This window comes from Rhinolophus ferrumequinum, chromosome 11, assembly GCF_004115265.2.
Source record: "Rhinolophus ferrumequinum isolate MPI-CBG mRhiFer1 chromosome 11, mRhiFer1_v1.p, whole genome shotgun sequence".
Taxonomy (NCBI): Eukaryota; Metazoa; Chordata; class Mammalia; order Chiroptera; family Rhinolophidae; genus Rhinolophus; species Rhinolophus ferrumequinum.
This window is the reverse complement of record NC_046294.1, coordinates 46,707,805-46,851,983: the sequence shown is the minus strand read 5'-3', so window position 1 is coordinate 46,851,983 and position 144,179 is coordinate 46,707,805. Positions and strand designations below refer to the sequence as shown.

At 36.1% G+C, this 144,179-nt stretch overlaps 14 protein-coding genes and 3 pseudogenes across 14 annotated transcripts; 8 read left to right on the top strand and 9 right to left on the bottom strand.

Annotated features, from left to right (window-relative positions):
• Positions 1-5,935: 5,935 nt before the first annotated feature.
• On the top strand, positions 5,936-6,544 carry LOC117030904 (olfactory receptor 51F2-like). The gene has a single exon (XM_033121152.1). It carries the CDS (start codon positions 5,936-5,938, stop codon positions 6,542-6,544), a length of 609 nt encoding a protein of 202 aa, XP_032977043.1.
• An 8,537-nt stretch (positions 6,545-15,081) lies between these two features.
• LOC117030844 (olfactory receptor 51F2-like) lies at positions 15,082-16,047 on the top strand. Its single transcript, XM_033121089.1, has one exon. The coding sequence runs from the start codon at positions 15,097-15,099 to the stop codon at positions 16,045-16,047; it is 951 nt and encodes a 316-aa protein (XP_032976980.1). The 5' UTR covers positions 15,082-15,096.
• A 4,808-nt stretch (positions 16,048-20,855) lies between these two features.
• LOC117029737 (olfactory receptor 51F2-like) lies at positions 20,856-21,812 on the bottom strand. Its single transcript, XM_033118930.1, has one exon. The coding sequence runs from the start codon at positions 21,810-21,812 to the stop codon at positions 20,856-20,858; it is 957 nt and encodes a 318-aa protein (XP_032974821.1).
• A 2,628-nt stretch (positions 21,813-24,440) lies between these two features.
• On the bottom strand, positions 24,441-25,385 carry LOC117030814 (olfactory receptor 51F1-like). Its single transcript, XM_033121045.1, has one exon. The coding sequence runs from the start codon at positions 25,383-25,385 to the stop codon at positions 24,441-24,443; it is 945 nt and encodes a 314-aa protein (XP_032976936.1).
• An 8,457-nt stretch (positions 25,386-33,842) lies between these two features.
• Positions 33,843-34,802, bottom strand: LOC117030835 (olfactory receptor 51F1-like). Its single transcript, XM_033121074.1, has one exon. The coding sequence runs from the start codon at positions 34,800-34,802 to the stop codon at positions 33,843-33,845; it is 960 nt and encodes a 319-aa protein (XP_032976965.1).
• Positions 34,803-50,316: 15,514 nt separating this feature from the next.
• Positions 50,317-51,267, top strand: LOC117030875 (olfactory receptor 51F2). The gene has a single exon (XM_033121121.1). The coding sequence runs from the start codon at positions 50,317-50,319 to the stop codon at positions 51,265-51,267; it is 951 nt and encodes a 316-aa protein (XP_032977012.1).
• Positions 51,268-55,283: 4,016 nt separating this feature from the next.
• LOC117029923 (olfactory receptor 51A7-like) lies at positions 55,284-55,826 on the top strand (annotated as a pseudogene).
• A 1,087-nt stretch (positions 55,827-56,913) lies between these two features.
• On the bottom strand, positions 56,914-57,984 carry LOC117031083 (olfactory receptor 51S1). The gene has a single exon (XM_033121415.1). It carries the CDS (start codon positions 57,912-57,914, stop codon positions 56,943-56,945), a length of 972 nt encoding a protein of 323 aa, XP_032977306.1. The 5' UTR covers positions 57,915-57,984; the 3' UTR covers positions 56,914-56,942.
• A 22,126-nt stretch (positions 57,985-80,110) lies between these two features.
• On the top strand, positions 80,111-81,067 carry LOC117031286 (olfactory receptor 51H1). Its single transcript, XM_033121821.1, has one exon. It carries the CDS (start codon positions 80,111-80,113, stop codon positions 81,065-81,067), a length of 957 nt encoding a protein of 318 aa, XP_032977712.1.
• A 5,221-nt stretch (positions 81,068-86,288) lies between these two features.
• Positions 86,289-87,239, bottom strand: LOC117030954 (olfactory receptor 51H1). Its single transcript, XM_033121220.1, has one exon. The coding sequence runs from the start codon at positions 87,237-87,239 to the stop codon at positions 86,289-86,291; it is 951 nt and encodes a 316-aa protein (XP_032977111.1).
• Positions 87,240-91,068: 3,829 nt separating this feature from the next.
• LOC117029736 (olfactory receptor 51H1-like) lies at positions 91,069-92,933 on the top strand (annotated as a pseudogene).
• Positions 92,934-95,859: 2,926 nt separating this feature from the next.
• LOC117030565 (diamine acetyltransferase 1-like) lies at positions 95,860-96,888 on the bottom strand (annotated as a pseudogene).
• Positions 96,889-101,944: 5,056 nt separating this feature from the next.
• Positions 101,945-102,946, top strand: LOC117031358 (olfactory receptor 51T1). The gene has a single exon (XM_033121945.1). The coding sequence runs from the start codon at positions 101,963-101,965 to the stop codon at positions 102,944-102,946; it is 984 nt and encodes a 327-aa protein (XP_032977836.1). The 5' UTR covers positions 101,945-101,962.
• A 7,047-nt stretch (positions 102,947-109,993) lies between these two features.
• Positions 109,994-110,929, bottom strand: LOC117030937 (olfactory receptor 51A7-like). Its single transcript, XM_033121205.1, has one exon. It carries the CDS (start codon positions 110,927-110,929, stop codon positions 109,994-109,996), a length of 936 nt encoding a protein of 311 aa, XP_032977096.1.
• Positions 110,930-123,941: 13,012 nt separating this feature from the next.
• Positions 123,942-124,926, top strand: LOC117030554 (olfactory receptor 51A7). The gene has a single exon (XM_033120689.1). The coding sequence runs from the start codon at positions 123,974-123,976 to the stop codon at positions 124,907-124,909; it is 936 nt and encodes a 311-aa protein (XP_032976580.1). The 5' UTR covers positions 123,942-123,973; the 3' UTR covers positions 124,910-124,926.
• Positions 124,927-131,039: 6,113 nt separating this feature from the next.
• Positions 131,040-131,991, bottom strand: LOC117029735 (olfactory receptor 51G2). The gene is given in 2 exon segments (XM_033118929.1): positions 131,040-131,480; positions 131,482-131,991. Coding segments are annotated over 2 exon segments (951 nt in total).
• A 4,976-nt stretch (positions 131,992-136,967) lies between these two features.
• Positions 136,968-138,026, bottom strand: LOC117030886 (olfactory receptor 51G1). The gene has a single exon (XM_033121128.1). The coding sequence runs from the start codon at positions 137,962-137,964 to the stop codon at positions 136,999-137,001; it is 966 nt and encodes a 321-aa protein (XP_032977019.1). The 5' UTR covers positions 137,965-138,026; the 3' UTR covers positions 136,968-136,998.
• Between the last annotated feature and the right edge of the window lie 6,153 nt (positions 138,027-144,179).

The following is a 144,179-nucleotide window of genomic DNA, read 5'->3' as shown; positions in this document are numbered from 1 at the left end:
AAAGGTTCCGGGGGTTGGGAAGAGGTTTGGTAGCAGTAAGAGTAGGTTTTGCTCAGATTGGGAAGATCCTTGACTGCTATAGTAAAGAGATAAGGAGTTTCAACTGTGCTGAAAGCAAAGAAGAGCTCTGTACGAGGAGTGACATGAAGATACATATTTTTGAGATCACACTGGCATCAACAAGGAGAAACTCAGGGCAGGGAAATTACTTATGAGAATACTGCTGTAGTTCCTGCAAAAACTAATGAGAGTTTTGTATAAAATGGAGGTGATGGAACTGGAAGATAAAGATGGTCAATTAAAGGCCATTTCAGAAGTTGAACCTATTTAAGTTTGGAGATTCGATGGCCTTGTCAATTGTGTAGGCAGAATGCTGAAAGGACCCTCAAGGTTCCTGCCCCCTATGTACTCGTCCAGTATAAAACCTACCCCTTGAGTGTGAATGGACCTATGAATGTGCTGGGGTAACGCTCCTGTTATTGTTACGTCATATGGCAAAGGGAGTTTGCAGAGTTAATAAGGTCTCTGACTACTTGACTTTGAGTTAATCAAAAGGGAGACTATGCTGGGTGGGCCTGGCTAATCATGTGAGCCTTTAAATGAGACAAGAAGCAACAGATTACAAGATGCAAGATGTCATGTTGTGAGAGGTCCAATGGCTGGGACTGAGGTTAGTCTCTAGGAGCTAAGAACAATGAGGCTCCAGCCAGCAGGAAAACAGGAAAACAAGGAACTCAATTCTGACAACAACCTGAAGGAGTCTGGACTAGGACTCCCGAGCTCCAGATGAGAACACAGTCCTGCCTGAAACCTCGATTTTAGCTTGTGAGATCCTGAACAGAGATCCTACTTACACTGTGCTCAGACGTCTGACTTACCAAAATGTGAGATAGTGTATGTGTCTTGTTTTAAATCATGCGTTTGTGGGAGTTTTTTTTTTTTTTTAATGTAGCAACTGTATGTTTCAGTCCAAAGAGAAGCCAGATTTCAACTGTAGGTGTGAATTATTAAAGAGGAAAATGAGGGTAAACAAATGTTCAGAAACTTATTGATGAAGCGAAGGAGACACATGAAACATGGAGGCAGGGTTAATACAAAGGTTTTATTTGTTTGTTTTTACAGTTTTAATTTACTTTGTTTACTTATTTAATTGAATGTTAATTTCTATTTCTTGGGAAAATTTTATAGCAATAACGTTTATTTTTAGCATACATACACATTTCAAGAGGTGCTGTTGAGTTTGGAATCTATCACTAATTATTTCTTTCGTGCCATCAATTCATTCATTTTAATCTCTATGTTGGAATGACTGACGATTAAAATTAATAGTTCAAATATGTTTTTGATTTTTATTTATTTATGTTTATATGTTTCAGGTGTACAAACCAATGTAATAGTTAGACACTTATCATTTATATCCCTCATAAAGTGATAACCCCCCTCCCCCAATCTACTACCCCTCTGACATCTCATACAGCTGTTACATTTCCTCTGTCTCTATTCCAAAAGCTGTACTCCACTTCTTGTGAATGTATGTGTATATATGTATACACACACACATATATATATAAAATCATTTTATATTATATATCATAATATATAAAATCATAGTTGACATTAGTTATTCTTCAGCTTCAGGTGTACAGCGCAGTGATCAGGCATCTACATCATCCCTGAGGTGGTCTCACTAATAAGACAAGTGTCCATCGGATACCCTACAAAATCTTTCCAACATTATTGATTACATTCCCCAAACACTGACTTTCGTATCCCCGTGGCCATCCTGTGGTAACCAATGGTGCTTTCTAATCCCCTCACCTTCTCCCTCATCCCCACCCCCCTCCCATCTTGCAGCCCTCAGTTTTTCCTCTATACTTCTGAGACTGTTTCTGATTAGCTCATTCGTTTATTCAAAGAAGATTTTAGGTGTTGATAGAATTTATATATATTATATATATGTATAATATAGTTAAATTTTGCTTTACCAATTTGTTTTTTTTTCAATCATTTACTCCAGTTGGGAAAATGAATAGACACTGTGCATTTGGGAAATTATGGAAATATATAGAAAAAGCAGTTGAAACATTTTGATTCAAGTATAGGAGATTAAAATAAGGAATAGGAGATCATGCAAATTTTATTGTACATGATCAAAAATTGGATTTTCTACTCATTTCCAGCTCCACATTTTTGTTGAATCATTTTTTAAAGATTATTATTAAAATATAGCTAACATACAATATTATATTAGTTTCAGGTGTACACCGTAGTTATTCAACATTTATATACCTAAAGAAGTGGTCACCATGAAAAGTCCAGCAACCATCTCATACTGTATGATTCTATCTCAATACTATTGACTATATTCCCTATGCTGTACATTACATCCGCATGATTTATTTGTTTTATACCTGGAAATTTGGATCTTGTATTCCCTTTCACCTTTTCCCTCTTTTTAAAATTTCAATTACACTTGACATTTAATATTATTTTATATTAATTTCAGGTGTACAGCATAGTGGTTAGACATTTATATAATTTATGAAGTGATCCCCCTGACAGGCCTAGTACTCACCTGGCACTGTACATAATTATTACCATATTATTGACTATATTCTCTGTGCTTTACTTTACATTCTCATGACTATTTTGTAACTACTCATTTGTACTTCTTAATTCCTCCACATTTTTCACCCTGCCCCCAACCCCCTCCCATTTATTATCCCAACAAATTATACCCACTTAAAACCATACATAGTTATTACAATATTACTGGCTATAATCCATGCTATACCCTACATCCTCATGATTACTACGTAACAACAAATTTGTACTTCTTAATCCCCTCCCCTTTTTCACTCACTCCCAACCCTTCTCCCATCTGGCAACCATAAATATGTTCTCTTTATCTACGAGTTTGTTTCTGTTTTGTTGTTTTATTTTGTTCTTTAGATTCCACATATAAGTGAAATCACATTGCATCTATCTTTCTCTGTCTTATACTCTACTCGGTATTGTGCCCTCCAGGTCTATCCATGCCACTGCAGATGGCAAGAACTCACTTTTTTTCCATGGCTGAGCAACATTCCATTGTATATATGTACTGCATCCTCTTTATTCATCCATCAACGGGCACCCAGGCTGCCTCCATATCTTGGACATTGTAAACAATGCTGCAATGAACTAATGGATCCTGTCCCCTCGAAGTAGAGTTTAGGTTTTCTTTTCAGATAAATACCCTGAAGTGGTATTAATGGGTTTTTCTTTGTCTCTTGTTATAGCCCTTGTTTTAAAATCTATTTTGTCTGGTATAAGTATTGCCACCCCGCTTTTGTTCCTTTTCATTTTCATGAAATACCTTTTTCCATCCTTTTACTTTCCGTCTGTGTGTGTCTTTCCATCTGAAGTGATTGTCTTGTAGGCAGCATATGTAAAGGTTTGTTTTCTTATCCATTCAGCGCTGCTCCTATGTCTTTTGAGTGGAGTATTTAATCCATTTACATAGAAAGTAATTGTTGATAGATATGCTGTTTTATTATTCATACTTTTGATTTTTTTATTTTCCACCTTAAAGGTGTCACTCTAACATTCCTTGTAATACTGATTTGGTGGTGATGAACTCCTTTAGCTTTTTCTTGTCTGGGAAGCTCTTTATCTGTCCTTCGATTCTAAATGATAGCTTTGCTGAGTAGAGTAATCTTGGTTATAGATCCTTGCTTTTCATCACATTGAATATTTTGTTCCAATCCCTTCTGGCCTGCATAGTTTCTGTTGAGAAATCAGCTGACATTATCCATCTCCACCCCTCCTACCAATCTGGATGTGATGACTTCTTTATATCCTTAGTCATAAAACTTTTGTTCAGCCAGATTTCAGATGATTCTCAAGGTTGATTGTTCTGTAATTTAGTTGTAATTTTATGTAATTTTAATGTGTTCATGGAAGGAAACAGGCACAGTGTTTATCTGCTCCACCATCTTGGATCTCCTAGAAAATGTTTTTATGATGTGTTTGTTTGTTTGTTTTACATTATGTTTAGGCTGAGAAAAAATTTGGAATATTTATAGACTGTGGTAATAGTGCAAATGAAAGGGAATACACATTTTTAAAAAAGAAAGAAGGAAAAGTTATTGTCATTATTTCCTAGAGCAGAAAGAGATCTATATATTCCTTCTTTCCTCTGTGTTTAGAAACTTCCAGATTCTTTACTCATTGATGGTGATGAGTTAATTTCATACTGGATCCTTGTTACCTTTAAACACTGCCTTTTAATACTTTGTATCTCACACTTTACTGGTCAATCTAAAATATCTAAAACTATATACCTTGGGTATGCTTTGAATATCTTCATGGTTATTTTTACCTATTATCCCCTGCCCAAGTAATCTTCATGTTCTCAAGGAAGCCTTTCCTGACTTTTCCCTACACAACTTTCTAATATATACGACCTCTGTATTTTAAACACAAACTTTTTAGTGTATATATCGCACTGCATTTTATTTATTACACGTTTGTTTTCCTCACTATCCTATCCTTTCCTAAATATCCTGAAGGGCAGGTGCCATATCTAATTTGGTTCTATATCCTCATTGTCTGGATTATAGCATGTACTCAGTAATTTAATGTTAAATTAGACTAATGTCCAAAATGGATCGGGAGGCTAGGTGTTAGGGTTGTATTTGGAAAGGTGTAGGAGTTCCTCGGAGTCAGGAAATAATGAAGAAAGGTTGAAAAAATCATAGTTGTGAAGGAAGAAGGGACCAAGGGGCACTGTCTTAGACTTAGATGATACTCCCACATTTTCTCTCAGCTGTCAGATATTGGGACAAGCAGATAGTACAGACAGGATGAAATAAAAGTTGTAAAAGCAGGGTAGACAAATGTTTTTTCAATTTTTAAACTTATGCTGTTTAAGTGATAATAGCTAAAATTTGTGAGCTTTTACCACAGTTAGGTACTGTGTTTGCTTACTTTTTCATATGCATTAATTTAATTCTCATAGTAATCCTATGGGGAATATATATCATCATTTCTTTAGAGCTAGGGCAATTCAGGCATACTCACTTTAGTAATTTGTCATGTGGTAACTTAGTTCATAAATGCATTATCCCATGCTTGAACACTATTAAAGTTTAGAATACTTAATCCTAAGATATTGAGTTGGTATGCAAGATAAAAACTCATAACATCATACTTTCCATAATACTCACATTGTAAATCCTATGTACTCAAAAAGTTCTGTTTATAATTTCTTAGTTGCTTATATTTGAAGAGAAACTTTCTTTTTGGGCCATCAAAAGCTAATATAGTTTATTTACTGTATCAGCATTACGTATACTGTTTTATGTTTCAAACAACCCTTTGGAAACATTTCAATAAATAGATACTGACAGTTTACCATATGAAGTCAGGAAGTGGTGGACTCAAACCTCAGCCACGTTATTTAACATCCCTGTGAAGTTAAAAAGATGGGTCATGGTTCCATTGGTTTGAGTACAAATTTTGTTACATGTAATTGCTCATTTCGTATTTTCTCCTTTATTAGATGTGGTCTTAGTTTTCATTTTCTTAATCATTCTATGTGAACCCTTTAAATAATATAGATATTGAATATTATAAATGTTTACAAAATGAAATATTATTTTTATGTTAAATTCAAAATAAAAAAGGCATTTTTTATTGAAGGATACTCAGCTTCAGACTCTGCAGTTCAACATGTCAGACTCTGTCTGAGTTCAACATGTCAATCCAGAATACTACATCCTCTTCCATCATTTTTCTGCTAACTGGTGTTCCCGGGCTGGAAGACTTTCACACCTGGATCTCCATTCCCTTCTGCTTTCTCTATATAACTGCCCTCTCAGGAAACAGTCTGATTCTCTTTGCCATTGTCACTCAGCCCAGCCTCCACCAACCCATGTATTATTTCCTCTCCATGCTGTCTACCACTGACCTCGGCTTGTCCATATCTACTCTGGTCACCATGTTGGCTATATTCTGGTTTGATGCCAGGAAGATCAGTTTTAATGCCTGCTTGTCACAGATGTTTTTCATTCAACTCTTCACTGTCATGGAATCTTCAGTGCTGTTGGCCATGTCTTTCGATCGCCTTGTGGCCATTTCTAATCCTCTGAGATATGCTTCTATCTTAACAGATCTTAAAATAGCACAGATTGGAGTAGCAATCATCACCAGAGGTACATTAATCCTAATACCTGTGCAGGTGCTTCTTAAACGTCTATCATTCTGTCACAGCCACGTGCTCCACCACTCCTTCTGCTTCCACCCTGATGTGATGAAGCTCTCCTGCACAGACACCAGCATCAATAGTGCAGTTGGGTTGACTGCCCTGATCACCATTGCTGGGGTGGACTCCATCTTCATCCTCCTTTCTTATCTTTTGATTATTAAGACTGTCCTCAGCATTGCATCTTCAGAAGAGAGGAGGAAAGCCTTTAGCACATGTATCTCCCACATTGGGGCTGTTGCTGTATTCTATATCCCATTGATCAGTCTGTCCTTTGTTCACAGATTTGGGAAATAGGCCCCACCCTATGTACATACTCTGATTGCCAATGCCTACCTGCTGGTCCCCCCTGTCATGAATCCCAATATCTACAGTGTAAAAACCAAACAGACATGTAGAGCTGTGCTGAAAGTTCTCCATTACAGTGCAGCAAAAAAGTAATGAGTTCTAGTTTCAAAAACTTGAAAATTTTTTTTTGAATTTCAATTGGATTGAATTTTAGACTGAAAATTGGATTTTTCTACTCATGGTCATTGTATAGATGAGTAAAATGCCAGTTAGAGAGGCTAAACTGTTGAGAATCATTTGCGGGAAAAATTAAACTAGAAACAGGATCCAATGCTACTAGACAAGAACTATTGCTGTCATGGTATTGACAGAAACATATATATAAAATGAAGATACTTCTTTCAGTTTCCTTCTAGCATCCTCCAAATAACAGAATACAGTAGGGAATGAACTGGCACATGATAATGGTGGCACATGATTTCCTGCCTTCCTATTAAGAACAGAGTGTACGGAACGGTTGTTTTGGAGCTGAGCTATAATATCTTCATAGCCAGCACAGTGGGGTAATGTGTACATAATACAGTTAAGCTTGATATAATCATGAAAAGGACTTCCTAGGTGCTCCAAATTGGACTGTTGATAAAAACAGCAGAAACTAGTAACTAACTATAAGCCATACAAGAGCTTCTACAGTTGACCAAATACTCTGTACATACAAGCTTCTGGAAGACTGCTGATTTATAATATTCAGGTTTTTCTTGGGGATGCTTTCCTTTCCTTTCTGTTAAATGTCCAGATTTCCTGGGACCTTCTGGGATAACCAGCCTCTATTCAGTGGCTAGTGATGAAATTCCAGGCTGTGTCTGTGTCAACTTCTGATTTGGAGTTTGCTGGCTGCTCATGGACTTATCTGCAAAATTACACTTGCTCTTTGTTTTTAGGGCATCTCTCACTTTTCCCAGTTACTCCCATTCTGAGACTGAGCATATGCCATATCTATCTTTATGTGACAGATTTTGACTGGAAACTTGTGCTCAGTATTTTCACTACCCTTCTCAGAGAAATACATCTCCTGCTCATTCTTCTGTGCTTTTCTTGACATTATTGGGTATTGACACAAATGGATAGTATCACACAGATTCCCTTGAGGACTGACTTCTATATGGGTTATAACATGGACGGCAGTAAGGGGAGAAGGAAGGGTGGGAGAAGAAATCCTGCTTTAATGTTTCTCTTTCCCCTTTAAAGTTTCTTTTTGGCTCCTGGGCTAGGAATGGCTTTTCACACTCCCTGGCCTCCAGGTATTTCAGCATTCCTTGTTTGTTTCCTTAACCCTATCCATCTTTCTGTAATTAGTTCTTTCATTAAATTGCATTAAAGTCTTTCCATTTAAGGTATCTCAGTGAATTTTGTTTCCTGATGGCTATGCAGTCACAGAGAAATCAGATCACTCAGAGATCACACAGAGAATCAATTCACTCACATATATAAATATATGTGTATATATATATATATATATATATATAAATTAAAAAATTAATTAAATTGGTTGCAGTGATATTGGTTAGTAAAATTATATAGATTTCAAGTGGACAATTCTATAATACATCATCTATATATTACATTATATGTTCACTACCCAGAGTCAGTTTTCTTTCCATCATTTATATATAGATTAGGGTTTCCTGGCGGGAATTCCCACTCACTCTCAGGAATTTTTTTCTCTTTTCCATTCCCAAATCCCAAGATATAAACTGTTTTCTGTTCTCCACGATGAATCGTTTTCACAAAGTGACAGCCAATACTACCAACCACTGGGTTCAAGGAGCCGATTTTCCCGATTTCTCGACCAAATTTTCTTGAGATTCGGGAATTGTAAAGCAAAAAAAATTCCCAAGAACGGGCAGGAATTCCCGCCCAGAAACCCTAGCGATAAATAGGAAAAATGTCTAAGAGACACATTGTGAGTAGTACATTTATTTCCCATTGTGGGTATTACTGGGTTCAAGGAGCCGATTTTCCCAATTTCCCGACCAACTTTTCTCAGGGTTCGGGAACGGGAAAGTGAGAAAATTTCCTGAGAATGGGCGGGAATTTCCGCCTGGAAACCCTAATATAGATTATATATATAATCTTGAAGATTATATATATAATCTTCAAGATTATATATATATATATAATATATAATATATGTTGTATATATTTGTATATAATATTTATAATCTTCATTGAGCACTCAGATATATATATATAAATTATACATATATAATCTTTATTGAGAAAATGGCTCTGTGACTAGTATATTTATACATATAAATTATATGTGTTTGTATATGTGTGTGTATATATATATATATATATACACACACATATACACACACCTATATATATGACATATATTCTTCACTGTGTGGTCTTTTATATATTTAATATTTTCTGTTCATATTTTCATGGGTATTGTTTCTATACTGCCTTCTGTACTGTGAGGAAGGGATAAAATATCCTATCACGGGGAGGGAGAATGCACAATTAGCTTTTGTAAATTATTTTGTAAATACTTAGCAATCTGGACATACAGGTTCTCTGTTCCTTCCTGATGTTGCCAGAGAGTTAAAGCACAGAGTTTAGACAAATTCTCTGTGGCCTAAAATATAGCACAAAGAGCACCAGGTTGGTGTTAAAGGGACAGAAGTAAAATAACCAGATTTTTAAATGGAGTTCTCCAATCTAACACTTCAGAACTTGGAACGTCCCTTAGAATAGCTTCTACTTCTTCTGCAATATTCTTTTGTACAAAAATTTGGCTATAGTTTCATCTTTCAATGTTATTTCATCATCTTTCATAGATTTTCCAAATTTATACATCACTAATTATACTCTTACTTCTCCAGTGATACTGTTGATTTAATCTTTATTCCAAATCTATATTCTCCCTATTCTCCACTTTATTTCTAATCTTGAATTCTTCCTCTTTTTTCAATTAAAATTTATTGGGGTGACAATAATGAATAAAATGAAATAGGTTTCATGTGCACAGTTCTGTAACACACCATCTATATATCATATTGTGTGTTTACCACTCAGGTAAGGGATAAGGGGGGAGGGGGATGGTAGATGAGAGTAGATGAGGGTAAATGGGGTCAAATATATGGTGATGGAAGGAGAAGTAACTCTGGGTCCTTCTGTCCTTCTGAATCCTTCTTTTGTTTTGATGTAACAGTGTTGTTATTGTGATACAATTCACATGCAATACAATTCATCCTTTGAATGTGCAGAATTTAATGGTTTTTATTATATTCACCACAAAAAATTTTAGAACATTTTCATAATCACAAAAGAAATACTTAGCAACTTCTTTCCTACCTGTGTTCTTCGTCTTATGATTGCTGTGATACTGGCAAATGACTAGTGAGTAAACATGTGGGTAATTCATTAACACCATTTATCCCTTACTTTTGCTCTATGCAAAGCTTTGACTTACAGCTGTTCAGGGTCAAGTTGCTCTTGAATGAAAACTGCAATCATAATTCATCTCTAGGACTCTCCTTTGGGGAAGTAAGAGTGAGCTAGACTGAGAAAAAATTGCCCTTCATTTGTGGCAGGACATAGGTATATAGAGTTCTATCCTAGGAATTTGTGTTTCTGCTGCATAAATGGCTCTCACCAGGCAACTTCTGGTCTCCTTATAAAGGCCCTCATCCTCAAATCTGACAGCCATCTTCCTGAGAACTCCCTATGAGTTCTCCTGGCAAACGAGAACCTCTCTGGAGATAGTTTAAGGGGACGAGACTGATCAGGGATTGTTCCCCTGACCTTAGGACAGAAGGACCTTTATGGCAGTAAGATTGTGAGTTTGGAATAATATCTCTCTCTGTCTCTCTCTTTTTAGATTTTAAACAACTCTCTGATCAGACAACAGGTTCTGGCAAGGATGTAGTAAAAAGGGAACCCTTATATATTGTTGGTGGAAATGTAAATTGGTCCAACCACTATGGAAAACAATATGGAGTTTCCTCAAAATATTGAAAATAGATCTTCCATACAATCCAGCAATTTCACTTCTAGGTATATGCCCAAAAGAAAGGAAAACAGGATTTGGAAGTGATATATGTACTTCTATGTTATTGCAGCATTATTCATAATAGCCGAAATATAGAAACAATCCAAATGCTTATCAATGGATGAAGAGATAAAAAAGATATGGTACATATACACAATGGAATATTATTCACCCATGAGGAAAAACTATATTCTTCCATTTGCGACAACGTGGGTGGAATGTGAACACATTATTCTAAGTAAGATAAGTCAGACAAAGCAAACAAGTACTATTTTGATATCACTTATACGTGGAATTTAAAAATGCTAAACCTTTAAAAAACAGAGTAAAATGGTGATTACCAGAGAATTGGGGATGGATAAAAGTGATGGTGCTAAAGGGGACAAACTTATAATGAGTAGGAAATAAGCCATAGAGATCTAACGTACAATATAATGAATATAGACCAAAATATTATACTGTAATTATATAATGTAATAAATATTGCTACATCAGAAATCATATTATAATATATAAATGTATCAAAGTAATCTGGTATGCACCTTAAACATATATAATGTTACACATCAAATTTATTTAAAAACAAACAAACAAACAAATAAACGACGAACGAGTAAATAAAAAAGACTATGCTGCTGACTGAGATGACTCTTCAAAGAGCAGGAGACTGGATAAAATGACCTCACTTCCATAGCCAAGAATTCTTCTTTGCATGCAAAGAAATCTTTGCATGCATTGAAATCTTTTCTGAATACATCAGGGACTGTATAACCTTCAGATAGTTAATAAGACCAACAGTTCAGAGGAAATTAGTGAACTCAGTAATATGTATTCAATGAATTCATGTATTGTCAATTTAAAAATAATTGCTGCAATGTTTAAAATAGTTATTACCAGTATAGACTACAGTCATGAGCATGTGTTCATTCAATCCACATTTAAAAAAAATTAAGTTATTTTAAAATAAGAATTGGCAAAAGCATGACATTTTGGAGTCAAAAAGAAAAAAGTTTAATTTCTGAATCTGCTTGTTGGGTGAGTGTGAGAAGGTAACATGATTCCCCTGAGCTTCAGTTTTCTAATCTTAGCCTCAGTTCTTCCATCGTAAAAAAGAGCTAATGAGACCAATGCATGTTCTTGTGATAGCAATGGATGTGAAGCTTTATAACGGAAGCTGCCTATTTATATGTTCCTAGTGGTCTGGATATAGCAGTGTCTCAGGGGAAAAGAGACATTTAAATATCTTTCCAAAAATAGTTATTTATATTGGCTTAATTTCAGTGCAAGAAGACTCAAGGTTGGTTTAAGAATCATTTAATTAAAAAAAAAAGAAACTCTGAGGTGACCTAAGGACTTTAAGTGATAGTGATAGTGTTAGCGTAGGTTTATCAATTGTAACAAATGTGCTATTTGGTGGGAATTTTGCTAATGAGGGAGGCTGCGCATGTCTGGGGGTAAGGTGTATTTGGGAATTCCCTGTACCTTCCTCTCATCTTAGCTGTGAACTTAAGTCTGCTCTGAAAACATAAAGTCTTAAAAAACAACAAAAATTAAATAGGAGAATATTTAACATTTTTCATTCTGATTATTCCTACATCCAGAATTGACACCTCTCTGTTAATTTAAATGTACTTTAAAGTTTCTAAATTGTATTTTATAATCCTCTATATGAAGATTTTTTCACTGATCAAAAAAAAAATCTTAAGCAGTTTTTTCATGCCATATGAGAAACCACACACACACATCAAAAGAAAGAATGGGATGCTGTGAAAAGGAAAAAAAAAAAAAAAAATAAATAAAAGGAAACCTTTTTCTGCTCCCAAGTTCTGCAAATAGAGTTCACTGCATTAGAATAGTCCTATTTCCCAGGAGTTTCCTCATTAAGAGATTTTAGGCAGCCAATCCTGGCACCTTAAATATGCCATCCACTCCTGAGTAGAACACCTCCCAGCTCCTGAAGGCCCTTCCTGGCAAACAGGGTAGGGAAGACCACATCTCTGTACTTTGTAAGTAAAACTATTGCATTCAGGGAAACCATCAGACTTTACACATGTTCGTTTCCTTTAAGAACGAGGAAGATTTATTAACTGCAATGAGCTTTCAGGGATGCCTAAGGAAAACTGTGGAAAGCTTTTTCCTGAAATCTGTATTTGGGGACATTATATTTCAACTGATTGGGTTCTATTGGTCTATGGCCCCTATGTCTTGATGGTTAGAACAATTTGTTAGCCTGTTCTTGTAATTGTGTTTTCTGGTTAGTTGTGTCACATTTCAAAACCATCATCTAAAGGCAGCTGGCACTACGGCCACCGTTTACCACCAACATCACCCTCATCCTCATCAACATTTACCATTACTAAATGCCTCCCATGTACTAGTTAGCAGATTAAATGACTTGTAAATGTTATCTCATTTAATCCTTACCAATTAATGCTTTTGGTAAACTACCAATTTCCCAGAAGTAGAATCTAATGTAGAGTGCTTGTTTGAAGAACTTCAGCTAGTTGAGGGCAGAGCCAGCATTTGCATATAGGTTTGCCTGATCCTACAACCATATCAGTGACTTTCTATAAGAGGAGAGACATAACTGAAGGTAGTTCTGCTCAGAACCTGCAACATGCTCTCAGTGTGAGACTGGACTATTATTTTCGTATAAGGAGAGAATTACTTTAAAAAATGGAAGGAAGCATGTAAAAATTTACTCTGAAACACTAGGACGGAATCTTCCAGCAAACCCAACACACACACACAGACACACACACACCTCCTTTGTGAGAATAAAGGAGAGTTCAGTGATATTCTTCCAAAAGTCATATATGTAATTTCAGGCTACATGGCAAGAATTAAGTGGTCAAAGCTGTCATGTGTTGAGATCCTGATATATTTCCAGAATCAATGGTCAGTTTACAACTCTTGGATTTAATTTGTATCAGAAAGTATCTATCATCTTCTCATACTGCACAATGACGTGCAAGATATTGGGACTATAATGGTGAAAACCAGTGATATACCTGGCAGTAGCTTATTTTAGTTGAAGAGGCTTATTTTCAAATAACTTATGATCACACAATGGAATGACCACTGTGCCAGATGTATGTATAAAAAGGATGTGACTCCAGAGGAAGAAGCAATTCCTTCTGACTTGACATAGAGAAGGTGATGTTACAAAACGCTTCCAGAAGTAAAAAAATTAATGTTGAATCTGTAAATGGACCAAAGGAACAAATAATGAATCTAAAGAATTTAGGCACATTCAAAGACGAGTGGGAAGTATGCAAATAAAGCAAAGCACAGCAGTGTGAAAGAAGAAAAAGTTATTGGTGTTATTTCTCAGAGCAGAAAGACATCTGTATATTCATTATTTCCTCAGTGTTTAGAAACTTCGACATTCCTTACCCACATTCCATACCTTGATGGTGCTAATTCCATGCAGGATCCCTGTTACCTTTATTTTTTTTCAAATATCTCCCACTTTATTATTTTCATTATGTTTCGAGCATAGTCCAATGTTACTTTATTTTATGTGTTTCCTCAACAGTCAGTATTTGCCCTGTTGATATTTGCTGATATCAGAGGATTCTTTAATTCAGGTTCATAATTCTGTTCTATTTTATTTTTTATTAAATTTATTGGGGTGACATTGGTTAGTAAAATTATAAAGGTTTCAAGTGTACAGTTCTATAATACATCATCCATATATTGCATTGTGTGTTCATGACCCAGAGTTAGTTCTCCTTCTGTCACCATATAATTGACCCTCTTTTCCTCTTCTACCACCCCTTTCCCCCTTCCCCTCTGGTAACCAGTAAACTGTTGTTTGTGTCTATGAGTTTTTGTTTGTTTGTAGTTATCTTGATTGCTTATACTTGTTATATGGTTTCAAAGTTAATTAGGTACAGTTCAAGTTATGACATTGCAAATAGAATATATGTTCATACAGGTTATTATCACAATTACTAACATGTAGTAGGGGCTCAACAAATGTTAGCTTTTTATTATGATCGAATATAATCAACTTGATTGAAAGAAAGTATCCAGGAGATGAAGAGAAGATTTCTTTTTGGACCACTAAAAGCTAACTTACTTTATTGACTACATAGAATTATTGCATATACTGTTTGCTGTTCATCTAAAATTTCATATAACCCAATAGACACATTTCAACAAATATTTATTGACTGCCCACCATGTGGAGTCAGGAAGTGATGGGTACAATCTCCATGAACAGGCATGTAAGTTTAAATAAAATAGGTCATTTTTAGATTTGTGTACATATTCTGTATCCTCATATAATTGTTCATTTCCTGTTTTCAGCTCCTTTATTACATGTGTTCTTAGTTTTCTTTTGAAATCAATCTTTATGATCTCTTTATATAATATAGATATTGTCTTTTATAAGTATTTACCTGGTGGAATAATTAATTCCAGGTTGAATGCATTATAAATATACAATTTATTATTGCAGGACACTCAGATTAAGATTCTGCAGTTTGAGTTCAACATGTCAACTTTCCAGAATATCACGTCCTCCTCCATCATTTTCCTACTAACTGGTATTCCTGGGCTGGAAGACTTTCACACCTGGATCTCCATTCCCTTCTGCTTTCTCTATATAACTGCCCTCTCAGGAAACAGTCTGATTCTCTTTGCCATTGTCACTCAGCCCAGCCTCCACCAACCCATGTATTATTTCCTCTCCATGCTGTCTACCACTGACCTCGGCTTGTCCATATCCACTCTGGTCACAATGTTGGGTATATTCTGGTTTGATGCCAGGAAGATCAGTTTTAATGCCTGCTTGTCACAGATGTTTTTCATTCAACTCTTCACTGTCATGGAATCTTCAGTGCTGTTGGCCATGTCTTTCGATCGCCTTGTGGCCATTTCTAATCCTCTGAGATATGCTTCTATCTTAACAGATCTTAAAATAGCACAGATTGGAGTAGCAATCATCACCAGAGGTACATTAATCCTAATACCTGTGCAGGTGCTTCTTAAACGTCTATCATTCTGTCACAGCCACGTGCTGCACCACTCCTACTGCTTCCACCCTGATGTGATGAAGCTCTCCTGCACAGACACCAGGATCAATAGTGCAGTTGGGTTGACTGCCCTGATCACTACTGCTGGGGTGGACTCCATCTTCATCCTCCTTTCTTATCTTTTGATTATTAAGACTGTCCTCAGCATTGCATCCCCAGAAGAGAGGAAGAAAGCCTTTAGCACATGTATCTCCCATATTGGGGCTGTTGCTGTATTCTATATCCCATTGATCAGTCTGTCCTTTGTTCACAGATTTGGGAAATGGGCCCCACCCTATGTACATACGCTGATTGCCAATGCCTACCTGCTGGTACCCCCTGTCATGAATCCCATCATTTACAGTATGAAGACCAAACAGATACGTAGGGCTGTGCTGAAAGTTCTCCATCCCAGTGCAACAAAGAACTAGATGGGTTTTTCAATTTTTTCTAGTCCTGATCATTGTATAGATGAACAAAATGACACTTATTGAAGTTAAAATGTTGAGTCTCATGCTTGGGAATACAACATCCCAAAAGATCACTTTAGCTTTCAGTTAGAAGACTGTGGACTATGAGAAATACATTTAAGCTGGAAATTCTCTATCATTATTTTCTTTAGATAGGCAAGTTTCTCTGTGGACTAAAATATGGCACAAATAGGACAAGCTGGGGTGAGAGGACAGAAGTAAAATGGCTGGATATTTTAATGGAACACCTAAACCAACACCTCAGAACTTGGGACATCCCCTAGAGTATCCTCTACTTTCCCTTCAATAAGCTCTTGTAGTTATTTTGGGCTACAATTTTGTATATCAATGTTATTTTATCTTTTTTCTATATTTCATAGATTTCCCAAATTTATAGATCACTGATTATCATTATATTTATATTTTGGTGTTATTATTAATTTTTTTCCCCACACATTTTCTTCTTTATCTAGGGAGAAAGTAGCTTGACTATGTGTGCTCTCTCCACCTTCTTTATGTAATCTCCAATTTTCTTCCTTTTTTTTTTTTTTAAATATTGACTGTTTTACTGTGATTCAATTCACATACAGTATAATTTACCCATTTAATATGTAAAAGTTTAATGGTTTTTAGTATATTCACAGAGTTGGCAACTATCACCACAGTAAATTTTAGATCATTTTTATAATTCACAAATGGAACACCCTACCCATGAGCAGTCGTACCTCATTACCTTCCATCCCACTCAGCCCTAGGCAGCAGTTAATGTACTTTCTGTCTCCATAGATTTGCCTATTTTGGACATTTTATATAAATTGAATCACATGTAATATGTGATATTTTGTTATTGGCTTTTTTCAATTAACATAATATTTTAAAGGTCATCCATTTTATGGTAAGTGTTAAGTACATCACTCTTTTTACTTGGCAAATAATATTCCATTGTATGAATCTGTCATATTTTATATACCCATCTTTTAATGTAGCCGTATGTGGTAGCACCATTTGTTGAAGACACTATTCTTTCTTTACTGAAATATCTTGGCACCTGTGTCAAAAATCAATTGACAAGGAATGTGAGGGTTTATTTCTGTGCTTTCAGTTCTATTCCATTGATCTGTATATCTATCCTATGCAGTACGACACTGTCTAATCATAGATGACTATGCATTTTGCAATTTTTAAGTATGAATCCTGAAACCCATACTCAACTCTTCTTTTCCAAGATGATTTTTGCTATTGTTGGTGTCTGAAAATTCCATATATATATTTTGGGATCAACTATCAATTTATGCACAGAAACAAATTGAGTTTTGATAGAGATTGCATTACATCTATAAACCAATTTGGGGAGTGTGGCTATGTTAACAATATTAAGTCTCCAAGTTATAAACATGGCATATATTTCCATTTATTTAGGACTTCTTTAATTTCTTTCAGCATTATTTTTGTGTACAGCGTTCTAAGTGTGCAAGTCTTGCACTTCTTAGCTAAATTTATTTCCAAGTATTTTTATTCTTTTTGATGCTTTGTAAATGAAAATGTTTTTTTTAAAATTTAAAGTTTATTAGGGTGACAATGGTTAGTAAAGTTACATAGGTTTCAGGTATACAATTCTGTAATACATCATCTATGTATCATACTGTGTGTTCACCACCCAGAGTCAGTTCTCCTTCCATCACCATATATTTGATCCCTTTTGCCCTCATGTACCACCCCTCTACCTTCTTATCCTCTGGTAACCACTAAACTATCATCTGTGAGTATGAGTGTTTGTTTCTTTATTTGTGTTTCTTGTTCCTTTGTTGCTTTCAGTTTTACATCCCACATATCAGTAAAATCATATGTTTCTCGACTTTTTCTGTCTGACTTATTTCACTTAGCATAATAATCTCAAGATCCATCCATGTTGTTGCAAATGGCACTATTTCATCTTATGGCAGAACAGTATTCCATTGTGTATATATACCACATCTTTATCCATTCATCTATCGAAGGACACTTTGGTTTCCATGTCTTGGCCACCATAAATAAAGCTGCAATGAACATCGGAACACATATATCTTTATGGATAAATGTTATCAGAATTCTCACCTGCCACTGAGAATGTTTTCTTAATTTTGGTTTTGTATTGTTCATTGTTAGTGTATTGAAATGCAATTGATTCTATATTTTGTAACTTTAAGTCATTTATTAGTTTTCATAACTTTTAGTACATTTCTTAGAATTTTCTGTACAAAGAATCAGATTATATGCAAATAGAAATAATTTTACTTCCTCCTTTACAATAGGTTTTATTTCATTGCCTTTTCTTTACCTGGCTAGAACCTCCAATACAATGTTGAAAAATTGGTGAAAGTGGACATCCTTATTTTGCTTATCATATTAGAAGAAAGCATTCAGTCTGTCACCATTAAGTATAATGTTACTTGTGGATTTTTCATCTATATCTACTATCAGTTGAAGAAATTCATTTTTCTTCATTATTTTGGAGTGTTTTTATCATAAATGGATGTTGAATTTTGTCCAAAGCTTTTCCCACATCTATTAAGAAGATCATGTGGACTTTGTTCTTCATTCTATTGTTTTTGTCACATATGTGTTTGTGTGTGTGTGTGTGTGTGTGTGTGTGTGTAGTTTTTGTCCCCCACCGTTAAACCAACCTTGCATTTCTGGGATGAATCCTACTTCGTCATGATATATAATCCTTTTTGTATGTTGCTGGATTTGGTTTGCTAGTATTTTCTTGAGATTTGTATCTATATTCACAAGATACAATGTTTTTAGATATTCTTTCCTATGATGTGGTTGTCTGGTTTTGACATCAAGATAAAATAGCTTCATAAAATAAGTTGAGATGAGTTCTCTCCTCTTCTTTAGAAGAGTTTGCAAAGAGTTGATATTATTTTTTTCTTTAGATATTTGGTTAATTCCTATATGTAGACCTGATGATTCTATCCATTTAGACCTAGATCTAATAAATCTGTCTAGATCTGGGTTTCTCTTCTTTGGAAGTTTTAAAATTACTAATTCAATGTTAATCAAAGAAACAACTTCTGTTGTGTTGATCTTAGCTATTGTTTTTCAATTCTCTATTTCATTAATCTCCACTAATCTAATCATTATTATTTTCTTCCTTTTGCTTGATTTAAGTTATTTTGCCCTTCCCCCCATGTCTTAAAGTGGAAGTTTAGTTAATCGATTTTATTCATAGATATTTCCTTTTACAATATAGGCATTTGCAGGTATAAGTTTTCCTCTAAGCACCCTTCAGCTTCACCTCAAAATTTTGGTATTTAACATCTTCATTTTCATTCATCTCAAAGTATTTTCTAATTGCTTTTGTGATTTTTCTTTTAACCCATTGATTATTTATAAGTGTATTGTTTAATTTTCAAATATTTGTGAATTTCCAAATTATTGTTATTGAGTATAATTTAATTTTATTGTGGCTCACTTCTCAAGTTAAACCTCTGCTTTACAAGCATGGCACTAGGCAAGATAGCATATAGTCTTTTCAACTTTTCAGCTTGCAGCTTTGACTCATGATAGCACTGGGGAAAGGGTGATTAGGGTTCCAGTATTCGCTGACTGCCATACCTGGGATGGAGCCTCTGCCATATAAGTGGGACTGGGTGGATGAAGAGAGGTACTGACTTCTTGACTGCACTCACCTGGAATTTATCATCACAATTGGAGTTGGGATGTGGGGTATGAGAAATACTGTGTTCTGCCCTTCCTGGGAGATGCCATAGCCTTACACTGAGAGCTGGTGGGGATGGGGATGAGGTGAGGAATTGGGGAAGAAAGACCTGTGTTTTTGGTTACCCTTACCTGGAGTGGAGCTATCAATATGCTGAGCTGTGGGGGAAGGGAGGATGAAAGCTGGCTGTGATTCAAGTGCCAGAGATTCTCAGTGTTCTTACAGGGATTTAACAGATTTTTAAAAAATAAATCGTTTTTTTCATTTGCCACATACCCTCAGGGCAATTTCCAGATATATAGTTTTTTATGGTTGTTTCCCTGGGGAGCATACTCATAGATCTCCTCGTGCTGTCATTTTGAAAGTTGATCTCTTCAATTCTTGACTTTATAGTGCGAACAACACATTGTGATGGTTTCCTGATCTTCCCAAGTTGGATTAAACTTTCTTCTTGTATGTTCTTATTACTCCTTCTGCTTATATCTATATATTGTACTACAACACAGTACTTCAGATTTTGATTAGTTACTTTTTTATCTACATATTTCATTAATTATGACAATCTCTTGTTTGTTTCTGCCACTATATCATATTGTACAGTTTCTGGCAATAGTGGACACTCAGTAAATAAAAGAATGAATCAATGGTAATTAAGTTATGTGTAAGAATTCTAGATAACAGGATTTAATTCAATCTAAGATGAAATAAAACTCTTTATTATGTATGCTTAAAAAAACAGGACAGAAAGACATGAGTTATTTTAAGTATAGTTTTAGAGGCTTGGTCTAATGGGCAAAGTGTTCATTTTAACCATTGTTATTCATGCTTTCAAAACTTTACTAATATTTCCATAATATTAGGATATTTCATTGTGTATTCCTAAGGAATAGATTAGTAATAGTTCTATTGAAAATAAAAAGAACAAATTTATGCCAAACTGCATCCCCTACTTACTCCTTCCCACCTAGTTTTTAAAAATTTTTGGGTTACTGGTAGAAAAGATCATATTGATTAAACATTAGGTCTTAGAAGTGATAACTAAGGAGTAGATTTTATTGCACAGTTGTTAGAATGAGATCTCAGACCCCTTGGGAAAGAGAACTTTTTTAATGGCCCTACGGATCTGCTTGGTTTTCACACTATAAATAATGGGATTCCTCACTGGTGGAATAAGCAAATACATATTGGGCATAAGAGTATGCACATAAGGGGGCAACTTTCCCCCAAACCTATGGACAAAGCACAAGATCATGAGAGGGATGTAGAAGACAGTAACAGTACCTATGTGGGAGGTACAAGTGCTAAAGGCCTTATGCTGTTCTTCTGGGGAAACAAAGCTTAAGATGGTCTTCATAATCAGGATATAGAAGAGAAGAATAAAGGTGGAGTTCACTCCTGCAGTAACTATGAGGGCAGTAAGTCCTAAAACACCGTTGATCTTATTGTCAGAACATGAGAGCTGGATTATATCAGGATGGAAACAATAAGAACGATGGAGCACATAGCTTTGGCAGAAGGATAGTTGTTTAAGAAGCAGGACCAGAGGCATTAGGATCACGGTACCGCTGACGAGAATGGCAAACCACACTTTGACGATTCTGGAATCAGTCAAGATTGTAGCATATCTCAGTGGGTTACAAATGGCAATGAAGTGGTCAAATGCCATTGCTAGGAGCACTATGGACTCCATGGCAGTAAAGAGTTGAATGAAGAATGTCTGGGCAACACAAGCATGGAAATTGATCTCTCTTGTATTGAACCAGAATATGTCCAGCATAGTGACTAATGTCGAAATACACAAGCCCAGGTTGGTGGTTGAGAGTATAGAGAGGAAATAGTACATAGGTTCATGGAGATTCGACTCAGTGATGAGGACAATTAGGATTATACCATTCCCAGAGAGGGCAGTGAAGTAGAGACAGCAGAAGGGGATGGAGATGCAGGCATGGGCACCTTCTAGTCCTGGGACTCCTGTCAGGAAAAAGATCACAGAAGAGGAAGTAATGTTAGAGGAAGATGACATAATTACTATGGAATAATAATTTTGTCAAAATAAAATATCCTAGAATGAGAAATGAAAGCACCATTCAGCAATTTTATTGTGATTTCTATTAACTGTAGTTAGATAAATCAAATTGGAGATTATTCTTAGGACCTTTTCCTGTTTTTGCTCCCCAATTTTCATTTCTTTTCTTTTTGCTATATTAAGCTAATCTTTCATGATTCTTGTTTCCTGATTCACAACAGAGAACCTTTATTTATTTTTAATCTCGGGGTACTTTTTATTGTCTTTGACCCTAAGCATTTTCTTTCCCCCTTCTTTGTACTCCCAATATAAAGGGAGAATTGGATCAAGATAATCTGAAAATACCAAGAATTTAATGAAGACCTCAAAGGAATATTAGTTTTTAAAAGTAAGATTTATTATTTTATAGAAAGCATAAATGTTTGAATATTTGTGTTACTACTAGTACATTATCATGGAAATTTATCATACATTTTAACGCTATATAGCCTATTCAAAAAATAATTTTGTTTAAGTGTATACTTTTATAACAGTCCTATACTATATCCTATTTATTATTTGTTGGTCTCTGGATCTTATCTTGCTAAGGTTGTTTCTAGTCTAGTGTTATTTTCTGATCTTAATTTTTTATTTTTTATCTATTATCACTGTAGTTGTGTTGATACGTAACTGTTAAAGAAAATTTTCTGTAACATCGCCTTCATTAATTAGTCCTTTCAGAAACAACTGTATTAAATTTTAGGGCAAGAGTGAACTGGGTGTAGAGAGGCCTGGTATTAGATAATTCCTTCTCCATGCTTGTGTTGCCCAGACATTCTTCATTCAACTCTTTACTGCCATGGAGTCCATAGTGCTCCTAGCAATGGCATTTGACCACTTCATTGCCATTTGTAACCCACTGAGATATGCTACAATCTTGACTGAGTCTATAGCATAGCAGCCTATGAGAGAGCCCAGAATTTCAGCCATGATTGATATCAGAGAGACAATGGGTATGCATTAATGTTAGTAGGTTTACATGGGCTCATTTTTCAGCAAGAGATTTGGCCTCATCAGAGGAAGTATTTCTAAGAGGAAATTATAACAGCCATGCAAACAAGATGCTGTGGAATTGCCTTTGATTTAAGAATTTACAACATGAAAGTTTTTTTCCTGATTATTTTATGAAAAACAAAAGGAGGAAAAGAGACAAGATTGGGGACCTAGAAACCTATGAGAATACTGATTTAGCTGAAAGATTTTAGTGTCGTAGGCTAAGTCCAAAAGTAGAGATGAAGAGATGTTTTGGTGTTAGAATTAAAAGAAAATATAGATTCATTGAATACAGGAGCAAAGGATGAGTGAGCTTTTGAGGACGGTTCATTAGCTTTTATCTTTGATACCTGGGAATTAAAAACAAAAGCAAAACAAAACATAACAGCAGTTAGTTCTGGGAAACCTTTTATTCATCAAAAATTGCTTGAATTACTTTTAGTCAAACTGGGCCTTATGCAAAACTGGGATAAATTCCTGAGACTGAGATCTTGTGTTTGTGTTCCAAAATTATTCTGTGTCTATATGGTTTGGTAAATCAGCTAGATAAGTAGCTAGATAAAATAGGCAGAAAAACTGGGAACATATATAAGAGAAATTTCTTACATTATACATGCCAAACATTGAATTAAATGACTTATCACTGAAATTATTTACATGGACTCTTTGATAGGCTGTTATGTTTAGTTCAATTCAACAGCTATCATTGAATATCTGCTTTATAGAAGATGGGAAATACATATTGTGGTATTTACCACATGTGAATACCTGTATTCTTCTAGGGATTGTAGCAGATTCAAAGAAAATCAAACCTTTATTATTTAGGGAATTTACAGCTTTCTGGAAGTAATAATATATATAAAACATATAGTCAAAAGTAAATAAAGGCAAAAAAGATACAGAGAAAACACCATAAAAAGCAAATTATGGGAAGGAGAGGTCTGATATCATTGGGACAATCATGAAAAATTTAATGCAGAAGATATTTAAAGATGAGCCTTGACACATAAGTTAGAATTTGAAGGTGCAGGAGTGGATGTCAAAGTTGAAGTGGAGTCGACAGGAAAGCTCACCATTAGGAAAGTTCATATGTATGACAGAGTGGTCAGTAAACTGGTTTTCTTAGACTGCAGAGTATGTAAAAAGAAAAAGGTAAATTAAACTTTAAAGGAAAGTTGAACCCAAATTGTGGAGGACTTTATCATAGACAGAATTTGTTGATTCATTGAGTTGTTATATGAAAAATAAACATGAAAGAGTTGCTTATTGATTTGTTTTTAAATTTTATTTGAGCTGGATATTTGGAAAATTAATTCTAAGTAATGACAGGTGGTTTTGGGGAGAAACAGCATAGAGACAGGAGGTCAATTAGTTACCTATAGGGATAGGATAACTGAGAGGTATTGAGAATCTGAATTAGTATTTTGGTGTAGAAAAGATAAGATTGCCTGAGGTTGATTAACTACATTGTGGACATGTTTGAATTGGATAACATTTAGTTCCATCCAACTCTAAAATTGCATAGGTTTATAACTCGAATTTGTGACAAATTTTTGCTGGTTTTGAAATAGGTCTTTATGGGAGCAGTAATTGTTAAATATAAGTTCTCTTGGAACAGACAAGTTTGAACACAGCTTTTTGAATCTGCTTTGTTTTCACACTATAGATGATGGGGTTCATCACAGGAGGAATAAGCAAATATACATTAGCAATGAGTGTGGGCACAAAGGGAGGAACATGTTTTCCAAATCTGTGAACAAAAGACAGGCTGATCAAAGGGATGTAGAATATGGCTACAGCACTGATATGAGAAATGCAGGTGCTGAAGGCTTTTTTCCTCTCCTCGGGGGATGCAATGTTGAGAACCGAGTGAATGATCAAGACATAGGAAAGCAGGATAAAGAAAGAGTCCACTCCAGCGGTAGAAATAATTGCAGTCAGTCCAAATGCACTATTGATCTTTGTATCTGAACATGAGAGCTTCATCACATCAGGGTGGAAGCAGTAGGAGTGATGGAGTACATGGCTGTGGCAGAATGCTAGACGTTTAAGAAGTAGGACAAGTGGTATCAGAATGACAGTCCCCCTGGTAATGACTGCCAAACCAATCTGTGCAATCCTTTCATGAGTTAGAATAGTAGCATATCTCAAGGGGTTGGAAATGGCCACAAAACGATCAAAGGCCATAGCCAGGAGCACCGAAGATTCCATGAAAGTGAATAGGTGAATGAAGAACATTTGCAATAAGCAAGCATTGAAGCTGATTTCCCGGGCATTGACCCATAATATTCCCAGTACTGTCACCAGTGTGGAGATGCATAAGCCAATGTCAGTGGTGGACAACATGGAGAGGAAATAGTACATGGGCTCATGGAGGCTTGGCTCAGTGAGAACTATGAACAGGATCAAAGTATTCCCAGAAAGCGCAGTTAAGTAGAGGCAGCAGAAGGGGATGGAGATCCAGGCATGGGCCCATTCAAGACCAGGGACGCCAGTCAAGAGGAAAGTAGGGAAGGTGGAGTTATCGTAGATTGGCATTATGATGTGAAGGAGCAGAACTCTGTTGCAAGATCTTGACTTTCTAAATTTAGAATTTTAAAATTCTTTTTAGTTGAAGTTTAATATACATTTAGTTCACAAACTTTAGAGTACAGCTCAATGAAGTTTGATATCATTGTGCTCACTTCCAAGAACAACTGATGAAACATTACCACTAACCTAGAAGGCTTCCTAATGCTCATTCTCATCAACGTCTTCTCTTATAGTAACCATTATTCTGACTTGATTACCGTAATTCTCTCTGGTCTTGATCTTGATGTTGATATAAATATAATTATGCAGTATATATTATTTGCATCTTGCTTCTTTCATTCAATATTATACCTGTGAGATTAATCACTGAAATAAAATGTTTAATTAAGTTCAATTTACTTAGTTAAACTTATTTGGTGATTATCACTCACTATCTTGTACTCTTATGGATATTTTTGACTACATTTTTTACCTTCCAACTGGGTTATAAGCTTATTCTTATTACTATGGCCCCATGAGAATAAGGGGTTATTTTTAGCTAATCTTTGCTTAGTAGAATTCTTTGCTCAACGTAGATATTCAATATATTTTCTCTAATTCATTTGTATTTTATTTGCCCTTCCTGAAATATCCTATTTAACCAGAAGTGGTACATGGCATAAGAAAATAATTGACTAATTTTGTCTTGGAATCTTAGAACTCTTAAACTCAGATTCTAAGTGAAAATCCACTTGAACTTACCAGGGGAACAGCTCTTTTCAGGGAATACATATACCTAAGAATCCACCCCAGATATAATTATAATAATTTAGTACGTTTTGGAAACAAATACAACCCTGGGACAGGATTAAAAGCACAGAAAGTGTCCTAGGTAAACATTCAGTTAAATGATAAAGGAAGCTTCTTAAAGCAGTAGTAATAGAGTGAATTATTGAATAAAAGGAGTTGGGTAAACTGACTATCCATTTGAAAAACTATACATAATAAAGCATACACCAAAATATATATTTAAATTATTTCCTGATGGTTAAATATTTAATTATGAATAACCAACATACATTTTACATTAAATGCCGGTAAATATTTATACAATCCTTGAGTGAGAAATAATTTTCTAATGGTAACACTAAAGATGTAAATCATAGAGTTAAAGATTGATATGTTTGATTTGATGAAATACACAGAATTGTTTTATGGTAAAAAAAAACACCTTTAATTCCACAGAATTAAAAAAATAATTACAAACTGAAGGACATATTTGCAGTACATACAAGATTGAGTTGGATAATAAGCTTACTGTAGAACAGTAAAAAAACAATGAAAATGTAAAAATGGGTAGAAGTCTTTAAACTGGAATTCCCCAAAGAATAACTGATATGGTAATAATACAGAAAGAATATTTGATTTCACCATCAGCTAGAGAAGTACTAATTAAGAACAGTTATTTTTAATCAAGTAAATTGACAAAGATTAGTAAGGATTGTTGAACTACAGGAAAACTACACTCATATGGTGGCGAGTGATTAGGTAGATGGTTCATTTATTTTTTTCACACACTTAAGACTTCATTTCCTTTGAATTAAAATTTTAATTTCTCAGGAATTAATAGTGACAACAATGGCCACAGCTGCATATCATGCATATATAAATCAATCATTCAATAATTTGTCAATTATTTCAATAGTTAAGTACTAAGTGTCTATTTGAGACATTTAACCCCTCAAATAACCTTTTATTTTCTAGATAATAGAACTTTATAAACAGATTAATATAGTGTATATGAGACATTGTACTACATTCCTTAAATTTGTAAATTGGCCTTATTCTTTTTTGCGCTAAAAAAGCATAGATAAGATTGCTATATCCTATGGTTACTAAGAGATAAATAACATCTATGTTTTCAATTCATTAGTTCCTTTGACATTTTCCAATGTTTTTTGTTCTTCATCTAATCCAAGGGCACTCTCAGGCCTTTCTAAAAAATAATAAAATTTCTACTCTGACAAAAGCATATATGCAGCTTATATATGCTTTTGTCAGAGTATATTCACCAGCTTAGCCAGAGTTTGTTTCTCAGAATCACTGTGTTTTCTAGAGTGGACAAAGGGGAAGAGTTGAGGAACTGGCCGGCTAGCATGCATTTGGTATCAGGCAGGACCAGATAGTCTGGGATTGATAACTGTTTTGTAATCTTCACCTCCCAGTCAACCGCACTCTATAGTTAACTCAATTTCTATCAATAAAATGCATGGGTGTGTAGTTGGACATGAGTTGGAATATGTGGCTGAGGTTTTAGGAAAAGAAGATACGGAGTTTTCTCTTATCTAGTTTCTTAGAAGGATGAGTAATCAAGAAAAGGGTAAAACATCTTTATTCTTTTAAAAAGAAAAATTCAAAGCCTGATTTTCTAGATTACTAGTCATCTCTTATATAAAGGAAGGTCTGGAGTTATAGTCTGCTGCAGAGAAAAATCAGTTAACATCACATGATGATTTGTCGAAACAATGGATACCAATACAATCTTTCTAGAGTAACAAAATATTATCCCTATGATTGAAAATGCCATGGATTGAAATAATTAAATGAATTGATTTATCCATTCTGAGAGAATGATTTAAGAGAGTCCTTCATTATATTTTTCTGAATTTAGGAACAGTGCCTATGGAATGTCACAAAGTTAACCACCTGCATGGAGCTGAAGCAGTGACTGTATCCTATGAACGTGCTGACCTGAGGCTCTGCAGACTCAATGTTTTAGTGCCTGGACTGAAAATGAATGAGGTGAAATGTTGGAAGATAGATGAGAGGATAGTTTTAATATTTTTATAGAGAAGAGAATACTGAACCACGTTCTTTGCTAGATATCTGTACATGGTTTTACTTTAACAGCACCATTAATAGGTCTGACTAATATTCCCAGTTTTCAGGTGAGATGACCTAGGTTCAGAGTGAAGAACTTATTTAAGGTTCCCATTGATAGACATAACGGAGCCAGTGTGTGAAATCGTGTCTGTCTGACACTGAAAGTATGGTCACTTTATGGTGCCACACTGTTGTTCAGACAAAATGAAAAATAAATGTGTCAAATTGCTGCAGACTTATAAGAATGAATGGAGTAAATGTGCTGCAGTAAGTGTAAACTAATTAGAAATATAAGTTAAACAATATTGAGAATGTGCCAGTGATTGTATTTTGGGGTTTGGTTGTTATATGTGTCAGGAAATACATACAAATAGGAAGCACAATTTTTGCTATGTTTAGCTAAATAGATGAATACAAAACATTTGTATGGGATTTGGAATTTCTTATCAGGCATCAGGCCCATAGAAATGAACAAAACACTGGGGAGTAAGTATAGTCAGAAGCTTGGGGGATTTGGAGATCAAGGACCAGGGGTAAGTGAGGAAGGTCTTACCTTTCAAAATGTGGAGAATTAGAAGGGATACAAACAGAGATGTTGAAGTAGCAATGCCATAAGATGAGGTGAATTATGGTCATTAACTTCGCTTCCAAAAAACTCTTCCTATATTTATCTAAGCTAAATTACTCATGATGAAGCTTAAAGTCATTAGACACATTTTATTCTAGACACAACTAAGTACTACTTCTGATCAGCTGCTTGACTTGGCCTTTAGACAGGGAGGAGAGACTTCTTTTACCCTTATGTAGGATGGGGTAAATGAAGGTAACCCATTTATCTCTACAAATAGGAAATTTTTATAAGGGACCATGACGGTGTAGTCATTTACTCAAGTGAGCTAAATATACCCTTGGGGGATTTCTGTGCCATTCTGTTGTGCTTCACCTTTCTGTCCCCCAGGTGAGTTAGCTGGCACCAGGAAATGTGGCTGCTCAGACAAGTGAAAAAGAACCAAACAAAGAAAAATAAACATAGTGACACAGTAACTCTGTGTTTACATGTTTTAATTAAAAATGGAATTGAATCATTACTTTGAACATGGATACAGCTAAGGACCCAGAATTTCTTCATTTTTATTCTGTTATGTGTTTATTATAAATAATCTATTACATAGATTTTTGCATACAACTAAGTAGAATGACAAATGCTTTGAAAGTATCTCCAGGTAGTAGCATAGTACCAGGTACATAGTATGAATGCGTTAACTGTTTGTTACTATGAGCAAATGGATTCCTACAACTCAGAAGCAAGCAATAAAATAGAATTACAAAGTCAAGGGGCTATAATAAAAGAGGGAAGATTTCCCTTTCAATAAAAGAGGGAAGATTTGGCATCGTGGCAACTCAAATGGAAGAAACTTCCAGGATAAAAAAGTAGGTTATTCTCAAGGATTATAAAAATTAACATCTGTATAGTGATTAATGTTTACCAAGTGATTTCAGGTACATTATCTTATATAGTTTTTGTTGTTCAGGCTAAAACAAACATGTTTTATTTACCTGACATGTGCTGATGAATACAGTATTTGATACAAAATCAGTGGTCAATAGTGTTTATCAAATTAATTTACCCCTCACTCTTAAAGATCTATTTTATAGTCTAGAAAAGAGAATCATATAAACAAGAAAAATAGAACTCATTTTATTCAACTCTGTTTGGTTAATGGTTAAGCTAATTAATTAATAAAGTTGGTTACATATAGGAGAAATCATAAAAATAATTTTAATTTACACTGAATACTTTCTTTCAACATAAAACTTGTATGTGTTATTTATTTATCATTGTTTGATGTAGAATTAGGGACTTCTCATGTAGTTTTGCAAATTAGAATTCCGTATTATACTCCTTTTGTAAACCATATCTTTAATATACTATATACAATTTCCATTACAATAATTGTGATGCTTGAGAAAAAACAAGTAGCCTACAGGTTCATTTATTTGGGGCATTGAGGACTTAATCATTGGCGAATAAGCTATGAGTGTTCAACTAGCTGCTAGCATCAGTCATTATGTTTGACAGAGGGAATAAAATTGCTGGTTCATTTAACAAGTTTATTCAGTAGAACTTGCATAGAAATCTTTTTTAAAAACTACTCTGTTGAGGTATGATTGACATTTTAAAAACTGTATATTTAGTGTATACAATTTGATGAATTTGGGGATAAGTCTACAACCATGAAACCATCATCACCTTCAAGGCCATAAACATACTCAACACCTGCCAAAGTTTCCTCCCACCTCTTTTGTTATTATCATTTTTTGTGGTTAAAAACACAGCATAATATCTACTCTCTTAGTAAATTTAAGTATATACTACAGCTTTGTTAACTATAGGCCAACCATTGCATGAAAAGGTGCTCAATATCAGGTAAATGGAAATTAATTCCAGAATGAGATATCACCTCATACTTGTTAAGATACCTATTATTATTATTTTTTTAAATAAATGTTGGTGAGCATGTGGAGGATAGGGAACCATGGTACATTGATGGTGGGAATGTAAATTGGTACAGCCACTATAAAAAACGGTATAAAGTTTCCCCAAACATTAAAAACAGAATTACCATATGATTCAGTAATTTCACCTCTCGGTTTTTACCCAAAGCTATTGAATTCAGGATCTCAAAGAGATATATGCACTTCCAAATTCATTGCATAGAAATCTTTATACTTAAAATTTTGTTACACATTTTTTGGAAAATGAAAAAAATGGAAAAACAGGGAAAAAGAGACTCAACAATAATAGCAGCAAATAGTTTAAGCACTTTCATAGTTGAGAGAAGCAGCACAATAGAGTCCAAGGATCCTGCATTATGCAACCAGGAAAAACAGAAAACATTGCTCTGCTAATAACTGGGTGGTTCAAAGGAAAGACTCCATAGCTGAAGGCATCAGTTTCTTCATCTGCGCAATAGAATGATGAGCTAGATAATCTGAAAATTTCAAGGAAAAGGTCATAGGATCAGAATTTAGAGTTCTCTTGGCTGATGGAATTTGTTTACAATTTGGATAGGAAGACGAGTTCTTGAAGATTATTTTTAGCTATGTTGTGATTTCATTGTAAGATTAACCTGACATTTGTATGGAGGACAAATTGCAATGAAGAGAGATTGGATATAGGGCAACCTGGCAGAATGTGCCTATAGTAAAGAGAAATTCTGAAGACACAGAATTGTGGAGTTGGAAAGGAGAAAGTTTATTAAGTGCAATATCAAGTTATATATATTTTTTGATATAGTAACAGATTCGATGTTGAAGATACAAAGGCCAAAGGTGATGTCAATAAATCAGGTTTGGTTGGCTGAAAGAAGGGTCCCTTGCATCACAAAGGGAGATAAAAATTTTTTAAATTTTGATCACATAGATGTTTAAACAGAAAGACATGTTGCAAGTGGTCAGAGGAACACTTAGTCAAGTTTTTTTTCAAAAAAGGAAATCCTTTAATCACCTTACATCCTTCATTATCAGAAATAATTTCATCCATCAACAGAAACATCAGATTGCTTGTAAAAGAATCAAAATAAATTTGGTTTTGGACTTGCGGACTTTGAGGCACTGATGGGACATGTGTATTATTTTGGTAGGAACAACGTTTAGAAATACTTCATGAGAGTACATGTCCTTCGAGAGCATGTTTAATTTTATACATAGTAGGTATTGATAAATATTCATTGAATGAATAAATAATGAATAAATAAATGTATAATTCTGTAAAATTAGTTTTGAATAATGGATTTCTTTTCAATCTGATACAACGTAGGGCAATGAACACAGAAAAATAGATTTAAATTATTATAGACATTTTGTAATTGATTTTACATATTTTGTTTAATTCTCATAAATTTTCTCAGACTAAGAATTATTAGTTTTATTAAAGTTTAATGATGCATAGCACTATTTGTTATTAGTAGCAAAGTATTACTATTAAATTTTATAAAACAGTAATAGTCAGAAAAAGTAATTGCTTAATATAATAAACACAAAAATTTTATGAAGAACCTAAATTATGCATGAAGGACATTTTATTGTTTCTATGCCTAACAGAATAAGTTTTTGATCTTGATTACTTTTTAATCTTTGCTTCAACATATCTGAATCTGTTTTGCAGGCCCGTGGGAAAGATATAATCTGTTAGTATATGTGTTTACCCTATGTTGTTTCATATAACTGTTCTGTTATTCATCTAATCAGTAATGTAATCTTTGGTACTTTTGTCTTGAGCAGTTTTGCTGAAAGGGAAACTTCAAAGTTGAAAATATTCTTGTGCTTAGTCAATCATTTAATCCCCAGGATCATGACCATAGCCTTAAAGACATTTGTCAGTAATCAAATGTTCTTAATACACTTTGTTGGAAAAAGAGTGAATATTAAGAGTGATGTTGGCTAGTTCTGTGGCAAAAAAATATTTCCCCTTTCTGATAATTGCCTCAAGCATTGAGGTGGGCCCAGTACACCTGGCCTGTACACATCAACCTGATTATCAACAATAGAGCCTTAGATACCTGACCCAAGCAGGGTCCATCAGACACTCTCGAGAATTTTTCACAATGTGTTTCAAAATAATTTGAGTTATAAAAAAGCTGCAAAAAGAATGATAAAATTGTCATATCTCTTTCACCCTGATACTTTATTTGCTGAGTATTTGAAACCTCAAGAGGGGCACATAAAGACTGGGAAATGGGAAACTGTTAAATTCTTGAGCAGCCTAGCTGTTCTGGCTTTTCTGTCTCAAGGGTTGGTTGTTTGCCTCCTGCTTGTATTGTCCTACATATTTTCCTGTTAATTTGAGATGTGCTGGTTTTTAAAATGTGTCCTTCACATCTTAGTTCACAGAGAACCATAGTCATAGCTGCTGAGCTCTTCAATCCATCCTCATATTCCACAGAGCCCACATGTCCCACGAGCTGCTCCAGACAGTGGCTGAGTGTGGCAGGAAAACTAAGGCAGGCATAATTCCTGGTGGACACAGGACTCCTCTGACAGGTGACCTTGGTTTGAGGATACCCAGTGGCCTTCTAACCTGTTTAGAACTGTACTACAGACTAAGATGATACTTTCTACCAAAACTCTTCATTTCCTTTCCTTAACTCAAAGTGAAGCTTACATCAAAGTATAACAGTTCTTCCAGCTTCCTTTTGGGACATTCTTGTCTTCTTTTTGTAACAAATGTTACCTAGCCCCTTGTTGTCTACTTGTCTATTTTTCCCTAGGGAAAAATAGCTGTTTGGAAGAATAAATAGAATATATCTCAAAAACATTTAGTAGACACCTAATATAAAATAATCAGTGTTAATTGCTATGAATATTATTTTTATTATTTCATTATTAATATTTTCCTGTTTCCATTATCGGACGGCAAAATTATTGAGGTATATCCTATGTATATTTTATGACTGAAAACACAAAAATGCTTACTAAATATTGGTTGAAAAAATGAACAAAATAAGAAAAAAATATCTCACAGGTAGTCACCTACCAGGGTTGTTCTTCTACAGTGAAAATCACTTTTGTCAGGTTTTTCTCAAAATTAATCATCTCTGTTTATTTTGTAAGGAGAAGCCTGAGTATAGCCCTGCGGATCTGTTTTGTTTTTACACTGTAGATGATGGGGTTGAGCACAGGAGGCAAAAGCAGGTATATATTGGCCATCATCGAATGGACCACTTTGGGGGCTGATAGACCATATCGATGCACCAAGGACAAGCTCATCATGGGGATGTAGAAAATAGTGACGGCTCCAATGTGGGAGACACAGGTGCTAAAGGTCTTGTGTCTTTCTTCAGGGGAGGCAATGCTGAGCACAGAGCGAATGATCAAGATATAAGACAGGACAATGCATGGTGTATCCACCCCCGTGGTCAGGCTGAGATCAATTAACCCACAGATGCTGTTGGCCCGAGTATCTGAACATGCTAATTTAATCACATCTGGATGGTAACAGTAGGAATGGGAAAGGACGTTCGTTTTACAGAAATAGAGGGGTTTAAGGAGCAAGAGTAGTGGTACTACTAACACTACAGTGCGTGTAATCATTAAGAGGCCAATCTGAATGATTCTAGAATTAGTGAGAATGGTAGTGTACCTCAGAGGGTAACAGATTGCCACGTAGCGGTCAAAGGCCATAGCCACCAGCACCCCAGATTCCATGAAGGTAAATCCATGAAGAAAAAACATCTGAATAATGCAGGTATCTAGACTGATTTCTCTTGCATTAAACCAGAGGGTAGCTAATGTTGTCAACATGGTAGAAACAGTCAAGCCCAAGTCAGTGGCTGACAGCATGGAGAGGAAATAGTACATGGGCTCATGGAGACTCTGCTGGGTAATGACGACAAAGAGGATCATGCTGTTCCCAGACAGGGCGATGGCATAGAGACAGCAGAAGGGAATGGAGATCCAGGTATGGACAGTCTCTAGGCCAGGAATACCGGTCAACAAGAAAGTTGGAAATGTAGATGTCAAGTTCCTTAAGATCTCCATGTTGTCCAGAATTTGTAGCATTTGTCCTTACAATACCCACATCCTATAGAAGTAATAAATTACATGGTTACACAAAAATATCTGGCTAAGTTTTCTTTTGGTTCAGAGAGTTATCTAAAGACATAGATAAATTCTCTATCATTGAGGAAACTTTAAATCAAAGTTATTATATATATGTATGTAAACATATATAGTATCTTGTATGTGTATATATATACATATGTATACATACATTAATGTATACATACATGTATATGTAATATATACATGTATATTCTTAAATTCAAGGTAAATCTGCCCATACAACTTTATACATATCGAAGGATAATTGTTTCTACTTTCTATATTGACAGAATTCAAAGCTCCATTAAATCCAAGATTAAATGATTAGAGTTAGTTAAAAAACAAATGCATTCATTTTGAGTATGTTGTGTATGAAATGACAAATAGAGATCCTGTTAAAGATATCTATGCACAGGTGGATGTGAATCTCCAGGCAAAATCTCCAGACTTGCTGATAATATACCTTTGGAAGTAATCATTGTATAATGCCATTTTAATACAACAGTGTAGTTGAACAACCTGACAGATTAGATTTATAAGAGAAAACCCATGAAGATGGAACTCTATAGAAGTTATCGGAAAGCTCTATGCACACTAAAGCAAGATGAGATGAGGCAGCTCTACAGGAACCATTAAAACCAAGAGAGCATGGTGTCATCGTTGGGTATTACATGAACAACTGTGTTGAATTTCTTGACCGGTCAAGTCTCCTAAAGATTAACAACTTCAGATGCTGCTGAGAATACATTAGTCACCCTAAAAATAATAGTTCAAGTCCAGCCCTGAAAGCTGAGAAATAGCTACAGTGGCTTGAGGAATGAATGGAAAAATAAGTAGTGGAGGTTTAGTTTTGAAGGCAAGGAGAAAAGTAAGTCATGACTCACGAAGACTATAACGTAGATGTAAGATTTTTGTAAGATTGGAAAGAACTAGAAAATGTACATATTTACAAACTGAGGTTTAAGATACAATACACAGTGAAATACTGAAAATATAGAATGATAGGAATTAATTCATGTATAAAATTCCGTAAAAAAGCAGTGAGTGATTGAATATAGAACATGATAATTAACCTTCCAAAAGATGAAGAGCATCATTTCCACTGACACTAGTAACTAAGTGGCAAATGGGTAGGTTGGTGGAGGGTTATACGAGAGAAATATCATCAGATGCTACTTTTTTTTTTTTTTTACAAATTTTCTTATTGTGGTCAAAAATGTCAAAAATAAAACTTACCATCAACCATTTTTAGGTGTGCAATTCAGTGTTTTAAATACATTTGTAATGTTGTGGAACATACAAACATCGCCATCATTCTTCTCAATAAATCTTTTCATCTTGTAAAATTGTAACTGTACCCATTACACAATAACATCTAATTCTCCCCCTTTCCAATCCCTTGGCAATCACCTTTCTACTTTCTCTCTGAGTTTTGACTGCCCTAAGTACCTCATATAAGTGAGATCATACAGTATTTGTCCTTATGTGATGGCTTATTTCACTTAGCATCATGTCTTCAAGAGTCATCCATGTCACATCTTATGTTAGAATTTCCTTCCTTTTTAACTCATTCCTGTTTTTTTTCCTGTAAATTATTAGGGAGAAAATTACTGCTGTTCAAGGAGTATGCAGTGATGGATGCTGGTGTGAAGATAAGGTCAAGTTTTCAGTAGACATTGCAGGGAATAGGAGAGTCAGTTGGATCAATACACACAGAAATGTTATAAAGTCTTATTCAATTAAATTTTTAAAAATAATATTTAAAATACATTTACACTGTTAAAATCAATTCTAGGAAGACAAAATCAAATAATAGCAATATAAGTTATTATAATATTAGTATTTTTCTATCAAGCTATTTAAAATACTAGGTAAGTTGACTTCCTGAGAGTAAATGTAATACCCTGTAATAAGTGTACATGTTAGCATTCCATTTATGCTAGTTTTCTATAGTTCCTTTTAAAACTCCTCTTCCCAGGGTTTTATTTCAATCTGAGAAAAAGCATTACAACATTCAACTATAAACTAACAGAAGTCAGATATCTGTGTGTTATCAGCATCCCTGAGGAGAGAGTGGACCTTAATGTTATATGACTTTTCTGTAATCCCCTATGAATATTTGTGAATAGATAACAAAGTACAACTTCACCACAATGAGCACCTTTCTCTACTTTCTTACCAACTTTATGTGGAAAGAAGAGCTTCCATTTACTTCTTCACCAGCAGAGATACAACAAGTTACAGTTCTGGAATCATGGGCTTTACAATAAAGTGCGAATGAGCTGTGGGGCCATTGGTAAAATATAAATCTCCTTGGTACCATAGAGAGAGAAAAACTGAAAGCCTTCTCTCCCTATCTATAAATATAAGGTATTGCGTATAATTACAGAAGGGTTTTAGCTACTAACTCAAGCGACAAGTGGTCCACAGGGACCTTAAATGAAAAGCAGAGAAACCAAATCATCCACACAAGTAGATGTTTAGACACTGCTCTGTCACTGGGGATTACAGAGGTGAATGCTATTATCTCTGAATTATCAGTATGCTGGGAAGATAAGAAAGCCAACCAATGTTCACTGACATAGCTATGGTGACAATGAAGAGAGAAGAAAATATGCACCCCAGTCTGCAAGTCTCTGTTCTTTCACTACTCCATTGACCCATAGAGAGGATGATACATCCACTCCCAAATCCATGTTTGTCTAGCCATTCACTAGCTTTTCCCCAAGAAATGGGCGACCTCTTGATACATTAATTGGGCCCCATTTTACTGTTGGCTGAGTTCACTGTGGGTGAATGATGAGTTCTCATGTGCATGTGTTCTTGCTCTTGTACTTGTTGTTTTCCTGTGGTAATACGCTTGAGGGCATAGACTGTAGAGAATTTTGCCATCCTTGTCAATGTGGGCAGCAACATAATGTATTCACATTACTTTATAGGCCTAGCAATTTTAGACTCATAGGAAAGGAGAAGACCCACACCCAAACATTATGTTTCTCCTTTAAAGAGAAGCCTTACATTGGCAGAGAGAAACTTGTGTTTGCCTAAATATGAATAAACCAGTAATGTGTTCCTCATTTAGCTATTTTTCTTTAATTTACTTTTGGCTATTTTTCCTATGCTTCCTTGTTTGAGAACTCTTAATGGCACCAAGTGTGAGGGCTTCAATTCAAGCACCATACTGTACTTGGAACCCCTATCAAGTGTCTGGACTGATACTTCAACAACAAAAATGAACTATGAGCAACTCATTGTGTGCAATGTTATTTGTCAGTGTGAAAGAATGGAAAGTGTCACCACCATTGGGTTCAGAGAGCTTATAATCTAATATGGTTTCCACTGAAATCCTTCTGTGGTGGACAGATTATAAAATGATAAAATAGTCCCTGATTATTTATGTCTCCTTGAACCCTTCTGTAATCCTTTGTTCTTGAGTGTGGGTAGGACCTGTGATTTGCTTTTAACCAAAAGAATGGGGCAAAGGTGCAGGATATCACTTTTGCGCTTATGTTATATAAGATCTGGCTTATGCAGCTGCTGGCTTATACAACCGGGCTGTGATGAAGCAACACCATGTGTTTTTGCATCCTATCATGTCTACCAAATCCCCATCTGCTTTTGGTGAGAAGAGGAAGACAATTACTTGTGAGATGAAACTCAAGATAACTGCCCAGAATGAAGGTGACAAACGATAAATACATAAATGACATGAGATATTCAACACTTTATTATAAAATAAGCTTTGTATTTGATGATTTTGGAGAACTGTAGGCTAATGTAAGTGTTCTGAGAATGTTTAAGGTAGACTAGGCTAAGCTATGATGTATTAAATGCATTTTTGCCTGACAATGGTTTCAACTTACAATGGATTTATGGGCATAACCCTGTTGTAATTTGAGAAGCATTTGTATTTTAAATATAAAAACAGATGCATGTAGACTATTAGAAATAAGGACCCTATTATTTTATTTCAAATAAAAAATGCTCATTTGTCTAGATTTTATAATAATTGCATTAATAGTGGCAACATAGAATATTTTTATTATAATGCAGTCATTATCAATCCTGAATACACATTAATATAAAATGGGAAGCTTTTAAAAATATACTGTACTCACCCTAGACCAAATGAATTATCTTTGGACTATTGGACTTGAGTCCCATTTGATTTCGATGTGAAATGAAGATTGAGAATTACTCTTAAAATGTAAGAGTACTGTACAAGGGCGGAATTCTAGGGACTCACATAAGTTTTCCAATAGCTACTTGTAAATCTTGGAAAATTTAATTAACCTCTCTGGATCTCAGTTTCCTCAGACATGAAATGATAGTAGGGAAAAGTTGCATTTCCTGAGCACCTATGAGCATAATTATCTCATTGGTTCCCCATAGTTATGAAATTTAATTTTCTCTTTGATTTCCATAGTTATCTGCAAGTAAACGATAATGTCTTCACTTCATATGTCAAGAAATTATAATCAGAAAAGCTAAAGAGTCTGTCAAATTTTATAAAGATAGTGAGTATTAGAGGTAAAATTGAAACACAGATTTGTCTAAAGATCCTACAATTTTTGCCCAGATAGAAAAGTTTTATGGCTAAGTCATTTCTGATGGCTTATTAACATAACTTGTCCTTAAATATTTTAAGTAAACCTTTTATTGATGTATAACATACATTACAGTGCACAACTCAAAATTGTACAGCTTGGATTTTCACATTTGAACACACTGATGTAACAACTACCCAGATAAAATTATTAGTACCCAGAAGCCACCTTTTGCAATCTTTCAGTTGTTCTTCCTCTTTCTGGGAAGAGAGGAGAAAGACAGACCCAGGTCAGAGATGGCCAGCCTGGAGAGGAAATGGTACATGTGCTCCTGAAGGGAAGGCTCTGTTCTGATGACAAATAAGATGGTACAGTTGCCCAGGGTGGCCAGGAGATACATGAGGCAGATAGGAATGGAGATCTCAAACATACACGTGCTCAAGCCCTGGGATCCCAATCAACAGGAATGTGGAGATGTCAACTTCTGAGGTATTGAGAGGAAACATCATACACATTCAGGAAAAGTTGTTTTCCATAAAAATAATCAATTTGTATACTGATAATATCTATACTAACCTAGCATATGTAGCTCTATTCTGGATGCAAGGACTTTTAAATAGTTAAAAATGAGCTATTATCTTCTTCTAGAGATACCTCTTTTAAGACCTCATGGTCTTTACAGAGGTAATCAAGTTCAAATGAGGTCATTAGGGTGAGCCCTAATCCAAATGACTGGTATTTTTTAAAAAAGGGGAAAATTCTTGTCTTTTTAAATTAATGCAACAAAGAGCTGTTTCTTTGAAAAGATTAATAAAATTGACAAATCACTGACAAGACTAAGGGAAAAAAAGGCACAAATAAACAAAATCAGAAATGAAAGAAAAGTTATGATGGGTACCACAGACATAGAAAGGATCACACACAAATACTATGAAGGACTATATGCCACGAAATTCAATAACCTAGAAGAAATGGACAAGTTCTTAGAAATATATAACCTTCCCAGACTGAATCACAAAGAATTGGAAAATGTAAATAGACACTTTTCCCCTGAAGACAAACAAATGGCCAACAGATATATGAAAAGATGCCCAACTTCACTAGCTATTAGAGAAATGAAATGCAAATCAAAACCACAATGAGATACCACCTGCTAGAATGCCTATTATCAACAAACAAGTAACAAGCGGAGAAGTTATGCTTCACAAAGTACAAAACCCAATATATAGGGTAACAAATCACATATAAAGTTACCAAGATTATTAGGTTTACATTAATCTGTTAATGATGGATTTTGATCATCATATTCACAAAGGTTGTGATATATGTTAAAATATCAATATAAAAATCAGGGATACAACAGTTTTTATTAGGGAGTCCAGGTTTACAGAAAATATTCAAAGGTTTACTGTTTTGGAGATGAGGCTGTGCTTGGCATAGAGTAGGAGTTTAATAAACATTTGCTGAAGCAAATAACAAATAAATGCCATTATTCACTGGCAGTGGATGGACTTAAATGACTAGTTAACCATATCTTAAAATACTCTGACAGAGCCCACACAGAACTCCCTCTCTTTCAATGCTTCTATAGGTCTCTGCTGGGAATCTCTTATTTATGGATGGTGTGTGGTTCAGGGCTCACCTCATGAAAATTTATCATATAAGACAGGAGTTAGAAAACTATAGCCTGCAGACCAAATCCAGGTTTCAGCATGTTTTTGTAAACTAACTTTTATTAGAATATACCCACATCCACCCATTTATATATTGATTGTGGCTGCTTTCATGCTACATTGGCTAAGGTGAGTAGTTGTAACAGAGACTGTATGGCCCACAAAGCCTAAAATATTTATGATCTGACCTTTTACAGAAAAAAAAAAAAAGTAAACTTTGCTGCCCCTTAATCTAGGAGGAGCCATACACTACAGATAACAGATTTAATTAGAGGTGCACAGTTGGTCAGTCAGTTACTTCCCAGCCCAATTCCTCATGGTAACTGTCCCAGAGTCAAAGCTAACTCAGCATCACTACAAACATTGCTATGGGCCTTTAAACCAGTGTTTTCCAACTGGTTTTCTACCCTGAGAAGGTGCCCAAATGACTTAAACAGAAGGATGAAAAGGACTTAGGGCAACAGTTAAACAAATCAGTTGTTAGTTCTAAAGAATAAAATGGTAAAAATTACTATTGTATTATTTGTCAAGATAGTTTGCCCTTAGCAAATGCTACTTTCAAGAAAAATACTGATTTTTATTTTTTTTAATTACACGTATAAGTTTAAGGCAACCCACATATATATGGGCAGATAATTTTTGACAAAGGAGCCAAAAACATATGATGGAGAAAAGAACGCCTCTTCAATAAGTGGTGCTGGGAAAATTGTGCAGCCTCATCTCCAAAACAGTAAACCTTTGAATATTTTCTGTAAACCTGGACTCCCTAATAAAAACTGTTGTATCCCTGATTTTTATATTGATATTTTAACATATATCACAACCTTTGTGAATATGATGATCAAAATCCATCATTAAGAGATTAATGTAAGCCTAATAACCTTGGTAACTTTATGTGTGATTTGTTACCCTATCTATATGTTGGGTTTTGTATTTTGTGAAGCATAACTTCTAAAATTTGACTCCTTTGCACTCTTTGCAAATAAATCTTTGCTTCTATTTTTAAATGCTTTTTTCTCCAATCTTCATATGACATTTTATATATCAGGGGATGATGAGGCTGACCTTATAATTTTGCATTTATCTCAGGTTTCAAATAATTTTTCTTCCTCTGTTTCTTTTAACTCTATACATGAAGCACTTAATACAATGAAAGTATTAACAGAAGAAAGTGTTAGGTCCCTCCTCCTCCTCCTTCTTTTTTCTAGACAAACTTTTCTCCCCAAATAGATGTGACATCTAGGAATAGGACCTGAGTTTCTTCATCTCTTAACTCTTCCACAGTCCCAGATGCAATGGTGGCTCCAGACAGACATGACGCCAGGCTCTAATGGAAGTTACTTGTTAGGCCAACCACACTACTTTTCAAGTTTAGCTGGGCATGGCTTGCTGAAAGGAGTGTATAGTAGAAAGTTTAGTCTTTTCCTGATTGACCCTTTTAAAGGTCCTTCATCATTTGTGTCTTTCAAAAATAGCAGGATGCAGAGAGCTGTTGAATTACATCCCCCCAAAATTCATGTGTCGAAGTTCTATACCCTAGTATCTCAGAAAGTGACCTTATTTGAAAATCAAGTCATTAAGATATAACTTGTTAAGCTGAAGTCATAATGGAGTAGGGTGGGTGTTCTTATTCAAAGGGGAAATTTGGACACAGGGACATGTACACAGGGAAAATACCATGTGGACAGGAAGGCAGAGCTCAAGATGATATGGGTACAGGCCAAAGTTTCCAGCAAACCACCAGAAGCTAGGAGAGAGGCCTAGAACAGTTTCTCTTTCATAGACAACAGAAGGAACTAATGCTTCTGATACTTTAGTCTCAAAATTCTAAGATCCAGAACTACAGCATGTCAAAAGAATTCAAAAAGAGTCTGGAGGCTTTGGCTAGAAATAGAGGATAAAGAGTTATTCAAGGGTCTTGGAGTTTACAAATTAGAAACACAGCTAGGCAGAAACCCAGTACAGTTTCAAAGAAAAAAAAAGTTAAGAGTTCTCATAATAGAAAGTGCAGTCTTGAAAATAATCAATCCTACATTCTTAGCCCTCGAATTGGTCCAGGATGGTTATCAGTCAGATGTCAGGTGGTCTGGATAATGGATGTCAGGTGGTCCAGAAAATGGGTGCTAAGGGGTCTGGTCATGTTCTATGGTCTGGATAATGGGTGTCAGGTGGATGTATATGTGAGTCCTTCGGGGAGTTATCAGAGGGTCATCTAGAGGTCCAGATTTAAATCCATGCATTGACACAGGACTGGAAAGTTCAAAAAGTTTAAGTTCTGAGGCTAGTTAGAACAAGAATGGAGTCTTTCCTCATGCCTCAAACTTTATAAAGTTAATCATTTTAGCAGTTTGGTTAAAATGATTCCATTTTGTATATTCCCTATCTTTACTCTTTTCAGACACGTTTCTATTGTTTAAGCTAGTCATCTTGTGGTACTTTTTTTTTTTATAGCAGCCCTCATTTTACAGGTAGAGAAACTAGGCATAGCGAGGTTAAGATTTTACAGTATAGATATACAGCCCTAGAATTTTATACCTAGTCTTATTCATTATGTTAAACTAAACCTTAAAATGTTCAGAAAAAATTTTAAAGCCTAACAATTCTATATATAGCCGATATACTGATATAGTGTAAGAGCAAATGAGTATCTTTCTTTTAGATGGGAACACAGAAAATTTATCATTTTCTGCTTCCATTTTTTTATGACTAAAACTGGAGTATGTTCTTCAGCAAAATGAAACAGATATCCAATAAAGTTCAACTATTGCTAACCAAGTAGTCAAGTAGTAGTGGAAACTACTCAGGGGTGCCATGTAACATAATCTCAGGAAAGCAGCAATTCAATATGCCTTAAAAATGCAGAAAGCATTAAAGCCCTGCACAAAAGTGGTGTCAGAGGAGAAGTGGTGTCAGAAATTCAGAACTGAGGCCCCATCCCAGATCTAATGAATCGGAATTTTCATTTTAATAAGCTCTCGAGGATGTTTTATATGGTTGTTAAATATTGCAAGGTTTTAATAACCATATGAGTAATTAGCAGTGAGACTTAGGGGGATGATGAAGAAAGCCTGTCTTTATCCTGCTAGCAGGCAAAAGGGAAGATAATTTGAATTCCAGAGAAAACAGAAAGTTGTGTCAGAAAACCATGATCCAATGTAAATTAAACAGAAATTTGACATAATTGAATCAGCGTGCAAGGAAAGCATCAATTTTATTTTGATGAATGGATGCCCCCTCTAATAGTGATATGTGTTTAGTGACATAGGATAACATATCATTCCTTTTTTAGTCACACCATGTATTATAGATTCTGTGTTGAATAATGTTTGTTTAATCTCATTTCAGTAAAAAATTATTTGCTTTAAAGTTCAAACAACTAAAATACAAATACACAACATTTGATCATAGCTCCAAGGCTGTATGTTAATTTATATATCCTATCCAGGGAAATATTATGCTGTAGGTGACGAAAATTGGGAATCAAGAAAGAAGAGAAGGAGGGATGTGTAACGGCATTTTTTGCCTGCACGCTACATAGCAGTAAATAAAATATAAAGTTAATGGAGATAAAAATGAATGTTTATATTTATTCTATTACACAAATAATAAAATACTTAAAAGGGAGATGATTTAGTCTGGTGTGGTGAATCTCCTGGGAAATTCTAGTTCTCAAACCTAGGATCATGTTATTCATCGCATTATATTATCTCCAATCCTCAAGGGTCTCTTGGCAGCAGGGCTGGGCTAATGCTGGGCTCCTTATAGACCAGATCCAAGAGCCACCCACATACATACTTGGCTGGGCAGTGAGTGGAAAGGGCAGCTCTCCCTCTGTCTGGAGCCAGGTATGATGCTAGGGCCAGAAATAGCAGACCAGGAAGAGGGACTGTTGAGAGCGAACTTGGAGTACAAGGATAGAGTAGGGGGAGCAATGGGGGATGGGGAGGCAGGCACTTATAGGCAAAAGACCGCAAATTAGATGTAGAAGAGTGGAGATATTGGGAAGAGTGCTTCAGAGGGACAGACTCAAGCTAAAGGTTGTGGGAATTGAGTGAGAGATTAACAAGAAGTTTGCAAACAAATATTACCAGGAGAAAACGTCAGTCAGTTAAACCAAGCAAGTAGAGTGAATTGTGATTCTGTGTGGTCCAAATTTGACATTTATTATATATTTTATTGTTGTTTTACTCAGCTTTTAAATTTGGCTGATTTCTGTATCCCTATTTGCTAGAAAATAGCTTTTGGAGTTCTTTCACTTGGCATCAGCTCCATCTTTTTGCAGGATCCTTGTAGTCTGAACTTTCTAATAGCTATCTTCATAGACATGATTTATATTTAGAAAGAAGGACTTCAAATACCTTTTGTCATTTGACCATCACAGAAACCACTAGAAATAGTCAGACCAGAGATGTTTTTAAAGTCCAGGATTCACAAATGAGGGATCTTAGATGGGAATGAGTTTCCAAGTTCCTACCCCTTGTCTGTGTAAGAGCAAGGATTTCTACCTTCATGTAGATTATTCTACTGGACAGAATAACATATCCCGAAGTCCACCACTTCCTTCTAGACCAAATTCTCTAGATATAGAGATCTATTCAGTGCTATTGTTTCCTGTTCCCAACTCCCTCACCATCTATCAAACCACAGACTCTCACCAAACCAAAACAGACACAATCTAATTTAAAGTAAATGTGGCAGCATTCTTTGGTCTTGTCCTTCTAATATATGTATGGCACGCTCTACTTCTTATTTTTTTTACATATATCTTTTGCAGTCAGTAAACATTTAAGTTTGATGTGGTGTTCTGTATCAGTATTTTACTTACTGGCTTTAATTTCATCTTAGTTAAGAAGGCATTCCCTAAAAGAGTCCTAAGTGCTTTTTCTCTAATACTAATATTATTATAGGGGATTTGTTTTGCCTTGAAATTCTTAATCCAAATGCAGGGATGTGGAAAATATTTTTATGTTTTTATAAATTTGTAGCCAATTGATCAAACATCATTTATTACATTTAAGTTCTTTTTTCTAGTGATATAAGATGTCATTGTCATTATATTCTTTATCTATCTATATATCTATATCTATATATCTATGTCTATATCTATATATATATAATATATATACAAGAACACTGCTCTTTTCTGGGGATATGTTTTTTAAACCTTTGACTGTTACATTTTGTTAATTATACTAAATTTTTACATATCAAAGGACGTCACCTCTGTCATTTTCAATATTATACTGAATATATTTGCACATTTATAGAAACTGATATATTTTAGAATCCATTTGTCACTATTCATTAACAATTCTATGTATTGTTGATCAATAATGCTTTGAATTTATGAGAATGTTAATGGGTGAATTTACGTCTTTTCACTATTGAGTATTCCTATTGTCAGGAAAGGAATAAAGGACTTTCTTTATGTTTGACAGTAAATTTTTACAGTCCTCTCCTGTCCCCACCAAACACAAGCTTTTGTTATACTGATGCATTTTGTAGTTTTGTGGCTACTGTAAATAAATCCTTAGTTTTATGAAGTTTCCTCAGTAATTAATTTTTACGAACAAGAATAGCTATTAATTGAGATACTGATCTTCTACCTGGTCACTTTGGTAGACTTTATTTTAAGAGTTTGCAGTTCATTCTTTTGGATTTTTCAGGTAAAAAAATCAATTAAAACCTAAATAAAGACTTGTTTTTTCCTTTCAAAGGTAACACTATCTCCTTTTATTTATTTTTCTTTTTTCATTTACTAAGACTGTTCCATAAAATGTTGAATAATATTGCAATAGTAGGTATCCATATTTTATCATTGCTTTTTAATAAAAATGCTTTTAATTGGTCACCAGTAAATATGTTTGCTCCAAATTTCTGGAAGCTATCTTTCATATGGGAACTTATTTAAAATATTAAGAATTTGATTCTGAATTGCCATTGAATTTTCTGATTTTTTTTCTTCTCATGAGAAATCATATCTTCCCTCCTTTAATCTATTAGCATAGTCACACCATTGATAGATTTCTTAAGCTGAATATTTTTTTCATTCATAAGACAAAGTCTACTGTGTCGAAGTGCAATGTTCTTTAAGAGCACAGTTGCATCTGACTTGCTAAAACATCGTTTATAATGTTTGCACGTGTCATCCTAAATAATTAGATGAATAACTTTTCATCTTTTTATTCGCTCTAGAATAGGATTTCTCAACCTCAGCTCAATTGACATTTGGGGCTGGATACTTCTTTGTTGCCTTATGCATTGTAGGATGTAAGCATCCCTGGCATCCAACCGCTAGATGACAGTGGCACCTCCTCCCCAGTTGTGACAACCAAAACTCTCCAGGCATTGCCCTTGGGGGTGGGGGACAAAATTCCCTATTTTATGCTCTACTAGAATTTGTAAAATATAGAAATTCTCTACTTTTTAAAAAAAATTAAAGTTTGGTTGTCAGTAGAGTTTTATCTGGCATTGCCGTTTTTTTATGGCTGAATTTGATTTCTTGGGCTAGTTCGGTGATTGATGTTTTTCTATAAAATTATTCATTTTATATCTGTTGCTAAATATAGTGTTATGCATCTATTCCATTATATTTAAAGTTTTATTTCTATATCTATTTCATTTTTTTTTAATTTCTCATGCAGTTAATTGTGCCTTTTCTAAAGTTTTCTTGACCACTCTTGAAAGAAGTGCACATATTTTCTTTTGAAATAATCAACTTTGGTTTTATTGTTAACTCATTCATTTGTGCTTTTTTTATTTTTGTTAATTGCTTCTTTTGACACTTATTTAAATATTTTCCCAGCATCTTACATTGAAAATATAAAAATATAATATTTTATATCCTTGTTTTCTAATAAAAGTATATTCTTCAGACTACACATTGCACTTTAATGTCTTACCCCACAGGTTCTGATATGTGGTTTTCTCATTTTTATTCAGTTTAAAGGATTGTTTTTCTCATTTATATTTTTCTGTCATAGAGAAGATGTTTAATAGATGGACGTTGTTTTTGCTTTGGAGCTCTTGTTATTTTTACATTTATAATAAATTATTATTATTTGTAGGTTAATTTAATAGTCAAGGTTATACAGTATGAAGATCTGAAAGAGATTATTTAATGTTTAAATAAAGAAGAGATAGAAGAAGAAAGACAGAGATTAGAGATTCAATAGAAAACATTTGGTAATTAATTGGGAATGATGAGCATTAGAAAGAAAAAGCATACAGGATAACTCCCAGAACACTGATTTAGATAATTGGCTAATTTGTGTGGAAATTGTAAGTTTTAGATAGAATATATAGGAGAGAAAACAATTATAGGGGAAAATGATCCATTTGGTTTTGAACACATTGAATTTGATTTATCTATGAGAAATCCATGTGACAATGTTCAGAAGGCAGATCTATTTTCAGGAACCTGGAAACCAGAGAAGGCTTTCAGGTATTTATTTGAATTTTGTCTTTAAATAGGTGAAAAATGAAACTGTGAAAATGGGTGATATAATTATTTAAATGTCTTGAGAATGGGCAAAGGACAGATCTTTGAAGATTTCCATATTTAAAGTTCTTGGGGTAAAAGGAAGAGAAAGAAACTAATAAATGGGAGGGGGAAACAATAGAGACTGGTGCCATACAATACACGGGGAGAGACAATTTTCAGAAAGAAGTTTCATCAGCGTAGTTAATCTAAGCGTTGGATAAATGAATCACTAAAATGAGTCAACCAAATCCAGCAGTTCTATTTTGATGTTGTTTTCATGTAGGTGGATGTGACTTTGCCAGCTGCTTCCCTGGGCCCTTTGTATACAGAAACTATCAATGAGATTCATTTTCCAAAAAGCCTAAAGTGCTTCATGTTTGCACAATTCCTATGGAATTAACGTAGGAACTTTAGAACTCTACTCCAAAGATGCCACATTGACCATAATGTGTCTCTGAAAGCACACATCTGGAAAAGGTTTGTCAGGGACATTTGTCAGACTGGTGTAGAGATTCCTCCAATGCATTCGTCAGCCTTATTGAGTGAACGTATTGAGGTCATACATGAAGATTCCAACTCCTGCTCTTCTACTGCCTAACTGCATAATTTAGGGCAAATTACTTAATCACTTTAAACATCAATTTCCGGTTTGTATATTAGGGATAACAATTTTTGTACTTCACTTGACAGTTACGATTATTGGATAAGATGATGGATATGAAAATGATTGCATCTGGCACATGGTATTTGTCCAAGAAAAGCTGGTTATTAAAGTTCTTTGTGTTTCAGCAGTAGCCTGTGCTATTATTTATCAAAATGTAGTGCTTACTGCACTGTATTAAAATAATTGCAAGGTTTGCCTTTCTCCCTCCTTTCAATTTCTTCTCCCCCTCAGTTTCTCTCTCCCTTCCTTCCTTTCTCCTTTCCTTCTTCCCTCTCCGATCTCTCTCAATTTTTCTTTTTTTCTCTTTTTTCTTTCTCTTTCTTCTTTCTCTTTCTTTCCTCCATCTTTGTTATATAAGTGGTTTCTCTCAACAACTAGGCAGTGCTTTATAACGATAACCTTAGGGGATTATTTAATTGTTGAGTCATAATTTCCTGACATGAAAAAAGCATGTACTACTACCTACCTCCTAGAGATGATATATGGATAAAATTATACAATGACTATAAATAACAATAGTGCAGGGAACTCTCAAATATGGGAGTTATACTTACTTTTCTTAGGATGGTTCTTTGGACCAGCCTGTTATCATATATATATATATATATATATATATAAACATGTGTGTCTTGGGCATATCTTTGGCATTCTTCTAGACATATCCCAGGAAAACCTAATAATATCCACATTTCAAATGAGACTTGATTTTTTGGTACTTTTTTCCAGGATCAATAATTTATTTTAAAAAAATACTGAATGCTAGATTTCTCATCATGTTGTTTAGGTATTCTACTGGGAACTTTCATTGACAAGGATGATTTAATTGTAATGTTTATTGCCACCAAAGAGAATTACAGACTTAAGAAACTTGATGTGGAATAATTCCGGGAACCCTCTCTTCTCAACAAATGAGAAGTACTGAGAGGTGAGGAGAGAAGACTGTAGTTCTAGAAAATTCAGAAAATACTAAAGCTCTTGGAGAAATAGCAATAGTAATTCAGTGAATCTCAGAGTGCCAGAAAGATGTTCTAAGTGATAAGCTTTATATATTCATTATGTGTCATATTCAATTATTCAAATATTCTTGTTGTCTCAGTCCCTCATTATGTTGGAGCTCAATAATACCAATGATCAGCCTCTGACATTTCTCCTGACGGGTATCCCAGGCCTGGCAGCAGCCCAGGTGTGGATCTCCATTCCTATTTGTCTCCTGTACGTCACTGCCCTGTCTGGGAACAGCATGATCCTGTTTATGGTCATTCATGAGCAGAGCCTCCATGAGACCATGTATTATTTCCTTTCTATGCTGTCAGCCACAGACCTGAGCTTATCCCTGTGCACACTTGCCACTACTCTTGGTGTGTTCTGGTTTGAAGCCCGAAAGATCAACTTAAATGCTTGTATTACGCAGATGTTCTTTCTCCATGCATTTACTTTCATGGAGTCTGGGGTTCTGCTGGCCATGGCCTTTGATCGTTTTGTGGCCATCTGTGACCCACTGAGATACACCACAATCCTCACCAATGCCAGGATTGCCCAGATTGGGGTGAGCATATTGATAAGGAATGTTGCTGTCATGCTGCCGGTTGTGCTGTTTGTCAAGAGGCTGTCCTTCTGCAATTCTATGGTCCTTTCACATTCTTACTGCTACCATGTTGATCTCATTCAACTCTCATGCACAGACAACAGAATCAACAGCATCCTTGGTCTGTTTGCACTCTTCTCCACAACAGGATTTGACTGTCCTTGCATCTTGCTCTCCTATGTTCTGATCATCCAATCTGTCCTCAACATTGCTTCCTCAGAGGGACGGCAGAAAGCCTTCAATACTTGCATATCGCACATCAGTGCTGTTGCCATCTTCTACATCCCTCTCATCAGCTTGTCTCTTGTCCATCGCTATGGACATTCAGCACCTCCATTTGTCCACACCATCATGGCCAATGTCTTCCTGCTCATCCCTCCTGTGCTCAACCCTATCATCTACAGTGTGAAGACGAAGCAGATTCGAAAGGTTATTGTCAAGATCTTAATTCAGAAGCAGCTCCAAATCTAATCATTAGTTATCTCAGTAGAGATAAAGCCATTTATGAATGAGTGCTTTGATAGTATGGGGTGATTGTCCCCAGAGTGCCTCGATATGCCTCCAACAGTTGAAACTATGCAACTTGTCGGTTATATGATATTTGCTTAGTTAATTTCTTTCTCAGTAAGTTCATATTAATATCACATCAATTACGATTTTTTAAAGACAAAGTGAGATAATGTATGTAAACAACTACTGATATTTGCAAGCAGTATGAGACCCCAATAAATTATTCATACTCTACAAACAATTCTAAAAGTCCAGATTTAATGTAGGAAATTTATTAAAAAGCCAGTTGTGCTTTTCTGAATAATATACAAAAAGCACTTCAATTAATTGGATATTTTTCTTAAAACTCTCGATTCTCTGCATGCTTCAAAGATAGCCATCCCATCTTAGAGTGAATCCGAAAATACACATCAGTGTAATGCAACACTGGATCTTATGTAGTGGAGTTATTTTGCCCTTTATCATGTGTAGGGGCATATTTAATGTAAATACAAAATGCCATATCAAGTTCTCAGAATCAGTTACTTCTACTGTTAGCTGAACATTAAAAATTAAGATAAACTTTGTGCAGAATTCCATTGATCATTTTACCTCAATAATCTTATACTTTAAGCAAAACAGAGCATGATGGTATGTTTGGTTGCCCATTATCAGTGAGAGATTATATCTTACATCATTGTTTTTTAAGAAAGTGAAAAGTCAAAGTTAATAGTTTATAGGTCTCTTTTCTTCAATGTTCTGCCTGACCTAATTTATTGACTGCAGCCATCACCTCCAGCACATCCCATCTTGTCTTAATGTGAAGAAAGAGTAACAAGTGTTGACTCACCAACATTGACTCATTTATTTGTTCTTATTTTGTTTCCGGCCTAAGATATTTTGCTAGATTTTATTTTGTATTCTCTACCTGAAAACCATATTCTCTCCTACAACATGCCGCCAGAATTATATCTTTTATTTATTTCCAATCTTTAAAGTTTAGGGATGAATACAAATTGATATTCTCTTCTGAACTTGAGGGTTCAAGATACCAAGAATGCTTGTGACCCTGGGCTTTACTTTCTGCTCTGTGAGATGAATTGCCTTCAGTGACCAATAAATGTGAAGCGCCAACTGCATATAGAAAAATGAAGAAATGAGAAGTCAATGATACATTTGAGAACTTGTGACCTATCTAAATCCACTCACATTAAAAATAAAATTAGACTTTGTGATGACCAAACAGAACACATCTGCTGGCAGAACTCCATATAAAGTCTGTGATAGCCTTAGGTAGTGTCTACTATGGCATATTTTTGGAGCCACAGCTGGATACAGGTTGCCTTACTAATGTCTGAGATTGGCTCTCCCCAAAGCTTGCACCTGATGTGGGAGTAGGATCACAAGCATTAAAGCTATGACTGAATGAGAGCCTGCTTTCTGCATTTCCTTAGGAGAGCCCTTACTGACAGACAGTGATGAAGCAAGTGGGGTCACTGTTCCCAGGGGACTAGGTGTCTGTTAATTCTCAGGAGGATGTGCCTGTGCTAGAGAAAAGTATGAGAGTATAAATGAACATATGGATTTCCAACAGAGTGCTGGATCAGAGAAGCTGCAGAATCTGAATTATCTGAAACTTTTCTACCCTTGTTCTGAGATAAGAAAACCAGGAGCCTGGTAGGTGTCCTAGAGACTCAAACTAAATTTCCCTAAGATAATTTTATGTTTCCCAATGAAAATCTGTCCTTTGTAGAGGTCAACCCTATGTCTTTCAGAAGGATGGAGGCGATATGGGTTGTACAGCCTAAGGGATCAAGTTATATTTGAGACAACACTGATGGTTGAAAATATAAGTGTCTATTTATAGGATGGAGTACATCTGTATTTGCATGATGAACACAGTTGGAAAAAAAAACAGTGTTGTCAACAGTTGTCATTTCTTTAGTTATCTGAGTTAGATTGGGAGCTTGTTAAGAAAGACCTCAGCCATGGAATCTTGGAAATGAGCCATTTTGTGGGGACTCATTGAACAAGAATGGACATTATGTTATCACTTTTCTCCCTCTGTCTGAAACCCACTTCCCAGACAAGAGAACACTGTCAGCAAAATGATTGAGGCTTTTCTGGTCTAGAGCTGTTAAAAGGAGAGTTACCTGAAATATTGGTGATGCCAGCACCAAGAGTGTGAGAAGGATTAAGTCTAAATACCAGAGATAATCTGAATTGGTCACCAATCAAATGGGTAGACACAGAGAAGCCAAGAGCAATTGGAAAGGAATCTATGAACAGGGAGAGAAGAGCAAGGGCTGTGGCCATTCTGAGTAGGATTAGCAGCAATTACATGAAAATGGTGTGAGTGCTTTAAGCACCCACAAATGACAACTGTGGTGTGTGCTGTATGTCAAGGGAACATTAACTGCATTTGAAAGGCTGAGAAAAAATGGACACTCAATACTGTAAGTGGAAAATATGTTCTCCTCATCCAGGCTTACCACTTCCCTTCTCCATATGATACCCATACATACCACTACACCTCCTCCACAGCTCCATCTCAGTCCATTTGAAGTAGATTCTTTCAATTTTGGCAGCAGATGTGGGATCATCTGCTTTCTATGTCCACCCTTCGCCCTGCAATTTCTTCTATTTGGGTGTAACCTCCTCTTTGTCTACCCTTGACCAGAAATGCTCATAAACAACCTGTGAAAAGAGAAATGCTAGTGCTTGGCCATTGGCTCCTCACCACTTTGTGGTCTTCTATCTGGGTTGTTTACCATGTAGGTCATGATAGCTGATGTCAGAGGAGTCTGTCCTGCTCTGCTCCTTGAGGTGCTGCGTTCTCTTACACTGCCCTGCCTCAGGTTACTGTCAACTTCTGACAAACTGGAGATCTCTCTCAGTTTTTGAGTTTATGGTTCTGGGGGTGGTGCTGTGTAAGACAATTAAGAGGCAAAAAGAATTAAAAGAACATAGAAAAATACAGAGAGTAACACCTTTGTTTTCATGATTCTGATGGGCAAATTTAAACATTTATGTATTTGCTTTATGTAGTATTGTTTTTGTTAATGAATAAACATTTGAAGTTCTTTTTGATCCATGATCCATTCCCCCCATATTCATTGTATCGTGATTGTGTGTGTGGGTGTGTGTGTGTATGCTTTGTATGCATAATTTTTTAGTCCAGGGTCAACAAACCTTTTCTGTAAATGGCCAGAAAGTAAATATTTTAGACTTTTCAGGCCATAAACTATTTCTGTCACCTAGGTTTCTTCTTCTTCTTTTTAAATATCATCCTTTAAAAATATATTAATTTTATTTTTTTATTAATTTTTATTAAATTTATTGGGGTGACATTGGTTAATACAATTGTATAGGTTTTAAGTGTACATTTATAGGGGGATGTAAGGAGAACTGACTCTGGATGGTGAACACACAATAAAAACATTTTTAAAAACCCCATAGGTTATACAAAAACAGACCATGGGCTGAATTTGGCTCTGCATCTTAGTTTGCCATCCTCTATGGTAGATCAATTTTATATTTTCACACATATGTACCATGAACAATAGTATAAACTGCAGCATCTATGGTTTGTATGAGTACACGACCACTGACCACAAGCATGATGTTAGAGCTTTTCCAGACTGCAATACATTCCAACTTAGTTTACTTGATGAATAAATCTCAAAAAGTGGTGGCTAAAAAAGGGTTACTGAAGCACCTTGTTACTTCCAGGTTATAGAGTTTAGAAATCCATTGAGGAATAAAAATAGACTTGAAAAATATAAAGGTCTTATATGAACATAATGAGAAGCATATTTAAATCTACTCCATATTTTTTATATAGAAAAGTTACATTATTTCTTGATACCTAAGGATGAACTATATTTAATTTAACTGACAACTGAACTTATTTGTGTTAAGTAAATACAACTAAGAATTTCTGTTTGTTGTTGACATTATTATCTACCAGGAACATATAAACAAGAGACCTGTTTATGATGTTTCCTCTCAATACCTCAGAAGTTGACATCTCCACATTCCTGTTGATTGGGATCCCAGGGCTTGAGCACGTGTACGTTTGGATCTCCATCCCTATCTGCCTCATGTATCTCCTGGCCATCCTGGGCAACTGCACCATTTTATTTGTCATCAGGACAGAGCCTTCCCTTCAGGAGCCCATGTACTATTTCCTCTCCATGCTGGCCATCTCTGACCTGGATTTGTCTTTCTCCTCTCTTCCCACCATGCTGAGGATCTTCTTGTTCAATGCCATGGGGATTTCTGCGGATGCCTGCTTTGCCCAGGAATTTTTTATCCACAGATTAACAGACATGGAGTCCTCAGTGCTCCTCATCATGTCCTTTGCCCACTTTGTAGCCATTCGCAACCCCCTGAGATATAGCTCCATCCTTACCAGCTCCAGACTGTTGCAAATTGGGCTGGCATTTGCTGTTAAAAGCATTCTGCTAGTTCTTCCTCTTCTTTTCACTTTAAAGAGACTCAGATAATGTAATAAAAGGCTGTTATCACACTCCTACTGACACATATATATCAAAATCCATCAAGTATCTATAAAGCAATGTACACCCATATATGTATATATGTGTATTTAAAGATGACACACATAGTATTTTATTTTGGTGAGAAAAAGAGAACGTATTTAATAGATTTTACCACGAGTTCATATTCACCTTGATTAATATAAGTTTGGACTTATGACACACAAATGTTTAAAACTAAAACTATTACAATTTTAGAATAAAAGCATGAGACTATATGTGGAACATAGTAGTCAAAGATACTTTTTTAAAAGCAACAGATGAAACATCAAAATTATAAAGGAAAATAAAGGTGGATATGATTATATAAAAGTATATTTGCTTGCTTGAATAAGGCCAAATACAAATACTGTATCGATAAACGCAAAAAACTTGGATCTCTTGCAAATTTATATTTAAAACATAAACAATACAATAAAAATAGATGATGTTTATTTGAAGAGGCTATTCATAGAGGCGGTAACAAAATAATTATACATGTGTGAAACACATTTGTTCTTACTATTGGGGAAATTCAACATATAGTTAAATATGGTAATTCTCACTAACAAAATTGATGAAAATTTAAGAACAGTGGTAACAGTGAGTTTTAATGGATATGCAAGGAAAAGGCACACTCCTATATAAGTTAGAAATATGAATTTGATGTGGCCTTTGGGGAAAGGCGTCGACCAATAAATGTTGAAATTAAAAATGTAGAACCCTTTGCAATCAGCAGTTGATGATCTGGAGATCAGTCTTATAGAAATAAAAGCATAAGTGTACATGAAGAGCTGCATAAAAATGTTTTTTACAGCATTGTTTAGAGTGGTATAAAACACATACTTGGATGGCTGTAACAAGACCTATATTCTGGCCCTTTCAATGCCATTGATCTGTAGTGTAACAGTGACTAGACCACTGCCATTTTCTGAGGTTTGTAAGCTTTCATCAATATACTCGTACACATGCACACATCTAGTAACAGGCATATGCATCCATGTGTATGTGCTTCCGTGTACCTGAATGACCATTTCATGTATGGTGAACTGAGTTCTCAGTCATAGAAAACTTTGTATCAGTTAGCCTTGAGCCAACAAATGTGGAGAGGCATCTTCCTCATTGAGCACAACCCACCTTTCTGGGCTGCAACCTCTTGAGTATTCTCTCTCTAATCTCCTTCATCTTGACACTATAGAGAATAGGGTTTATCAATGGAGGAAGCAGGAAGTGGACATAGGAGAGAAGAGTATGGGCAGGCTGAGGGATTGGCACCTTAAGATGGTCAATGAGTGCCAGGAGGATCATGGGCACGTAGAAGAAGAGCACAGCAGAGAGATGGGCAGCACAGGTTTGGCCAGCCTTCCAGCGATTCTCACTGGATCCCAAACCTCGCAATACCCTGCCAATTAGACCATAAGAGAAGAAAATAACCAAGGGGTCCAATACCATAGCTGACAGGACCACAAAGAGGCTATAGACAGCACCCCAAGCTCCTGGGCAGGCCAATCGGGTCATATCTGGATGCAAGCAGTAAGAATGGGTCAGGACCTGTGGGTGGCAGTAGGGCATGTGGGCCAGTAGAAATGGCAGGGGCAGATGGAGACCCAGGCTTCGGAAAACAATGGCCAGGCTGATCTTACTGATGACATCATTGGTAAGGAGTGCTGGATAGTGGAGAGGGCGGCAGATAGCCAGTGTCCGATCTAAGGCCATGGTGAGTAAGACAGAAGACTCCATGATGGAAAAGACATGGACAAAGAACATCTGTAGGAGGCAGGCTGAGGCAGGGACAGCATGAGCATCAGCAAGGGCAAGACCCAGCAGAGTGGGCATCAGGGCTGTGGCCAGGCCAACATCAGACACACTAAGCAGGGAGAGGAAGAAGTACATTGGGCGATGCAGAGTGGGCTCCAGGGCAAGGACCCAGAGGATAGTACCATTGCCCAAAACAGAGAGACTGTAGACAGTGATGAGGAGTATTGTCCACCAGGAGGGTACAGCTGACAGGCCTGGCAGGCCCACCAACAGGAAGGTGGGGGCCATTGAAGTGCTGCTATTGGGGGATGCCTGGGTGAGGAATGTTGACATAGTTCAGAATCCCACTTAGAACTCTGGAACCTGGAAACTGATGAGAAAGATTTATTTAATCTTATGACATACTTGCATCCTGTTTTCTAAAACAGCTTGCCTTTTCCCTCCTCTGCTCCACCTTGCCCCCCACAGGTGTTCACATACACATACACATTCTCTACCCCCATACACATACATTCTAATATTTATGCCACAGTCATACCTTACTTTGGAGTTTTTCTATAGCTGTCCCTAAAGCTCTGTTTTTCTCTTTAAATTGTTCTTCCGTATTCATTTAACCCTGTCTTTCCATGTAACTATTTCCTAATCTCTCTCTCTCTCTCTCTCTCTCAATGTAAACACCTTGTAGAGGGTTTATACTCCTGTATGTACTTTTTCTTTTCCTTTTCTTTTTTTAAAAAATTATTGGGATGACAATTGTTAGTAACATTACATAGATTTCAGGTGTACAATTCTGTGTTACATCATCTATAAATCCCATTGTGTGTTCACAACTTAGAGTCTACTTTTTCTTCTTCTCCCAATCCCAGGCCTTCTGACTTCTGTGCTGCCTTAACACACTCACATTTCAGTTCACTTTAAAGTTTCTCCTTAAGGTCACCAATTAGCCATTTATTACTAAATCAAGAAATACTCATTTTCGTAAATGGATTTAACTCTCAGAATTTAACTTCTTAATTCACCTTGCTGTGCCCCATCCAATTTATACATTGGTGTTTTTGAGGGATCTTTATTTGGCTCTCTTCTTTTTCCTTAGTAGTCTTATATACTCTCATGACTTCGACGAAACTCCATGAACTGATGAATCATGAATATATCCCCCAGATTATTCTATACTCATCTCATCCTGGAAATCTCTATGTGGATGTCCCAGGTATTTTAAATTCAAATAATCCCAAACAGATCTTAACAGATGCATCTTAAAACCTTTTCCAGACTCCTCAGTTAAGAGACAGTGGTGGGAAAATTACAAAAATGACCAAAAAAAAAAGGAGAGAAGCATATATTGATTCCCTAAGTCAGTTGGTGGCATTACTACTCAGCAATTTCCCAAAATAAAAGCCTCACAGTGAAAACTCTTCGTAAAACAGAAATATAAAGGAACTTCCTCAACCCAATAAAGAGTATCTATGAATAAACCTAACATCATACTTGACTGTCAGATTTAGAATGAGAAAAAGTTATCTGCTTTTGCCACTTCTATTGAACATTTTGTATTAAAAATTCTAGGTAATCCGTTAAAGAAGACAAATTATAATGTCTGGTTTGGTAAGGAAGTAATAAAATGATCTTATTCACAGATGACATGACCCTATTTGTAGAAAATTGTAAGAAATCCATCAAAAAACAACTGAAACTAATCAATGAGTTTAACGAGGCCACTGGATACAAATATCAAGTGTACGTATATATAATAGCAATGAACAACCTGAAAATAAATTAGGAAAACTATTTTATTAAAAAAATATTAGATTGGTGCAAAAGTAATTGCGGTTTTTGCAATTATTCTTAACCTCTTAAACCACAATTACTTTTGCACCAACCTAATAGAATCAAAAATTAAAAAATAGGAATATTTTTAGCAAAAAATACACTATTTGTACATTGAAAACTACAAAAACAATGCTGAGAAAAATTAAAGAAACTCTAAGTAAATGGAGAGCTTTCCATATTTATAGATTAAAGACTCAATATAGTTAATATAGTGAAAATACTCATAAATGTGAAATCTTTAGATACCTCCCTGTCATTCCCAAATTTATCTTTAGTTTCAACAATAACACCAACAAAATGCCAAAGTCCTTTCTATAGAAATGGTTTTTAAGCTTATCCTAAAATTTATATGGAAATGCTTTGGAACTAGAATATCTAAAATGATTTTGAAAGCGAGAAAAAAAATTTGGGAAAGTTATACTACCTAACTTCAGAAACTTGCTATAAAACAACACTAGTCAAGATAGGACATAAAAGCAAATATATAGACTAGGGGAACAGAACAGAAATCTTTCAATGAACTCCTGCGAATGTGGGCAATTGATCTTCAACAAGGGTGCTGATGTACAGTGAGTAAAAGAAAGTCTCTTTACCAAATGGTGTTGGGAAAACTAGATATCTACGTGCAAAATAATTAAATTGTAAATATTGCACAATACATAAAATCACCTTAACATGGACTAAAGATTTAAACGTAAGACCTGGAACTATAGAAGAAAACTTAGGGGGAAGTTTCATGACATTAGAATTAGCAATGATTTCTTGTATATAACAACGAAAGCACACGTAATAAAAGCAAAATTAGACCAATGGGACTACATCAAATTTAAAACTTCTGTACAGCAAAGGAAATAATCAACAGAGTGAAAGGTAACCTACTGAATAGGAGCAAAAATTTGCAAACTATATCTGATAAGGTATTAATATTCAAAGTATATAATGATCACCTATAACTCAAAAGCAAACAAACAAACAAAACCCACTCAACTTTAAAAAGGCAAAGAAACTGAATAGAGATTTCTCCAAAGAAGACTTACAAATATATTCAACATCATGAATCATCAGGGAAATACAAATGGAAACCATAATTAGATATCACCTCACAACTATTATGATGGATATTACCAAAAACATAAAAGATAAGAATTAATGAGGATGTGGTTAAATTGGAACCCTTGTTTGTTCCCACTGTTGGTGGGAATGTAAAATGGTGCAGACACTATGGAAAACAGTATAATGGTTCCTCAAAAAATTAAAAATAGAATTATCCTATGATGCAGCAATCCACTTCTGGGTCTATATCCAAAAGAATTGAAATCAGGATCTTGAAGGATATCTGCACTCCCATGTTCACTGCAGCATTATTCACAATCGCCAAGATATATAAATAACTTAATCAATGGATAAATGGGTAAAAAAATATGTATATGCATACAATGGAATGTTACTCAGCCTTAAAAATGAAGGAAATCCTGCCATATGCTACAACATGGATGTTTCTGGAGGACAAACTGCTAAGTGAAATATGGCTGTCACTGAAAGACAAATACTGCATGATTCCACTTACATGAGATATATAAATAGTTAAAAGCATAGAACAAGAGAGGAGAATGATGATTTCTAGGGTTTAGGAGGAGGGAGAAACAGGCAATTGCTGTTTAGTGAGTATGAAGTTTCAGTTATGTAAGATGAAAAAGTTCTAGAGATCTTCTGTACAACATTGTGCTTATAGTTTACAACTTAAACATTTGTTAAGAGGTTAGAGCTCATGTTAAGCGTTCTTACGATAAAAAAAATTCACAGCAAAAATAAAATGTCATAGCAATGGCATCATATATAAAGTTAAAAGACAAGGAAAAGATGAGACAGAGTGTCTCAGAATGGGACAATCTTTGCAACTTACATTACCGAAACAAGTTTAAATTTAGAATATTTAAAGAATTACTAATAAATAAGATATGGGCAATCTAATATTAAATCAGGCAAAATATGAACAGTGACTTATATAAGAATAAATACAGATGCTAAACAAATGTATAATAAAATCCATCTCTGTAGTTACTTTAAGAATATATATTTTTTAAAAATTGATAAAACATTTCCTACCTCTCATGTGGAATAAAAATCACAAAATTTGATAAAATTACATGATGGAAAAGATATTAAAGCATGATTTTTAATCAAGCCTATCAATATAAAATTATGTAGACCTTAGGGAAAGAATTTGGAACATCTCTTTAAAATAGAAATTTCCTTGATTTGACAATTCTAGTTCTTGATATAGCTCTCACAGAGAAAGACTTTCACGTGCATAAAAAGGCATTAAATATTTTTGTTTGCAAGAGGAAAAAAGTAGAGTTATTCATAATTCTCATATTAATTCTGGTAATTAATCAGAGAGATGGTCGTGATGCATGAATTTCAACAGCTAAGAATGAAGCTGAAAAATAAAATTTTGTTGAGCTGAAAAATAAAACTCATAGTATTCATGCATTGTGGTATCATATGAGTATATGTTTTAAAAGTCTCCTAAAGTTTCTATCTCCTTGATAGCTATATTTGTACATACGTATCTAGAATTAATCTGGAGGGATTTGCATTAAATTTATTTCATTAAAGTCATAATGATTGGGGGAGGGGACTAACATTGAATTGTGGATAGGACTGAATGGTGACTTTGGCCTTAACTCTAATACTTTATTTTTTCTTAAAAAGATATATTTTCATATGAAATGAGTAACTATCAATTATTCAGTAAACTCCATTGTCTCATCTGAAATTTTTCTTCCGTTTCTAATTCTTTTCCTCATCAATGGTGCTTTGGTTTTTGCTGAGGCTTTTGTTTGCATTATCCCAATTGGCTTCTCTGCTGCTAACTCTCCCTCCATACAGATCCCACAGTTATTTCCAATTTGCAATCTGATAATATGGCTGTGGCGTCTTCCCTTTTTTAAACCCATCTGATTTTCCTCTGTTAAAATAAGGGCCACACCTTTATTTGTCATAGAAACCCTTTCACCATCTGGCCCCAGACAATCTTTACTGCTTAACTCGTTTTTATTTCTGCCTCCATCTTAGCCTTCCAGAACTACTTGGACTCTTCAGTTATGTTATTGCTTTTTACACTTTCAAAGAATACATTTGATAAGTGGAATTTCCTTCTCCCTCTCTGTATCATCATACCTCATATATATCATGAAGTTCCAGCTAGGACCTTGTTCCTCTTCCTGAACCCCTGCTGACCACCTCTCCTCAAACAGGTCCTGGGTAGATTATTTACCCTCTCCTGTCACAGTATGGAACATTCTCTAACATAGTTCCTGTCGTTCTCAATTATTAATGTTTCTATGTCTTCCTCCTCAATGGATTGTTACTTCCTCAGGACATGGTTCTTCATTTTATTCATTGTTGTGAATCCAGTTTCTGGTTTATATTAAGCCTCAAATAAATGTGCTTCATAAATCTTTTACACTTCTATTTTGTGCTTTTGCAATTCTATTTCTCTAAATTTTCTTCTCGATATGGTCCCTCTTTTTGAAATGCTCACTTAATTTTATTATTCCATAGCTATCACCTTTCTCAAAATATTCCCATCCACCCCTCATGTAAATCCTCCAAAATGTTTCTTTCTTCAGGGGAGTCCTTTTTCTTCCAATATATGTTTTTGGTCTCCACGCTCTCCTCCTCTGACTCTTGAATTCTCTGCTTCTCTTCCTGAAATGTACCCTAGATTGAGATACTTCTGAGTGTCTCGGCTTGCAGTATGGAGAACAGAGAGGTTCCTCATATATACTATACATTTACGGAAAATCCCTGCTCATCAAAAACAGGTCAGGTAGTGGATATGCTTGATTACGAGTAAAACAGAAAGAGGTTTGGGATAGGTGCTTGTTGAGCAAAGCCTGTGAGGCTTTTGTGGGATATTTAAGCTATCACACGGGAACTTTCATGACAGATTCACCTCTTCCCAGATTTTTGAAAGCCCTCTCCTACACACCTAATTAATATAATCTGCGATTTACACTATTCTCTCACACAAAAAGGTACATTTTATAATCATTACCCATGTCCACAAATAATATAGACATATGCATACACACGCACACACACACACACACACACACACACACACACACATACACTTATCCACATTGGTACACAGAAACACACACTGACACATTCGTAAGAAAGGTTTATATTCATGGACAGAAACATTTTTGAGGCAGACGCATATCAAATTAACAGGTACTCAAACAAAAACTGTAATCCATACTCATGCATGCTTTCAAGGATACAGAAACGTACAAATGGTCATTTCCTAAGATAGAAGCACTTCTGTATATGACTGATATATATGCATATACTCACATGAAGAAGCATGTGAAAACAAAAGCGCCTGCATGTGCACATATGTGTTATTTCAAACACACACACACACACACACACACACACACACACACACACACACCCCTCCAAAAATCGTGAATGGCAAATGTTCTTAACCAATCTTTTGCCACCTCACACAATCACAGGCAGGTAAAGTCAAAGATTCAATCATTTTTCTAAAACACACATATGCAGGCAATGAGTAACTTATCCCTTCACATACACAAATATTCATCAGATGTTCACAAACATCCCTTCAATAGTCAGTACATACACATATATACATCAGAAATGCAGGGAATCGTAAACATACACCTTACAATCACTTCTCACGTCACTCAGTTAGGCCCCCCTTCTTATTTTCCTTCAAATATCCAATAGGTTGCTACAAAGACAAATAAGCTTCCTTATTCTCAAACTGAAATGCTGCTTTCTATAGATTTAATTCTATAATTCAAAACTGAAAGTTGGGGACATTGTCACCAAAAGACATTTATAAATACTGAATGATGTTTTCTAGGAGAGGACAAACGTTTCATTCATTAGCACATTAGTATCTTGCCATCTGAAAGACAAATGACTGTTCCTAAAGGGATGGAACATAGGATATTTGGTTATAGGGGAGATTTGATGCTGGTGTAATGGAGAAATCTAGCAGTCACATACAGATGGCAGAGTGTTGTGAACAAATTTGTGCCCAGACTTAGTCCTGGTTGTTTGGACCCTCACCACAATCTTCCCTGCTACTTACCAGACCAGCATTGACGAGCGTGTGTCAGATAGCGTCTTTGGTTGCAGATGAATGCTGCAGTATTAGAATGACTTCAGAATGTGCCCAGTGCGAGGGGATTTATAGCATCAAATCTCTAGGAGTTGTGTCATAGGGGATAAACCAGAGTAGGAAGAAATGGTTAAGAGAGTGGACTTATGAATCCCACCATATAATGAGAGACCCTCATTTGTCTCCACATTAACCCTGACTATACTGTAAGAGATAACTTCAGTGCTGAGCACCAAGAAATCTGCTGCAGAGAGGTGGTGTGACCCATGGGTAACCACCTAAAAAAGTACGAGATCAAATCAGGTACATTATGAAATATAGATATGGTAAGACACCTACGTATACAGGGAGCATAAACAAATTAGCATAGTATGTGGGGTGAAAGAATAAAATATCCTAGGGAAGAGTAATGATGAGGTAAGTCATAGGGCCCACATTTAGAAAATAACCTCCCATATTCTTAGCTGCAAATCTTTATGCAGAGTTGGAATATAAGGCAATAATCAGTTCTGCTGCCCCCCTGGGGATGCCCTGAAGAACCTGGGGAAAAGGAGCCCAGCGGATGATCACTGAGGTAAGGTAGGTAGAAAGCCAGCCTATATGTAAGGGATAGAAGATACCACCACTGAATTTTCAAGGTTTCCCTAGTTCCACCATCCAGAGTTTCTGGCCACTAGTAAACTCAGAACTGCACTATACAATTTTAAGATATCTATCAGTGATATGTTTGGTCAGCAAAGTCTGTTCCATGTGGCTTCTTAGTTCTAAAGTAGAATGTTGAATGTTGAGTCCCAATTTTCACAAAGGCATGCCATGTCATAATCCTTGCCTTTGTACCTGCAGTTATCTCTACTTTCCCTCTATTTTCCATCTCAGGAAACAATTTATCCTTACTAGAACTCAGTTGCTACCAGCGCCCATAACCTTCTATTACCCCTTCCAAATGAATCACTCCCTAATCTCCGACCTCTATGCATCACTTTAACACAAACTAGTACATTATTGTACTTCTTCCCATGCCTTCCTACTACTCTGTGAGTTATTCAAAGACAAAACTATCTTTTATATTTTTCATTCATGTAATAACAGCATATTTCCATTATACACGAAAGATTTAAATGTTTTAAAGAATCTGCTTATACGGAAATCTCGTTCACTGTTGAGATTCTGAGCCCCATAGCTCCTTACCTTCTACAAAGGGCACTGGGCTTTTCCAATCTCTCCATTTTTTCCATCCCAATTCTGTAGCCCTGATGGACATTCCGACTCTTCAAAAACTGAAGTAACTTACTGAAAATGGTCAAAATCTTTGCGCTATCTCCTTTCTGTCCTTCCAAGCTCAGAAGCAGTGACTTCCACACCAGTTTCTCCCTCTTCTTTCTTCTTTCATCTCCCCACTTGCTATCCTCTCCCCACTGATTTTTACCACTCTCATCTTGAGTCTTATTCTTCTTTCCCACCCCAGCTTCTCCCTTTGCGCAGTTCACTCACCACACTCGGTTCTCCCAGCGACCCTCACACACTTTGGTGTTCTAGCGGACTGCCTCAGGTGTGTTCTTTATGGCTACCCTTGTTGTACCCCATCTGTGGGAGTGAGTGGGATATGGGATACTGGAAAGGTGAGCACAGGTGTCCAGTCTCTTGTTGCCAGAGCCCCATGGGGAACCTCGATGAGAATACTGTGGTTAGTTAAAGGCCTGCTGTTCTGCCCAGAGGAAGCACCATGATGACCTTTGAACTGCAGCAGGATGGAAGAATTCCTCCATGCCTAGCATCCAGTCCTGCTCTCATAACCCCAGAAACAGGTCCCCCTCCACCTCACACTAGTCCTGAGCTCATAGGCCCAATGGGTCCTGATACTCTGTCCTGATATCCTGTCTTGCCTTGGCCTGTATGCTTTTTGGCAATTACCACAGCCCTTCTCCAACCTTTTTCTCCGAGAGCAGATAATGAGCCCTAGACAGTGCCCCAGGCTCAGTCCACAGGGACACCTTCTGGTTTTGTTGCTTGTCTTTGTTTTGACTAATTGTCATTAGCTCAGTGGAGTACCACATGGTGCTAATGGCTCTAAGTTCACAGGTTCCATCTCTACAGGGATCACTTACTCACTTCGCTTTGTATCCCTCAGGCTAAGGACTGAATCAATTCAAAGACTATCTGGGCTATAGAATGACCTCTTATCCTTGTTATGATTTGATCCCCATTCCTGGACATACACACTGCTATAATAAAGCCAGATTTCTCCGAAATACAACAGCTAGCTTGATTGGACGCCCTCACTCCTCTGGCACAGTTCTTTCCTCTGCCTTCACTGTACTTTGCACTTTCTCATTTTCCCTGCCATTTGTTGTTCATTATATATGCCCTGTTTTTTGATGGATCAAGTATCATCAGATATCCCCACTCCCCATGCCAGCTTGTGGCTTTTCCTTCACACCCTGGACTTAATCAGCCTGAAGACTCATTGTATGCTATGCCATCCACTGCTCCTCCCCTTTCTGAGATCTTTCAGACGTGCTTTTGTTCCTGTAATCCCTGCAACAGACCTGGGTAACCAGATCCCAACTCATGAGTTTATCCTGGCTCATCCTTGTCACTTATACTCCCTTTCAGGAGACGGTACATTAATCTCCCTATGCCCAGGTCTCCAGGACTCAGGTTACGGCATCCCTCCTCTTTCTTCCAGACGACTCTAGCAGGTGTGATCTATTGGACCTGGAAGCTGCCCTCAAATCCTCCTGCTGAAGTTTAATGCCATGGTGAATGGAGGTGAGGACATTAAGTCCCAGCTCTTCAGTGCACCCATAGCCCCCGAAGATACTGTCTTAGGCTCCTTGTTCAGCTCAATGCACTGCTCCCTATCCTTTCATCAACCTGGGATCCAGGGCTTTCTTTCCTTTGTTCTCTAAACCATGGAAAGGACCCCATATCTGTCTGCACTCTGCTCTGTTCAGGACAGCATTATTAATGTGATAAATGAATCTGCCCTAATAAGTTGGAGGGAGGGACAGAATTAAACCATCCCTGGGTCCTTCTTTTCCTCAGGTCAATGTGTGTCATTTGATTGTGTTTCAGGAGCCCACAGTATAGTGCTGTGGCTTTCATATTTAAACTGTCCAGGTGAAAATTCTCATTTTGCCATTTTATAGCTATAAGACTGTGGACAAGCTACTTCACATCTCTGAGCTTCAGTTTTCTCATCAGTGAAAACAGTTTGGATGTAATGTTAGTGAAATGTCCAGGACAATACCTACCTCCTATTATTTACTGTATATGCACGTCAAACTCGCTTCTCTATATCCATTAAACAAGAACTCCTTTTCCCCTCTTCCCACAGCCCCTGGTAACCGTCATTCTATTTTCTGTTTTTATGAATTTTACTACTTTATTCCATAAAAGTGAATAAAAGATTTTATTCCATAAAAGATTCCATAAAAGTGGAATCTTACAGTATTAAAACGACATCACTCATGTTTTTGACACCCAAATAACAAACACTTTTTAGTGATGCTCATTTATTAACAATATATTAAAATGCTTCTTCCCTCGCCCTCAATTGAAAACTTACAAACTCTCTCTGGTGATACTTGATACTACCCAGATAATACTGAAATTGCTATTTGAACTTCAGCCATCAATTCACGAAAAATCTCATGACATATTTCATATAAAGACTCAAAGAGAAAGTTTTCATCTTTAGGGAGATCAGTAGTTGCTCTTGATCATATTTTTTTCTCTACATACATATCTTTAAAAAGTCTTAATGAACAATTTGATGGATGAAGGATGTCATAGCACACAGTCACATAAACAGGTTTTGAAAACAAAGTCCAGCTCAAGGCTATTTTGTTTTACACAAATGAACAGCTTTTAAAAATATTGCCCTTATCTGTTAAATTAAAACAAAACAAAAACAACAACAACAAAAAAAGAACATGTGATACGAGTATAGTTGCAAAAGACTAACCTCTATTCTTATTTCATTGGTGCTTACCTCATGGAGTTAGTATTAAGGAAAGAAAAAAGCATAGTATAATATATTTATACATAGGATTATTATTTTTAATTGCTCAGTACAATGAGACAAGGACTAAAGGCATTAACCACTATTTAAGTATTTAATATATTTTATTTTTTGCTCTATACAAAATGTAGACCTTATGCAATACAGCTAATAAATCATTGATAGAAAGACATGTTAATCTATATCTAAAATTTATCATGCAATCATTTAAAACAAAATCACTACAAGTCAGAAAAAAACACAACAAATCAATCAAATTTAACAAAAATGTACTTATTGAAAATCAAATAACTTAATACTTTTTGAGAATGCATATTCCTTTTAACTACAAAATAGCTCCTTTACTGATAGCAAAGTACAACCCAATTATGGAATTTGGCAAAATCATTAAGTATTTCCAGGTGAAGGGCTGAAAAAAACACATAAAGTACATTTCTACTTTCCCATTCTAGACCATTTAGCTCACTCTACCTTTCAACATAGGTTCTTGTTTTCTGGGAGGTAGTTGGTGGCAAGAGCTATCTAATATTAGGTATTAAATGCCATGGTTAGCATCAGGACCATGTTGGTCATACCATATAGTGAGAAAAAGAAGGTGTGAATTGCAACAGATGTTGTAGTTCCTGACACACTTTGCTTTTTAAATACTGTCATGCAGAACAAAACTGTTGAAAATTATTTAGTAATTCACAGCTCAGTAACAGATTAAGAAAAAAGGCAAGAGTTTGTACTTTCACCACTTTTATACAACATAGTGTTATAAGTCTTAGTGCAGTGAGGGGAAAAAAAAAGAAGACATATAGGTACAGATTGGAAAGGAAAAAATAATACCGTCTATTCACAGATAACACGAGATCCTATGTAAATATTCCAAGAAATCGATAAAAAATTCCTAGAATTTAAAGATGAGTTTGGCAAGAGTACAGGATACAAGGGCAATATAAAAAAATCAGTGATATTTCTATATCTTAGCAATACATAATTGGAAGCAGATTTTTTTCTTTCCATTTTTCTCTTTGACTTTATTTTGTAGACTTGAAGCCAGATTATTTGACCAGAATATATATATGTATTTTAATTAAAGTTTAATGGTGTGACAATTTTTAGTAAACTTACATAGGTTTCAGGTGGATTGTGTATATATACCACATCTCCTTTATCCAATCGTCTATGGAAGGACATTTTGGTTGTTTCCATGTCTTGGCCACTATAAATAAAGCTACAATGAACATCGGAGCACATATATCTTTACAGATACATGTTTTCAGATTTTTTGGGATAGATACCCAGGAGAGGGATTGCTGGGTCATATGGTAATTCTATTTCTGATTTTTTCAGGAAACTCCACACTGCCTTCCATAGCAGCTGTACCAATCTGCATTCCCACCAACAGTGTATGAGGGTTCCTTTTTCTCCACAGCCTCTCCAACACTTGTTATTATTTGTCTTGTTGATGATAGCCATTCTGACTGGTGTGAGGTGACAGCTCATTGTGTTTTTTATTTGCATTTCTCTGATGATTAGTGATGTTGAGCTTTTTTTCATATGTTTATTGGTCATTTGTATGTCCTTTTTGGAGAAATGTCTACTTAGGTCCTCTGCCCATTTTTTAAATTGAATTGTTTTTTTTTTGTTGCATGAATTCCTCATATATTTTGGATATGAGCCCCTTACCAGAGGCATTGTTTGCAAATATCTTCTCCTATTCTGTTGATTGCCTTTTATTTTGTCGATGGTGTTTTTTGCTGTGCAGAAGCTTTTTAGTTTGATATAGTCCCATTCATTTATTTTAGCTTCTACTTCCCTTGCCTTTGAAGTCAAATTCATAAAATCCTCTTTCAACCCAAGGTCCATAAGTTTAGTACCTATGTTTTCTTCTATGCAGTTTATTGTTTCAGGTCTTATGTTAGGTCTTTGATTCATTTTGAGTTAATTTTGGTACATTGCGACAGATACCAGTCTAGTTTCATTCTTTTGCATGTGGCTTTCCAATTCTCCCTAAACCATTTATTGAAGAGGCTGTCTTTACTCTATTGTATGTTTTTGGCTCCTTTGTTAAAAATTATCTGTCCATATTTATGTGGGTTTATTTCTGGGTTCTCAATTCTATTCCATTGGTCTGTGTGTCTGTTTTTCTGCTAATACCATACTGTTTTGATTATTGTTGCTCTGTAGTACAAGCTGAAGTCAGGGACTGTGCTATCTCCAGCATTGTTCTTTTTTCTTAGGATTGCTTTGGCTGTTTGGGATCTTTTGTGGTTCCATACAAATCTGATGATTTTTTTGTTCTATTTCTTTAAAAAAAAAAGCCATTGGGATTTTGATGGGGATTGCATTAAATCTGTATATTACTTTGGGTAATATGGCCATTTTAACTATGTTGATCCTTCCAATCCATGAACATGAAATATCTTTCCATTTCTTTGTGTCTTCTTCAATTTCTTTTAAAAATGTCTTATAGTTTTCAGCGTATGGGTCTTTCACATCCTTGGTTAACGTTATTCCTAGGTATTTTATTCTTTTTATTACAATTGCAAAAGTAATTATTTTTTATTTCTTTTTCATTTAGTTCTCTTTTTATCTTAGTAGTGAGTCTAGCCCAGAGTTTGTCAATTTTATTAATCTTTTCAAAGAACCACCTCTTTGTTGCATTAATTTTTTTCTATTGTCTTTTTGTTCTCTATTTCATTTAGTTCTGCTCTGACTTTTATTATTTCCTTCCTTCTGCTGAGTTTGGGTTTCATTTGTTCTTCTTTTTCTAGTTCTTTAAGATGTAACATGAAGTTATTTCTCTGGTATTTTTCTTCTTTCTTGAAGTAGGCCTGTGATTGTATAAATTTACCTCTTAAAACTGTTCTTGTTGCATCTCAAAAATTTTGATAATATGTATTTTCATTCTCATTTGTTTCTATGTATCTTTTGATCTCTCCTCTTATTTCTTCTTTGACCCAGTTGTTCTTTAAAAGTATGTTGTTTTATCTCCACATGTTTATAGTTTTTCCTACTTTCATTTTGCAGTTGATATCCAATTTCAAAGTCTTAGGATCAGAGAATATGTTTGGTATGATTACAATCTTCTTAAATTTGCTGAATCTAGTTTTATGTCCTAATATGTAGTCTATCCTTGAGAATGTTCCATGTACACTAAAAAAGACTGTATAGTCTGATGTTCTAGGATGAAGTGCTCTATAAATGTCACTGATGTTCATTTCATGTAATGTGGCATTTATGGCTGATATTTCTTTATTTATTTTCTATTTGGATCATCTATCCATAGCTGTTTATGATATATTTAGGTCCCCTACTGTAACTGTGTTTTGGTCAGTTTCTCCCATTAGTTCTGTTAGTAGTTGCTTTGCATATTTCAGTGCTCCTTGATTAGGGGCATAAACATTGACGACTGTTATGTCTTCTTGTTGTATATTCCTCTTTATCATTATGAAATGTCCATCTTTATCTCTTGTTACCTTTTTTATCATAAAGTCTATTTCATCTGGTTTGGATACACATGCTTTTCTCTGAATACCACTTGCTTAGAGTAACAATTTCCACCCTTTCACTTTGAGTTTACATTTGTCCTTGCAGCTGTGATGTATCTCTTGAAGGCAGCATATGGTTGGGTTTAGTTTTTTGATCCAATCTGCTACTCTGTGCCTTTTTATTGGTGAGTTCAGTCCATTTACATTTAAGATGATTATTGATATATGTGGATTTCATATCAGGGTCAAATATATGTTGATGGAAGGAGAACTGATTCTGGGTGGTGAGCACAAAATGATAATGTATTACAGAATTGTACACTTGAAACCTATGTAATTTTATTAACGAGTGTCACTCCAATAAATTTTAATTAAAAAAAACTATAAAGGATTGCTAAAAAAAATCAAAGATGACCTAAATAAATGTAGAGAATTAATTATGAGAGTCATTATTGATTAAAATGTCAATTCTACCCAAAATATTCTAAAGATTTAATGCAATACCAATAAAATTCTTGGCAATGCTTTTTGTAGATATAGACAAGCTAATTCTGAAAGTATATGAAAAGTCAAAGGAATATAGACAAAACACTTTTGAAAAAGAACAGCAAAGTTTGAAGATTCACAATAGTTGACATCTAGGCTTCCTATAGAGCTACAGTTATCAAAAAGATTTGGGTTTGACAAAGGGATAAAACAGTATAGAGAATCTAGAAATAGACCTACAGAAATATGGTCTATTGATTTTGAAACAAAAAATCATTAGCCTAAATGTAAATCATAATACTATAAAACTTCTAGAAGAGAACATGAGGAAATCTTTGAGAGTTTTTGTTATGCAAATAATTCTTTAATTAGACAACTAAAGCACAACTTAAAACAACAACAACAACAACAAAAAAGACAATTATGTTTAATTCAAATTTTTACAAAAATGCTTAACAAAAGACACTGTTAAGAGAATAAAAAAACAAGTCGTAGACAAGGGGAAAATTTTTACAAATTACATAAACAACAAAGGATTTTATCTAGAATACATATTAAGATAAAAACTTTATAAATTCAACAACAATAAAAAAAAAAAAAAACACAACCCAATAAGAAACAATGGGCAAAAGATTTAGACACATCACCAAAGTAAATATATGGCAAATATACACATAAAAAGAGGCTAACATTATTAGTCATTAGGAAATACAAAATAAAAACACCATGATGAGATGCCACTATTAGAATGACAAAAATAAGAGATAATTTAAAGTGTTTGTTGGAATGCAAAGCAGGTAGGACTCATCTCATACACTGGCAATGGGAATGCAAATGGATATCCATAAAACGGTACAACCATTTTAAAAAACAATTTGGTATTTTCTTATAAAGTTAAACATATACTTAGCGTATAACTGGGCAATGACTTTTAGGCATTTAATCAAGACAAATAAACACTTACATATAAAAACCTACACATGAATGCTTATAGCAGTTTTATTTATAATTAAAATTCTTTCAACAGCCAAATGAATAAATGGAATATCACATATATTCATACAATGGATATCTATACAATGGAACACTGTTCAGCAATAACATGGCTACATCTCAAATGCATTATGTTAAGTGGAAGAATTCATGTTTGAAAAATTACATACTGTATAATGAACTAAAATGATAGGATTAGACAAAGATCAGTAGTTGCCAAAGGCTTGTGTTGGGTGGAGGGGTTGACTACAAAGGGGTAACATAAGGGAATGTTTTGAGTTGATGGAATGATTCTGTATCTGGATTTGGGTGGTGGTTACGTGACTCTATGCATTTATCAAAAGTCATAGAATTGTACTAAAAAAGTGAATTTTAGTGGATATAAATTTTAAAAACATTTATAATATATAGTCTCATAAGAGCATTTGGCATTTTTGGTTGTTTAAAATTTACCTTTCCAGGCTCATATATATTTTCTATGTCCTCCCTCTGTCTCTCTCATTTTCTTATTATTTATTCCTTGCTTTTTTCTGCTTCTTTCCTTTCTTCTTTTCTTCTGTCCTTCTGTCTTGCCATTTTTTTATACAACAAAACTTTTTGGTTATCTTGATCATGCAATGTACATTAGCCCTGGGTTATGGATTGAAGCATCTCTGTTCTAGTAATCCAGTTTTTTAAAAAATACCTCAGAAGTGTATTAAGAATGAGTCAATAAGAAAGAATATGTTTTGGGAAAAATATACAATTTTATTAATGCTAAAAATTATCCTGATATCACAGAAACTACTTAAGGATTTACAAATTACTTGCGACTTCATTTTCAACTTCTCATGATTATGCTTTTTTTATGAGGCTTTCATACAAAATCAAATTTATTTGGCAATGAAATCATTTAACTAGATGGATTAAGACATCTGTCTAACTCAAATTTGGTTAGTGCTAAATGTTACGAGAGTAATATTTTCTAAAGAAATTGACAAGAAATAAGAGAAACCTCATTAGTCATTCAGTGAAGAGAAAGAAGGAACAGAAAAAAATCAAGGATAAGCAAAGCAATTTATTTTTATGTGAATAAAAAGTTAAGATGTCATTGAAATAATCCATGTAAGAAAAGTAGAAGGTCTAGAATTGTATAACATTGTTGGATGTAGAAAGAAAATGACAATATTAGAAATATTTAAGAAGTAAAATTGTCAGGACTTATTTATTTGATGACATATGTATTTTCCTATTTTACGTGAATAGATGGATTGAATTATCAACTGAGATATAAAAGTTAAAAAAATAACCAGTTAAGGCATAGGAGGGAAAGCACAAAGTTCCGTTTTAAGTTATAGACTTGTTGATTTTGATAAATATGTGTGATACAGAGGTGAAAATGATGGCCACAAGGCAGATATATATAATTCTCTGAAACTCAACACAACAATAAGTATCAAATATATAGATTTGGAATGAATCTGCTTCTATGTAGAGTTGAATATGTGTATGTATATATATATATATGTATATATATTATTCATATGAATAATATGAACAAACTCATGAACACGCACATACACACACACACACACACACACACACACACACAAATACAAATTCAATTGCCAAGGAAGAAGGGGAAATGGGAAAAGCAAGTGGTTAAGTAGGAGATGAAGTCAAAGACATTGGGAATGGAGTGGGGTTACTATTAAACCTCTGGAAGAGGAAATTTACTTAATTCTGGGAAGGTTAGAATAGGTGTGGATGTATTTCAAAAAGGAGTTAAGAGAGGTGGATGTTGAGAAAGATTATTGCAAATAGAGCAATTCCACATTTTAATTACTTGAAACAGTATTAAAAATGGTTATATGATGTAGAACGAATATTATTTGAGTTAAGGACTCAACACTTTGAGAGTGTATGGTATTGAAAGCATAATCTACATCAATATTAAATTATTCTAAGACTATCATATAGATAAATGGTAAGTGCATAAGAGAGCTTTGTATATGAGCCTTATTCTATATGAGCATTGTTTTCTTACCTAGACTTGGTGACCTTCAAGATCCAGGAAGTCCAGGACACACCTGGGAAGTGAAGACCCCCTGTTCTATTATTTCTATCATAAGTATAATTTCTACAACCAAAGTCTTATAATTACATCAAGAATCCGGGCCAGTTCCCAGTGTGATCCTTTTTTCCTTTCAGGTCAATGAGAATAATACTTAGCTTATCCACTCTACAGGAGTATTAAAGTCATGAGGATTTATGGGGATTTTGATGATGAAAGTATAAAGCAAATGTAATAAATTACATAACTGATAAATCTCAGAATTAACATTAGATATTATTGCTATTATTAATGTTCCTGCTGTTATTATTATTATTATTCAGAGGGCAGGTTAGGACAATAATGTTATTTGAAGGTAATAATTGGATATTACAGAATATGAACTGCCTCTTGATTGATGGGTACATCAATTGATTACTCCCTGAAGGGCCTCTTGCTTTCCTTTTGCACTGAATATGATAAAACTTATTAGGTTAATACTGAGAGCTGAAAAATGCAGGTGAACCAGCACAAAAAATTTATTCATTAGGGAATCATTTCAACTTTAGAATACATGCGAAAAATGGAATGGGAAAATCATGGAGTCACTTTTACTTGGGATATTTTTGTTAGTTTTGCTGTGTTTTGAGAAAAATAAAGGCAACTATTATTCGTTTCAGGGCATGGAAAGAACAAGGTGGCTAAGATGGCCCTGAGAGACTATGATTCAGTATTCATCTGCGTTTGGAACTCCCCAACCAGCCAAACACACACACACACACACACACACACACACACACACACACACACACACACTTTCCAAATAGCCTCTTCAGTACTGTCTCATTTCCCAGACATGAGAGTCTAGGACATGATTTTACAGGTCTAGAGAGACTCCTTAATCTTGGAGGCCTGGGGAATAACCCTGTTCATAGATCTGTTAAACTCTCCATGGTATGGTACAGGGAGGGGTTTGGAGCACCTCAGAAAATAAAAGTCCTCACATGGGTAGTGGCAATGGTTTTGCTAAGCAAGCCTCAGACTGCTTAAGAATCCTCTGCCAGCTGGGGAATATTCTTGGCAACCAGGTAAGTTTTAGGGCCAAATCATAGGATAAAGTTGATATAAGATAAATATCAACAGAATATTGTAAGATATCATCACTGAAGTTTTTTTTAAAATTAAAGTTTATTGGGGTGACAATGGTTAGTAAAGTTACATAAGTTTCAAGTGTACAATTCTGTAATACGTCATCTGTATGTCACATTGTGTGTTCACCATCCAGAGTCAGTTCTCTTTCCATCAACATATATTTGATCCCCTTTACCCTCTTCTACTATCACCCCTCCTCCCCTACCCTCTGGGAACCACTGAACTATTGTCTGTGTTTATGAGTTTTTGTTTCTTTCTTTGTTTGTCTTGTTCCTTTGTTGCTTTCAGTTTTATATACCACATATCAGTGAAGTCATATGGTTCTCAACTTTTTCTGTCTGATTTATTTGGCTTAGCATAATAATCTCAAGATCCGTCCTTGTTGTCGCAAATGGCACTATTTCATCTTTTCTTATGGCAGAGTAGTATTCCATTTTCCATCCTCATCTTCTTTATCCAATCTCTGATGTTCATTGCAGCTTTATTTACAGTGGCCAAGACATGGAAACAGCCAATGTGTCCTTTGATAGACATTGAACTTTTAAAATTCCTTTCATCTAGAATCTTATAATGATTGGAGTTTGAGAATTTTCCCCTTGAGAAGGGAATCTGTGGTTCTACCATCAGGTGAGGGGTAGTTACAATTAATCTCTAGATCAGGAAGGCTTTTCTTCCTGTTTCCTCAGGTCCTCCCTGTCTATTATACGATCCTGGTATAAAGAAGCACTAATTAGCAAACTTCTCCTTTTAAGGCCAGTTCATCCACAAACACTCTAGAATTCCTGGAAACCTGTAAGTCTCTCTAGTACCACGGCAAATGGAACTGTGTTTGTTTGCTGCTACTCACACACTAGAAAAATTTGCAATTTTATTTATTGTTCACCTGCTCTTTAAATCTAGGATCTACAATGAGGTTATGCAGTTTGTGGTAGCCTAGGGAAGCAAATATAAAACACTTACGCAGTCTATTTTTCCATAAATGTGGCAGTATGGCTAGCAGAGGGTTAGGGCTGGATGAAACTTCCAAAGGAAGAACTTGAGATCTAAGTACGTAATCTTCAGGGCTTGACCTCTACCTGTTTTCTAGATCTTGAGCAAGATAGATAGAAAACAAAATCTAAGGCCCTACATCAGGACGCAAGCATCTTTGTCAAGAGGTGCAGTTTTGGCTTGGTCTTCTCTGACTCAGCCATCAAGTCCCCATTGCACTTAGTTGAATTTTTCTCAACAAGGCTCTGCCTCAAGCCCTCCTCCTCTTCTCTTCTGTTTTACTACTAACAAGGTTTTTTTTTTTTTTTCCCCCCAAGGTTTTTGACTCACCAAATTATTTTCTTTATCTCGGCTTCAATGTCTTTATTAGTAAAATGTGAAATAGACCAACTTTTACTTCTATCCATTGGATCTCTGTTTTTCTCTTTTTATTCTTTTTCTCTTCTCTTTTTCTCTTGCCTCTTTCTCCCCCCCATTTGTTTACCTCTTAAACTTTTCTCTCATTTCATTTCTTTATTACAATTATTTTAAAAACTCAAACATTTTCTTTCTCAAAATCCACCAAAACACAAAAACTGAAATAACAGTTTAGTGGAAGGACAGAAATTATATGCTGGCAATCTGATAGTCCAGATATTTGCACCAACAGCTAGCTGTCTTTCATAAAAGCAATGGAAAGACATGGATATTTTATAGACAAAAGGAAAATGTGCTGGCTAAGTTTGGGGAAATGTGAACCAGAAATCTTTCTAAGAGGATATTTTGGGAGATTTCAAATACAGTTATAATATGCTTTTTGATGCATCATGAGCATGGGTCAGCCAGAGTGTATACATAGCCTTGGGTTGAGACACTCAATATATGTAGAGCAGAGGGTAAATTATTTAAAAGTTACAAAAGATACAAAATTAAATATGATTTTTTTGCTGATGGAAAAGAATCTGTCAGTTTTCACTTCCACCAACTGCAAAGAACTCTGGTCAAAAAGTCCAAAACAGACAAACAAACAAAATAAAAAACATGAAAGAAACAAATGAAAAATCCAAAGTAAACATTGAGAACATATGAAGAGAAGAACTTTTTAATTATAATAAAAAGCACATATTTTGTTTTCTGAAACCTTGCATTTAAATCCTCACATGGCCCCTGTGGTTTAGGATTATTGTTGTCCACATGTTACATGTATAGGGCTATATTGAGGGGCAAGGTAACTGGAATCTGATTACAGCCCTGGAGAGAACATTACAAGATGTGTGGCTCTATAGTCCAGGTTCTTAACACTACATGGCTCTTAGTCATCTTGATTCCAGTCAATTGATGAAGGCAACTGATGAATGCCTGAAGGTTGAGAGCTTTTCAAAGACAGTCTTCTCTACCCCTGACTGGCATTCATGTCTAAAGTTGAATGACCTCATCAGGGGGCCTTTGGAATAAATACAGTTACTGATTCTGGCAACATGAGTATGTCTTCCAGATCTCTACTAAGGCCTCTGTACTGACTCAACCAGAGTGTAACATGCCATTATGAATGATCACTGTACTTTAGCAATAGGATTGCCAGATGATCCTGATCCTAAAAAAGGATTCAGGTAAGCCTTGGGCAGGGAGGGGTGGGGGTGGGGGTTTCACTTCCTCTTGGATAAACTGATTTACTCTAAAAGAGAATTGCTATTGTTTCTTTCATAAGTATAATTTTCTCCCCCTTCCACTAAGATTTCACTGGATTGAAGATGAAAAATACATTTCATTTTCTATGCTTAGAAGTGGCTGTCTGAGGTTCCTGGGTTGAGAATTATTCTGAGGCCACATCCAGGTTCAGGGGAATGAAGGAAGGTCATGCCCACATAGAAGCATAAACATGTGTGCTGGCATTTCCATCCCTACCCTACATACAAGATTCACTGCATTCATGAGAGTTCTGGACATAGGAGTGTGATGGGTGGGAATGGCATCCTTTGGGGGGAACAAATAATTCATATTTATATTGATTCTTAGTTATTATGTCCTCAGCCTCTGATTCAACAGCTTATAAACTATTGATTAGAAAAAGAGAGGAAAGGTCAGGAAAGGCAGAATGTTTTACCTAATGCATTGGCACTACAGTATGTACTTTAACTAAATATGATTTATTTGTATTTGGGTGAGTCTTTTTCCCTTGGGCCAGTAGAAGTTTTCTTAACAGGATACACATTGGAGTAGTAATTTCAGGGGTTCAGTCCTCTCTTATACTCTCCCCAACCCATGTGAAAATAAAACGGTTCAATTCCCAGGGAAGTCAGATTCTAATATCTTGTTAATCCCTGTTACTATATTTTTAGGAAGCCACCAATCAGGATCTCATAAGCTCCCTCCTCAGGCATGTGTCACATTGGCTTCATGGCAGATAACAACCACTCCCACTTCCAACACCTTTACTTTGTCTTAACTGGAATTCCAGGGCTTGAACAAAAGTACTACTGGATGGCATTCCCTCTGGGTGCTATATATGTCATTGCCCTCTTTGGCAATGGTGTCATCATTTCTACCATCAAGTCTGAATTGTCCCTGCATATCCCCATGTATTACTTTCTGTGTATGCTGGCATTGGCAGACATGGGACTTGCCCTTTGTACTTTGCCCTCTATGCTAGGTATATTCTGGTTTAACTACAGGTCCATCACCTTTGATGCCTGCCTTGTTCAGATGTACTTCATCCACACCTTCTCAGCCATTGAGTCTGGTGTCCTGGTGGCCATGGCCTTTGATCGGGTTGTAGCAATCTGGAGCCCCCTCAGATATAGCACCATCCTAACTAATGGTGTGGTCTGCAGAACAGGGGCAGTCATCTTGACAAGGGCAGTCTGTGTGGTCTTCCCTGTGCCTTTTCTCATCAAGCGGCTCCCCTTCTATGGCTCCAACATTCTCTCCCACTCCTTCTGCCTCCACCAAGATGTCATGCGCCTCGCCTGTGCCAGCACTCGTGTCAACAGTCTCTACGGCCTCATTGCTGTCATCTTCACCAAGGGCTCTGACTCCCTCTCCATCCTCCTTTCCTATGTGTTCATACTCCGAACAGTAATGTCCATTACCTCAGGGGAAGGCCGGCTGAAGGCACTCAACACCTGTGTTTCACACATCTGTGCTGTACTCATCTTCTACGTGCCACTCATCGGGGTGTCTGTCATTCATCGTTTTGGAAAGCACCTTTCACCACTGACTCATGCTCTCATGGCTAATGCCTACCTTATTATACCCCCTGTGCTAAACCCCATAGTCTATACTGTGAAGACCAAGGAGATACGAAGGAAGCTCATCCAGATATTTGTTCAAACCAAGATCACTGCAGGGGGTTAGGGTCTGCCCGTTTAAGAGAGAAAGAATCTATTCTGTAAAAGCTCAATTATGACTATGAAAAATAAAGATTTATATATATATTTTTCACATTTCTGTGTGATTTGAATTGGGCAAAGATAGATTTGCCTGTTCTCAGAGCGTAATTTCCTTTTCCTGTGCCAAACAGTCTTTTGCCCAGTACAGAAAGAGTGACATCGATGGGAACCGTTCAATGTACTGTCCTGTATCCCTGCATTTATGAGTTGGCATATAACAGCTGAAGGAAGGGAATATTACTAATTCCATTTTGTAATAATGCTTTTGGATGGAAATAGTCCATTAATTTTATGCTTTTTAAATTAAAGCTCACTAAATTAATTTAATTTAACATTCTATCTCGAGAGTTAGGAATGGCCTCCTCTGGCTTAACAGGGAAAAAAAATGAACTATATTTATTAAATAATAAGAGAACACCTGGGGATAATACATTATTAAATAAGATATGAATCAAAAACTGATCACATTTCAGGATTAAGAATATAAATGTATACAATTGAGTGGGGGTCAACTGTGTTGCATAATTTGGGATAAAAAATTAAGGTCTTCCGTGTGTGACTCCTACCTTCTCATAACTGTAATTTTTAATTTTAAAAATATCACTTGGCATCTGGTATTGTTACAAAATTAAATTTAATCATATAAATACAATTATTTGTAAACTTTGTAATACTGTGAACCTATAAAAAAGTGTTTAAAAATATCAAATGTAAGAGAATAAGAAAACTTATATTTATAAACTGGCCATTAAGTAAAAGAAACAGTGCCAGAGCCTTCTACATGTTATCTTATTTGATAATTATAGCATCCCTGTGAGGGAGGTTGTTATGTACTGTTTCCATATGAAGATACAAAGCACAGAGCCGCTCATTTGTTGGCCAAGGCTCAGACAGGCTGATTTCTTGGAGATTGTTGGACACCATCTATGTCATGGAAGTTAGATAAATGGGTTAGGCCGAGTGGGGAAAACACTCATAATAAAAGCTTAAAGAATCATTATGGATTTTGTTTGAAGGCAAACTAAGTATAGGAAATAGAAAGGACAAAGGCACATGTATACACTGAACTATTTGTATCCCTTCACATGGTCCAAATGACATTTTCTAATTTACTGTTTGATTGTTAAAAATCTATGACAAAAGATTCTTTGTGACTTGAGTGGTGAGGGTTACTATCTATTACTCAAATGAGTATCAAGTTCAGAAGTTTAACAGCACAGACCCTAGACTGGTTAAGATTAATTCAGTAAAAGTATGCATGCAAGAAATGAATATTTCCATTTTAATATTGCTTTCAGGTTCAAGAGGCCTTACTGAATTAATCTTAGATAGTTTCATAAAAAATAAGCTTTATTTTTTAATTCTATAAGACACAAAAGCATATTGCAGACATTTAACAAAATCATAAAGTATAAAATTGCATTTAAGTGTTCTGGATTATGCAGGGAGAGTTGAGCTCTATCACTTCTGGAGGCACTTGTTAAGAGTTAGCCAACACAATCGCAGTCCTGAATTTGGAACAGGAAGTGCAACCCAGAGCTATTCCTGTGGTTAAGAGGCTAGGACTCAAGCTGTTCTTTTGACTTGAGGGAAAAATCCTTAGATGCAGGGAAAGTGACCAGTATCCTCAGGGGTTGAACAAGTCTCTGATGAGTTTCAGTTCTTGGGTGTTTTCACCCATATGTGATGCTTGACATTTAATCTATGCCAAAAATTTCTAAATCATACTCTATGGTTTAGAGACAAATAGAAATGCTCTTCATAGCCATTGTCTTTATCTTTGGTGCCTTAAGTACATAAAAGCAGAAACAAGTGTTCTGGTGAAGGAGTTTGTGGGTTTCCCTATGTCCCTTTCTATCACCTTCACTTTTCTCCTTTAGAGATGAAGGTGGTGATGGCCACAGCAACAGCAGTATTGGCGGTAGTAGTGATAGCTGCAGTACTGTAAGGGTGATGGTATACTTTTAGGGATTTAGCAGTCTAGTTTGCTTTACTGAATTATAGTTTGATTTACTTTCTTTTGTGGCTTTTTCCTCCCCTCTTCTTTGTTTCTCTCCCTCACTGCCCAATTTAATAGCTCTGTTTTCCCAAGGCCTAACTCATTAGTCAGCAGAACAATAACTTGCAAGAAACTGAATGGCCTTCAGCCATCTATCTGGACACCAACAATCAGGCTGCAATTCTGGACTGTGATTTTCTGTCAGATGACATATGAATCACCCAAAGACCGGGTTCGAGATAGCCATGGCAGAACAAACTGGACCCTAGGAGAGTAGCATGACTAACTCCCCCTTTCCTATGTTCTGCTGCTTCTTGTGTAACTATAGAACCCTCTGAGTGTTCTAGGAAGGGGGAAGGTGGTCTCTGAGACAACAGTCCGCTATCTTCCTTGAATGCTGGCATTTTGAATAAACCTACTTTTCTTTCCACCAACTCTTGTTTCTTGATCGTTGGCTCATGAGCCAAGCAACCGAACCTGAGTTTGGTAACAGTACCATCTACTAAATAATAACCAAAATACCTGGTGTTTTAGATATGGTGTCATTACTTCTAGAATTAACTCTATGAGTGAATATATTAAGAGCAAGGGCTTCAGTGTCATTCACCCTGAATTCAGGGTTTAAATTCTGGCTGTGTGACTTATTACTTGTGTGATCTGGTCAAGATACGTAATTTATTTAATGCTAATTGTCCTAGTCTACAAAATCTGGGTAGGATTGCTCCTTCTGTAAAGTTACAGAGATTAAAAGAGTTAATACATGTAAGACTTAGCCCAGGGCCTTGAAATAATAAGCATTTAATAAATATCAGCTGGTAGTATTATCATTATTTAATTATTATTATTATTATTATTATTATTATTATTATTAATTATTGTTCTCATTTGAAAAAACACATTGAGGCACAGAGGGTTTATGTTACTTGATCACGTTCATATACAAGGTAAGTGGGCACAGCCACAATTTGGAACCACATCATTACTCTAGCTCCGAGATTAACAAGCAAAAGACTCTAAATATTTGTAATTTGTCTAAATAAATCAAGCTGAAGGAGATTTGAGGGTAAATATTTGATTCATTAATTAGAAGTAAATATGAGCCATGGAAAACATAGCTTTCATATAGCAAGGGAGACAAATATGCTAGAGAAAGAATTGCAAAGTTAGGATATGGAGTATGTATGTAGATTGCTGGTAAAGAATTTAGATTTTTGATTTTGTCACCTCACGGTCCCATCAGAGAATGAAAAAATAATGGCATTTAAAGGGTACTTCCAGCTAATTGCTTTGCTTCTGCTATCATGGTTTTTGAATACTGTAAATATATTCTGTGATGGCTGGCTTTTATTTATAGTCTATTGTAGTTTTCAAATTTTTGGTTATGCATGTGTATAAGGAAAAAAAAAGCAGACTCTAATATATTTATATTTTATTCTTATTCATTCAAAAATTGTATACAGACATTACAATACTACTATCTTATGTATATAACAACACATTAAGGAAAATAAACATTTTTGAAGGATGAGATAAACTTAAATACAAATAAAAGTCCTGTTATTTTCTCCTTGCAGGCTAACTGATTACAATATGTCCTGTTTCAGAGACATGTTTTCCATTTAGATAACATCAATATTGAGGCCTTGGCTAATATTTTCATTTTGCACAAATCAACAATATTCAAGCAATTTCCATTGAAAATGTAAATTTTGTGTCAATCTTGAAGATTTAGTCTTAATCTGCCTCTCTGTCTAATTTTATTCTGGCAAACTGAACCTCTTACTTAGGGATTTCACAATATTGATGACCAATTTCTCACTCATGCATCTCTATCTGAGAATCACTGGTTCCTTCCCTCTCCCTGGAATTTACTTATAAGTCTAGAAAACCCTAGGCAGAGACATGAGAAGAGTCTCAATTCACAGGTTTTATAATTTCAACAGATCTAAATTTGAATTTAGTTCTGCCACTTAGAAACTGTATGGCTTTGAGGAATTTACTGAACTGCTCTAAATCTAATTTTGCCATGTGTAAAATGTTGATAACACCCGTTCTCAAAGATTGTTGGGAGAATTCTTTGAGATAATATATAAAGGCAAGTAGCATTATTAGTTAGTATCACCAAATTAAATATGATGTTGTCATGTGATACCTACCCAACTTGTAATTTGTATGTCTTTCCTTACAGAGAAATATGCGAAGGATTGAGCAGAAAACTGGTGCATTTTTCTCTGTATCTCCAGGGTCCAGCATCATGACTGGCATTTCATTAGTGTTAAATGTATATTTATTGAATAAGTAAATAACCCCCCTAGCAACTTGATTGTTTAAGGATTAACAAAAAATACTTAAAGCAAGTATTAGCATCAACGCAAAGGCACTTTGCTTTTGATATACGCATCCCCACACATGTGAACACTGCTTTCTTGAGGTTCTTCCCAGTGCTGAACATTTTCATTTGTTCTCATACAAAGCCGTAATTTTACTTGGTAAAGTTTTTTGCTGGATTCTCTAGTACACAGCAAAATAGAATTTATGCTGGGTCAAAAGAGTAAAGGCAGAACACCTATTATTCTATTAAGTATGCGGCAGAAAACTAGAACAGTTATAAATCCATAAAGAAGTGATATCCCTTAAAAGAAAAGGTATAAATTAAGTAACCACAGATATGTCTGTTTTAATTTTATCATAGGTGCTCTTTACCCAATAAACACTGAAAGAAAAATAAATGCTATTTGATTCTGTAGCAGTTTACTTTGCTCTATTAAAAAAAAAAAGGTATCTCAGAAACCCAGCCCTTCAGCAGTGCTATAGAGCTTCAGTGATTCTTATTGTGGTTATTATTTAATTGATAGTTAAAGAAAAAATATTACTTAACAGTATATGAATAAACACTCATAAGTGTTATCTGGATCGACAGGTGATAATTTATATCATCACTGATGCTCATCTCCAGTTTGAAAGAAGAACAATTATGATATCAATTAAATCAGGTTTTGTATGTGACACTAGACATCAAATTATATACATCCCCAAATGGAGTATATGTGGACCAAGAATGACCTGTGTTATATCTTTACTCACAAGCCTTACCCACCCTTGCATTTTACCAGGTGTGTATAATTTGACTGCATTGTAACTGCTGAAAAGGCTACGTATTCTACATCTTACATTTAATTCCATTTCCCTAGGTTCTGTTCTTTCTCCTCTGGAACACGCGGATGATCCGCCTTCGTATCTGCTTGGTCTTCACACTATAGACAAGGGGGTTTAGAACAGGGGGGAGTAACAGATATATATTGGCCATGAGCATGTGCACTACTGGTGATAAATGCTTCCCAAATCTGTGGATCATAGTGACGCCAATGAGAGGAACATAGAAGAGGAGCACAGCACAGATGTGAGAGAGACAGGTGTTGAGGGCTTTGAGCCTTTCAGCTCTGGAAGCAATGCCCAGCACAGTCTTCAGGATGAGCACGTAAGAAAAGAGAATGACGAGGGCATCCAGCCCCAGTGTGAAGATGACTATGAGGAGGCCGTAGAGGCTGTTGACGCGGGTGCTGGCACAGGCTAGCCGCATTGCATCTTGGTGGAGACAGTATGAATGAGACAAGATGTTGGATCTGCAAAAGGGCAGCCGCTTTATAAGGAAGGGCACGGGGAAGACGACACAGACTGCCCGGGTGAGGACAGCTATTCCGATCTTGCCAATGATAGTGTGGGTGAGGATGGAAGCATAGCGTAGTGGGTCTCGGATGGCCACAAATCTGTCGAAGGCCATAGACACTAATACTCCTGATTCTACCACCCCAAATCCATGGATGAAGAACATCTGTGTGATGCATGCATTGAAGGGAATCTCGGGGGCATTAAACCAGAAGATGCTGAGCATGGAGGGCAAAGTAGACATGGAGAGACCAACATCAGTCAGAGCCAAGATAGAGAGGAAGTAGTACATCGGCTCATGGAGACTATCATCTACCTTGATGACAGCTAGGATGGTACCATTTCCTAGGAGAGTTAGTGTGTAGAGAAATCCCAGGGGAAAGGCCATCCAAGGATTTTTATCTGGCATCCCTGGGATACCTGTCAAAATGAAACTATGGTGGTTGGCATGCGATGCGTTAGAATTCATCATGGTGTTCTCACTATCGGGTGAGGCTGGACTCTCCCATCTAGTTCATAGCTCCTAAATTGAAAACATATTTTCATATAAGACAGGTAAATGGCTTTTAAAATTATAAATGGAACAGCAGAGGCAAGAATGGTGTTAAAAACCTCCCTTCCCTTGAATTCGCCTGAAAAATGGAGATAAGATTAAACCCCTAGTGTTTAGACAGTAAAACATTTGAAAATCTTTTATCAGTTCTCAAGGTCTAGCAGAACAGAAGCAGAAACACCCACGGACTTAATAGCATAGAACATTTTGCTAAATAATAAAAAAACGCTAAACTCACATTACCGTACACACTCATCTACACACATTCCACTGTCTTCACAAACCCACATGTGTATATATATGTACATTCTCACACACACACACACACACACATACGTGTGTATGTATATTCTTCCTCATGTCTAGATATCTATTTCATTGTATTTATAATGGCCTACATTTGTAAATAGTCACATTAGTGGATAAAACTGTTCAAATTAATATTTAATCTTCACAAATTTTAAAAATTTATAATTTCCCATAACCTCATTTAAAAATAGCAAGGAACTGAGAATAAAAGTTATTGGCTCAGAAACAATCACACATGAGTAGCCACTCACCAGATTTTTATTTTGAGAGTCTCCTAACTCACCAGAAACTTGCAGCACTTCTTGAAACCTCTTCTGTCATCAAACCAACATGTGACCCCTTTCAAACTTGCCTCCAAAACATATGAAGTAATTATTTCCCTTCTTCCTTTTGTATAGCCAGTCAACAGTACAGCCCATTCCTCTCAGGCTCCCTAACTAATGGTCCTCTATCCACTGGTGCCCCCCTTCCAATAATTCTTCATTCTGTAGTTAAAATAAACTTTAAAAAATTGGAATATGATTTATTCATCACACGCAAAAGCTCCTTTAAGGGCTTCTGTTGTACTTAGAACAGAGTCCCAAGTGCTTATCTTAGCCAGCAGAGTAAGGCATGATTCAGCCCCTATCACCAACTCACACCATTTCTCTCCCCTTTGGTCTCTTCAATCCAGCCAAATTTGCAGTACTTAAGTTCTTGCATCTCACTAAGATACTTCCCGATGTAGGGTTTCCACATATGTTCTTCCCTGTTCTTTATGCCTTTCTCCACCTCCTGTATAGTTCCTCTTTGCCTGATCAAAGCCTATCTGTCCTTCCCAAGTAAGCCTTTTCCAGCTGTTCATCATCCTTTAAGACTCCCCAGAATGCTGTTTTTACATTCTGGCCTTTTTCTTATAAGTAAATACAGTTAAACATCACATAGAGTAGTTGTTTCATATCTGTCTCTCCTACTAGAAGTTTAACTGCCTAAAAAGAAAGGAATATTTATCCGTTCATCACCTAATAGACCATATGTTAATTGTATATTAGCTTTTCCGTATGTGTTGAATGAAGGAATGAAACAATGAATGAATGAATATGGATGATCAAATGTCATTCTTTTTTCCAGAAGTATTGCAAGCCCTCAAACTCCTCTCTGATCTTTTGCATGTGGGTTGAAAATCATTACTCAAGAGAAAAATCTGTTTTTCTAATAGGGTCCCAACAAAATAAAGAAAAACAAAACCTTAAATGAGGAGTCTTTGAGAGGTAGCATGGTGTCTTTTATGTCCTCACCTAGGCACCTGCTTTGGAGAAAGGAGGAAGAAAAATCTCTAAAGACATTTTGGGAACTTTGAGTCTAGGTGGGGAGGATGGGGTGTGGTCGGTGCACAAGACCAGGTGGGCTTCCCTGCTTGTTCGCCTCCTTTTTCTCTGCTGTGAGATAGAATTTTCTGTTTGGGAGGCAACACGGCTAACAAGTTATTTTGCAGATTCTGATCTCTTAGACAAGAGGAATGCATGAAAGATAGCGTAGTCCACTTACAAAGGTCATGTTGTGTGTAGCAAACAGAATTCAGGCCTCTCTCCCAGCAAATCACAATGCTCAGATCTGAACAAAGCATGCTGAGGTGGCTGTCTAACCCTTTGACTCACTTTGAGAAAGGAGCTTTTTTTATACTTTACAGGCCAAGTGAGAGCCCTTCACTGTCAATCCCTCCTCTCAAGCGATTCAGAGGGCTTTCACTTGGGAAGAATCAATTGGCTCATCCTTATTACATGGTTTTCTTGGAAAGACTTGAAAAATCTTTGATATTCTCTGAATGAGTCCCCAGGGCCTGCTGAAGCACTGTTTTTCTATGGAAATTGTTGATTTTTGTTTTCTCCTTCTTTCGCATTGCTTCTCATTCTATACATGCAAATCGTTTTACCCCATCTTCTTTTTTTTCTCATTCCTTTGTCTATTCTCCATCTTCCTTCTCTTTGCCATTCTCCCTAAATTTTCAGCCCCCTCTTTTCTCTAGTTCCCATTTTAATTCACATTTACTATTCCATCCAATCTTAATTTCATTCTTTTCTGTGCACCCCCCTCATGGTATATCTTCTTTTATTCCAAATAGCAACGTCTACATTTTACTTTTTTTCCATCTTTTCTTTGCTTCCTTCCACCCCATGACACTCTATAGACTCTTTTCATCTGTCCTTATCATTTCTCTCACTAGAACTTCTATGAGGATTTAATGAAATAATAAATAATTATAAATAATCCAGCACAGGGCCTGCTACGTGGAGAGCATGAACAAAGATTTTAAGGTTAATGTATACCTGTCTCAACCTCTGTGTTCCAGTTCAGAATTCATTTGGCTTCTTTCTTTCCCTAAAACTAGCAACAGAGCACTTAAGAAGACTTCTGAAACCTCCAGTGGCATCTGGAGCCGTCATGATTTTACAATAATTTTGTAACTGCACTCGAAAAATCCCTTGAGGCATGTTATGTAATGCCACCAGGAGTACTCTACCCCGATTTCCCTAAGAACTCCGAACTCTTTCTTCATCTGTTAACTGCCCTTTCTTCTGCCAACACATTTAAAATTTTTCATTTTGAATTTTCTTTTTTAAAAATTAAATTTATTGAGATGACGTTGATTAATAGTATTAGATAGATTTCAATGTGCAATTCTACAATACTTTATCTGCATATTACATTGTGTTCAACACCCAATCTCAAGTCTCCTTCCATCATTATATATTTGACCCTCTTTACCCTCCTTTACCCACCCCGACCATCCTACTTTCCCTTTGGCATCTTGTCAACTAAGTTTGAAGAAGACAGAAAGATCTACTTTAGTCTCAGTCTCAATGATGACATAGTGTTGTGATTTATCCTGAAATAGTGTTGGGGTCTAATGTACTTTTTGGATTGCCTGGATGCTCTATCAGTAAAACAGAAGACAAAGTTCTTTAAATTTGTTGGACTTGTTTGGTTTCCTGGGTTGTTATTTCAATCTATCGAATATAATTACTTTCATTTGTTTCAATGTATTTTTCTGTAATATTTTTTCATCAATGAAGTAATACTTAAAATTACAGAAACAGTTGGCACCTCAGTATGAGCCTTTGTGTGGTTAGTCCTTAAATTGCCCACAGACCCTCTTATCACCTCTTCACGCCCCTTTTGGTCTCATTTATTTTCCTTCATAGACATAGTTACATTATAACAGCAGAGAACAAAAGCCAGATATAAACAATTCTTATGATGATACTTTCTTTTTCAGGCATGATAGAGAATTATGACAGAAGATTATCTATTTATTTTCAATTTCTAAACTCATTTTTTCCACAGTGTGTATTACAACCTATAAGAGACCACCTGTACCATAAACATTAAGAGCTGTGCTTTATAATAAATGTTTCTGCATATTTTTAATAAGACTTTGTGACTATGTCTAGACAATACCATGTGTTGTCAAGAACGTGGAGCAATTGGTAATGTGAGTGTAAAGTGGTTCAGCTACATTGCTAAATAGATTGACGTTTTCCCTAAAATTAGATAAACACCTATTATACTGCCCAGTAATTCCTCTCCCAGACACCTGCTCAAACATGTTCACACACAGATTATATACTAACGTTTGTGGCAGCATTATTCATAACAGTTAAATGCTGTAAACAATCCACGTGTATATCAACTAGTGCATGGATAAATAAATATGTTTTATCCATATAATGCCATACTACTCAGCAAGGAAAAGGAATAAACATGAATACATCCAGCAATATGAATAAAACTCAAAACATTATATTAAATGAGAGAAGCCAGACACAAAGGCAATTTATTGTATGATTCCATTTGTATGAAATTTCTAGAAAATGCAAACTATAGAAATAGAAATCATATTCATGGTTTCCTGGGGTCAGAGACAGGTCCAGGGCTGACCTCAAACTACTATCAGGAAATCATTTAACGTGATGGGAGTTTTAAAACCCATTTGGGGCAACCGTTTCACAATTATATACATTTACTAAACCTCTTCAAATTGTGTGCTTAAAATGGATAAATTCTATGATTTTTAAATTATACCACAATATAATAAGATAGATAAGTAAATAAAATAGCAATTAAAAAATCAGTAGTGAGGAAGGAACTATTTTATACTTTACATGCGAAATGAGAGCCCTAGACCATTGCTGTAGTCTAAATAAGAGGTCATGATAACTTTGCAAACATGGTAGGTGTGAAGATGAAAGGAATTTGAAGTATGTGGAACATATTTTGGTTTGGACTCAATAGGCCTTGGTAGTGGATTATATATAAGGAAGAGGAAAAGAAAGATCTGGAATTTTGTTTTGGGCAACTGGATAGATTGTGGTATGGTTAGTGTGATTTATTGAAATTAACCATAAGCAGAGAGGAAGAAAAAGGTTGTTTTTGTTTTACAGAATCCATCGTGCTACTGATAACCACCAGACCTTCATCTGACAGACTTCAGGAATGCCAGAGAAGGCATTCTGGTAGCCTTGCCTCTCTGTGTCCTTTACAGTACCACATTCCTGGGTAATGTAATCATCTCTCTGTTATCGAAGTTGAGCAAAGTCTCCATGAGCCCATGAATTATCTTCTGGCTGTACTAGCTGCCTCTGACCTCAGCACTAACTTCCATGCCCACCATGATCAGTGCACACTGGTTCAACTGGTGCTCAGTAACCCTTGATGCCTGCATCACACAGATGGCTTTTATCCATACCTTTGGGGGAATGAAGTCAGGTGTTTTGGCGGCCGTGGCCTTTGATTGCTTTGTGGCTATTCACTTCCGTTTCACTATGCTACCGTTCTCACTCATGGTGTCATCAGCAACCCTGGAGCAACAATTCTGTTGAGGAGTGTGGTGGCTGTGACTTTCCTCTTCAAAAGGTTACCTTTCTGCCACTCCAGCATCCTCTCCCATGCATACTGCCTCGATCAACATGTCAGGAGTCTTGCCTGTGCTGACACCCGTGTCAATAGCATCTGTGGCCTGTTGGCTGTCTGTACTAGATGCCTGATCCTTTTGGTGTCTAATCCTTCCTAATCCTCCAGGCAGTATTGGGCATTGCTTCTTGGGAAGAGAGACTCAAAGCTCTCAACACCTGCCTTTCTCATATCTGTGCAGTGCTGCTCTTCTGTGTGCCTCTTATAGGCATGACCCTGATTCATCACGTTGGGAGTTATTTGTCACCAGTATTACACACAGTTGAGGTCAATATCTGCCTGTTGTTCCCTCCTATGCTCAATCCTGTTGTATGCAGTGTTAGGACCAAGCAGATCTGGCAGCAGATGGTCTGAATGTTCTGTGGGGGCAGGATTGACCCTTAATGGTGTCTACTACTTCTGTGCAAATGCAATCAAATCAGAGAAGAGTATCAAATGCAGCACTGTCCAGTAGAAATTCCTGCAGTGATGGAAATGTCCTGAATCTCTGTTGTTTAATATAGTAACCACTAGCCACACATGCCTATTGAGCACTTGAAACTTTGCTAGTGTAGAGGAACTGAATTTAAAAATTTTAATTAATTGAAATGTAAATTTAAATAGTCACATGTAGCTCATAGCTAGTCTATTGAACAAAAAATCTAATGGGTTTTGACATGCCATTGCATAATAGTTTTGATGAAAGCAAGAATCTATCTTGGGTAGCTTAATAAAGTAAGAACTTAGCTTCCTCAAAATGGTATGTAAAAACTTTTTCAACACTTAGATACAATAAAATTTACTATTTTTGGTATATAGTTCTATAAGTTTTGACAAACACATAGAGTCATATCACCACTGCTGACACCAAGATACAGAAGTACTATATTATTCCCCCAAATTCCCTCATGATGCCCCTTTGTAGTCAGTCTCTCTATCCATACCCAATCCCCGGAAAATACTGATTTGTTATCTATGACTATAATTCTTCTTTTTCCAGGGTGTCATGGAACCCTACAGTATATAGTCTTCCATATCTGGTTTCTTAGCATAAGGCATTTCAGATTCACCCATCTTGTTGTGTGTATTAGTAGTTTATTCCTTTTTATTGCTGAGTAGTATTTCATTGTATGCTCTGCTATTGTTTAAAACTTTTTCAAGAAAAATTCTCAGATTTTTTTTGCTCTATTATAATCAAAATAGCGTAAATGCTGACATTTGCTAGTATTCAATGGGAAACATAGCATATTTATTTATTTTTGCCTTTTGTGTTTATTGATATGTGCTTTGAATATTTTTAAAAAATAAAAATGAGATGTGTATGTTCCACAGTTGGAATCAGGAGAGATGAATATTAAAAATAAAATAGCATGTGAAGAGTATGAAATCATGGTTCATTCAGTGAGATAGAAGCCTAAGCAACTCTACATATAGTTTAGATTTCAGTTTCAACCTCACTTCAGTCCAAAAGGCTTTATATACTTCACAACAACAGGGACACTTTTCATTTTATTTCAGTCTATCCCAAGTACTCAATGTAGTGCTGAATATATGGGGGCACTCATGCATTTTTTGAATTAATGAACGAGTGAAAAACTACACTAAGTACTTTTGACAATTAAGTTCATGAACTCATCCTAGTAAAAGTACTACATACTTCATTGCTGACTATCACTAAACTCACTTTCGAAGTATTCCCCTTGGGAAACTATGCACCTATCCCAGTGTCTAGTCATGCCTTCAAAGCAATTTTGGAACTCTTTTTCTGGAATGGCCATCATAACTGTTGTCGTATTACCCTTGATGTCTTGAATGTCATCAAAATGTCTTCTTTCAATATTTCCTTTACCTTGGCGTAACAAAAGAAGTCACTGGGGGCCACATCGGGTGAGCAGGTACAGTGTTCCAATACAGTTATTTGTTTACTGGCTAAAAACTCCCTCACTGACAGTGCCATGTGAGCTGGTGCATTGTCATGATGCAAGAGCCATGAATTGTTGGTGAAAAGTTCAGGTCATTTTCATCTTTTTCACATAGCCTTTTCAGTACTTCAAAATAGTAAACTTGGTTAACTGTCCAGTTGGTACAAATTCGCAATGAATACCGCCTCTGATATCAAAAAGTTTAGCCACATCGTTTTGACTCTTGATTTGGACTGACGGAATATTTTTGGTTACGGATAATTGGCTGTCTTCCATTTTGCACTTTGATGCTTTGTTTGAAGGTTGTATTGGTATGCCCATGTTTCATCACCGGTGATAACGTGGCCCAAAGCATCATCTTGCCTCTCTAAAAGGTCTTTGCAAACTTCGACTTTCCTTTGCTTTTGTTCATCAGTGAGCTACTTCGGGACCATTTTTGCACACACCTTTCTCATGCCAAGATTTTCAGTTAAGATTTTCCTAACTGTTTCTCTATCGATGTTTACTTGGTTTGCATGCTTCTCACAGTCAGTCGATGATTTTAATGCACAATTCGATGAATTTTTGCAATGTTTTCATCAGTTCTGCTTGTTTCTGTCCGCCCTGACCTTTCTTCATCAGTGACGCGTTCTCTCCCCTCAGAAAAACATTTAATCCACTTGTACACTGCTATTTTCTCATGTTATCCCTTGGATTAACATGTCCCTGATTTCTTGCCAAGTTTAACAAGAAATTCAAGCTCAGACATTCTCCCAATGGCACACAAAAACATGCAACAAGAATAATGAACGCCACTCAGGAAGATACCACCACACATTGACACAAGCACAGCAGTGAGACACTGATATACCAAGGTTATGAAACCTTACCGAGCTGTTTGTACAGTGCTGCCAATGTAAGCTCACAGTGGCGAGTTCACGAACTTAATTGTCACATCTCTATGCTTTATCAAGATTGATTTCATGCTTCTTAACCTCTTTCTCTCATTTAATATTAATAAGTCTCACTCAAAATTTCCAGTCACTCATCTTTCTTGATGGGAACCAGTGGGAAGGGGCGGTGTTTATATATGAATCTGAACATTACTTGTGTAACTTTATGGAGTTACTTAATCTCTCCAGATACTGATTGGGATAGGCAGCTTTGTGCAGTGTGCCTGATACAGATACAGTGAGAATATGGATAGAAAACATGTTTCAAGGAGGAATAAAAAGTCAGTGATTATTAGATATAGTCAGAATTATTTATTTCTTGCCTACTATGAAGAGGTAAATTCTGGTCAAATGAGGCTGAGACCAGATGTGGGTATGCAATTGGGAATCAAGCAATCTGTAAGATGGGTAGATTGAGGACTATGATTTATAACCATATTTTTTTTTGAAATCAAAGGGTAGTTTATTAAAAAAAGAATCAAAACAGAAACTCTAAGTACCAGTGTGTACATTGTACACATTTAAATGACTCACAAGAATGAAGTTTTTTTCATATGCATTAAGATCACACCACCCTATTGTTAATCAAAAGATGTTCAAGGAGAAATCTGACTCCAAACTGCATCGCCATCATAAAGAGACCACATTTCAAACATGCAACAACGCCACTGGTAATAAAGCTTTGGAATGGGTGCTCGTCCTACTATTTCACTACAAACAGGCTAGAAAGCAAGATAAGTTGAGAATGTTTTCTAAAACAGAATGCAAGCTGTCATCGTGTACTCCAGCACTCCTTACTCCTCTGCTGCCATTTTTAGCAAGTACTCTTTGTCAATCTTGAAGAGTCTCCATCCCTCCTCACTGGACAGATCAGAAGCACCTCTTTTTTTGTAGAAGTTGATAGATGATTCATTCCATTCTGCTACCAAGAAGTGCATGCTGCTGCAGCGGCATTTCATGGCAACCTGGCTTAGATGCTTCAGAATTTCTGATCCAATCCCAAAGCCTCTATAATCACTCATCACGAAGAAATCCTCAAGATACAAGAGTTTGCCAATCCATAAGTCATAGGTAAAATAGTACATGCGAAACCAACAATACTGTGTCCTTCTGGAGTGTGGTGCTCTTTGGGTACTTCTGCCACCAGGCAGTGGTAGAAAGGGTGCTCTCCGAAACCATCCTCTAGCAGATCTTTTTCAGTTAATATTACTTGTTCTTCCATGTATTCATATTTAGCCAGTTCCTTGATCAGCCGCAGGAATGTCATTGCAGTGGGCAGCGGTAGCCGGGCGGATCACGAAGTTAGCCATTTTCGTCTTTTGCTTTTCTTCCCTTTGCGGACCAGGCCCCTGTATTTGAACAGCAGGAGAAGGTGGTTCTTCATTCGTCTCCCGGGAGCGTCCTGTCCTCAGTCAGGCTGGCACCATGACCTGGGGAACCTCGGAGAGCAACAGAAAAACTTCCGCTGAGTGCAACTGGAACTGCGCTATAACCATATTTCTTGAGTATATGAGTGGAAGCAGTTGACCATAGAAGGTAGCATAGCAATATTGGTTAAGATCAAGGAAGAGCTTTGGAGTGAGATAGACTTGGGCGTCAATATCAGCTCTGTAACTTGCTAACTTTAGATGGGGAAAGTTATTCAAAACCTCTCTGAGTTCCAATTTCCTCATTTGCAAAATAATGGAGAATAATAGTTAACCCATAAGCATGATAATAAATAGATCTGACAATGTGTTTAAAGGGTATAGTGCTGTTTTTGGCATATATTCTGAATTTATCAGATGCTAGTTTAATTATGCTTAGAAGGGGAATTGGGCTGCAGAAGTGACTCTGTTAAGAGGATGACTTCTTAGCAGAAATACCTGGGTTAGAGGAGAGACATGAGAATGGCCAAGGGAACATTGAGAACTGTTAGGAAGAATACATATTGGAGCAGAGAAACAGAGGGTTGACTCTTTCTGCACTCTCCTTATCCATGGCTGAGAATCTGTAGCCTAAGGCAGGTGAAGAGGAATGGTTGTAGTCATCTGAACCAGGCAGGCAGTTTTTGAAGATACCCATTAGTGTCAGCCCCCAGGGCCAGGGCTCTGCTCATCGTCTCTGATGTACGGGTTTGCTTGGGCCCAGGAGCAGGGTTTGAAGCTGCATCAGGGATATGTGTCTGAGCTGCTATAGAGGAACATATTCATATGGGTCTCATAACTTTCTCCAATCAGTACACTCCCTAAAGAAAAAAGCTCTCTGTTGCTTGCTGACTTCATTAGGCTGCCTATAAATCCCCCACCCTTGGGAGATGGTTTAATTCCTGCTCTGTGATGGGATTGAAGAGAAGTTGATCGTGTTTCCCACTGATGTGAGCAGGTAAGATGAGTACATAAGGGAAGGGATGGAAGAAGAGGAATTAAAGAGTGAGGAATGCTAGGAGAAGGTGGGAAGGGAGAAGAGAGATGAAATGATGGGAGCTGCAAGTAAGGTAGAATAAAGAAATGGAGAGGTGTATGGAGCCTGGAAGAAATTGAGATAGGGAGATGGGAGACCTGAGGAAATGGAGAAAGAAAGAGAAAAGGAAATAGGATTCAGTACTCTCTTTATGTGGCAAAGATTGTTCAAGAATCACTCAACATTATTAATTGAAGCTCTATTATTCCAGATCTTACTTTAGTAGCTCATACTGAGAGAAGAAAAACAGGCATGACGATACTGTTAAGAGACTCACACTTCAGGCAGATAAAGAAGATGATGCTTGTATATATAAATTATCAATATCAAATGTGCCCCATTAAGAGTCAAATGAAAGGTACATTCATGAAGTGGTGCAGAGATTTAGAAGCAGAGGGTAAGTTACAGATTAACGTGCCCTGAACCTGTCAGGGAAGGTTCCAGATTGTGACCAAAATAGATTTCAGTGTTGAGAAATAAACAGAAGGTGGGGATTGGTAAATGAAGAGGATGGGTCTATGCCATCATTGATGCCAGAATGCAAGGATGTTGGCCTTTGGGTTACTAAGTTGTTGAGTTGGGTTGATCTTATTCAAGTCATTTAATTTAGCCTTCTGTATATGATTTGGAGGATGTTACCTTCTGCCTGGACTGTCATATGGAGAACTGAAGACATAAAGCGGTAGCTTATTCTTCTGGTTAGTGGACAGTGAAGAGAAAACCTTGATGAACTGAGGCACTGAACTTTTTTCTACAACTCATTCCAGAGTGTATGAGCTCATGAGATAAGGAGAAAAGGCCTTCTGCTCCTTCTCCTGTCAACATGTCTTCATTCCATAGGAAACAAGTTCTCCACCAGTAAAATGAGCCATTGTCTCCTGTCCTCCCAACCCTCACATCATCCAGTGTCATCTTTTTGTTCTTTATGAGACACGATCCAAAGAACAGAACATAATGGTTGTCTGCTTTATGGTCATCTTATCTCTTAATTACTCTCCCATTCCAAAACTCCTTTCTATATACACTAGCACATAGAGATACACACAATGCAAATATATGTGGATATTCACATATTTTAACTTTTATTTAAAAAAATGTTTTAATTAGTATTTTTAAAACATACACGGACTGACTTCACAAAAATTCTTCTTTAAGTAAGCCATGAGGACATTGTTCTCCTTTCACTTATTTCTCATCTCTATTCCTTCTCCAAGTCATATAGATGTACAATAGAATATAAACAATTCTTATATTTTAGAAGAAGGAAATCATACTGTCCCACTGTTAACTTCTCTCATAAGCCTGACTTCTCTAATGGTCTACGGTTTAATGAAAAATAATGGACTAGGGAGCTGGTAAATCTAGTTTTGAATTTTGAATCTGTATCTATTTTACCTTTAATATACTATTTTACCTTGCCAGGTAAAATAGTAATTTCTTTTCTTTTAAATAGGAGAAACATCTATATCAAATTTTCCTGGGATTATATAAAATTATCTATAAGGTGGCTAGCAAATGTTGACATAGGCAGAAGATCTTAAGTCTTTTCCTTTTCTCTTAACCCTCCTTCTTCTCCCAGTCAATGAGAGGATGATTACACTGCTTTTGTTCCCTGGTGTCTGGGGAAATTATTTCCTTCTGGCTCGTCCTTCCCTCAAAACTTCCAGGCTTATTTAGTCTTTATTCATTCCTGTATTATCTATCATCTATCCATCCATCAATATATCTAATGTAAATAAATTATTAGAGCTTTTACTATGTACCAATAACTGTGCTTATCTCTGGAGTAAATGCAAAGATGAATACATATGTTTTATATTCCCAAAGAGCCAGCATCCTAGAAGGAGAAAGAAATGTGATCAAGCAATAAGATTTTAGCGCTATAAAAAGTATATATAAAGTACTAGTGGAAGACAGTCAATAGAATGAGTGATTTTGCATTGCAGAGAGATTCCTTGGTAGTTACCACAAAGGAGATTCACTCTTAATATCTGTGTTTATCAGGTTGAGAGGAACAATGAAATAGAAACCTTAATAGCCTGCTTTCCTGTCGTGCCAGTCTCCTGTTTCCCCATGTAGTAATTGCCTTCCATTCATATGTTGCTTTGGCTTTTCACATTATTCTTTCTACTAGGTTGAGAGAGTTTTGAACTCAGAAACTGCTTTTTACTTATTTCTGTCTTCCTGGCCATCTTGTACAGTAACTGGCATTAAAAAAGTCATTTAGAGTCTCAATGATTGATTTAATTCAGCATGTCTAATCCATATCTCATTTGGCACTAGTTTTCCTGATTTTCAGTGTTATTTTTCTGCCATATATAATATAATAATATTAAATATTAGCAGAAAAAGCATCAGTCTTCCCCCCACCACCCTGTAGAGTAACCAATGATTATTATCACCACCTTCAGTAGACTGAAGGAGGGAGAGAAAATTAGTAACAATCCCTCATATTTCTCCTTATATAACAACTGGCAGTGTCTGGTACTAGCAAATTCCTTATATCAATTCAGATACAAATTTCTTTTATCTATGCAGACACGAAGGTAGAAAGCCTAAGGCTACTGAAAAATAAGAATACTTATGACTGGCCATATCTGCACAACTGGGCTAGGTTATATCATTCTTTATTACCTCTGTGTTGATAACTAAATGTCCTAAGTAAAAATTTAAAAATCAGCAGCGATGACACCAGCACTCTATGGAAAAGTCCGGAAAGAAATGCAATGGTCATCTTAAATATAGATTACAGATTCTGCCTCCTCTTTGAAACCATCTGTTTTCTTTGCTGTTATCATTCTGTGGACTTTCTCACCTAGTGAATTACTTGATATTCCAATTTGTAATGTTTCCTCAGCCTGCCAGTCCCTGAGTAATTCTCTTTCATTTATTAGTCGCAACTTCTACCCCATTTATGCTTTTTACAAAGTCATTTATCACATGTGGCTAAGTGCCTCCCTGCCTTTTGTATGGGTGTTTTATTTAGGCTTACCTACTACCCTGTTTTCCTGAAAATAAGACCTAGCAGGACAATCAGCTCTAATGCGTCTTTTGGAGCAAAAATTAATATAAGACCCAGTATCATATTATATTATAATATATTAACCTGGTATTATATTATATTATATAAGACATGCTCATATTATATTAAAATAAGAGTGGGTCTTATATTAATTTTTGCTCCAAAAGACGCATTAGAGCTGATTGTCCTGTTAGGTCTTATTTTCAGGGAAACACGGTATACCTAGATTAGGATGCCTCAAGGTGTGTATTCCAAAATGCTGTTTGGAATTTTTTTTTACAGGTTTCATTAGGGCAGTCAACTCACAGTAGGTTGATTCAAAGTCACATGGTTGATATCCATGGGAAGTAGAAACAAATACTCCAAGGTGTAACATGGAGAAAAGAAGAGCAAGAGCCATCATTTCAGTAGACCTAGAAAAGTGCAGAGAGAAACATAATTAGAGCACAAGATGAATCTAAATCCCATACATATGTAAGTGAAGAAGGGAGGAATTATAGGAACTATTCCACTATAGGAAAAGGAATAAAGAAGCCCTGATACAAAAGAAGACTTCCAATAGAGTCTACTAGAAGAGGACGGCTGATGATATCTCAGACCAGCTTCCAGCAAGGACATCATGGAGCTTGCTATTACAGGTGTCCAGTGGCTCTTACATGCTTCTCCATTATTTCTGGTGCAAGTTATTTGGCTTGGAGACTTAATACAAAGACACATTGGTTGTAATTGCGGTAGCTGTTGTTTTGTTGGTGTGTGTGCAGGTGTGCAACATAATACTATAAGCATTTCATATTTCAGGTCAGGGCTCTGGGCAGCAAGATGAGGATGAGTTTAGAGAGATTGATGGTTCTAATTAGGACAGGGTAGAGGGAAAAAAATGAGGCCAGATTCTGACAAAAAAAAAATTCAAGATACTGTGGAATTATGCGATAAGTGCCATAATTAGATTGGGCATTTTGAATAAAGTGAACCAATTGTGTAATTTGGGAAGAGTTTATAAAAGTGTCAGGGTTTGATAAAAGCCTGACCAACATGACCAACACTCTCATTTTTGTCTCTCTTTTCAAGGTGTGTCCTCAACCCGCCATGGTAATTTTCAATAACACCACATCCTCCTCCTTGAACTTCTTCCTCACTGCATTCCCTGGGCTGGAACTGGTTCATGTCTGGATCTCTATCCCTGTCTGCTGTCTCTATACGATTGCCCTCTTGGGAAACAGCATGATCCTGTTTGTCATCATTGTTGAGCAGAGTCTCCACAAGCCCATGTACTATTTCCTCTCCATGTTGTCAGTTGTTGATTTATGTCTGACCATCTCAACCCTCCCCACTGTGCTTGGGGTTCTCTGGTTTCATGCCCGGGAGATCAGCTTTAAAGCATGCTTCATTCAAATGGCCTTTGTACATGTCTTCTCCTTCCTGGAGTCCTCGGTGCTGGTAGCCATGGCCTTTGACCGCTTCATGGCCATCTGTAACCCACTGAAGTATGCCACTGTCCTCACAGACACGATGATCATGGTGATTGGACTGGTCGTCTGTACACGACAAGTCATTTTCATTCTTTCCATGTTTCTAGCTTTGAAGAGTACATCTTTCCACGGGGGCCAGGAACTTTCCCACCCATTTTGCTACCACCCAGATGTGATCAAATACTCATATTCCAACCCCTGGATCAGCAGCTTTTTGGGCATGTTTCTTCAGCTCTACATGACTGGCACTGACTTATTGTTTATTCTTTTCTCCTATGTCCTAATTCTTCGTACTGTCCTGAGCACTGTGGCCCCTAAGAAGCAGCAAAAAGCTTTCAGCACTTGCATCTGTCACCTCTGTGCTGTTACTATTTTCTACGTTCCAATGATCAGCTTGTCCTTTACACACCGCCTCCTGAACTCCACCTCCAGGGTAGTCTGCAGCACTCTGGCCAATGTTTATTTGCTCTTACCACCTGTGCTGAACCCTATCATTTACAGCTTGAAGACCAAGACCATCCGCCAGGCTATGCTCCAGCTGCTCCAGTCTAAAAGTTCACAGGGTCCCAATGTGAGGAGACTTAGAGGAGGGCGGGACTGAAGGGGAGAAATTGCTAGTACATAAATGATATTTAAGTAGGAAAGGGGTTTGGGACCATCTCATCCTCAGGCATTTTTGTTACTGAGGCAGTTTCAATTGTATCATAGGTGCAGAAAGAAGAGAATGATTTTCCACTAATCTTATCAAAAGTTAAAAAAGAAAACACTGCAATTCAAAGCCAAATTAATTTTGTATATGTTCTTCAAACATTTGAAACAATTACATGGACTCCTGTGCCCATTAAAAGCACAATAATATCATTTTATTCCAGTTAAACAGTTTGATTATCTGCTTAAAAATGGTAATTCTTAGACAAACAAAAAATAAATGGCAAGAATTTTATTTTTACGTTCAGCTGAACAAAATCACTTATTTCTGTGGTTAAATGTCCCAGGAGGCTATAGAGGTTTTTCTTTGAGCTGGTAAATGGAAAAGTTACAGATATGCAGAAAGGCATGCAGATAGAAATTTGTAACTTAAAATTCTAGGAAATTCTTGCACACTGATTTCAGTTCCTAGAGTCACTTCTAGAGAGCCCCATGTCCTTACAAATGCACTCCCTGAACATCTATCTTTTCTTTAATCCCTTTTTTCCTTCGTAAAAGTGAAACTTTCACAGTAACAATTGCTATTTGTTATATTCCAGTGAGTCCAATATATAAAAATGACACATTGCCTTATTTTTTCTGTTGCCTACACAGTCTAGTACAGTTCTGATTGTGATTTCTCAATCCCTCTTCAGCGTCTACTCTGCCTCAGGACTGCATCTTTTTTCTATTTGCCCTTGTTTCTTGAATTGTTCATTTTCTCCCTTGCTGTTAGGTTCCTTGACCTTTTACTATACTTGTCACTATAGAATTGCACAGCAACCTTGATGCTTTCATAGAAAATCTTTGGATGACCTTTATCAATAATATTTATTTTGTGGAGAAGTAACCTCAGTAAAGGATTGATAGGATGTAGGGAGAATGCTCCGAACTTGTCTTTCACACACGGAGTTAGGAAACTTTTGTTCCATTCAGGATAATTCTGAGCACAGTGGACCAAACCGATAGGCTGATCTGAGCCCCCTGTCTCCGCCCCACTACATCAACTTCCTGCTCCTGGCAGACGGGGACTACCACTCCCAAACTCTGGTTTGCCTGCTTCAGTTTTCCATTCAACTCAAGCACTGACAACTTTGTGACTCTGTTTTGCCCAAATCCCCACCCCCCTTTTTTCTAATCATTAACAATAATATCCACTTATTTTGCTAGCTAAAGTTATTTGTATGATTTCCCTTTTATACAGCATATTCAGGTACCTTTGGTATCTCCTTGGTTGTGTCCCACGCACAAGAATATGTGGCAGAAGCCAGCATTTTAAGTGGAGAAAAACTAGTGTGGGATCATCGAGAAAATAGTGCAATTTGGAAACAAAATTCAGTTTTTCAGACTCTAAGGCCAGCATTGCAGCCAGAATGTCTCTTGGCCTTATGCACTTTGTGGTAAGTCTTTGTATTCCATTATACCACGGTTCAGCATTTCAAACTTCAATTTTCCATTCTCATGTTATGGTCAAATAAATATGTCTTTAGTTCTATCTCCTTCAACAGGATAAAATACAATTACTACGCAAAAGTTTGGGTCCCAAGATGCATCTAGTTATCTTATTCCAGAACAAGGATTAAGGATAGAAGCCTTCTTGTTAGTCAGTCAGTCTGTTAGTAAGCCCAGAATAAAACAACCAGAAGAGATTTAAGAGAATTTATGAATTCAGATAAGGATTTTAGATATGTGGTTTAGCTAAGATTAGAGGTATGGGGATGAGCAAAGAGAACTGTCACAGAACTGAGCATGTTAGAAGTGCTAGATGAGGTGACATGGAACTCTCTGAGGATTTCAGGGGATGATATAAAATGCCAAACAATGGTTCTCAGTATTCATGTTTTTGAGCCCAGACATTGCTGTGCCTAGAGAGAGGAGGGATTATACAGCAGCTAAGAAAGGCCAGTGAAGATGAACTACGAAACTGGAAAGAAGAGACAATTTCCCGTAGAAAGTATCACACTATATCAGAAACTCTGAACCTGAAATCGACCTGTGGCAGAGCAGATCTCTCACACTACACAGTAATCTAACCAGCCAAACTTTTCCTCATCAGTTCTTAGTAATATCAATGGCTCTTTAATTGTTTCTTTGGAAGACTTTTCAAAAACGTTTTCTTCCTTTTCTTTTTTAGATCAACAACTTTATTCACAATTCATAAATTGAAAAACATCTGGAAAAGAACTTACAATTTGTTTTCATAAGTTTGGTGCCAAAACTTATTGGCAGCAAAAGCTACACGAACTGATGTGACTATATTTATGGTCATTATTTATTCCACATTGAGTGAATACTCACACATTTCACTTCAGAAATATAGCTGTGCTTGAATACAGGGTAATGCCTCAGGGTTGTAGGGTCTTGTTAAAGTATGAAAAATTTTGAATTCAAAGAGTTATAAACAATTATAGGTATGTGTAATCATTCTTCCAGTTTTATGATGGACATTATATAAGGCAATCTGCCATGTGTATTTTCATCTTTTATTACTCTAAATATGCTTTTCATATCTGGCTCAAAATGCAACTCAACTGTTCAATACAAAAACATTTTCATTAGTGTGCTTCATCCCTATAGTAACTATTAATAGGACAAGAATTTGTGCTTTTTTGTTAGTTCAAGGAAGGTATGGATTTAATATATTTGGAGGTTGTTCTGATTATAAATGACACACATATATATACCTGTATAGTTACACACACATATACTGTATATTATTAAAATCTTGTGACTGTATTGAGAAATTTAGAAAAGTATTAAAAAGATAAAAATCATTCATAATCCTATTAATAAGAGATTATATGATATATGACCTAATCTTTTTTTAGTAAGCCAACATATGTGAACACACACATACATATTTATAAACTAGGATAATAGTGTGTAGTCAAATGTACATCTTATTTATGTTGATATTATTAATTGTTTTTACTACATCGTATTTTATATTAGACTTTACTTCCTCCAGGAAGTTTTCCTTTCATTCTCCACTAAAATATGCGAGTTGCTATTCATTTATTTGTGCTTTCTTATATGTGCTCTTAAACTTACCATACTTTACTCAGCAAATTTAATTATTTATTTACTTCTTTTCCCCAGCGCCAACTGAAAGCTCCTTGGTAGTAGGCCTATGTTTTATGTTTCATTTAATCCTTAACATCTAATGCAGTGCTTAGTAAATACCACTCAGTGGTTGATTCTGTGTTGCGTAAGTAAATAATATTTGATATATTTGTATATCATGGTTAATGTTACCATTTCCTATTATTTAACATTTCAGTAGTTTACAGTATTTTTATCATAGAAAATAAAACTTGATATACGTTCTTATAAATACATATTTGATCACACCTATGATTATGTTCTTAGATCCCTAGAATGTAAATTATTAAATTTCGAAGGAAACAAAAAAATGACAGTCTAGTGTAGTGGATGAGGTTGTAGGCTCTAGATTTAAACTCAAGCTCCTAACACTATATTTCTGTGTCCTTAGAAATGTTGGTTAACTTCTCAAAGCTTTCACTTCTTAATTCACAAAATAGGGGGAAGTAATAAAATCTACTTTCCTACATTCTTGCAAAAGTTAGTGGAGTTAATACAGGCAAATTTATAGCCCAATGAACAAATTCTATGTTATTATCTTCTAAATTACAACTATTTAAATGTTATTTGTATACCTAATTGCTTTTGAATAAAAACACATAACACTTTTCCAGTTTTGTTATTTCCTTAGAAAATTGTTCCCCTCCAGAGATAATTTATTTAGTTATGTTTAAGTGAATTTTAAAATTATCTTTGTACTTAATTCTTAATTTATTTTTGTTTTTGTGTGTGATAAGAGATCACACAAATATGGTTTTATAAATAGATTGTAATTTTTTTCTAACACTATTATTTAAATAATCAATTTTCATTGATGTTCTGATATTCCTTAATTACATATAATTTTCATATTATGTATGGTGCATTGCTGTGTGTTTGTTCTATTTCTTTGTTTTTCCCATTGATTTCTTGAGCAAACTACACACAACTTTATAACTGTTTAATAAATGTCATTATCACATGAAATGTTATTACAATTCCTGTTTATTTTTATCTTATGTTCTCTAGTTTACTCTTATAAATCTATTTTTAGAATTACTTTGGTAAATTCTCAATGAAACGTTGCTGGAAGCTTGATTGGAAATGCATTAAACCTGTATTGTAATTGAGTAAAATATACAAATTTTAGTCTATTTACTCTTCTGATCCAGAAACAACATCTATTCACATCTTATGACTTGGGACATTTTTGTCTTGTAAAGATTTGAATTTGTGAGTTGAGGGCAAATACTAAAAGGAGGATAAGTATTCTTCCATGTCTCTTTTGGACAACCTGTTTCCTTTTTCTTGTGCTTAAACAGGACATGACCTGTTTTTCAGGGTAGCTTCTTTGACTTAAAATTTACAGTTATTTCTTACTGAATTTGGCAATAGGTTTTCTATGATTCCAGACATTCTGTGTACTTGTAATTTATCATCATAGTCTGAGTTTTTAAAGGCTTTTTTTGTTGCTGTTGTGACTTTTTCCCAAACAAGTTAAGAAATGTGTCAGACTACTATCCAGATATAATTTATATACACTGCCCAAGTACTGGAGATTGCCAACAAATTTGATGTGTACAGTTCTTTTGAGAAAACAAAATTCAAGTAGGAGAGACAGACATGTGAACTAATAATTATAGCATGAAAGATTGTCCCTCCCTTCCTTGGTTAGGCTATGGGTTCTAGACAGGGTCAGCTATTGAACAATAAGAACTCAGTTAAACTCACCCGTGGGCACAAAATGTATAAGAATATTTATTCATCAGAGAACAACTTCTTCAAAATGGTTTTTTGAAACAAATAATATTAATTACTTGTGAGTTCACCTCAGGCAATAAAACACTGAAATTTATTACCAGTAGTTTTCTCCCAATTCACAGGACAAAGTTTTTAACCGTTGGTTGACTTATTCTAAATTTTATGTTTCATATATTTGTCTGCTATGAAGTACTCACAAATAACAGATGAACAAGAAACAAATGTATTTTACAGAAAATACGAGATGTGATAAAAAACTGCAGTGAATGTTTTTCATAAAGGAATCCTACTCAGCAATAAAAAGGAATAAACTATTGAACAATGGATAACTTGGATGAATTGCAAAGGTGTTATACTGAACTAAAGAAGTCAGACTCAAAATATTCCTACTTGGAATATTATTTAGCTATAAAGAAGGAACAAACTATGATACACCCAACAATCTGGATGAACATCCAATAAATTATGCTGAGTGAAAAAAAGCCAGTCCCAAAATGTTACACACTGTGTGATTCCACCTGTAGAACCATTTTGAAATGACAACATTAGAAATGAAGAATTAGTAGTTGCCAGAGGATCAGAAGGGGCTTGGAAGGGAGGGAAGTGGGTGTGGCTATAGAAAAGCAAGTGAGGGATCTTTGTGGTGATGGAAATGTTCTGTACCCTGACGACATCAATGTCAATGTCCTGGCTGTGATATTTCGCTATAGCTTTATAAGGCATTACCATTGGGGGAAACTGGGTGAAGGGTACAAGGGATCCCTCTGTATTACTTCTTACAACTGCATGGGAATCTACAATTATCTCAAAATAGAAAGTTCAATTTACACACACACAAAAACCAAAAAAAAAAAAACACCCAAAAAACAACTACAGTGAATGTTTACACTTAAAAAAAATTGTTACAGTAACAGACGCATTGCCATTAATCCCCCTCAAAATAATCCCCTTTGTTCAAGCACACTTATGCCATCGTTCTTGCCACTTTCTGAAGCAGTTCTGGAAGTCCTCTTTTGTGAGTGTCTTTACTTCATCCTCTATTATGACACCTCTCCATGTCACACATTGCTTCTGGTATGGCAATTTCCATCAAATAAAAACATTGCAGTGTGTTCTCACCCATTTTATTCACGGGATCTTGCATTATGGGACTTCTGGCTCTCCCCAAAGTCAAAAAGACCATGAAAGGAAAACATTTTGAATAGATTCTGGACATCGAGGCCTCCACAACAAAACTACTTAAAGACACTCATGAAAGAGGATTTCCAGAACTGTTTCAGGAAGTGGCAAGAACGATGAGATAAGTGTGTTCAAAGCAAAGGGAAGTATTTTGAGGGGGATTAATGGCAATGTGTCTTTTACTGTAACACAGTTTTTTTGTTTAAACATTCACCATGTTTTGATTACACCTCATAATTTGAGATAGCCAATCATCTTTAGTTTGCTATTTATCTTTTTTAAATGGAACATACATGCATATATATTATTTTATATTGCTTAATATATGGTCCTATTTTCTGCTGGTTTAAAAATATTTCTAGTTTGTTTAATGCAATTGACTATATCATAGTTCAAAATACCAAGTACCTACACAAGCATGAAAGCCATTATTTTAGAACATATATTTTAGAGTAGTTAAGAACATCAGTGCTTTAAAAATCACTGTACTATTAGCTTTTCCATTTCTTTCCAATAACAGAATATCTGTTCTTTTAGTAACTATAAGTTCTTGGAACCTTGTTGTAATATAGATAAAAAATATGGTCTGCCTTAAAGAATTTTATAAGAGAGTTTATTATCATAATTCAAGGCTAGGGGAACGCTAAAGAGAATCACTGGTTGTCCTTATTTGATTATTAAAGAAAGAGCAAACAATAGACTCCTTTCACTTAAATGGGAAATCAAGAATTTACATGAAATTGACTGAAGACCTCTCAACAAATATTTCTGAAGATTGCCTGAAAGAAAATCAGGAACTGGATGGGGGTAATATCCTTTAGTTTCCAGGTCCTTTAATATTCAGTCTCTATAAGGGGGCACAGTCTTTACTTCCCTGTGTTGTAAACAGTATAACTATTCTCTAATCCTGGCTGACTCTGCCTCACTTATTCCCATACCTTTATTTTAGACCAAATTTCCCCAGAAGCTTCTTACGAATTTGCCGTGTCTTCACACAGTATACAATGGGGTTCATCAGAGGTGGCACTAGCAAGAAAATGTCAGCAATGAGGATCATGGTACTTGGGGATTTGTGATTGCCGAAGCGGTGCATAAAGGCCAAAGCAATGATGGGCAGGTAGAAGATGAGCACAGCACAGATGTGGGAGACACAGGTGTTGAGGGCCTTGAGACGCTCCTTATGGGACCCAATTCCCATCACGGTCTTCAGGATGAATACATAGGACAGTGCAATGAACACACTGTCTGACATCATACAGAGGGCAACAAAGAAACCATAGAAAAAGTCAACTGTGTTGTCAGAGCAAGCTAGGTTCATGACATCCTGATGGAGACAATAGGAGTGAGAAAGTTGGCTTTTCTTACAATATGTCAAACTTTTGAGAGTGAAAGGAAATGGAAGCATTAAGACCATGCTTTTAATGAAAAACACCAGGCACATCTTGGTAACTCTGGCATTGGTGAGGATAGAGTTGTATCTCAGAGGGTTTCGTATGGCCAAAAAGCGGTCAAAGGACATGACCAGGAGCACTGAGGACTCCATATCTGTGAATCCATGGATAAAGAATTCTTGAGCAAAGCAGGCATTTGCAGAAATTCCTGTAGCATTGAAAACAAAGGTCCTCAGCATAGTGGGGAGGGATGAGAGGGACAGGCCCAGGTCAGAGATAGCCAACATGGAAAGGAAATAGTACATAGGCGCATGGAGTGAGGGTTCTGTCCTGATCACAAAGAGGATAGTGCAATTGCCAAGGATGGCCACCAGGTACATGAGGCAGATGGGAATTGAGATCCATTCATGAACATGCTCCAGTCCTGGGATTCCAATCAGAACGAAGGTGGTGATCTCAATTTTAGAGGAATTGGCAGTGTGCATGATGAATCAGTTGGAAAGTATTTATTCCCCGACACTTTTAACATAGATCTATTATGCTTCCTTTCAGCACTCCCTCCTTTCAGCACTTTTGTCTGAGACATAAAGAAAATACAATTTTGAGAGATTTCTCATGTTAAGGAATATAAGTATTTCTTGCCTAACCACTGTGCTGTATACCTGAAACTAATATAAAATAATGAATGTCAACTATAATTAAAATTATATATATGTACTTATATATACATATATGTGTGTGTACACACACACACATATACATATATACTATATATACACACATATATACACATATATACATATATAAACATATATATGGATATATAAACATATATATGGAGACAATATATATGTATATATGTGTTTATATATGTATTTTCACGGGATGTAAATAAGGAATATAGTCAATGGTATTGTAATAGCTATGTATGATGTTAGACAGAAGGGTAGCAGACTTGTTGAGATTATCCCTTTGTGAGTTGAGTAAATGTCTAATCATTATGTTGTTTTGTATACCTGAAACTAATAATAAAAAAATAAAAAAAGAATAAGGTATTTCTTCTAAACAGACAATTGCTAATAGACTCAGACAATGTTAATCGACAAAGAAAGCCAGAAACGTAGATTTTATCTTGATCAATCACAGTTCTCTATAAAGTTCACAGAAAAAATACCCACATAAAGAGCAGTGACTTGCAAATAAATTCCTCCTTTACTACTAGGCTTTGCCCCTCCCTAACCCCAAGCCAATGAAAAGTTTTAAACAGTCAGGCTGAACTACAGGATAACTCTTTTTCCTTGATCCCTTTGAGCCGAGAATCTAAAAAAAAGAAGAAAAAAAAGAAGAAAGAAACTGCAGGAATTAGATTTTAAGAGAGTTGATGATAAGTGGTTCCTCCAATTGCTGGAATTTTTTGCTCCAAGAAATTTTCAGACCAAGCCTGGAGCTTCTAAAAGTGATTTTACTCACAAGATCTCCATAGCATTACAAAGGAAGGACAGAAAACAGGTCATGTGTGCTTGACTGTTAACCCTCTCTTATAGTACAGTGAAAAATCCCATGTTTTTATATGGAAGCAGATAGAATGTCCTTAAAAATGACTAATTCATGCAGTATTCACCATCCTCGAGCATGGGAGGAAAGAAAAGATTCTTGGACTTTCTCTATAGTCCAAACTAGACTATCATAGACATACAGTGGCTTAGTCAACTGGACAGCAGGCCAGCCATGGTGCGTGGTGATGTTAGAGACATAGTATGCTGGTGATGAGGGAGATTGGCATTATCTGAATCTATTATTTTTTCTGACACCATAAGATAGATAGATGTTCTGTAACTGAGTTAACTATGTACCTTTGAGAGTTTTCTCTTTATGGAAATATGTTCATCAGGAACAGGGAGGTTCCAAGATACACAGAGCATATCAGTTTCTACCCCTTTTGCATAGAAACAGTGAGGATTTAAATGAGAGGCTCAGGCTTTGTCAGATGACTCTTGACAACAGTATTAGAAATTAGAAATACAAGCTTTTCAGCTAGCTGATCCTCCAGTATGAGACACTAATGAGTTGTCATTAAGGACCAGTCCTCTTCTTGGAAACTGAGCTGCCTTCCCCAAAGGATAAAGCAGTGGTTATGTCATGATCTGGGTAATGGCCACTATTTCATCTCTAAAATCCCTAGCATGAAAGTACACAGAGGTCCTTTAAGATTGTTATTAGCTCTTTGGCAATTCTCCTTCTCCTTCTCCTTCTTCTTCTTCTTCGTCTTTATAAAAGCTCTTTGGTAATTCTAATGAAGTCAACTCAGGAGCAGCTTGCTCCTTGAAGTCCCCCATCCTGAGCACTCCAAGCAGAGTCTATGCACCTCCACCATAACTTGCCTTCTAACTCTTACAATACTGCAGTGATCCTGTGATTTGCTATTTACTTGTCTGCACTACCCTATACTCCTCCTTGTAGTACTTCCTTTCCAATTGCATATTTGGCATAACTAGGTTGTTGCCTGGTTTCTATTCCAAACTTCTTCTTTTTACAACTTGAGATTATAATGTCATATCATCTGCCCATTCTACCAAGACTAAACTCTTCCTCTGTGATTCTGGTCTAGAGGCTAAGACTGTTATCCAAGGCCTGACTTGGAAAGTTTGCGTTCTGATTCTTTGGCTAGGAGGATAAAAATTAGCCTTACTTGAGGCTAGTTTTCCTACTTTTCAATCCCTACCTTACACAGATTCCCTATCTAGCATTTTGTCTAACTGTATGAACAACTGGATGTTTTCTAAGATGAATCATGGATAGGTGAAGTAAATAGTCATAATGGGTGGCTAAAAGGAGATTTAATGCATTCTCAATTTTCATAGCTTTTTCCCCAAATTTAAGTTGAATTCTCCACTTGTCAGACAAACATAGCTCCAAGAAAAAGCTCCCTCCATTCTCTCACTGCAATTTTTTAAAAAAAATTTAAACCTTTTTTAAAACCTTTTTTTTAAAGCCCCTCCTATATCAAAATTCTGGAACTTTCATACGGTCAGCCTTGTTTATAGTCCTCTCTAAGTCCCAGTTCTTAGAGTACTCATGTTTCAGACATAATTCAGGAGGCAAAGACATATTATAAAATAATGTTATGTTAGGGCCCTATTGCACTTACCATTTCACCACAGTGGGAAACAGAAATGAATTTAGGCTACAGGCTTCTCAGCTTCCGTGTACCACATCTGTTGCGCCGGACCTTTAGTTATAGATCTCAGACTCCTTGAGCGGTGTTCTGAGTTTTGCACTCATGGGACACCAATGCATCCAGCTCTGCTACCCTCTGTAAACAAAGAATTTCCCTGAGCAATTTCCTAGAAATTCCCAGAAGAGGGCCTGGTTCAGGACCATAGTTATAACTCTTTGGTTGCCACACGGCCATACAAAGGTCAGACTGGGATGTTCCATAAATTTTGGAGACCTGAACACACCAAGGAGAGCCTGCACCAGAGATTAGGGAAAGAAGTTAAGGCTACCAAGAAATCATTTAATTCCAAATTAACTGACATATTAGTGTAGGTTCGCCATTTCTTTCTTTCTCCTGTTTTCCTTATAGTCAATAAAGATGTTTTTACCTTTCTTTGTTATTGAAATATACTTTACATATATATACTTTACATATAGTAAGATGCAGAAATCTGAAATGACTAGTTCAATTGATTTTTATCTGCATATGTGACCAAGTAACATTCAACCAGGGAAGTGCTAGAATCTCCAAATCTGATTATGAATTTGTCTTTTTCTTTTTGGTTCTGTTACATTTTCTTTGTGTGTTTTGAAGCTTTTCTATTACATGTATAAGCATTAAAGTTGTTATGAGTTCTTTTATCTTTGCAAAATGTCTCCTTTTTTATTGGTAATATGGCTTGCTTTAAATTCCATGTGCTCTGATAATGATATGGCCACATTCACCATATATATTGGTATGTATGACATATCTTTTTCCCTACACTTTTATTTTCAGCCTATCTGTGTCTTTACATTTCACGTGCAACTTTTGTAATCAGCATGCTTTTTAATTCAGTGTGACTAGTGCTGTTTTATAATTGGGATCTTTAGCCCATTGTATTTAATGTAATTATTAATATATTTGTTTTATATCTATCATTGTTTTGTTTCCTCATTGTTCCATCTGTTTTCTCTTCTCTGTTGTATTAATAGCTGTACTGAATTCTTTTGAATATTTACATCAAATCAATTCAAGTATGTTTCAGTATTCTATTTTATTTCCACAATTGGCTTTTGGGCTTAATTTTCGTTGTTTTTTTTTGTAATTGCTCCTTGGATTATGCTATGTAACCTTAGTTTATAAGAGTCCACCATGAATTAATATTATATTTCCCCATAGGTAATGTGAGAAACTTTCAACAGTATAATTCCATTTATCTCATTTTAACCTGTATACAATTATTTTCAAATATATATTTCTACCTATGTTATGAATCTCTCAATACATTGTAATTCTTTTACTTCAAAAAATAAATTATTTTTTCCATAAATTAAGAAAAGATAAAAAAAAATTTTATGATTAATCACATATTCACCACTTTTAGCATTCTTTATTCTTTTTTGTTTGTTTGTTTGTTTATCTGAGTTTCCACCTTGTATTATTTTACTTTAGCCTGGAAAACTTCCTTTAGCATTTATTGTGTGCAGGTCTCATGGCTATGAATTTTCTAAGGTTTTATTTATCTGTAAATGTACATATTTTGCCTTCTTTTTGAAAGACAATTTTGACAAATATTAAATTCCAGGTTGACAAGTTTGTCTTTCAGTACTTTCAAAATATACCTTTTATCTGCCTTTAATATGCCTCTCTTTTTCTTCAGGACTTGACTATCATGTGTCTGGATTTGGTTTTCTTGTATTTACACTGCTGTGGATTTGTTGCTGTACCTCTTATGGAAGTTGGTCAGGAAGGTCTTGCCCTGAACATCCTCATAATTAACTTGAATTTTCTAAATGCAATGCCATTGTTCTATAGATCAGCGTGGCTCATCTAAAAAATATGAACTTTGCGGCCATTAGATTCAATTCTGGTTGCTTGAATCCTTGTGATGTCTTTTCCCCTAATATTTCTTATTTTGAACATAGTTGGTGCTTTCATATCATACTGATATTTCTTAGAAAATGAATCAACTACTTTTATCTTGGCTCATTTTTCATGCCTTTTGTAAGGCGCTTATTCTTGCCCATTTCCATGGCACTGCCCAGAGAACCTATCACATTTTAAAAAATTTACCTATATTTACCTAGAGACCTTGAGTTTTTGGCTGTTATTCAAAATTTGCTATGACTGTTCATACAAAAATAATTGTATACACAGTAATTGTCTTCATTTCTTTGAGTAAATACCTAGGAGTATAAATGCTACGTAGTGACATGCTAATTTGGTATTTAACTTGCTTAATATATTTTAAGACTGTAGATTTAAGTTTACATAATATAATGGAAATAAATTATTTTTCTATTATTTTTCAGTTGTGTATCTTGTATTAAATTATCTTTGTATGATATGAGGATGCTTTTTTCTTTACTGTTATATTTGCCTAATAATAATTTTTCTTCCTTTTTTTACACTCTTTCCATATGCTTTTATTTTAATGTAACTTTTGGAAACAGCATATTATTATATATATATATATGTATATATATATGTGTGTGTGTGTGTATATATACATACATATATATATATATATATATATATATATATATATATATATATATATATATATATATAGTTTTTAGTTCAGTGCCTACCTCTCTGCCTTTTAATTCAGGCATTTAATCCATTCAAATTTACTGTGGTTATTCTTTATTTAGAATTCTTTCTGTTATTTTATTTCATATCTTCTATTTTATTTACTGTACTTTCTTTTATTTCCCCGTTTTCTGGCTTTTGAGTAGATCAAATCATACTCAATTGTTTATTATTTTTTATTCTTATGGACACTTAAATTCAGATCCAAATTCAAGTTTATTTTCACTCCTTGATTTGTTGTTATTATTTAAATTTTCTGTAACAAGTTCTGTAAGATGCTAATCCAGAGTTAGGTCTTACCATTTTGGTTCAAAGTTACTTCTTGGTGTCATTGTTCAATTTATTGATTGTCACAAATCTAGACAATAGCCGTCTTGTGGTTTGGTTCAAGTGCAGGAAAAGAATCTGTTTATTTCATTAACAACTTAAAACTGGTGGCTTCTATAAACAATATTGATCATTCACTTTTCAGCCTTCTTTATGAACTGGTTGCGTATAATTTTGAATTCTCTGAAAGCCAAAACTGTAAAAAGAATTTGAGAGCTGTTGATTTTTTTAAATAGCTGATCCCAAGAAATTAAGGCATGGAATAGTTATATAGTGAAAGAAAAGTAGCCAATAAATGTTTTGTTCTCATGCAAGTGGGTAACTTTTGGAGCCTGTTTAGAACATGTGCCTCAAAGTTATCCCTCCTAAGGAATAAAGAAACTGGGGTATTTATAAATTTATGTGTGTGTTAGAGGCTTAAAGCTATTTTAGACTTTCTGTTTAGGATTTCTGTTCTCAAGAACTTTGGAATGCTATGCATAGACACAGCCTACCCACAAAGATCCAAAGGTAGTTGGCAGTCAGGCAGCCTTGTAATAAAATGTTTAGTCACAAGAGGATGGGATGCGTACCAAAAATATCCTCCAGAATGGCCCATTCTAATTTTTCAGAAGACTAATTTTTCATCTCTCATGGAGAGTGTTTAATCTCATTTATCAGATGATATTTGATTGTATTCTCTAAACATGGAACCAAACAATGAGTGGGTTTACACCAGTCTGACAATTAAATTCTTGAACTCATTCTAGAAAAAGCGCTACATACCGCATTGCTGAATATCACTATGGTCACCTTTGAAGTACTATCCTTGGGAAGCTATGCACCAATGTCAGTGCCTAGTCCACCCTTCAAAGCAATTTTGGAACTCTTTTTCTGGAATGGCCATCAGAGCTGTTGTCGTATTACTCTTTATGTCCTGAATGTCATCAAAATGTCTTCCTTTCAGTATTTCCTTTATCTTCAGGTAAAGAAAGAAGTCATTGGGGGCCAGATCAGGTGAGTAGGGACAGTGTTTCCATACAGTTAAATAACTGGCTAAAAACTCCCTCAAAGACAATGCTGTGTGAGCTGGTGCATTGTCGTGATGCAAGAGCCATGAATTGTTGGCGAAAAGTTCAGGTCCTCTTTCTTTTTCACACAGCCTTTTCAGCACTTCCAAATAGTAAACTTGGTTAACTGTTTGTCCAGTTGGTACAAATTCATAATGAATAATCCTTCTGACACCAAAAAATATTAGCAACATCGTTGCAACCAATTCTCGAACTTAATTGTCAGACCTTGTATTCCTGCTCATTGTTTTGAGTTTCTGTTCCTCTTCTTATTCACAAAGATGTGTATCTTGTATTTAAGGCTGGTTATGTGAATGTTATACCTTTTATGTTATACTTTTGAATTATATCGATTATCATTCTGTTTATTATTAATGTATGATCTGACTGTATTATTTGGACCAAATTTTCTTGTTTTAAGTAAGGAATATATATATATATATATATATATATATATATATTTTTTTTTAAATACCTAAAACAAATGTATTCTTTTTACTTAAATTATCATTAAATTTTTATAGTTCTTCATAAACTTCAGTAACTATTATTTAATTTAGGAACTAAAGCACTATAGGACTTGTATAAAATTTTAAAGATACAAGGTATAATAAAAAAATATGGTGAATGTTTAAATTAAAACAAATTATTACAATAAAAGACACATTGCTATTAATCTCTCTCAAAATACTTCCACTCACTTTGAACACACTTTTCCCATTGTTTTTGCTACTTTTGAAGCAGTTGGACGTGCTTCATGCGTATCTTTAGCTGTCGTGGCTGCCTCAATTTTCTGAATCCATGCAAAATTTTTACCTTTCATAGTCATTTTGACTTTGGGGAAGAGCCAGAAGTCGCATGGTGCCGGATCTGATGAATAAGTTGAATGAGAATACACTGTATTGTTTTTATTTGACAGAAATTGCCATACGAGAAGCGATGTGTGACACAGAGCGTTGTCATGATGGAGGATGAAACTATTTGCCCATTTCATGTTATTCCATTATTCATGATCCATGATTTACGGTACACTTTTTTTTAACATTTTTTTATTAGTTTCAGGTGTACTATGGTACACTTTAAAACACACCTCTCAACCATAGTTCACTCCCAACTGACTGCACCGAACAAGTTGAAACTTGTCACACACTGTTACTAAGGTTCAATGTGCCACTTCTTATATGGAAGATCCCTGACTTTCTGTTGGATGGCACTTGGCAGCAGCATTCATGGTATTTTTTTTAATTAAATTTTTTGGGTGACAATGGTTAATAAAGTTACATAGATTTCAGGTGTACAATTCTGTATCACATCATCTATATATCACATTGTGTGTTCACCACCCAGAGTCAGTTCTCCTTCCATCACCAAGTATTTGATACCATTTAACCCTCATCTACCATCAACCTCCCCCTTTACCCTCTGGTAACCACTAAACTATTGTCTGTGTCTATGAGTTTTTGTTTCTTTATTTGTTTGTCTTGTTCCTTTGTTGCTTTCACTTATCAGTGAAATTATGTGGTTCTTGACGTTTTCTGTCTGATTCATTTCGCTTAGCATAATAATCTCAAGATCCATCCATGTTGTTGCAAATGGCATTATTTCATCTTTTCTTATGGCAGAATATGGAATGCCATTCACGGTATTTTAATCACACCTTGTATGAGTGAAACCCAAAAGATAGCCTTTAAATAGCTTCTAGTGAATGGAATGTATAATGTAGAAGGCACATAATTTGGGGATATTTGGTGGGAAATCTAACAGCAAGTGGCAGGACATGTCTATTCAATGCTTATCTAATGACATTTGCCAAAAATGAGTCTAAATGAATAAATAAATAAATAGAATATTTGTAAAACATTTTATAGTTTGTAAAGTGTTTTCATAAATATTTAATACGTGTGTATATTATCTCCATTTTGTGGATACTTAAGCTGAGGTGAAGAAAAGTAAAGTGGTATGGCCTCAAATATATATATATATATATATTTATTATTGGGGAACAGTGTGTTTTTCCAGGGTCCATCAGCTCCAAGTTGTTGTCCTTCAATCTAGTTGTGGAGGACACAGCTCAGCTCCAAGTCCAGTTGTCATTTTCAGTCTTTAGTTGTAGGGGGCACAGTTCACCATCCCATACAGGAATTGAACCGGCAACTTTGTCTCTCTAATCAACTGAGCCATCCAGCCTCTCTGAAGCTAAAATATTTTAATTACAAATAACCTGCTCTTTTAATTGTATTGCTTAATTTCTGTGAGTGCCACATATCAAGCTTCCTCTACCAGTGTGATTTCTAACATCACCTCTTACTTGAGTAGTTTTGTAATTGTTTTGCTTTGTAATTTGTCTCTAGCTTCAGTGGGAGTTCCTAGGTACCAAAGAGTTAATGTACTAGGCCCAACTTTTTCTGTGTAAGTCCACTGAGAGATCACAGAGAGCAGGTTGTTTTTCTATTCCTCCCAAGGGTCTACAACCCTGAGGGAAATAGAAGTAGATGTATCTAGATAAAGTGGAGATCAAAATTAAGAGTTCTTGCTCTTATCTTTTAGGGCATATTGAGCATCCAGTTTTGGTAAGTGCAAGTAGTTAAAAATCTCTTTGGAAACCTAAATCTAAGGCTTTGTTAAACAGTTTACACCTGAAGTAATGACTATGGGGAGGAAGAGGAAGTAGCTCCTTTGTGTGTGTGTGTGTGTGTGTGTGTGTAAAAATGTGTGTGTAAAAGGGGGATGGGATTGCATGGTCTGAAGATTAAAAGTGATTTTATTGACTCTGGTATTAGTAGGGTTCCATTTATAGTGTAACAAATATTGATAGTGTGACAAATGAAAGTAAGTCTTATTGTCAATTAAAAATAAATAAATTAATTAATTAAAAATAAAATCTCTTCAGCCAACCTAGGACTTGAAGTGTGGAAAGAATGGTTAGAAAATTTTTGTCAAAGTGATTATTAGCAGCTGGTACTTACAGATTATCTTCATTATGTTTAAGACTATATCAGACTGTCTAAAACAGCTATTTTAGATCAATATTGTTGTTTACAACATTTAACAGAAAAGCAAGCATCTGCTTAGAAGCCTAAACAGCTTGCCCAAATTCATACATATGGTAAGTTGCCTTGCTGAGATTTATACCCAGATGTTTTTGCATGACACTTGAGAGCTGATTTCTTTTTTTTTTTAATTAAAATTTATTGGGGTGACAATGGTTAGTAAAATTACATAGCTTTCAAGTGTACAATTTTGTAATGCCCCATCTATATATCACATTGTGTATTCACCACCCAGAATCAGTTCTCCTTCCATCACCATATATTTGACACTGTTTACCCTCGTCTACCACCCCCCACCCCCTGTACCCTCTGGTAACTATGAAATTATTGTCTGTGTCTGTGAGTTTTTGTTTCTTTGTTTGTCTTGTTCCTTTGTTGCTTTCAGTTTTATATCCCACATATCAGTGAAGTAATATGGTTGTCAACTTTTTCTGTCTGACTTATTTCACTTAGCATAATAATCTCAAGACCCATCCATGTTGTCGAACATGGCAGTATTTCATCTTTTCTTATGGCAGAGTGGTATTCCATTGTGTATATATACTACATTTTTTTACCCATTTATCTATCGAAGAACATTTTGGTTGTTTCCATGTTTTGGCCATTGTGATAAAGCTGCAATAAACATCAGAGCACGTATATATCTTTACAGATAAATATTTTCAGATTTTTTTTTTTTTGGTACATACCCAGGAGAGAGATTGCTCGATCATATGGTAATTCTATTCTTAATTTTTTGAGGAATCTCCACACAGACTTCCACAGACAACCCAGAAATAAACCCACATAAATAGGGCTGATTTCTTACTAAAAGAATGGGAATTCTAAGAGGTCTGGGCAATGTTTGATCCGATGAATATCCTTCTTGAAACACTCTCTTCCTTTGGTACTCACTACATCCCACTCTCCCAGATCTCTGGATATTCTTGTGCAAGATGTTCTCAACAATCTTGCTGCTCCTCAAGGTTCTAGGTGAAATCTAAATTTTGTACTTTTTTACATTTTTCCTGGGTGATCTATTCTCATGACTTCAAATACCAACTATCATATCAATATTTCTGAATTGACAGCTCTGTTGAGCTATTTTTCCTGAAGATCAGACTCCATGTCCAAAAGCATACTCTGCGTAAGGTCAAGTACACCATGGAAAGTGTTGGTGAGCAGAGTAAGCATAAGTAACCAAATAGTCCTTGGTTACTATCACAGAACAAAGGGAGAAGGCACTAAGAAATGATCTGTTTTACATTTTTCAACTCACATTCACTCTTTGCACATTTGCTGAGAGCCTTTCATGTTCCAGAAACTATGTTGATGGCACATATATAAAGATAAATAAAATCCCATCTATACCTTTCAGTATTCAGCAGTTGGTATATATGGTGGTGGTAAGGTTATATTGGGTAGGAATGCATAAAAACAGTACACTATAAAACAGTGTAGAAACTATCATAATAAAAGATGCACGCACAACAGAAATATTCTCTGAAAGACCTAAGTCAATATCCATTTGCCAAAGAGGAAACAAAAATAAGGAAATACGGGTTAAGTATTTTTGAAAATGAGAACTTTTCTTATGACTGCTGGAGAGGAGGGACCAGAATAAAATCTGCTAAATAGGCAGTCTGACAGATTATGTGCAGAATGATTTTCATGGCATTTGAAAATCTACTATCTCCAAAATATATTTTCTCTGAGTTTGACATTAGGTTTGCTGCCATGGTGGGAGATAAATAAGACATGTCAAATTGTTTAGGAGCTCCCAGTCTAGCAGCTACAGCTCCATTTACAAGCAGACAAAATAGATCTGTGTAGATAGTACCCAGAAAATACCAAATATTTGGATCCAAGTCTGCTTGTTGTTTATTATGGTTTTCTTGGCTATCCTCTAAACAATTACAAAATACAATATCAATTCACAATCAAACTTCATTTTAGAGGAGCCCAATAATTTTTTGTGTCCCATATATTTTCCACTGATGATTGATAATTTTTCTTCTTTTGCAATTTTAGCTTTAAAAAAGTTCTGGAGTGAGGTTAACATCTCATGTGAGCTCTAGTCTTTTGTTGCCGCTCCCTTTATTTTTGCATCTTTGCATTTTTATTTGCAATTGAAATTATTAATTTAATAATTTTCATTTATTTATTTATATATTCATCAGGCTTACTAAATATACCATGGGATTTATGATGGCTATCTTAGATATGTGTGTTTCTCCAGTAATTTTTACCAATTATTCAACATTGGGATATCCTGAAGCTCAAAAAGTTCATAGTAAGTTGCAAGATTACATATTTTACCTTTGAAAATAAAATGTTGACTCTTTAATAGAAACCCTCACAATAAAAATCGGGGTTTAGTTTAATATCTGAGTGGATCTAAAATTTTTCCATTACAAAGAGAAATTGGGTGATTTGGATTTATTTTACTTAGAATTTCTTTGACTAATTTGCTCAGAGATAAAATATAAGATAATTTGATCAAGAGAGATAAGATGAACATACACATCATACTACTGTATGTCTGCACCACTTGCCTTTGAAATAATAAAATGATAACCTGAAGTGTGGCCCATAGGCATTTGAGCTAGGAGCTATCCATTTCACATAGGAGTACAAACACTAAGACAATAAGAATACGTAACCCCCAAAAGTGTATCCATGCTCTCCATTTCTCCCAGTTCTCCTTTTGGAAACCATTGTATAATCAATATTAATATTTTACAGATATTCGTAATTTATTCAGCCTCGATTAGTATTTATGCTCACATATAAAGTGTGGATAATCAGTACTTACCACATAAGTTTAAGACTTAAATTAGGCTATAAATTTACTTTCTATTATTTAACACTTATTTATCGTAGTGTCGATATTTTCAAGAATCTCTTATTATTTTCTTAGACTATTGTTTTTACACTTTATTCCTTGACATCAGGGATCTTGTTATGAAGTCAACAAGAGGACTATTGAAGGTCATGTGGAAAAGCAGGGAAAGATGCTGAGTGCCTGTCACTGACTCAATCAAGCAGCTCTTTTTTGATATGACCTTCATATTTGGATAAAAATGTTTGAAAATCACCACCTTAGGATAAATTGTTGTAAGTGAAATTCCCATGTTGGAAAACATGAACATGTTTAAGGACTTTGATATATATTGCAAAATGAATTTTAGTAATATTATACCAAATATGCTTCTGAGAATAATATGTAAAAGAACTGCTTATCCCCACAACACTGAGTTTTATCCAAAAGTGTGACTGCTTTTTGTTTATGTGATTTCAGATCTGGCTAAAGAGCTCACATTCCCACTTGTGATGTCTGTTTTCAATAACTCTGAGGTCCAGCTTTTTCTTCTGATTGGAATCCCAGGCCTGGAACATGCCTACCTCTGGATCGCCATTCCCATCTGCCTCATGTACACGGTTGCCATCATGGGAAACAGCACCATCCTTTTTATCATAAAGACAGAGCCCTCACTTCACGAGCCCATGTATTATTTCCTTGCCATGTTGGCCACCTCTGACCTGGGTCTGTCCTTTTCCTCCCTCCCTATTATGCTGAGAATCTTCTTGTTCAATGCCATGGGAATTTCACCCAATGCCTGTTTTGCTCAAGAATTCTTCATCCATGGATTCACCGTCATGGAATCCTCCGTACTTCTAGTTATGTCTTTGGATCGCTATCTTGCCATTCACAATCCCCTGAGATATAGTTCTCTTCTCACTAGCAAAAGAGTTGCTAAAATGGGACTGATCTTAGCCATCAGGAGCATTCTCTTAGTGCTTCCATTCCCATTCACTCTGAAGAGATTAAAATATTGTCAGAAGAATCTCCTTTCTCACTCATACTGTCTTCATCAGGATACCATGAAGCTGGCCTGCTCTGACAACAAGATCAACGTTATCTATGGCTTCTTTGTTGCTCTCTGTACCATGCTGGACTTGGCATTAATTGTTCTGTCTTACATGCTTATCTTGAAGACCGTACTCAGCATTGCATCTCTGGCAGAGAGACTCAAGGCCCTGAATACCTGTGTCTCCCATATCTGTGCTGTGCTTATTTTCTATGTACCCATCATCACCCTGGCTGCCATGCACCGCTTTGCCAAGCACAAAAGCCCCCTCATTGTAATCCTTATTGCAGATACATTCTTGTTGTTGCCTCCCTTAATGAACCCCATTGTATATTGTGTAAAGACTCGACAAATCCGAGAGGTCCTGGGGAAATTGTTTAGCATAGGTAGGAGATAAGAACTTGAATATTGAGGTAATAATTTCCATGGATCGTATCATCATGTCAGTCACCTCAGGTGAGAGCACACGGTTACTCTCTTAGGTAGCTCCTCTCCTACTGTAATAACTACGCCAAGGCTCCAAGCTACACTGTCTGCCAGAACTTTGCTGTCTGCTTTGCTAAAAGCCAGAGAACTTATCTCCCCTATTACTTTTCCCTACCCACATTTATTCTTACCTCAGTGTTTACTATCTCACTTTGTTTTCCATATCCAAACTGACATAAAGTCCTATAGAAGGTTTTCTCCCAACCATTTATCATTTTTCCTGTTCTTTCTATCTATCTGCCAGAATCCTCATCTCTAATCACCATCCTCTCATGCAAGAACTTTTTTATAGCTTCCTAATTTGGCCCTTTGCTTCAATCTCACCCTCCAATTTGTTCTCCACTTTGCAGCCAGTTATCTTTAGTAAAAGTAAAACAGGTTATGTTATCCACTGACTTAAAACATTCTCATTCTCTCTTATTACAATTGGGGCATAGAACAAAGTCCATGGACGCTTCCGTTATGCCCCTCCCCCCCGGAAAAAAAAATCTCATGATCAACTGCTCTTTCTTTCTTTCTTTCTTTCTTTCTTTCTTTCTTTCTTTCTTTCTTTCTTTCTTTCTTTCTTTAAATTAAAGTTTATTGGGGTGACAATTGTTAGTAAAGTTACATAGATTTCACGTGTACAGTTCTGTAGTACATCATCTATATATCACATTGTGTGTTCACCACCCAGAGTCAGTTCTCCTTCCATCACCATATATTTGATCCCTTTACCCTCATCTACCACCCCCCGACCCCCTTACCTTCTGGTAACCACTAAACTGTTGTTTGTGTCTATGAGTTTTTGTTTCCTCATTTGTTTGTCTTGCTGTTTTGTTGTTTTCAGTTTCATATACAATATATAATATACTATTCTGCCATAAGAAAAGAGGAAATAGTATCATTTGCAACAACATAGATGGAACTTGAGATTATTATGCTGCCTTATTTCTTGCCAAGAATCTGAAAACACCTTGACCTCTCCTGTAGACATGATGAAAACTCAGGCCACAACAAACAATAGCGGGAGAACAAAGACTCTTGAGAGAAGAAAGGGGCCATAGAATTCATTGATTACAAGTCTCTAATTTACAGATGAAGGAACCAGAGCACAGGAAAAAGCAATACCTCTCTTAAGGCCACACAACAAATGATAACTGAAATTGTCAAAAAATGGAACTCAGAAAGTTTCCATATATTCATATACTTGACTTTGACTCTTAACATCAACCTATTAAAGAAGATGTTATTGTAAGCCCCAATAAAAACTGAGACAAAAATTCAAGATGTAAAAGGAAGGAAGAAATTGGAAGAAAGGGAAAGAAGTTTCCTTATGTCAGAGGAAGTGTCAGACCTACACTTGTTTTCTAGGACTTCCCAAGGGTAAAGCCCTATAGGTTTGGTCCTGGATATGGGAACTGGAAGAACTGAAACCATGAACAATGAGGTAAGGGAGGTGTTGGAATTTCATCCTCATTTTTATCTGTGATAGGATTGGAAGGAGGAAATAAAATCCTGGATGGATATACAGTGCTCTGGAGAGATAAGGCCGTATAATTGACAGGCAAATACTTTGCATACACTTAATGGACAATGTATTATATGTTCCATACTTTGCAAAATATATTATGCATAGTATCTTACTTAATCCTGATAATAATTATCTGAAGTAGATATTACTCTCATCCAAAATTTACAGCTTAGAGAAATTGAATAATTGGTAAAATTGCAAGCCAGAGAACTGGGCGCAGGTCCTTCTGAGGCCACTGCCTTTCTTCTAAAATCTTGTGTTACATTGCCTTTTAGGACATAAAGGAAAAAGAATGGGCGAAAGAAATTGTCTCTTTGGAGGATACTGGTAGGCCAGAAGTGCAAACTGGTAGTCTGCAGGACAAAGCTTGCTTGATAACTCTTTATTTGGTCCATGTAACTGTGGATTGTTTAAAAAAATTGCATTTTACATAAGAATCTGGATTTTTATTTTCTTTTTAAAAATCAGTGCATCTATTGTAATAACTATGTATGGGGTCAGATGGGTACTAGACTTATCGAGGTAATCACTTCATAAGTTATATAAATGTTTGATCACTACGTTGTACATCTGAAATTAATATAATATTGCATGCTGACTGTAATTGAAAAATAAAACAAAACCCAGCATGTCTAGTAATATCAGTCCAGCATTCTGGAGCTGTAGTCGTATCCCTTAAGAGAAAGTTAGCCACCGATCACACCCCACCTCTTGTAACTTGTCTTCAACCATTCTGCTTCATTCATTTACCTGACTGCACAGCCTCTGAGAGATTTGAGTTTATCATTGTGGTACTAGGCTTTCTGGGAGTGAGTAAAGTCATTTGTTTGCTTACTGTAGGTTTAATATAGGCTCCCAAGTCATGAATTCATTCCTATACCATAGTCTTCTCTTTCAAGCTCTAGGTTCATAGATTCAAAATTCCTATTGACTCTACTTTTTAGTAAGAATAGAAATACTAATATCTTGCAGCAATTGACCACTACTTAAGTACCATATATTGTGCCAAATGCTTTATATAATACATGGTGCATTAACACTTTTATTCCTCATATTAACCTATTAGGGAGGTATTATTACTGATGCCCACTTGACAGAGGAAGAAGGAGGGGTTTGCAAAAGTTAAAAAAATTTTCTGGGGCACACAGCTAGTAAGTGATGGAATCTGGATCCTATGAGATCCTATTAATTGATACTATTGTAGAGGCTGAGTTCTTAACCAGTCTGTATTCTCAATGTTACCTAGGCATTTGGAGCTCAGCATCTTCAAACTGCAATTAATTAATTTCTTCCTTTAAGACTGTTCTTTATATAGTATTCTTTATCTCGTTAAGTAGAACTCTCATAAACTTAATTCTTCATAAGAGAAACCCAGGAATAATCTTCATTTATTCTTTCCTGTTTTTCAATCCACACATCCAATAAATAGCCAAGTCATGAACATGTTTTCTTCTAAATATCTCATGATACTGCTCACATTTTGTTGTTGTTGTTGTTGTTATTGATTCTACCATGGTACTTGTCATGACAATTTCTTGTCTTGATTGCTGTTATAGGTTCTTACTTGCTTTTTCTTATCAATTCTTTCCACTCACTTCCCTAATTCATTCTTTATATTATAGACAGAGTGAACACCTTAAAATGCAAATGTGGTTATGTTACTTTCCTGGCTTAATAATTCATTGACTTCCCATTATCCTGAAAGTACAGTTTCTATTCTTTGACTTGGCCTGTATACCTTATCAGCATTTTGCTTCACTCATAGTCTAGACTTCTGCCACACTTTTTATTCTTTCTGCTACTACTATCTGGGATTTATCTCAATTCTTTAAATTTGCTATGTTCTTCATTCATCCATCCGCCAAATTGTTCATTGGAATACAAAAGGATGAAAATATAATGCAACAGTGTCTGGTAAATAAACAAAGGCTAAACCCTATAGTCTCTATAAAATAGGATTAACTTTTTCCAATAACAGTAGAACGTAATTGAGGTTGTAGGGAGAATGACAAAGCAGATTTGCATTTAAAAATAGTAGTAGAAGAGTAAGAGAGAACTAAAAGGAACAGGCAGAAAGCTTTAATCTAGGTGAACAAGGCAGGTGATGAAGAGAAAAGAGTCTGAAATTAATAACCAGATGGATGATAGTGCCACTCGCTTGAGGTAGAAAATAATAATTCAGATTAATTCTATCGAGTTGAAGTGTCTAATAGCTTTGTTTGAGGGTCTCTGCATTTATTTTTCTCTGTGTCTAGAGGTTCTCACCACCAAATCTATACTATCTACCTAGGAGAAAACGGGTAGGGCCTATTCCTCGTATAGAACAACACCTGGCACAAAGAAAGTACTATATGTGTTATGAGAAGAAATAAGTGGATGAAATAACGCATGTGCTTATTATTGGTGTCTGTGAAATCATCCACAGGTCTCCTTCCCCTCAAAGCTGTTGCAGAGCTCCCTCTTTTATTTATCACACATTCTCCATGATATGTTTTACCCTGTGTTATTAAGTTTTATTTTAGGAATGAAAATAACTAAAATTTATTGTGGGCTGAAAACATGCTAAGAATTTTCTTTGAAACTTTCATATATATCATATATTTAAATTATGTAGAGGGCCTTCTGTTAGGTTTATTTTAATAGAAAATTGAGCTCATATAAGTAAAATAATTGTCCTAAGTCACAGAGTCAGAAAGTAAAACTTTCCAAACCTGACTCTAAGTGTAGTACACTTTCCAGTGTATCACAATATAAGATATGAGAACATGACTCCTATATGAGGGCTAAAATTGGAAGTACACAGCATAGATATAGATTCCAGCTGTGGAGTTGTAAGCATACTTCGGAATTTGCAGTGGCTTATGTTTGTTCTGAAGTTTTGTGTGCATACAGACACATAGGACATAAACCACCCATGACAATTATACGCACATTCTATTTTATTCTATTTGTTATGCAAAAATAATCTTGGGTCTTCCAAATGATGACACTCCAGGTTTACATATATCCATCATTGCAGAAACAGCTTTCTCATGCCAGACAGGATGAGGCATTGGTGGGGGGGTGGGAACATGACCAGTGAAGAGTTAAATGTCAAGTGCTAGATTGCCTTGGATGAGACCAACCTCAAGTGAGAACCGGCTCCATGTAAACCTCATAGTAGAGGATTTTGTATTTGGCCCTCTGTCATTGCCTTTTTGATCCTGCACTAAAACAGTGCAGGAAAATAACATCCTTATATTTCTCTTAGATGTTCAAAGCTCTCCTTGGCAGCATATTATCCAGTCCTGCTTTTCTCACGGATACCTTGAGTCAAAATGACAAATACTTTATTGACATGTATTACTCAAAAGATATATGCATATATTTTAATCTGGGGCAATGCTGAGATACAAATTATCTCTTTTGTTCATTGGCTCTTCACCTTTCTAATGTGGTCAGTGGCTCAACCTCTTTTAATTTACACCCCTCCACACTCACACTCCATGTTCTCTACTCTTTCCTGACATGCTAGGGAACAACAATGACTACAGAAGAAACTTCAGATATTTCCCTGAATATATTTTCTTTCTCTCACCTCTGCCTCATCTTTGCACATGCCGTTCCTTCAGAGTGGGCCATAATTTTCTACTTTGATTACTTAACTTTTATATGTTCCTTAGGCTGGCACTGTGTCATGTCAGTAAAACCTTTCTTGACACTCTCTTTCCCCAGCTGGAGAAAAATATCTCTCTTTTGGTTTCTATATCAACTTCTTACCTTGAGCAACACAATTGACATGTGGCTGTGTAATAAACCATCCCAAAATTCAGTGTCTTAAAAAAACACATTTATTTAGCTTACGAATCTGCAATTTGGGCTATATTCAGAGTAGGATTGATTTTCTATTTCACTGGATACTAACTGGAAAGATGGGAAAAACAAGGTTTGAAATAATTTCAGGATTTGTTCACTCACTATTAGTTAATAATTAGCTACGGCTAAGACCTTAGTTGCATCTATTGGCTGGAATACCTTCATGTGGGATCTCCATGTGGTCTGGGATTCCTTTCAGTATGGTGCCTGGGTTTGAAAAGCAAGCGTTAAGTAAGATAGAGATATAGATGGATATCTGTATCTATATCTATCCAGAGAAAACAAAAAACGTATCACTTTTTATGACCTAGCCGCAGAAGTTTTACAGGTCACTTCCACAACATTCAATTCATTGAGGCATGTCCTACCCAGTTACAAGAGTTGGAGAAATAGACTCCATCTCTTGATGAAGGCGTGACAAGTTTCTGGAAGAGAATGTTGGATTATAAATATTTCTGTGGTCATTTTTGGAAAATACAATCTGCCACATCCCACTACATTGTGTTTTTCCCCAAACAAAGTGAGAATTCTGTGAGAGCGATGACTTCTTGTTCATTCCTGTATCTATTTGTTGAGAAAATAAGTAACAGTCTCCTCCATTTCATGTACATTAGGTATTATAAAAGATAGAGGAGTAAGTAAGGGTACATTCAAGGAAATAGTGCCTCCAAGACTAGACACAGCTAGTAACAAAGGCATGGGTCACACGGTCCCGGATCTGTTTGGTCTTCACACTGTAGACGATGGGATTCATCAGGGGAGGGAATAGAAGATACACAAAGCCCATGATAACTTGTACCAGATGAGGTGTCTGTTTTCCAAAGCGGTGGATGACAGACAAGCCAATCATAGGAGTGTAGAAGAGAAGCACAGCACAGATGTGGGAAACACAGGTGTTAAGAGCTTTGAGTCTCTCAGCCTTGGATGCAATGGATAACACAGTACGCAGGATCAGAACATAGGAGAAGAGAATAAGCAGTGAGTCTATACCCACTGTGGAAACAATGACAAACATGCCATAGATGCTGTTGGCTTTAATGTCTGCACAGGCCAATTTCATCACTTCTTGGTGGAGACAATAGGAATGTGAGAGGACCCGGGAGCCACAATAGGGGGAATCTCTTGAGCATAAAAGGCAATGGGAAAATGAGTGCTGCACTTCGGCCTAGGGAAGCCAGGCCAATTCTGCCAATGGCTGTGTTGGTGAGAATGGAAGCATAGTGCAAGGGGTGACAAATGGCTACAAAGCGGTCAAAGGCCATAGATAGTAGCACAGAGGACTCCAGGAAGGACAAGCAATGAATGAAAAAGAGCTGAACAAAACAAGCATCATGACCAATATCTCGTGCCCCAATCCAAAAGATGCCTAGCACTGTAGGGAGTGTGCATAGAGACAAACCCAGGTCAGTCAGGGCCAGCATGGACAGGAAGAGGTACATAGGCTCATGGAGTGAAGGCTCTGTTTTAATGATAAAAAGAATTGTACAGTTACCCAGGATGGAAACCAGGTATATGAAGCACAGTGGGATGGAGATCCAGATGTGCATGTGCTCCAGCCCAGGAATGCCACTCAACAGGAAGGTGGAGGAAATACTGCTGCTGTTTTCCAAGAATCCCAATGTCATTGTGTATGGAAGGAAGAGGGAGTTGGATTTCCTCACAATTCCTGAAATGAATTGAGAAACAGCTAGTGGCTGCACCTGAGGAGAAATTGAAAAAAAAAAAAAAAGATTATTATAAAGTAGATCTAGAATTCTGCAGCTCCTCCAGAGGTCATTTCCTTCTGGACCCTGGGTCCCTATCAACATTTGTTTAGATAATTTTCTTCTTTGAAATTTTTTCTCCTTGCTCCTTCAGGTTAAGAGGTTTGAGCCTATTCACTGTTCCTGTTAGTTATACTTAATTTTGCCTACCCCTTATGAGAAGACTTTTAATTAAATACTCCTCATATACCTCTTTTCTGCCAGGACTCTCACTGACATTCCAACCTTTCTTTCAACTTCTCTTCCTTTCTCTTCCCTTATCTTACTTCTTTTGCTCTTCCTTTTTCTCCTTCCTTCCTGTTCTCTCTTCCTTTCTGTTCTCTCTTTCTTTCTCTCTGTCTGTCTCTGTCTCTCTCTCTCTCTGTCTCTCTCTCTCTCTGTCTCTCTCTCTTTCTTTTTTTCTTTCATTTTTGCTTAACTTCATCAGTCACATATAGACAGAAAAATTCTTCACTCACCTTTTTCTCTGGTCTTCTCACTGTAGAAGCCTAACTTGATCCAGATAGCTCATAAATGCTACTACTCAGCTCACAGAATTCCATAAAGAACTAGAGAGTGCATGAATGGCTATCTGTAAAGTTATTCTTGATGGCTGGAGTAAGAAAGCACAGCGCTGATCCTCACATCAGTCAGTGACTTTCATTCTTTAGAATCAACTGGAATCAACTAGGAATCAACTGCTGTGAGCGTAGGTGGGAGGAAAGACTGAAGCAACATCACCCATGGCCACAACCCCAATCATAAAGCAGAGTCCGTGAGAGTCCATAGAACAAAAGGCAATAATGCTGGTAGGGTTCTGTTTTCTTTTTTCTTTTTAACAAATGAAGAAAGGAAGACTCAGGAGGGTGCAGTCACTGGGCAAAGGCCACATGCCAATTTAAGACTCCTGATTTCCAGAATAGTGATCTTTCCCACTCCCAATTAATAATCTCACAAGAATGTTAGCTCAGAGTGGGCAAGGCTTTGCTTTGTTTACTCCTGTAAAAGGGCTTAGAATGTGCCCTGGTATACAGTATGTGCTCAGCATTTTTTTTTTAAATGGCTGAATAAAAGTTAAATTTTATTTAGTTAGCTATTACTAACTTGGTCCGCATTTTAGCTCTTTAAAATAATTCTGTGAATAGACTTTTATTAATAGTATGATATAGATGAGGAAACAGAAACTTAGAGAAAATTAACATTTCTAAGGTCAAAGACATAGTAAATGGCTAAACAGGATTTGAACTGAGATCTGATTTTTCTCTAGACTCCAGGCTCTAAACAACCATTATACTTTCTTCCTACATTAATGATAACTCATTGTCAACTAGCAGCAACAGCCAGCATAAAATCAAGGGCTTAGTATGGGCAGGCAAATTATATGGTAGTTAACAATATAAGTCATAAAACATAAGGCAGAAAATATTTTTGACACGAAAATAAAGTAGGGTGGTAAGAAAGAACTATAATACGTGATGAACATCCACTATTTGTCAGACACTGTACCAAAAACATTGCAAGAGAAATAGCGTGAGACCTTAGAAAAGACTTGCAAGTTAATATTAGCTCAATTTACAAGTGAGAAGAGAGAAGCTTAGAGAATGTGATGATGTGACTAAAGTCATACAGCCAATCAGTGGCAGAGCTGGAATTCAAACTTAAATCTCTAGAGCTCGAAGGCACATTCTGAAAATTTGGAAACATTTAGGTTAGCAAATCCAAACAGTAAACAGATGTCTGAAGCTGTTGTCTCCTTTCTGAGCTAGTGCTAAAACCAGACCTGGCATCCATGAAGTCAGCAAGATCTGACTGCAGCCATCACCACCATGGGCAGGGACTCTCTATAGCCTTTCTTGTACCTCCAAAATCCTTTCTCTCCTTTCCCTCTGCAAAGCTCAGACTGAGCCTTCTGGGAGCTCTTCTTGGTTCCACAGCTCAGTACCAAACACCTGCATATTATACTGACTCCTCACACACCAAGGTTAGGTCCAGAGGCTCCAGGCCTTATATCAGGAAAGAAGGAAGACTAAAACTAGAGGCTCTGGAGAGACGGGAGGGTGAATGCTTCACTCCCTGACTTTTATGCAACTGCCTAGCGTCTCCATTGAGAACCTTCTAAGGATCGTTAATCAATTCCCTATTCTGATGATCTCCCTTAAGCTCATTATCTTAGACCATGGGAATAGGGAGAAGGGAGTAGAAGAGAGTGGTCTTGTGAAATGTCTCGATGGGAGCTCAGAGGATGCCATATACTTGTAACTACTGGTGAAGGATCAACCTTCACAACTTCAGGAAAGCAGAGTGGGTGCTGTTGATAGTGTTTTATGTATGATGTATCATAACTGTATAGTTTATGCACACTGGATGTGACAATATGCATGTTGGGTATATATAACCATATGCAAAATTTAAAAGGGCTTTTGAATTAATGTTTTTCCTATAACCAAAGAGGAAGCAAGAAGTCAGGCCACATTCTTGGAAATATTGCGATAGTGTTTATGCTTATTCTTGCCCCAGGTAAACCTATATGCTCCTGACCTCTGCCTACACTCAAGCACTCCATCTCCTCTTTCTGTACCTGATTACTCAGAACTTAACCCTTTGTTTTTAGACTTCAAGGGACTAACTGGAAAAACTAATCTATTTGTATACCTTGCAGGCAATATGAACCCCTGCAAAGGGGAGTTAAATCCGAAAAGCAGTTTTATATGTTAATACGGGATATGAAGAATTAATCATTGACTTTTGGGCTCTGAAACCTGATGGAGAAGACATTTTAGAGAGAGGAATGAAGGGCCATTTCAGTGTTTTCATTACCCAGGTAATTAGTGTCTAGATTATTGGATCTTTATTGGGAATATAAAGGTATAAATAGTAAGGAATGGCCCAGATTCCCCAATCCAACCATAAGAGATTATTCCAATTCATTGGCTTGACTGGTCCCTTTGGAATACAGTGAGCTTCCTTTTGTGGCCACATTCCAGTAATCTCTGGCTGAGCATGTACATGCATTTGAGTGTTATGAAGCCGTATTTTTCAAATCATAGCTCCCAGATAATCAGGATCAGAACCAGCTGGGATGCTTGCTAATATGCAGATCTCTGGGTCTCGGCCTTGCACAATCAAAAACTGACATTTGGGACAACCTCAAAGGTTTAGCAATTTTCATATATCTTTGTTTTTATGATTTGTTTTCAACTCTGATTCCAGAATTTTTATTCCCTCTATAATTAACAATGCATCTTCACTTTTAGCCTGGAATTCATTCGAAAACACAGTTACCTCTTATGTTAGATTTCCAAGGCTGCAGTAACTACAGACTGGGTGGCTTTAACAAAAGAAATTTATTTTCCCACAGTTCTAGAAGTTAACAAAGTCCAAGATCCTGGTGTCAGGTTTAGTTTCTTGTGAGGCCTCTCTCCTTGGCTTGTAGGTGGACACTTTCTTGCTGTGTTCCTTTTTTTTTTTAATTAAAGTTTATTGGGGTGACAATTGTTAGTAAAGTTACATAGGTTTCAGGTGTACAATTCTGTAATACATCATCTATATATCACATTGTGTGTTCACCACCAGAGTCAGTTCTCCTTCTATCACCATATATTTGATCCCTTTTACCCTGCTGTGTCCTTACACGGCCTTTCCTCTGTACATGAGTTTCATTGGTGTCTCTTCCTCTTCTTAAAAGATACCAGTCATATTCCCCCCACTCACAAGTAATATTTATTTACAGTATCTGAGTCCAAGCACTGGAAAGAGAGAGATAGTATTAGATGTGATTTGGCAGAAAATACATTTGAATCTAAGATATTATGGACAGAAAGGGAGAGAGATAGAGATAGAGATAAGTAGAGAGAGAGAGAGAGAGAGAGAGAGAGAGAGAGAGATTGAATTAATCTTTCAACATTGATTAGAAGGGCATAAAGTTTGATCATATTATAGGAAAGATAATCCTATCTGTTTTAAATCTTAGCTATGAAACTTTTGTAAGGGAAAAACAAGATGTGATATGGGGAGAGAGAAAACAAAAGCCCACATCTTCTAGCCAGAAAAGAGTGGTGAAAAGAAACAAGGTTGAGAGAGAAGAGGCAGAGAGAGAAGTAAGGAAAGGTCTCATACACAAAGATGGTACCTTGAGGAGAGACCGAACTAGGAGAAACTGGAAATGACCTAAAGGAAATATTATTGGCTTGGACTGAGAGAAACTGATGCTAAAATGAGGGTGGTTTTTAAAAAAATTTCAGTATTGTTTTTTATTGTTGTTATTGTAATTTCCCAGGATAATTATTTGGTAGCTGTTTATGAGACAGATGATTTAGAAAGAAAATAAGTAACATTTTTCCCCATGCACATCTTAGTTATACTGTGAGTAAAATGGTTGCCCATCTATATTTACATAGTGCCTGCAATGTATAGTTCCCACAAACATTCCATGCTATTTTACATCTTTTTGTCTCTGTGTTTTTACTGCTGCAATAATACATGTCTCAGTCATCCCAAATGTTAATATATGTGGGGAAACTTAGAGGTCAGAAAGTCTAAGCAAAAAATTGTCTGAATATTTATTGAGAATTGATGTGTCAGGCACTGTGTTAGAGATTAACATGAATTATCTCATTTAATCTTCACAATATCCTTACAAGGAAGATGTTATAATATTTCTATACTCATTCTTATTAAGGAAACCAATAAACAGAGTATTAAGGAAACCAATAAACAGGTATTAAGGAAACCAATAAACAGAGAAGTGGGTACTTTTCCCAAGGTCACACATGCATTATGTAGCATAATTAATTCCCTTTTTGTTAATGATTGGGAGTTTGTTATTTTTCCATCAATGTTTCCAAAAACATTGATGGGGTTTATGCCCCAAACTTCTTCTTTCACCCTAACCTAACCATTCTGAAAACACTGAAGTGATTTTATGAACTCAAACTTCTTAGCTATGCGTTGACGGATTTGCTTGGTCTTCATGCTGTAGACAATGGGGTTCATGAGAGGTGGTACCAGCAGATACACATAAGACATGAGGAGGTGTACCATGTGGGGCAGATGTTCACCAAAGCGGTGCACAAGAGACAGGCCAATCATGGGAATGTAGAAGAGCAGCACAGCGCATATGTGGGAGGCGCAGGTGTTGAGGGCTCGAAGTCGCTCCTGGCGGGAGGCAATGCTTAGTACGGTGCGGAGGATAAGGGCATAGGAGAGGAAGATAAACAATGAGTCTACACCCACGGTGCAGGCCACAACAAAGAGCCCATAGACATGATTGACAATGATACTAGAACAGGCCAGCTTCATGATCTCTAGGTGCAGACAGTAGGCATGGGCCAGCACGTGGGAGCGGCAGTACTGGAAGCGCTTCAGGAGGAACGGCAGGGGGAGGATAAGCAGGGCACTTCTAAGCACGGAGCTCAGCCCCATCTTGGCGATACGCGCCGGTGTTAAGATTGTGGAGTAATGCAAGGGGTTGCAGATGGCCACATAACGGTCAATGGACATGGACAATAGAACTGAAGACTCCACAAGAGATAAGGTGTGGATGAAGAAGAGCTGAGTGAAGCAGGCGGGAATGCCAATCTCTCTAGCATCAAACCAGAAGATGCCCAGCACAGTGGGCATTGTAGAAAGGCAAAGGCCCAAGTCTGTGAGGGCCAGCATGGCCAAGAAATAGTACATGGGTTCATGGAGGGTGGCATCAGTACGGATCACGTGGAGGATGATAAGGTTTCCTACAATAACTGTCAAATAAATGGAGCAGAAGGGAATAGAGATCCAGCCATGGAGAGCTTCCAGACCTTGGAAGCCTGTCAGGAAGAAAGTGTCTTTTTGGAGGCTGCTATTATAAAGGATTGTCATGGTTTTATAATCTTGGACTCATCAACCTGGAATATAGAATGGGGCTCCTAGAGAGTGACACGACTGAATTATCACTTACTTAAGTGTTGTAGGACCAGAGAGTCAGGAAGTGTCTGAAAATGAAATGTGAGGGCCTAGGAAGGGGACTTTTATAAAGGATTTCTCTAGCCCATGGATGTCATGTGATTTAGCCTTATAGTGGTATGTCCACCAATGTTGGACTCTCAGTGGTTCAGTGAGGTCACCTCAGATGGCACCATTTTCACGTGTTCCTCCCTAAAAAAATCTCCAATTCAATCAGTAAAGCATTCAGAATCTGTGAATATAAGGGAAATTGGTACCATACACCATTTTTCATAATCGTCTACTTCTATCTGGTGTATATCATGTATTTATAATTTAGCTTGGGATTGTGCTTCATTCCACCATGCCTAGTCTTCACAGGAATACAGAGGAAACGTTGAGTAAATGCTTGTTGAACTCCTTGACCTTATAACTTGTGGCCAGCGTGATGCCTTTCCTGAATCTATATACAAGCCTTGGTGGCTAAGGACGCAAATGGTGGTATGCAAATTTGAAGTCTGAAACCAAAATGTCTGAGAAGAATCAGGGTCTTCAGAAAACAAATAATTATAGGAAAAGGTGCTTTTGGGCTTAGTTCTGATAGATATCAAGAGAGATGTGTGTTTCCAACATCAGGACAGGTAAGCTGGAGCTGGATGTAGTCATGGGGATGCAGAGGAGGTGTGCACAAGATCTGAAACAGAAATAACAAAAAGAAACCTGAAATGGCCATGAAACACCTCTAATGATCAGCTTATAATGAATGAAATCTTAAGGCTCTCAAAGTGAGCTATACCTCTGGGGCTTGGATCGATATGACATACAGGTATAGGTCTGTCCCTATAATAACTCACCGGGGCCCTCCTTTACCTCTGCCTTTGGAACTTTTGTTCAATTATATTTATTGTAAGCCACAGTATAATAGGTCTATATGTATTAATAAATATGGTGTCACTAGTATATTGTTTATCACATGCATTAAAAAGCTTAAAAGCTAATATTTCTTTAATATGAAATGTTTCTGTCACTTTCCTAAGTGTCTAATGTATATTATGCCATTCAACTCTCACAACACTAGTATGAGGTAAGTTCTATTCTAAAGAGCATATTACAGGTGAGAAAATGGTGGCACAAAGAGGTGAAGTGACCTGGGTATGGTTATAGAAGCAAGTACTGAGGATGGAATTCAAACCCTGACCTATATTATTGTCTAATATATTTCCTCCTCCTCCTACTACTACTACATAGCACTTTAGTGCTTACAAAAATCAGGCAATTGAAAAAATAAATCAATGGGGAAAAAAACCCCAAACTGTAATTTTTGTACCTTGGCACATCTGTGGATAGCCCTCTATTAGATGCATAACAGATGAACCAAGACGGATAATAATAGAGAGGAACCATGTTTTGGGGAGTGAGTTTAGTTTGGAGTATTCTCAATGTAAGCTAAAAAGGAATTCCTGGGGAGAGTGTCTACAGGACTATTGTCACGCAGCAGCCTACCCATCTGTCCCCTCGTACCTACCCCTAAAGAAAGGAGAGTCTGTGAGACTAATCCTTTCAGGAACTTTGCTTCACCTTTGTGCTTACACCTCATGTCTCCCTGTTTGGCCCCAAAGGATGGCTGGTTAGCCAATGACCGGTAAGATTCCCCATGGGGCGGGGGGAGCAACCTAAGCCAGGTGCAGCCACGTGGGGACCATCAGGAGAACCCATGGGATTATCAATAGACCCCCACCTTCCCCGGCTAAGGAGAGCTTCTGACTCTGTGGCTATATTCCTTCCCACAACCTGCTTGGGAAGAGATTCAATGATGTGATAACATCAGTACTCCATCTATTCATATCAGTAAGCTTCAGCATAAAGGATTTGTCCCTTTGGGAGGTACATACATCCTGAGACTTATGGTTCTGCTGCTTGCAGGCAAGGACAATTGGTTTGAATCAGTTTCCTAGTATGATGTATGAAATTCACAGACCGTGGAGAAAACAATGTTACTTCCTCGTGTGTACATCAATAAAAGCCACAAGGCAGCCCGATTCGGGGCTCTCAGTCCTTTGAGGCTGGGAGACCCTTGGCCCCTATTTCATAAATCTCTTTACTTCTGTTTCTTTCTTAACCCTTCACCGCCCCTTCTCATTCTCTCACGGCCCATGTTGCGCTGGACGTGACAGAGGACATTATATGATCTTTGGCTTGAGTGAGGGCATAAAATACAAGGCATCTCTTATGAATATGGAGAAAATTGTTAGCCGACACTGTGGAAATGGAAGACAAGTTATCAGTTCATAACGCTGGAAACTATTTTAAATAAGGGTTGAACATAAAAATAGAACTAGAAAAGAGACAGAGAATGGAGAATGAGAGAAATAGGAGGAAAATAGTATATGTCACAAAAGTCAAGTCACCACTGTTGGTTATAAAAAAGAGATACATAGGATGAGGGTTTTTAAAAGGCCCTGCACTTATGATGGTGAGGTCATTGTTGGTTTTTCAGAGACTACTTCAATAGATTGGGGAAAGATTATAAGGCTTAAATTATCAGTGAATGGGGAGGAATAAGTAAAAAGAGTATATTATTTGTAATTTTCCTCTAAGAGAAAATCTATGGGATGTGTGAAGATAACAGGATATTTTAAGGAAGCAAGATGGTACTTTTTCAAAAGGCTTCCTTTTTCTCATTAAGATGAGACACTGAAGAACTGAGGATAAAAGAAGAAAAGTCCATAGCCAGCTTTTGCCATTCACACTTCAAATCAAAACAAGTAATAATGATAATGCAATAATTAATACAGTAATAAAGCTCTCTATGTCTCTGAGACTGACTCTTACATTGTTTTGTACACCTGAAACTAAAAAACAAACAAACAAACAAAAAACAACCTTCTTGTTTTATGATTCTAAAGGAGAAACAAATAAAAGATATAAAAGCTAGGCAAGAGAAAAAAATGAAGGAGAGAAGGGGAAACTTGGAAAGAAGATGGGCTGTGAAGGAAAAAAAAAATTAGGATTTGGAGAGCATGCTGTGGGTGGCAAAAGCAACAATCCAATCTCACTCTGATATTGAGAGAGAAAATGGCAACAGAATTTTAAAAGGGAATGATAATGAAGAAATAAAATTTTTCATCAATTAAGGGGAAATGTAAACAAGAGTTTGAATGTATGTGTGGTTTTTCAGCCAGCATACTCACAGTGAAGTTGGTTTCCATCCATCTCACAATGAGCCATTTCAGAGAGTTTGTGAAATAGAAGACATTTTGAGGTCATCTATTTCACTCTTATATCTCCAGACCGGGAAGGATCATTCTGCCTCCTTAGTGAGATGTTGTATCCTTAGTATACCATCCCAGTTATTGCCTCTCTTCCAAATATATTCCTTGCATATTATATTTTGGGTATGAGTAACAGGCAAGTGTGCCAGGTATGGGGAGGAAAAAAAAAAAAAACGATCAAAGCAAGTCATAACTAGCACCGGAGAGACGGGATTGCTGTATCACTAGAGCCTTGCAACCAAAACAGATTTGGAACCGAGTACAGTTTGCTGGATAAATGCATGAATGAACCGATAAAAAATGAGATGAGATGCAGTTAGGATTAAACAGAACAAATTTTAGTGCAGTGACTCTACATTTTCTTCTCAAAGTCACTCACCTCCAGATTAAAGGATCAGAGAAAATTCCAGCTGATTCCTCCACTAGACAACATTGTACAGCCTTGATCCTTCCTTCGGCTTCAATTTATTGGGATAAAGGGATGTCATCCTAGGGTCTATGGCAGAAACAGAGGAGAGATGGGCTGGATAGTGATTTCAATAACACTCTGACTCCCTCTGACTCTTATTCCTCATATAATTGCACACAAACGTGTTTAAGATTATCAGCATCTGTGTTGGTGACAGTCTGAAAACTACTCCCAAGCACAATCATGACCTCATATTAGTATATAAAGTTTGATCATTACAAAGCACTGTCAAATCCATTTTAATATTTATGTATCACAATATATTTTAAGGTAAGGAAGGTAGAGATTACAATTTCAATTTTAAAGATAAAGGAACTAATGCTCCAAATGATGAGAAAAGCGATGAGAGGCAGCAAGGATTAAACTGAGTGATCCACATGACTTTTACAAGTTACAAAAGATCACACACAGAGACAAAGCTAGGACTAGACTTTCAGGTCTCCTATCCTCAGTCCATCTGCCACTCAAAACTTTCTTGACTCATTTACTGTGGGCTTTTAGCAAGTAGTTAAACAGAGAGCTCAGTCCTGGTTATATATGTTCCTGCCCCAGTTATCTCTATGTTCCTGGCTGTTCTCTGCGATTCTTGCAAATACTTACCTGAGCACCAACAGCTGGAGGGAAAGGACCTTGGCGTGCATATTTCCAGTCAGAACACAGGATGGTGGTAGCTCAGCTATAGGAATATTCTCTACTGAAAACACGGGGTCTTTTTGAAGAGCCCAGCAGCTTCTCAGGAGACTTTGCTGAGACTGAGAATTCCCTTTAGAGTTCTCGAGACGCTTAGCTGAGGATGGAGTTCATGGGAAGCTGAGAAACCCCAATCCGGTCTGTGGGCAAGGGATATCTTCAAGATGTTAGGGCGTTTCTAGTTTTAGATTTTAATTTCTGAAACTGGATAAGAAAGTCCTAGCTAGGCCTGGAGAGCAGTATTACAAGAGAGAATGTTTTGATTTAGATTCAGATAGAAGATAAAGCTGATTCAACATTATCCCTGATACTTTCTAACCACTTGACCATGCAACGTAGGACATATTACTTAATATCTCAGAGAGATAATTTCCTTATGTCATAAAAAGGGAACCCTCCCCTCTTTTTTTTTTTTTTTTTTTTTTTTTGTTTCTTTACACAGACCCTGGTACTATCAGGCATTCTCATATGTTTCAGAATCAACTGCTAGTGCAATTTGGTTTGGGTTTAGAAAGAAGGAAGTTCCTTCTTGGCCTTCAGTCTTAAACTATAGATTTCTTAACACATTCCTTGTGTTTTCTCTCCCCAGTACACACGTGGTTTGAGTCATAATTCCGAAACTTATACTCCAAAATGCCTGTTTAATTCCTTCAAATAGTTCATCAACCCATTTTAACTACCAACATCTCCGAGTATATTGAGAGTTCTTCCAGAGTCAATTTAAACAATTGGAGGAAACACCAGAACAGAACAGCTGATACTTAATGGATTATCAATAAACACCATTATTAAAATAATTAGGAGACTGACTGTGATTCTAGTTTGCCAAGAATGGGCCTAATTTACACTTATTGTCTTGGTTTCCCTGTCCCACGTTTTTCATTTTATCAGAAAGTGTTATGTGTGGCTATATTAAAATGGCCCATGATGGGTTGCTAAATCTTCACTTTGTGCTTCAAGTTTCTGCTGCTGCAGTTTCATCTAATGGCTTGTGAGATACATGCACAATGGTCACAGTTCCTGCTTTAGCACAGTTCTAAGTCTCATGGATGGCCATTGGTGTCTCATCTCTTTTTCCTTGACCATCCCCAATGCAATATTAGTAAAACTGCAAAGACAGCAGGTGGGCTCATCGCTGATAAAACGAAATTCAGTGACATGAAAGCATGTAGATACAGTCGACTCCTCCCAGGTTCAATTGGTGGTAGGAGATGTATATGACACTACTACGCCTTACAGATACTCTTTTCAAACCAACAACTTGTGTTGCCTCTTGTCCCAAAGACTGTGAAATGAATGAAACCACTGGGCTGCCAGAAGCCTGGGGTCAATAGAAAATAATTTGATTACATGAACCAAAAAAGGAAAAAAGAAAAAGTTCAGGGAATGAAGACTGATGAATGTTTAGTGCCTATCATTTATTATAAATGTATGATTTATTTCATTGTTTGATAACCTTACTTTTAATAAGTCCTTTGGCAGCAAGCACCCTAAAAACTGAAAGTTCACACTTTAAATTTAAATTTTCTATTCTGTTTCTCAGGAAATTTGACAATTAACTTACAACATGAGCAAAATGTTTGTCAATATATGCCACTGTTACAGTGGCCAATTTGATATAATTGATCACATGACGACCAGAAGAAAAAAAATTAGCATCCACTTCAAAAGTGTGTGAATTCTCTTAAGACGTCTATCTGAAAGTAGTAATTTACCATACA

Excerpts from the sequence above, each read along its gene's own strand:
- LOC117030904 (XM_033121152.1), top strand. The coding sequence starts at position 5,936 with ATGCTGTCTACCACTGACCTCGGCTTGTCCATATCTACTCTGGTCACC.
- LOC117030844 (XM_033121089.1), top strand. The coding sequence starts at position 15,097 with ATGTCAACTTTCCAGAATATCACGTCCTCCTCCATCATTTTCCTACTA.
- LOC117029737 (XM_033118930.1), bottom strand. The coding sequence starts at position 21,812 with ATGTCATCTTCCTCTAACATTACTTCCTCTTCTGTGATCTTTTTCCTG.
- LOC117030814 (XM_033121045.1), bottom strand. The coding sequence starts at position 25,385 with ATGCCAATCTACGATAACTCCACCTTCCCTACTTTCCTCTTGACTGGC.
- LOC117030835 (XM_033121074.1), bottom strand. The coding sequence starts at position 34,802 with ATGCTACAAATTCTGGACAACATGGAGATCTTAAGGAACTTGACATCT.
- LOC117030875 (XM_033121121.1), top strand. The coding sequence starts at position 50,317 with ATGTTGGAGCTCAATAATACCAATGATCAGCCTCTGACATTTCTCCTG.
- LOC117031083 (XM_033121415.1), bottom strand. The coding sequence starts at position 57,914 with ATGTCAACATTCCTCACCCAGGCATCCCCCAATAGCAGCACTTCAATG.
- LOC117031286 (XM_033121821.1), top strand. The coding sequence starts at position 80,111 with ATGGCAGATAACAACCACTCCCACTTCCAACACCTTTACTTTGTCTTA.
- LOC117030954 (XM_033121220.1), bottom strand. The coding sequence starts at position 87,239 with ATGATGAATTCTAACGCATCGCATGCCAACCACCATAGTTTCATTTTG.
- LOC117031358 (XM_033121945.1), top strand. The coding sequence starts at position 101,963 with ATGGTAATTTTCAATAACACCACATCCTCCTCCTTGAACTTCTTCCTC.
- LOC117030937 (XM_033121205.1), bottom strand. The coding sequence starts at position 110,929 with ATGCACACTGCCAATTCCTCTAAAATTGAGATCACCACCTTCGTTCTG.
- LOC117030554 (XM_033120689.1), top strand. The coding sequence starts at position 123,974 with ATGTCTGTTTTCAATAACTCTGAGGTCCAGCTTTTTCTTCTGATTGGA.
- LOC117030886 (XM_033121128.1), bottom strand. The coding sequence starts at position 137,964 with ATGACAATCCTTTATAATAGCAGCCTCCAAAAAGACACTTTCTTCCTG.